This window comes from Canis aureus, chromosome 33, assembly GCF_053574225.1.
Source record: "Canis aureus isolate CA01 chromosome 33, VMU_Caureus_v.1.0, whole genome shotgun sequence".
NCBI classification, from domain to species: domain Eukaryota; kingdom Metazoa; phylum Chordata; class Mammalia; order Carnivora; family Canidae; genus Canis; species Canis aureus.
The window spans coordinates 6,734,021-6,844,570 of NC_135643.1; the positions used below are offsets into that span (position 1 = coordinate 6,734,021).

A 110,550-nucleotide genomic window follows, 5' to 3' on the forward strand; every position below is an offset into this window, starting at 1 on the left:
CAGACCAAAGTCTGCTTTCTGTAACCTTACATGGTGGAAGGAATGAAGGAGCATTCTTAGGCTACTTTTATAAGGGCACTAATCCAGGGCAGCCCTGGTGGCTAAGGTGGCTCAGCGGTTTAGTGCCACCTTTAGCCTGGGGCATGATCCTGGAGACCCTGGATCGAGTCCCATGTTGGGCTCCCTGCATGGAGCCTGCTTCTCCCTCTGCCTGTCTCTGCCTCCCTCTCTCTATGTCTCTCATGAATAAATAAATAAAATCTTAAGAAAAGGGGGGCGGCACTAATCCAGGATGCTTGACTGGCTCAGTTGGTAGAGCGTGTGACTTTTTATCTTGGGGTCATGAGTTCGAGCTTCATGTTGGGCATAGAGATCACTTAAAAAAGAAAAAAATATATATATATAAGGGCACTGATCCCATTCATGTGGACTCCACCAAAGGCCCCACCTGCAAATACCATCACCTTGGGGGTTAGGTTTCAGCATACGGATTTTGAGGGGGACACAGAAATTCCAGTCTACAGCAAGAGGCATTTCCTGTCCTTGATGAAAGGGTAACAGGAAAACTTATTTATTTATTGAGGGAAGGTGGAGATGGGGCAGAGGGAGAGAGAGAATCTCACAAAGACTCCCCCCTGAATGTAGAGCCTAGTGTGGGTCTTGATCTCACAATCCTGAGATCATGACCTGAGCCAAAATCAAGAGGCAGACACCTAACCAACTGAGCCACCCACAGGCACCCCAAAACTAAGTAATTGAGAATAGATTCAGGAATAAAGAGGATGTTCCAATATCAGATTTAGTTTGTCAGGGGCTCCTGGGTGGCTCAGCGGTTGAGTGTCTGCTTTTGGCTCCGGTCATGATCCCGGGGTCCCAGGATTGAGTCCCATATCAGGCTCCTTGCATGCAGCCTGCTTCTCCCTCTGCCTGTGTCTCTGCCTCTCTCTCTGTGTCTCTCATGAATGAATAAATCTTAAAAAAAAAAAAAAAAAAAAAAAAAGTTTGTCAAAGTGGGATGTGAAAGGAAGGGAAAAAGATGAGTGGAATATTTCCTAGACCCTAAGCTCATTCACAAATGTTATGGAAAAGGATCTTAGGGGGAACTTGAGGTATAAAGTAGATTGGTCATGAGGGAGGAGGGGGAGGGACAGAGGGAGAGGGAGAAGATGACTCCCCGCTGAGCTGGGAGCCCAACTCAGGACTCAAAGATTTTGACTTGGGCCAAAGGCAGACACTTACCTGCTTAATCTGAGACACCCAGGTGCCCTAAAGATTTTATTTTTAAGTAATTTCTGCAGTTGCCGTGGGACTCAAACTCACAACCCCAAGATCAAGAGTTGCGAGCGCTACTGATCGAACCAAACAAGTGTCTCAAAAATCCAAATTGATTTCTTAGAAGAGAAACCTCAAAGGGACTTCTCTAATCTTATCAGCATTTCTGGAGTAGCAGGGCTTCCTGTTAGGCCTTCTGGAAGACTAGCCTTAGTTGCTAACCCTAACTGCTGTCCAATTTAGCGCTGCCCAAGGAAAGATGGGAGCGCCGCTGGCGTGTTGCCAAAACTTGCACAGCAGCTTTGCCCAGCAGATGGTGCTGTTTCTCCAGAGACTATCAAGGGTGAGGCCACCAGATTCAGCAGATGGAGCTGAGAGGTGACCTTAGGAGAGAAAAAGGAGTATAGTTCATTATCCTTAAAAGCCTGTAGCGTGATGTTGCAAGAGTCAGAGGAGTTAGGCAAAAATGGCAATAATCCTGAAGAAAAGACACCCACTAATATTCCTTTCCCTTTATTCCCTAAGTCACATAAGAAAACAAAAACCCAAACCAGTCATTTTTGGATAACCAGCTTTTCCAACTGCAGTGTGAAAAAAGACTTGTTTTTAGGCTTTTGAAATTCCCATTGGAATACAAAATTGAGTATAATACATGCCCAAATAATTTATTATCCCACCACTTGAGCCCCAGATAGTACAATGTTATCTTTAACCTAATATTTAAGAATAATTTTCAGTTTTTCTAACACATTAGAGTAACCAACAGGAGAATTCACCTTCCTTGTCCAAGTCATTTAGATTTAGCCCAAGTTATTCGTTCAAATACTGATGGTGAGGTATGTGTTAAAAAAAAACAACCGTGTGTGTGTGTGTGTGTGTGTGTGTGTGTGTTTCTGTATGTGCATGCACATGTACATGTACATCAAAGAAGTGGGGCAGAGTGTCCTGTGGGTAAAATGCACAAACTGTTTGTTAACATTTGCTTTATTTATTTATTTAAAAAATTTCTTTTTAAAGATATTATTTATTTATTTCATGAGACACAGAGAGAGAGACATAAGCAGAGGGAGAAGCAGGCTCCCTGCAGGGAGCCTGATGCGGGACTCCATCCTGGCACTCCAGGATCACACCTGAGCTGGAGGCAGACACTCAACTGCTGAGCCACTCGGACGTCCCTATTTATTTATTTTTTAAAGATTTTATTTATTTATTCATGAGAGACACAGAGAGGCAGAGACACAGGCAGAGGGAGAAGCAGGCTCCCTACAGGAGGAGCCCAATGTGGAACCCGATCCCAGGATCCCGGGATCACGCCCTGAGCCAAAGGCAGATGCTCAACCGCTGAGCCACCCAGGCATCCCAACATTTGTTCTATTTAAGGGCATCTATAATGTGCCCTGGATTTGCTGTAAGGGGTCAAAGTCCTACTTTCCAGGTACATATGTTCTTGGGGGAGGCAGCCTAAATAAACGGTGAACAACATAACACCAAAGCCACGGAGATGTGGCCAAATAATAAACGTCTGTTGATAGATAGCCTAGACAGAGCTCTGTTTCCAATGTTAGGGAACAGGCTAAGGAAAGAAGCCAGCAAAGGAGATGGAAATGGATTGGGCGTCGAGGAACAAAAACCAAGAGTGGCAGGAGAGCCCCGTGATGAAGGGGGTGCTCAGGTGTGTCAAATGCTGGTAAGAATTTAAGTCAAGGTGCAAATAGCAGTGGCCCTTGGACGAGACAAGCGCAGTGTCTCGGGTGGTGGGAACAAAAGTTGAGGGCATGTGAAGCTAAAGGTTTATCAATTTTGTTTGTAACAATTTTATTTTCAAAGAACCAACTTGGCATTTTATTTATTCCCTATTTTATTTATCTCCACTCTAATTTTTCTGTCTTGCCTTCTGCTTGTTTTATTTACGTTTAGTTTGCTCTTGTCTCGTTCCTAAAGGCGGAAGGTTATGTTATTGCTTTGAGATCTTCTTTTTCAGTGTAGCCATCGCTTTAAATTTACCTCCCAGCACTGCTTTCCCTGCATCCTGTAGGTTTGGTATGTTGTGTTTTCGTTTTCATTGTCTCAATAAGTATTTTCTAATTTCCGCTGTGATTTCTTTTTTGGCCCACATTGGTTGTGGAAGAGTGTGTTGTTTCGAGGAAAAGAGGGTGTTGTTTAGGTTCCTCGTGTTTGTGAGTTTCAGAAGTTTCCTTCTGTTAACTGATTGCTCCTTTCATGCCATTTGCTTAGTGAACATACTCCCTATGATTTTGATTTTTTAAAATGTGTTGGGATTTGTTTTGTTTGCGTGTGGTCTGTACTGGAGAATGTTCTTTGTGCACTGAAGAAGAATGCATATTTTGCTGCTGTCAGGCAGAGTCATATAGGTGTTTGTTAGTTGGTTGAGAGTGTTGCTTCCTTCTGTTGCCTGACTCGTCTTGTGTCTAGTTGTTTTGTCCATCACTGAGTGGGGAATACGGAGTTCTCCCTCTGTTACTGTTGAACTATTTCTCCCTGAATTTTGTCTGGTCTTATTAGATACACACCCACCCTTGCTCCCATCTGGCTTTACTCTTCCCCTGCTTATGTAGGGTCCAAAAAACATCTTGTACCTTGTGTCCCCATCACTAGATTTATAATTACGGACCCATGTAGTGTCTTCTAAATCAGGAGGAAAAAGAGTTGCAAACAACAAATACATTTATACCTTTTAAAAAAGATTTTAAAGAGACACAGAGAGAGGCAGAGACATAGGCAGGGGGAGGAGCAGGCTCTCTGTGGGGAGCCTGATGTGGGACTCAATCCCAGGACCCCGGGATCACACCCTGGGCTAAAGTCAGACGCTCAACCACTGAGCCACCCACACGTCCCTGAATTGGGTTTCTTAGACCCCTCACCTCCACCTCTCTCAAATTCGTGTGTTGAGAAGCCCTAACCCCCCTGTGACTATTTGGAGATAGGACTTTTAGGAGGTGAAGTTAAATGAAGTTATTAGGGTGGGGCCCTGATCCGATCAGCTTGATTATCTGTATAAGAGGAAGAAGAGACACCCAGGGAGCCCTCACCAAAAACAAATCAGTCAGAACCTTGATCCCGGACTTCTCCACCTCCAGAATGGCTAGAAAGCAAACTCCCGTTGTTTAAAACACCCTGTTCGTGGTGTTCTGTTATAGCAGCCCCGGCTGACTGATACATAGTTAGGAGCAGAATTCCCAGTGAATGAGGCTCATTCTTCTTCTGGTCCTCTTTCCCATGCCAGAAATACAGGCTGTTACTTTCAAGGCCACCACTGAGCTGGGGTAGGGCTAATACACCACAAAGCTCTCTGTTTGTACTGAGTCAGCTGTCCTTTCTCCATGAAGCATTCCCCTGGTTGCTGTGAGCTTTTACTCAGTTTCCAGAATTCTGAAAGAGTTGATTTTGGCCATTTTTGCCAGGGCATAGGTTGGTGTTTTGGAGGGAAGTTCTTTGGTGTTCCTTACTCCTCCACATTTTCATTGCTGTCCTCACATATGCTCTTTCACACTGGGACTTTGACACTCCTCCCACCAAGGGGTGGGGGCCTGGGTTCTCCCACCTTGAGTCGGGCGGGGGTGGGGGGGTGGTTTGCTTATGACTGCTCCAACGCAAAGGACAACAGAGGTTGCTTTGATTCTTCAGACTAGGTTATAGAAAGGCTAGTTTCCATAACCTTTTTTCAGGAGCTGGGGTCGGAACACTTGCCCTGGGGAAGCCAGCTTCCACGCTGCGAGGGGAGTCCAAAATTCGCGTGGAGAGACCAGGTCGAGAGGAACGAGGGCCCCAAGGTGACAGCCAGCTTTAGTCCTCAGACATAGTAATAAACAGGCCTCCAGCCCTCAAGTCTTCCAGCTGAGACCCAGACCTCGTGGAGCAGAAGTGAGCTGTCTCTGCCGTGCCCTTACTATGCCACAGCACCTGCAAGCATAGTAAATAGTTATTTTATGCTGCTGCATTTTCCAGTAATTTGTTCGGCAGTCACAGCAGCTGGAACAGTCACCTGGTGAATTAAACGGTGCCACACCGTGGACAGACTTTTTCATCCCTTTCAGTATAGCTGGGCTGTGAAAGGGCTGTGTCCTTTCAGTAGCAGTTAGTGATTGTCTCATTACTCACACCCACCCCTGGCAGTGACATCTCTTGTTCTGCTAGATTTTGCAAGTGTCCCTATCTTCCCAGTCATCCAGGCAGTAAGCAGAGTGTGTGATTTTTTCCTTTCCCTTTCTGTTCCTGACAGGCAACCAGTGATACCTATTGTCTTTCTCCTAGGGCCACACAAATTTGTTCCTTCCTTCACAGCCCTAACGGAATCACAGATATGATATGGAATTCCTCTGTCATTTGAGACCCCTGTCTCCTACGAGGGCAGTGCAAAAGGTGAACCACCCAGTCTGTCTCAGGTACACCTCAACCGACTCTGTTCCTGTGTTGGGTCCAAGGCCTTTCCTCCAGGTCCTCTTAACTGTCCCTGGTTACAAATCTAAATTTGGCTTACAGAGATCTAGTGGTATCAGATATTATTCTCATATTGACTGTCAGATAAGTCTGTTTGTTTTGCTTTCTCTGGAAATACGCAACAACATACAGCTTTTTCTTTTTTTTTTTTTAATTTTTTTTAAAATTTTTATTTATTTATGATAGTCACACAGAGAGAGAGAGAGAGAGGCAGAGACATAGGCAGAGGGAGAAGCAGGCTCCATGCACCGGGAGCCTGACGTAGGATTCGATCCTGGGTTTCCAGGATCGCGCCCTGGGCCAAAGGCCGGCACTAAACCGCTGCGCCACCCAGGGATCCCCATACAGCTTTTTCTTTGTCCTGTCCTAAACAGCATTTGTAGGGAGACTTTTAGATGACCTTAAAAATCTGTATAACCTGCAGGGTCACCTGAGCTTCTTACCTTAAAAACATGAAATAGATGCAGTTTTCATTAAGTAAGGACCCAGTTCAGTTATCCCCACTATTTTATTTTTGAATCCCCACAAGAGGAAATCTGGTACTGACAGAGTTTGTATAGGATTCTTTCAGGCCCTATTTAGAATGTGGGTCTTTAATGTGTACATATTACAGTGGACATTATAAGAAATAACCCTTTTTATAATCTAGAACTTCTTCCAGACACAGAAAGCTATTTGCTGTGAGAAGCAGAACAATTGCATTCTATGAAATCTCACTACATTACCATTGTTTCCTAAATGCCTTGAATGTTGCGCAGCTCTTTTTTTTTTTTTTTTTTTTTTTGAGACACAAAGAGAGAAAGAGGATATGCGAGCAGGGCGGGAGGAGCAGAGGGAGAGGGAGAGGATTTGAAGCAGAATCCATGCCCAGCACAGAGCTGATGTGGGGCTCCATCTCAGCCTTGATATTATGACCTGAGCTGAAAGCAAGAGTTGGATGCTTAACCAACTGAGCCACCCAGGCGCCCTGAGCAGCCCATATTTAAAATCTTCAAAAAAAAAAAAAAAAAAAAAAAAAAAAGAGGAAAGGAAAGGGGGGGGCCACAACCAGCCATTCATTTATCTTTAAAGTATTTATGAAGCACCTAACTCTGTGCCAGGCACTGTTTTAGTTGCCAGGTATGTGACAGACTTGGGCCTTGGGCTCTCTAAGCAACAGAAATTGACAAGAGGCCAGAAGGGAATTCCCGGCAAGGCTTTTATTGGGACTTATGCACAAGGAGGACAGCATAAGGAGAAAGTGTCTTGCAGGCTGACTCTCAGACCAAAGGCCAGGGAAAGTGTTCAGAGTGGCTGAGGTGGGAAAGGACTAATGTCTAAGCACGTTGGGGCGGGGGATACGGAAGGTTGGGCAGACAGGCATAGTGGACAGAACATGCTTCTATGTGCATCACATGGCTCTCTAGCATATAAAGTCTCCACCCTGGGCATGTTTTTTTGTTTTTGTTTGTTTGTTTGTATTATAATGAGGGAGGAAGTACGTGAAAGTTCTGCAGTGAAGTCCATCTTGGCACAGATTGATTTGGTCCAGTCTTCCTTGTCCCTGCTTTCAGTGAGCATCCTCCCTTCACATTCCTGCAACATCTACTATTCAAGGGGCATAGAGTTTTAGCTGTCCTAGAAGATGTATACTCAAAGGGCATAACTATGTGGGAACATTGGATCTGGGTGGTTAGGGTTGAGGGAATCTGAGTCCAGGCCTTTCTCTGCCTCAGGTACAGAGCAGGCAAAAATCTGTGTCTTCTAAAAGAAAAAAATCCCTGCCCTCATAATGAAAGAGTAATAAGTAAATAATGAGATAATGAAATAAGTAAAATGTGTAAGACAGTGCTATGCGTGTCAGAATTTTAACTAATCACAGGACCGTGTTTATATAAAATGCTATCAAGCAAAATAAAACTGGAAAGAGCAGTAGCGCTGGGTTGGGCTTGAGGGAGTTGAATTTTAGCAGTCAGGTAGACCTCAGTGAGAAGATAACATTGGAGGAGGTGAAGAAAGTGAGACACAAGTATCCAGGGGAAGATCGTATGGGGCAGAGGTTTCAGAAATTGCAAAAGTCCTGAGGTCAAAGCACACCTGGCTGTTGAAGGAACATAAAGAGGCAGAGGGAATGAAAGGTGAAGAGACGGTCTTATTGGCCCTCACAGGCCATTTTAGTGATTGGGATTTTTGGTCTAAGTACAAGAGAAGCCACTGGAGGATTTTAAGCAAGGGAGTGATGATCTAATTTAGCTTTTAACAAGACCATTTTGCTGTGTTGACAGTATGAAGGAAGCAAATTATGGAAGCAGAGAGACCAATTTTTGTAGGCAATTATAAAAGTCCATGAGAGATGGAAGTTGCTTGGACCGGAGGATGGCGGTGGATGAAAAATTCCAGAAAATTTTGAAGATAGGGCAGACTGGATTTCTTGACAGATGTGGGGTGTGAAAGAAAGGAGTGATACTTTAAGATTACTTAGAGTTTCACTCTGAGCAACTGAAAGATAAGTTGTCCTTAACGTAGATAGGAAGACTCTGGGAGGAATGAGTTTAAAGGAATAAGATTAGGACTTACTAAACTTGAGATGACAAGCGGAGATGTCACAAAGGTAGTTGAATATACAGGAGAGAAGTCTGGGCTGGCAAAGTTGGGAGAGGTCAGATATGGCAGTATTTAAAACAAGAAGACTGGATGAAGTCACCAGCAGAGTGAATATAGATAGGAAGGAAAGAGTTCCAAGGACTAAGGCATGGGACATTCCAATGTGAGGATATCAGGGAGGAGGCCCAGCAAAGGAGGCAGAGGTGCGGACAGTGAAACAGGCAAATCAAGAGGGAATGATTTCTTTCTTTTTTTTCTTTCTTTCCGTCTTTCTTCTCTTCTTTCTTCCGAGAGAGCATGAGCAGAGGGGGTGGGGGGTGGGGGCAGAGGGAGAGGGAGGAGGAGACTCCCTGAGGTAGGGCCAGGACTGGAATCATGCCGGATGCTGAAGTCAGAAGCTTAATCAACTGAGCCATCAGGTGTCCCGAGAGGGAATGATTTCTGGTGAAGAAAAAGAAAAAGTGAAGAAAAAGTTTTAAGAAGAGAACGGGGACGGGGTTGATCAAATTGTGAAGTACTGCTTATGGGTCTAGATAAGGTCATTCAAGAACTAACCATCATATGTAATATTCCAAGGTCTCTGGAGAACTTGAGTAAAGCAGTTCCACGAAGTGGTAGGAGCAAGAGCTCCAATGATTGGACTGGGTTCAAGAGAGAATTGGAAGAGCGACCGGAGACAGCAGCAAGTAGGGACTTTCTAAAAAAATCTTTTTAAAGTAATTTCCGCATCCAACATGGGGCTTGAACTCATGACCCTGAGATCAAGAGTTGCATGCTCGACTGACTGAGCCAGCCAGGCTCCTGGGGACTTTTCTTTTTAAGATAGGAGCAATAAAAAGCATATTTTCTGCAGATGAAAAGATCTTTGCTTTTCCAGTGAGGGACCTAGCCTTCTCACCAATGCTCCCTTTTTGGACTTCATATTTAGATATTTGCTGTTTGTTGGAGCCTTCATTCTGAAGAGTATAATAGGGTATCTAAACTGATACGAAGTTGAAGATTGTGAAATGAAATCCAACTTCTTTCAGATGCAGACTGCTTCTCTTCCCCCAAACTGGATCCCCATTGCTTTGGGGGAGACAACGGAGATGTGGTCAGATGTTCAGTAGAACTGCATTTCTTTCATTTATTATTTGGGTGGTTCTTCATACTTGTGATTTGGTGCTGTATCTCAACTCCGTAGATCACACCTTTCCCCTATTTCTGTAGGATGATGGTTCTTCACTGATTCTTCGTTTTCTCTTGCTTCAAAGGAATGACAATGACCAAAGAAGTCTTAAAAAACGTAATGTGAACCCTGTGAATGACCAAAGAAGTCTTAAAAAACGTAATGTGAACCCTGTGGCAGTCACTAGGCTGTTCACAAAAATGTTCCTCCCATCTCGGCACACGGTGGGAGAGCGGCTCTCACGGAGGACTGTGCAATGTGCCCTAACCAATGAAATGTAAGCTAAGGGATGTTTGTCGCTTCTAGCAGAATCTTTAAGAACAGTTAGCAGTCTGCCACACGTTCTTGGCTGTTGCCATTTGTGGTGGAAGCATGTGTGGAGATGAAAGCCTTTATCAGCCAGGGTCCAAGTCATATTACCCTTGCCAACTCTGGATAGACATCTAGTATGAGAAGGGAACTTTAGTTTTATTCATTTTCTTTTGGGACTGCAAAACCCATCCTGCCCTGACTGACACAATGCCTAAGCAAAAATGAACTGCTGTTCTGGTGTTCCAGTCTCCGTTATAACCAGCAGACTACCAAGTCTAGGATATGCAAGTTTTACTTTCCTACACCAGGAGCAAAGAAAACCCAGTAAATAAAACAGTTGGTAAAAGTTCACCTCATGGTCATTTTTCCATTAAATAAAAAACGATGGAAACTTTAAAATGTTAACATTATTTAAAAGATATTTCTTCCCTAACTAGGATGAACTTTTCTTCAAGAGACCTAGTTGGACTACCAAAAGGAAGTTTAGTTTATTTCAAACTTTGCTCTTTGGGTCATCTGCATTAGATCCCCGGGGTGTGGAGGGGTGCTGATGGGGAGGGGGGCTGATGCTCATTCTAAATGCAGATTTTTTGGTCTTGGCCTCTGGGAAGAATCCTATGGTTCTTAACTCCTAGGAAATTCTGTAATCTTGATCTTGATTTGTATGTGTGGTATAATACAAAAGTATATTTGGGCTTTGCTCTAGGTTCCTGCCACAGAGCTGCTAAAACTCTTGAAATTTCCTGATAGGAGTGATTTTTGTTATTTGTAATGAGTGCAGGTTTATGCTAATGAGGTAGGATCTGGTGGGGCCCCCAGATACCCTCAGGACTGTGCTGGTCACCAGAAAGACCAAGTAATTAGACCACCTGATCAACCTCTAGAAGCAGATGTGGGGGAAGGTGCTGGAAGTTGAACTCTATATAGACTCTCGAACAGGGAGGTTCAGAGAGATTCCAGGTTGGCGAACTCATGGAAATGTTGGGAGGGTGTCAAGCCCCTGCATCCTCCCTTTCCTTGCCCTGTAGGTCTCTTTCATTTGGTTGTTTTTGAGTTCTATCCTTTATAATAAGCAGGCAAATGGAAGTAGTATTTTCTGGAGTTCTGGGAGCCATTCTAGTAAATTATCCAACCTAAAGGGGAAGCGAGTTCCCTTCTAATTCCCTGCCAATTTTACAGTCAGGATGGACAGAAGTGTGGGTAACCTGGGACTGGCATCTGAAGTGAGTGAAGGTACTCCTGTGGGACTGACAATAACTCTGGGTAGTATTAGAATGGAACTGAATTGAAGGACATCCAGTTGGTGTCCAGAGAATCAGAGAATTGGCTGTTGGTGTTGGAAAACACCCTAGAAATATGCTACCAACATAACACTGAAGTGTATTTTGTTTTTTTTCTTAAATATTTAATTAAATAATTTATTTAAAAAATATTTTAAATTCAATTTGCCAAAAAAAATTAAAAAAAATATTTGCTGACATATAACACCCAGTGCTCATCCCATGAAGTACCCTCCTTAGTGCCTGTCACCCAGTCACCCCATCCCTCCACCCTCCTCCCCTTCTGCAAGCCGTTGTTTCCCAGAGTTAGGAGTCTTGTGGTGAGGATGTAGAGAAAGGGGAAGATTTTATTTATTTATTTGAGGGAGAGTGAGAGAGTACGAGGGTAGGGAGGGGCAGAGGGAGAAGAGAGAGGGAGCCCGATATGGGGGGCTCCATCCCAGGACCCTAAGATCATGACCTGAGCTGAAAGCAGACCCTGAACTGACTGAAACATCCAGGAGCCCCCTGGGTTCTTTTTGGTTTTTGTTTTGCATGCATGTGAGTGGGGAAAGGGAGCAGAGAGAGAGAATCCCAAGCAGACTTCCTGGAGAGCACAGAGCCAGGGTCTTAGGGTCTCAATCCTATGAACCTGAGGTCAAGACTTGAGCCAAAACCAAGAGTCAGAAGCTTAATGACTGAGCAACCCAGGCATCCCACTGAAGTATATTTTCAATAGAATGTCCAATGGAGTTTACACATGCTTCAATATTACAGTAGAAACATTAGTGTAAGAGACAAATCATAAGTCTGCATAAAAGAATTTTATTTAGTGGTCAGATCCCAATGAATAATGCCAGTCATTGCTTGATTCTGTTTAAATGTGCTACTTAGATATACTCTTAAGAAAGTGTACAGTGCATCACCAAAAGCTGTTTAATTTGGATTGTGTAGAATAAGATAAAACCTCACAAATCTTTGTTTTCTGGTAAAATTTTTAAAATATAAAAATGAAAAAACAAACCCAAAAGCAGTATTCAAAAATAATAAATGTCACCTTGGATTATTTACAGTAAAATGCCTTTTTCCTAGGAGAATGCTCTCTGCTTGATTTTTTTCTCTCACATTTCACCTATCACTCATAGGTATCTGATCCTTCTCTAGGATTTCTTCCATTCCTGCTTTGCTTGAAACAGTCATCTGCTCTCTCATCTTTGAGTCTTTCTCCGATACTCCTATTTCCTATGCTTAAATTCCCAGTAAATCCATTTAACAGACATTTGTTGAGCACCTACATGTGCCAGGCACTGTGCTGGGAGGCAGAGAAAAATACAGAGATGAAAAGTCATAGACTGCTTCCTCAAGAATCTGAGTTTGGATTGAATTAAAAAACAATGTTTTTCACATTATATTCCACGAGATCCCAGGCTCCTGTGAAGTGTATCTGGGGACTTCTTGAAGCAAAGTGCATTCATGGAGGGTCTGTCAACATGGCCCACTCCAGGGCATTTTGAACTTAGAATTTTGCCCTTTATAAAGTACAGTCTCAAAGCCTGGACTAGAGCTTGCATTCTAAACTTCGAGGCTGGAAAGCGTATGTTGGACAGTAGGGGATCAGCCATGCCAGTTTGTTTTGGGGTGAAGGGTAGTCTTTTAATTGGTTTCTACAAATTCCAAGTATGAAAAAGACCTTAACCCCCCGCCCCCCACTAAATTTGAGCTATAGATACATATAAGGAAGGTCTCCTTTGATCTGGACTTGCAACAAGATGCTCTAAGACTCCTTTTATAAATGTCCAGCAGAGGCTCTTTTTATTACCTCCACAAATACTTCTTTGTGCTTTCCTGTGAACATTTTCTTAGCTTTGAACATAAAAGCAGCAAATTAAGCCTGTGGGTCACCTTTTTTTTTTTTCCCTTTTTCTTTTATCATGGTTGAACCCAAAACAAGCTCAGCTCTTGCATTTGGCTTACATCTTCTTTGTCCACGAGGCCTTGAGAGACCTATGGTGATTATTACTTAAAGAAAAAAAAGAAGGCAAACCATGAAATATAAAACAAAAGCCGTACATAGCATACTATGGAAGCAAAAATGAAACCATGCCCTCTCTGCCCCCATCTTGTTCCATGCCCTGGCAGACCACATCCCTACAAATATTCACATTTGGAAATATTTCTCAGTCACAGTAAAGTCCAAATCATGGTGGTGGGTTTGTAGCACATTCCTTTCATTGACTCCACATAGCCGACCACCGAACAATGATGAAGGGAGTTTTGATGGGCAAGTTCTTAACCCCATGCCTTTCCATAGATTACACAGGGTCACATCTCTATACAGTCTCCATCCAATTAAATGATGCTCAATCCACTCAAGAGTATAAGTGCCAGATTCAGAACTTCCTCATGAGCTGGTTCTAAGCCCTTTGGATCTGAAGGCAACTTTGGGAGTTGGCATTATTCCCATGTTTCATTTGGCCCGCCCTACTCTTGGTAGGGTGATCACGATGTCTGAAATATGTGAAGAGAATGAGAAGAGTAGGGAGTCTCAGGAGAGAGAGGGAAAAGAAAAGTGATCATGCACAAGCTTCTTGCTCCATCGTGCATATATTTTCAGTGTAACAGTGTGTATTTCGACACATAAGGGCTTGTGCTTTTTAGTTAAAGAAAGAACTTGCCCTGAAAAGCTCATTTGGCAAATGTGGCCATGAACATGTGTGTAAAATGTGTTAGGTTGTGTACCAAGTCCTGTGGGTGTGTCCTCCTGGCTCTTCCCCCCCATCACACCCACCTCCTCAGCAAGGAAAAATGGGTCGGTTACACCTGGTCGGTTTGATATTCAGAAGCTTCAGACAGGCTTTCTGAGAAGCTTAGGAAATTCTCCTGGTACTCGGAGCAAACAATCTCGTAACGGTAATGCCGGAACTCCACAGCAAAGGTGCCAAAATAAGACAGGAAGCACATGACCAGACCCCACTGGACCCTGGCTGCATACATGTGGATGCCCTGGGCCATGAGGATGAAATCTGGGGAGGAGCAGTCAAGGAAAGTACTCCCATCAGCCACGTTAAAACCACGCTCTTTTCTGGACAGACAGGTTACAAGAAAAGTCTCACTCTCCTCCTTCATTATCAAAACTTAGTTTGACAGCTTGCTGAACACACCACTTGCATGAATAATACGAAACAACAGGACTGAGCTCTTCCTTTGTGCCAGACATGCTTCTAGGCGCTTTCATGGAAAATCTAACTTAATCCTCACAACCACCCTATTATCCATCAGTTCATTTAAAAATAGGGAAACTGAGGCCAAATGGTTAAGTAACTTGCCTGAGGTCTCATCACTGTTAACTGGTAGAGCTGGAATTCAAATACAAGGACTCTGACTCCCAGGCCAGGCATGCAACTCCACCTACCACCACCTAATAAACTGTGAGATCAGTAAGAGGATTAAAATTCCAAAAAATTAGTTGAGCAGAAAAATTAATTTATCTTTTAAAAAATCACTGCAAGTGACTGTGGATTCATAATCCTGATTCTATCTGTAGAAACAATCCTGAACATATCAAATGACTCACATATCAAATGACCTAAGCATTGTCTCTGTAGTGCTATTAGTGATTAGTATTAGTGGCCCCTCTTCCTCGTCTGTCTAGTTTTCACTATTAAAACAATAAACAGGGCAGCCTGGGTGGCTCAGCGGTTTAGCACTGCCTTCAGCCCGGGTTATGATCCTGGAGACCTGGGATCGAGTCCCACGTCGGGCTCCCTGCATGGAGCCTGCTTCTCCCTCTGCCTGTGTCTCTGCCTCTCTCTCTCTCTCTCTCTCATGAATAAATAAATAAAATCTTTAAAAAAACAATAAACAAATGAGACTCCTATGCCTGAATATATATGGAGTGTACATGTGCACACACACCAGTATACATGAGGCAGGAGCTGGGAGGAGAACGTTTCAAAGCATGCTTCAGTAAAAAGCCAAGAGGCCAAGGACTAAATACATTTTTTAAGAAAGCCCAGAAATGCTCCTTTGGAATTAGTTCTATCTTCAGAACTTAGACTTAAAATCTTGGGAAGTTTTCAGAGAGTAAAAGAATACGGAGACACTACTTCAGCCAAACTTCGCTCTCCAGAGAAGGCCTGGATCCATTCACCTGGGAACCAAATGTTCAGAATCAACACGGATCAGAATTATTTGATATAAGCTGAAAATGCAAAATAAAGTCTGTACACACTCTTCTGATTGATGACTCACAATACTGGCAAAGCATTATTAGGGCTTACGCTAATGGGGAAGGGCTAAATCTTCAAGTAACTGGCAGAATTCGGACCTTTTTACTCATAAAATATTTTGTCACGTGGCTAGCAATCAGCATGATTATTGGCTTGATTTTCCAGTCCTTAAATGTTCTCTAATGTGTGCAAAACTTCAAAAAGTGAGGAAAGAAGAAATAAAGACCCCAAATACTCCAGTAACTACAGGACATCTGTCAACCATAAATGTAGGCGAGAGGGTGTGGTGGTTAAGAGTTCACACTGCGCCTGAGCGTAAATCGAGATCACCACATGGCATATGACCTTGGGCAAATTAATCTGTCCTTACTATTCTTACTTTTTTTTTTTAAGATTTTATTTATTTATTTATTTATTTGCTTATTTATTTATTTATTTATTGGAAGAGAGCTAGCAGGCAGGAGCAGAGGGAGCAGCACAGGCAGAGGGAGAAGCAGACTCCTCGCCGAGCAGGGAGCCTGAGGAAGGGCTGAGCCCAGGACCCCGATATCACGACCTGAGCCCAAGGCAGACGCTTAACTGACTGAGCCACGCAGGCACCCCAGGCACCCCCGTCCTTGTTAAATTCTTACTTGTTAAATGAGGATTAAAGGAGTTGATACATTTAAAGTGTTTAGCATAACGCCTAGCACCTGGTAAGCGCCCAGTAACTTGGCAGTACCTGCAGAACCTGCGGGTTTGGGTTAGCTGTACATTGCAGCCGCCAGGAGCCTCATTCCCTTCCTCTCTTGGTTGCCCTGAGCTCACAAGATCTCTGCCCCACCTGATGAGTGGCTGATCTGATTGGCTGCACTGGAACTGACCGGCTTCTATTGGGTTCTATTGGGCCACCGTGCTCCCTGCCTCCCTGCCGGACTAGTCCCCGCGGTGGTTGGGGTTAAGCTTTTCCTGGTTTGTCCGCCTGTTACTGAACGATAAGTCGAATTCCAGGGTGTGAGGGAGGAGGTTTGGCACATTCTCCTCTGCAAATTAAATTACACGAAATAATAAGGCCATTAATACAATCATAAATTAACTTTTTTTTAAGATGGAAGGGGAAAAAAATCACAATTTTCATTATGCATTCTGGGTTTTTCATCAAGGGAAGCTTTTACATCATTAATGATAAAGAGAATGCATGACACCATTCCTACAGATTAAAAACAATTTTGAGAAGGCATGGCTTGCTTTATTTTTAGTTTTCCATCTCCTCTTTGGCATAAAAAACAGGTCTCTTCTCTTTTGTCTAAGATTCTGAGATAATCTGACAGTACAGCCTAATCTATCGGAAAGGTAATTTTCTCATCTACGTATCTGTGTTTTAATCCCACTGCCAAAGAACCTTTTCACATTCAAAGGATACAGAGGACCACACAGAGAGTGATAGATGCTGACAGAATAACTCGTGGAATTCCAACTTTCCGTCCTTCGTTCTTGATGTTGACTTTGAGTGTCAACGCAGCCTGGATCCAGCAGGTCAACGTGCCGAACCCAAAGGTCAAAGAAGTTCCGACATTATGGATTTCTTCATCATTTGTGAGCTAAGGGGTGAACAGATAATGACAAGGAGGCCCATTTAGAAAAGACACGATGGCCATTGGAACACCTGAGGGAGAAAAAATAAGTAAAGTGATGTCTCAATAATGGGATGATAGGTTTTGGAAAAAGCAGAGTCCTTCATCTCCACTGGCTCTTTGTATCTGTTCTCAAATGGTCTGAACTCTGAGGGGAGAAAGGTTTTGGTACCTCCAAACCTCAAAATATTTGTCTAGAATAACCACTCAGGCAGTGGTAATCTATTCCTTGGGTTTATCTTCCAGAAAAGTGTGGAAAAGTAAAAGAAAAAAGCAGGTCAGTTACATGGAAAAGAGAAATGTCAGTTTCTACAAACATGCACCCCAAACTTTGTTTTCCAGACTAAGAAATGAGACCTGGGATCTGGCTGTGTATTTACTGATGGGAGAGGACCAATTCAAAATGGGTCAAGATTTTACTGACATAGACAGCTAACAACACTTACTCCTGCAAGACTGGCCTGTATAATGTGACCAATTCAATGTTACTGGGATTTTGTTTTATTTTCTTTTTATAGTAAGAAAATTGCCACCTAATAGCTTTTTCCATATTTATAGACCCATTAAAGGACATTAGTGTTTGAAGATTTCTGGTTAAGGCTTTTATAGAGGTAAGAGGTTAAAGGAGACCCATTTGGGTTATTTCATTTGAGGGTTAAAGACATAAACTCTCCAAATCATTACCTACTGATGTAAAAAATACACTGGTCACTTTAAGAAAATACTGGTCACTTAAAACATCTTTAGCAATTACATATTTTTTAATTACACATATAAGAAAATAAAATCTATAGTTGAAGAGATGGCTCTTACAAAATGGTAAAATATTTTTTTGAATTGCCATTGTCTTCAGATGTTTTATTGTTTGACATTGCTGTGAGAATGGTTGCATCACATCAATATTGCTTTCCTTTCACAATGTTTTCTATTGTTTTTGGCTGTAGTATTTTTTCCTCTTCTTTGGAAAACACCATGTTTTCTCTCTTAGCTCAAAAGACATCTTTTCAAATCTTACTTTAAACAACAATTCCTCAAATTAAATTTTATTTCTAGGAAATTGGTTTTCCATGCTCTACATAGTCTATTCATTTATTATTTTAAACTTAATTTTAAAAATAGATTATATAATTACATGGTTCAAACTTTACAAAATTATAGAGAGTACTGATGGAAGATACTGTCTCCTGCCCCCACACACTAGCCACTTGGTTTCTTCACAGGCAACTAATTTGTTGTTTCCTGTGTATTCTCTGTAGATATTCCAGAAAGTCTTCATCATATGTAGTGTCATCGTTCATGGTTTTGAATATTTGTGGTTCACCAAAATCTCTGGACTTTAGGAAAGAACAAGAGGTACTCAGTAACTTTCATCCAAGCCCTTGCTGAGAGAATTGATAGTGAGCACTTTACAACATGCCAGCATCTGCAGTACAGATAGGCAGTAGCAATTCAATAAATCTGGCTTGACTTATTGGGATGACCTATCTGTCAAATGACCCATCAATTTGAAAATAATTATTCAGTTGCTATTCTGTGCCAGGTGAAGTGCTGGGGAAAGAGTTCCTGGTTTAATGAATTATCAGGACTAAGGGTTGGAACGAGACACAGTCTTAGAAAATCCAATACCATATTTTTTTGAATGCCTATGCTATTTGGATTTCACTCCATCGAAAGGGAAGGAAGTGTCAGGATTGGTATATGACTGCAGGGAGGAAGTTTCTCACCACGGTATAAAGCACAGGTTGGAGGACACTGGGAAGGTATTGGAGGCATGGCAATCAGACAACTACTGTTCCAGTGCGGGGGTCTCCTTGTCTATCTTACAAACGGAGTCATTTGAGTCAAGAGTTGGATGATGGTATTGGCAAGGGAATTTTTTTTTTTTTTAAAGTAGGCACCATGCTGGATATGGAGCTTGAACTCATGACCCAGAGATCAAGACCTGAGCCGAGATCAACAGCCAGATGCTCAACCAACTGAGCCACTCAGGCATCCCTGCGGAAATTATTCTTAAATATTGTGACCCTGGGCTTCTACATTTCTGCGAAGAAGAGTTAGTGTTAATGTATCTTTATACAGGTCATAGGTGTTCTAGAGAAATTCTAGGTTTTCAAACTTGATTCCCATGTGAGCTTGCTAATATGAAGTACAAGCTTTTATCCAAAAAGAATGTTCAGTGTTTAGTTTTAGAAAGGCAATGATCCTCTTATTTTTCCAGAACGGTACATTAGGAGACAATTTGTCATGAGAAAAAGTATAAAGCACTTTAAAATCCTTTGCAGAAGATACATGGCTATAGTAGTAGCTACCTCTCCCCATGGCTGTGCTGTACTTTCAAAGCATAGTGAGCACCTTCACTTCAACATGAACATACGTAGCCTGGGCTGAAGACTAGAAGGACTGGCTGCTGGAGAACCCATGCTCATTAGGAACCACTATTAGCATTATTTAAAAGATTTGTGCAGAAGCAGTGGCCATGACAATCATATAGGCAAAGGGTGAGAAGGAGGTAAAAAAAAAAAGGCCAAATAAAGTACCTGAAAATTACCAAGTAAGGTCATCCCAAAGGAAGCCAGACACAGCGCCACCAATCCACTAATATTCAACCACGGATTTAAGACCTTGGGCTTCAGTTGTATGAAGCGTAGAACAGCTACCACAAGAGCTGGGGATAAAATGAAATGTTAAAATGCAAAAATCTAAATCATACAGCTAGACAGGCAGTGTTCTAAAGCCCGTGTGCAATATTAAACTTTTCGCCATGGTACTTTTTTAAGTCTCTGAAGGGGCAGATTATTTTTAAAAGAAATTTTTCATGCAATGCTTACAATTATTTGGACGTTTTATTATGCCTAACCTGGGGGAAGCAGAGAGGAGTTGAAGCAGCAGCGCTGTATGTTATTCAAGTGATGCAAGGATGACAGAGCTGCCACTTGTGTTGTTCTCAGAGTTTTCAAAAGCAAGGTCAGCAAAGGACACATTGGCTTAGAAGAATATCACAGAGGCCTGACACGACAATTAAGACAGGGATGTGACAATTCATGGCATGAGAACTCACTAATTCAACCACCTTCTAGTATAACAGTGTTAGAACAGACACAGCAGGAAAACATGGGGACGAAGACAGGGTTCCACATCTAGACAAACTTGCTGGTCCCTGTGCCAGAAATCATCCCTGGGGATAGGAAGGAAAAAGACGAGGCAAGTGTACAAATCCCTGGATTACTGGTTTATTCTCTCTTCCCTCTAATTCTATCTGGAAGTGACCATTGTCAAAGGACGAGGATCGTTGATCTAAATTAGAGCAGTTATAGTAATTAAATTGTGAAATATGAATTTTAACATAGCAGATGCGGGGGTTTTGTATGTACTAAAAACCATGCTGATTATATTAAGAAAGCTCAATTCTTCTATGATGTTACTGACTTTAAAAGACCATCTTTTGAAGCAAATTTTTATGGGAGAGTCAGAGAATAAAGGAATTTACCTAGATTTAAACCTGACCTTTCTCTTTTAAGTTTTATTTTTTATTTTTATTTTTTTAAATTTTTATTTATTTATGATAGTCACACAGAGAGAGAGAGAGAGAGAGGCAGAGACACAGGCAGAGGGAGAAGCAGGCTCCATGCCCCGGGAGCCCGACATGGGATTCGATCCCGGGTCTCCAGGATCGCGCCCTGGGCTGAAGGCAGGCGCTAAACCGCTGCGCCACCCAGGGATCCCTAAGTTTTATTTATTTAAGTAATCTCTATACCCCATGTGGGGCTCAAACTCACAACCCTGAGATCAAGAATCACATATTCTTCCAACTGAGCCAGCCAGGCACACTTCAAACCTGACTTCTAAGAGTGACCTTGAGGATGGTCCATACTCAAGCCATGAATATAAGAATGCCCTTTTATTAGTTGCTTAGTGCAGGGGTATTTTCATGTTTATACAAAAAGTTGGGAGAGGTTAGTCTACAAGTAAGAGAAATAAAGTGTTTGCAGTTAATATAAATTATATACATATAAGGAAATGCACTTACTACTTCCTAAGACGATTTATTTTGACATTGAGGATTAACAGGGAGGACAATTAGAAATTCAAGAATTACCTATTTATACAGCAATTAAGTAGGTAATTATTTGCTAAAGGTTTTTATCTTCATTATAGGCCCTTATTAGTAGTCATTAATAAAGGAAATCCATCCATAAATTTAAATTTCCTACATTTGCTGAATTTCATAGTTTCAAGCTACAAAGTGAAGCTCAGCAAGTTGATTTTCAGTTCCAAGTACCTCTGATCAAAGATTGGTAAACAACTTGGTTGATATTTGGATTTTAGAAACAAAATAGTAAACCATAATTTATAAAATCTCAAATTGTTCAACTCTGATTTAGCTTTTAGTATATTTATGTTTCATCTAATTCCCACTAGCAGTCATAGAATTTATAAATGATACTTGATTTGAAAGAGTTCCAAATCTCATGGTTTGAGGGATCTAGTTAGAACTTATAATATATCTGATGTCTACTAATAATAACAACAAGTATTCCAGAGGATGAAAATAATCAGCACAACTTCTTACTACTTTCTGGATGGGAATAGGGGGAGGAAGTGGAGAGGAAAGATCAAAGATAAGCCCTCTAACACAAAGAGATAATCAGATGAAGAGTTCACTAAATTAAGACCCGAAGCTTCAACACAAGGCACCATGGGAGACACTTGCTATTAACTGTATATGGATATTAGAACATAATGACAAAATACCAAGACAGCACATTTCATTTCTTTTAAAAATGACTAGTGAAAAGTATTACTCTAGCAGCTCTCTGGATGTCATTTAGTTTGGAGGGATAGTTCTAGAACTTTGGCTGAAGCCCTAAAACCATTGCTGAGGAAGACACAGATGGCTCTTCATGTTGACCTCTTCGGTCCATTTGTGTGGAGAGGAAGAGGCTCAATGGCCATTTTCTGGGTTACTCACTTCTCTCCAGTAAACATAGGACATGTATCATCTTCTGGTCCCAGCACTGCCAGCCCTCCTACTTGTAATATGATGATAAACCATTTTATCATGAACAGATGATGAAATTAAGCAGGAAACAGAATACCCACTTGGAGACATGAATCCAACCCAACACTCCCAACTTCCAGAATGGCAGTCCAAACACCACACTCTGCCCTCTTTGCCTATTAACACCATTATTGATCAGCTCAGACTAAGCAAAATTTCCTTTAAAAATAGATTTGATTCGGGCAGCCCCGGTGGTGCAGCGGTTTAGCGCCACCTGCAGCCTGGGGTGTGATCCTGGAGACCCGGGATCGAGTCCCACATCGGGCTTCCTCCCTGGAGCCTGCTTCTCCCTCCACCTGTGTCTCTGCCTCTCTCCTCGCTCTCTCTGAATGAATAAATAAATCTTAAAAAAAAAATAGATTCGATTCATTGGGGGGCACCTGGGTGGCTTAGCGGTTGAGCATCTGCCTTTGGCTCACATCGTGATTCTGGGGTCCTGGGATCAAGTCCCGCATTCGGCTCCCTGCATGGAGCCTGCTTCTCCCTCTGCCTGTGTCTCTGCCTCTCTCTCTGTGTCTCTCATGAATAAATACATAAAATCTTAAAAAAAAAAAAAAAGATTAGATGGGCACCTGGCTGTCTCAGTCAGTAAAGCGTGGAATGCCCGGTTGTGAGTTCAAGTCCCACACTGGGCATAGAGGTTACACTTAAAAAAAAGGTTCTAGTTGAACTTTTAAGGTGGTGGAAATTATAAGCTTCTAGTCTTTTAACAGTTTTATTAACAGGTTTAATGGAGGCAGATTCAAATTATCAATTATAAAGTTCTTTTCAACCAAGTAGTGATTTAATTATACATGCTTGAAAATGACTTCTGAGCAGTGGGGCGATTTCAAAGCTGCCTTATATATGCTGACCAATTTTTACCACATTGATGTTCTGATTGGTTTCTTGGTTTCATTAAAAATTTTAGTTTCGGGCAGCCCCGGTGGCTCAGCAGTTTAGCGCCACCTTCAGCCGGGGGCGTGATCCTGGAGACCTGGGATTGAGTCCCAAGTCAGGCTCCCTGCATGGAGCCTGCTTCTCCCTCTGCCTTTCTCTCTCTCTCTCTCTCTGTCATGAATAAATAAATAAAATCTTTAAAAAAAATTTTAGTTTCACTAAAAATTTTATCAACAGTTTTAGAAAAGATTTTAAAACCCATCCTTAAAAAAATAAAAAATAAAACCCATCCTTCCATTGTTTATGGTATTTGGAATAGTCCTTTGCCATACAAGTATCTTTTATTTATTTATTTATTTATTTATTTATTTATTTATTTATTATTTTATTTTATTTTATTTTTTTTATTTTATGATAGTCACACACACACACACAGAGAGAGAGAGAGAGAGAGAGAGAGGCAGAGACATAGGCAGAGTGAGAAGCAGGCTCCATGCAGCGGGAGCCCGACGTGGGATTCGATCCCGGGTCTCCAGGATCGCGCCCTGGGCCAAAGGCAGGCGCGCTAAACCGCTGCGCCACCCAGGGATCCCATCTTTTATTTATTGTAAAATAACACAGAGAGTAGAATAATTGCCTATTTTCTTTTTTTTTTTTTTAAGATTTTATTAATTAAACAGAGACACAGAGAGAGGGAGAGAGGCAGAGACACAGGCAGAGGGAGAAGCAGGCTCCATGCCAGGAGCCCAACATGGGACTCGATCTGGGGTCTCCAGGATCATGCCCTGGGCCAAAGGCAGGTGCTCAACCGCTGGGCCACCCAGGTGTCCCAGATTTTGTTATTTTATTTGAGAGAGAGCAGCCCGCAGAGACACTGCACGTGCATGAGTGGCGGGAGGGGCAGGGGCAGAGGGAGAAATAGATTTCCCGCTGAGCAGGGAGCCAGATTCAGGGTTAGATCCTAGGACCCTGCAACCATGACCCTAGCAGAAGGCACATACTGGGCCACCCAGGTCCGTCTATCATCTATCTATCTATCTATCTATCTATCTATCTATCTATCTATCTATTATCTATTTATCATCCATCTTAAGAGTGAGCTCTACATCCCATGTGGGGCTTGAACTCACAACCCTGAGATCAAGAGTCACATACTCTAGGACTGAGCCAGCCAGGTGCCCCCAGTTGGGCTTTTAAAGTTCAAACTCAAAATAGCAGCTCTTCATTGTAGTTCTAAACTGGTGCCTGGCCAAATTCTTTCCTTATTTGTTTAGTTTTATTGTTTATGCATCAATAATTCCTATTTATGACTGCAGTAGAACACGGCAATCAATGTGTTTTGGCTGAAGGAGGGGGAGTAGCTGCTATTAGGTGACAGAAATCATTCAGCTATCAGCTTTATCCTCACAACCTGTCCAGAGCAGAAAAGAATATTCCTTTCAAGAAATATGTCTTGGTTTTCTTTTAACCCCCTTGGGGGAAATAAAAATGTGGATTCAGACAAAGCGCATAACTAGTGGATCTTTGATTCTATCAACAAGACAGAAGATCTTAGCGAACTGATTTTAATAAATGCTACACGGACTCATTTGTAGATTGTAAATTATAATCTAGACGGCAGATTATAAGCAGTGATTTATAGGCAGTCGAGTCGGTTATGCCGTCTAAAGTAATGGGCTGAGACCTAATAGGGACTGGCCTGGGGAGATGAAAGCCTTCTCCTTTTTGAGTAAGAATCATTAGTAAATGGATTCTTTTTCACTCCCAGAGTTGATAAATAAATAATTGTGGGCTTCCTCCCCCTGAACACTCATCTTCATCAGTTTTGTGTCTACCAGATGGTATTAAAAAGGATGGAAGAGGGATCCCTGGGTGGCGCAGCGGTTTGGCGCCTGCCTTTGGCCCAGGGCGTGATCCTGGAGACCCGGGATCGAATCCCACGTCGGGCTCCCGGTGCATGGAGCCTGCTTCTCCCTCTGCCTGTGTCTCTGCCTCTCTCTCTCTCTCTCTCTATCATAAATAAATTTAAAAAAAAAACGGATGGAAGATAATAAAGAATAAACACTGGATATACTGTGATACCTCAGAGGGGAAGCTAGTAAAGGCTTTAAGTGCTTCTTGCTGGAACAGGGGGAGGACCAGAGAATAAGATGATGACAAGAGTCATCTGGAGGAGGGGAGCTTGTTTTCGTAACTTTGTTTTTGGAAATGCTTTTGTAATTAGTTAATCATAAGCTTTATAACTGGATAACTCTGTAAGCTGTGCAAATTGGGATTTTTAAGATTACAGGCTAAAGACGATTGGGAAATATCAATTCATCTCAAGAATATGAAGGAAGTAGTATGTGGCTTCCAACATGTTCACTGGTTTCTTTAAAGCCCAAATGGAGGACAAACAGCTTGTGACAGCTTTTTAATAAGGGCAGTCTCCTGTGTGTCGTGATTAGATGAGGTGGTATTTGCAAAGCACTTAGCATTGTGCGTGGAATATAAATGACTGCTATTAATTATTGTTATTATTGCACCCTGTGGGGGATGATCATATGAGTAGGTACCAACCTGCAGGCCTGTGTGTTGTGCCTGCAGGCAGACTGGGAAAGGTCCCTGACCCTGCAATTCGAGATTCTCCCTTGGGGCTTTGGGTTCTGTTAAACGCAAATAGCTTGTTAGCAGTCATTTATGCCTTGGTGTCAAAAGTAGGAGAAAAAAGTGAGAATTAAAGCTGGTGGTGGCTGAGGCTGAGGGCGGTGAAGACAAAACTTGACCAGCCAGGACTGGCAGTGCTGCCCACATGGGCACCAGCTGCAGTAAGGACTGCCTTTCGCAGAACTGGGGTCTAGCTGGGGTATGAAAATCCTGCCTACCAAGGGCATGATGAGAAGAGCTTCTTCAAAGATCCAGCAACTTCAGCATTAGGGTTGTACCTGACATACTCCTTGGCAGTGGCGCAGCAGTCCATGCCTTCCAGATGCTTCCTGCCTAGGCAAATGGGCTAATGTTGGGGAAGCCTGGGTGGTGACTCAGGCTTTTGACCCAAAGAGAGTTAGTTCCAGGAAAGGACCTTATTAACTGCAGACAGGCCCCCTCAGTGTGCTTCTTGTTGACCTCACAAATTCAAGGGGGGGCCTCTTGGGCCTCCCTGGGAACATTCTCCATGTTTCTCATCTTGTGAGCCTTCTAAAACTAAGATTGTGCCTGTGTTGCAAGTTGGACCAACCATCTCCCTTGGTTTTCCAGTGAGTTCTATAGGTCTTTTCTTTTCCTGCAGCAAGCATTAAAAAACAAAAAACAAAACAAAACAAAACAAAAAACCCTTAAGAATGAGTACAACTGGGCAGCCCCGGTGGCGCAGCGGTTTAGCACCGCCTGCAGCCCAGGGTGTGATCCTGGAGACCCGGGATCGAGTCCCACATCAGGCTCTTTGTATGATGCCTGCTTCTCCCTCTGCCTGTGTCTCTGTCTCTGTCTCTCTCTCTCTGTGTCTATCATGAATAAATAAATAAAATCTTTAAAAAAAAAAAAGAATGAGTACAACTTTTTCGGGTGAGGTTCTACATAGATGAACTAACAGGTCACCTCTCTGGGGAACAGGTGCCACAAAGGCTGAAATTCTCACCACCCATTTCCAGGAAAACATTGTTGAAAAATTTAGCTGTCACTGGCCCATCCTCCACAGCATGCCAACGATGATCTTAGCTGACCCTTTGAAAGACACTGAGGAGACTGGCCTTGGGAAGATTAGGTATGCAAAGGCGATGTGGAAAAGGATAGAGAGCTTGGCTGGTTCCCTCAATCCTCAAAGGGAAGCACTCACAGAACAAACCATGATCTTGGGACACTAAAAGAAAAGTATGGAATGGAGACTAGACCTGAGTACCAAAGGTATCTTCCTTTTTTTTTTTTTAACCTATATCTCCATCTGCCATCTTGGTATGCATATATATGTATAGGAGACGGTGTCACCCATGTTGATGCTGACCTTGAGATTTAAAGGCAGTGTGTACACACATCAATGTTTATCACAAAGCCTAGGCATTTGTCATCCTTGCCAGTGAAGATATAAATAAGGCATTATTTTTAACACAAATGTATTTTACAGTATTGCATTCTCATGCAGGATTTTATGGCACGTGAAATATATTATTTCCTGTGGCAAAAGAAATAAAATCAAGAATACACTGAAATGATAAAGGTGACAAAGGAAAGAGAAAAGGTGAGGTAATCAGAGTGAACATAAAACTACGAGAAAAAAGACCCTCAAAATGAAAAGCCAGCTTCAGCATATTGACTTGATATGATACCAAATTATCAGCTAAGTCCATCATGCTTTCTTTTTTTTTTTTTTTCCCCCACCGTGCTTTCGATGTGGGTTTGGGAGTATTTAAAATAAAAAAGAAATGTACCGAAGCCCATAAAGTATTCTTTCCACTCTTCTTACCTAGGAATGCTGCCATGTTCATAACTTGACTAAACACACAGCTGGCAGGAGGTTCGTCACCTGCAATACTTGAAAATTATGACACGGTTTATTATTATTCTATTAAAATCTGTCACTTACAATGGACTGAATGTCTGTGTTCCTTCAAAATCTGTATGTTGAAATCCTAACCCCCAATGTGATGCTATTAGGAAGTGGGGACTTTGGGAGATATTTAAGTCACGAGAGTCAAGAGTCGAGCTCTCCTGAATGGGATTAGTGCCCTTATAAAAGAGATCCCAGAGAACTGTCTCACCCCCTTTCTGTCGTGTGAGGACACAACCTAGAAGAGGGCCCTCATCGAAACCAGACTGCTGGCACCCTGATCTTGGACCTTCAGCTCCAGAGCTGTGAGAAATACATTTTGGTTGTTTATAAGCCACCCAGTCTATGCTACTTTGTTAGAGTAGCCCAAACTAAGTCACTCTCCCAACTTCTCCTAGGATCCAACAGATCAGAAGAGATTATCAAGTTACCTTATATATGGTGCATGCTTCACACCAGGTTTTCTGGAAAACAAAAAACCTAGGTTAAAGTTCAGTCATTTGTGCACAGATTAGCTTCACCAGTGGGAAAATTTTTGTTAAGTCTATTGATAAACAATGAATTATCCAGAGATCAGCTTTACCTTTCAGCTGAGTTTAATGGGAAAATCTTGTCATCTTCCACAGCTATAAAGTATCTATAAAGAAAGAACAATTAAAGTTTACAAAACAAAGAAAATTTAAAAAAAAGATTCATTTCCCATTTTTACTAGACTAGCCACATTCAATCATATTTACTGTTTTTCCCAACTGGAAAAATCTCTCTTACCATAATGTTTACCTATAGCTCACTTAGCCCTTTGAAGTTCAAATGTGATTATTAATACTATTTCTTTAATTTTCAAAACACCCCTCAAGTGAATGGTAATCATTAGAATTTGGAAACTGGAAAACAAAGAAATAAGACCTTATAACTTTGGTTATACACTAAAATTAGAATTCAGATTTTCTAATTTCTCTCAGTGAACTGCAAGGAACTGAAATAATTTGCTGGAAGGGAAATAGTACTTGAAATAATCAAGTGTGGGAGCATTTTGTGATAAGCTAAGACTTCCAATGCAACAATATTCAAATTATAAACATATCAAACCCGTCACACATCAAAACTGGACTATGCACCAGACCATGAATGGAATCTTTAGCATGTTCATGTAATGAGCAAATCTTGCAAATAATGAATCCCCATCACCAGTTTATGGAATGTTCATTACTGAAAGAACACAGGAGCACAAAATAAAACCAGTATCCTTCACTACTTGCTTTGCATAATGTATTACTCTTGCTATTTACTTTGGATAATAGAAGGGAAGACAAAATGGGGACTTTAGCAAGGTTGAATCAGTAAACCTTATGTTAAAGTATTTATAAATACGCTTATATAGGTATGCCATATACTATCAAAACTACATTTTGATATGTATCACACCCAAGTCCTTAAATAATTAAAAAAGAGAATACTCACACTATCCATAATCCAGCTGAAGTAAACAAAGTAAATACAAGAGGTAAAAACATCCATACGCTGCATTTCTTCCCATCCATGCCTGTACCACTGAAATAAAATCAATAGGCATTAATAACTAAGGCAAAAATTTACCTTAATCTTTCAGGGAGGAAAGAAAGTTTACACTCACTGAAAAAAAATTGTATTTTATGAAACCATGATCCAAATCAATCTATTACTGCCACTCACACTTGTGGAGATCCCTTACGCAGTTAACAAGGATGACTGCTATCTAGCATTAGCTTAAATATTCCAGAGCCTTAGTTGAGAACTAAATGAGAAACTTCTTATAAACACACTTACCTTATATAAGCATCGATATTTTTAAGAAAGGACGAAAGGGTTTGGGTTAAGACTTTCAGAAAGACTAGGTACCAAAGGCTTATTCCAACCTACTTTTTTTTTTAATTTTTATTTATTTATGATAGTCACACAGAGAGAGAGAGAGAGAGAGGCAGAGACATAGGCAGAGGGAGAAGCTGGCTCCATGCACCAGGAGCCCGACGTGGGATTCGATCCCGGGTCTCCAGGATCGCGCCCTGGGCCAAAGGCAGGCGCTAAACCTCTGTGCCACCCAGGGATCCCTCCAACCTACTTTTAGTGTTATTATTAACATTTATGGATTTATGGCTCTATGGATCTGGCATGTACACATGTCTACAGCTTGGCAGACAAGAGTGCTAGAAACAAATGCTTACTAAATAAATTAGCAATGCAGGAGGAAATGACATAGGCTTTGCAAATCCGAACTTTTCTCATGACATGTTATTGAGCAACTATCTCCAAAGACTCTAAAGATGACTGTTTTGGAAAACAATGCATTGTGTATAATTCTAAATTAACTCCAATAAACACAATGGGAGAAAAGAACAGATGTCAGGCATTTTGGATGTTATATATGAAAGCAAAAATAAATGAATAAAAGAAATTCCCCACAAAAATGAAGTGAAAATGAGAAGCTGCAGGAGTGTGTATCAAAAATTGACCTCCACAGGTGAACTGACAGAAGAATAATGCAATTAATAGGTATCTTTACGGAGATATAATTGCTCATTATTTTGAGTTTTATAGTGAATCACAAGTTGCTTACGAGTTTGAACCAGCACTGCCCGTATCTGAGCACCTCCATGATACCTGCTTTTGCACGCTGACACTCACTCCATGGACCTTCCAAGTACTGGGATCAGAGAAATAACATGACCCTCCCTTGAGGTTGGTGACCGATAAGGAAGGTCTTGGTTACCAGAAGTGACCTACCTGATAAAGTAGATCTTTCAGGTGAGGGGCGACACCTAAACTTAATAATGTGTCTGTGACAGTCATGACAGTCATGGTGTAGTCTAAACAGCTGTCTGGGTAGGGATGTTAAATAAATGACACAATCAAGGAGTTGAGGGACATTAGAGCTACTTTCAATCAATTTAATCCAGTCTAATCCAATCCAATCCAATTCACAAGTACTGACATCCTGCTTAGGTCAGGTACCATACCGAGTAGTGGAAATAATTGAGATGAAGTCTCATGAATACAACTATTTATGTGTAACAATCTATACAATACATAAAAGCTGTTCTAGGAACCAGTGGTGCCTGGCTACCCAGTTTATGTAATGTGGAAGGATGATGAACACTTTAAGTACATCTACTATGGCTAGTCAGTGTCTATTCATTTATTTATATCCAGAAAATTGTGGGCTTTTAATAAAGCAATCATTTTGCTGACAAAAATCATTTCATCATTGGCCAGGCCAAGATGTAGAGTGAATACAGAAAATGGGAATGTTGATTGAGCATGTAAACCAATTATTCTAGATCTGCTCCTGAAGTCGGATGCTCTGACAGGATGAGCACAGATGAAATGGTTACACTGGAATAAGAGTTCAGAGACCTACTAGTTCTTAAACTTAATGTTGCCAATAATTGATTCCACGGGTCTGAGCCACTTACTTAAATCTGTAATGCCATTTCCCCATCCTGCTGCATGAAGACTGAATTTTAAAAGAGGGAGGACACCAAAGACTATGGTCTCACAAGAGTGGTAGTACCCTTGGAGGTTAACCTATGCACAGTATCTTATATGTCTGCAGTAACCGAATGCTCCAGTGTACCCACAATCAGCCCGCGGGGAACTCCTGCCTCTTAACCATTTTTACAATAGACTGCTGAAGGGATGCTGGGTGGCTCGGTGGTTCAGTGCCTGCCTTCAGCCCAGGGCGTGGTCCTGGAGACCCGGGGTTCAAGTCCCACGTCGGGCTACCTGCATGGAGCCTGCTTCTCCCTCTGCCTGTGTCTGCCTCTCTCTCTCTGCCTCTCATGAATAAAATCTTAAAAAAAACCCAACACAATAGACTGGTGAATAAATCAATGCCAATGTGTTCAGATACAGTGGAAAGTACAATTGTCAAATGGGCAGATACTCACACTGGTACCCCTTATAGGAACCTCTATCTGGGCAACCAAAATCTGGAAGCAGGAAAGTAGAGAAGATAATTCTAAGACCATGTAACAATAGTTTTACATGCTTCCTTTAAAGAGAAGCAGAATCGTGGAATGGAAATGGTCTGGTGGTGCCCAGGATTGAAATCCACCTCTGTCACTATCTGTATGATCTTTAGCAAGTGATTTCATCTCTTAAGTCTTAGTAATTATGACGATAATACTTGGTAGGATTGTGCTGAGGATTAATGACAATGTAGGTGAAGCACCTCACACATAATACATGCTCTGTAAGTGGCAGCCATGCCAACTCTAACTGCCAAGCAGATCAGTGCCTGTGTTAGGACAAGGTACTTTCCCTCCAAGGCAGGGCTCAGGACAGCTTAACACTGTCTTCCTCTCTGGGCTCCTGCTTTTCTTTTCTTTTCTTTTCTTTTCTTTTCTTTTCTTTTCTTTTCTTTTCTTTTTTTTTTAAATTTATTTATGATAGTCACAGAGAGAGAGAGAGAGAGAGAGAGGCAGAGACACAGGCAGAGGGAGAAGCAGGCTCCATGCACCGGGAGCCCGATGTGGGATTCGATCCCGGGTCTCCAGGATCGCGCCCTGGGCCAAAGGCAGGCGCCAAACCACTGCGCCACCCAGGAATCCCCAGGCTCCTGCTTTTCTAGAAGAATGCAGACATCCTTCCTGCTATCGTTTGTTATCTTTCAGTATGCACTGCTCTTCTAAATTTATTGTCAAAGCATCTAAGATAGCTAGCTAATGGCTACTCTCCTTTTTTTTTTTTTTTTTTTTTTTTAATGGCTACTCTCCTAAATTATTTTATTTTTGCTGGTTTAATTCTCATAGGGCAAACTAATATTCAAATTCTGGGAAAACTATACTGTATTGATTGCTTAATGATAGATGAAATTGCCCTCTCTTAATTTAAATGGATGCCTTGGGAGGTGAAAAGAGTAAGTCTGGATAGTTGTGTTATTAGCTTCCAATGGAACTCCTTTGGAGCTTCTTCAGAATTTTACCTATTGGGTACGCCATTTCTGCGGGGGTGGGGGGCGGGCAGGCATCAGTGACAGTGGCAAATTCACATGCTGTTTTAAGAAATAATACACAGAGATCCTGTGTATCCTTCAATCTCCCCAATGGTAACATCCCCTACAACCATTGTACAATATCAACAATCAAGATACTAACATTGATATAATCACTGACCTCATCCAGATTTCACCAGTTTTTGTTTTGTTTTGTTTTTTAATGATTTTATTTACCGGGACGCCTGGGTGGCTCAGCAGTTGGGCATCTGCCTTTGGCTCAGGGCCTGTCCCAGTCTGGGAATCCAGTCCCACATTGGGCTCCCTGCAGGGAGCCTGCCCTGCTTCTCCCTCTGCCTCTGTCTCTGCTTCTTTCTCTCTGTGTCTCTCATGAATAAATAAAATATTTTTAAAAATATAATCTTTCACTTGCATATCCAGAACCATTTGTTTAAAAGATTGTCTTTTCCCCCATTGAATGGTCTCGGCACTTAACAGGGTCTTTTGCAGAGCAAAAGTTTAATTTTTTTTTTTAAAGTAAGCTCTATGCTCAATGTGGGACTTGAACTCACAACCAGAAGACCAAGAGTCTCATGTTCTACTAACTATACCAGGCAGGTGCCATGCCCAAAAGTTTAATTTTGATTAAGATCCAACTTACCAAGATTTTCTCTTAATGGATTGTGTTTTTGATGTCGAATCAAAGAATTCTTTGCCTACTCCTTGATCTCAAAGATTTTCTATTTTTTTCTAAAAGATTTATAACTTCACATTTAAATCTGTGATCTAGTTATGTCTTTTGTTTTTTGTTTTTTTTTTTTAAGTAAGCTCTACACCCAATGTGGGGCTTGAACTCATGATCCCAAGATCAACAGTCACATACTCTACTGACTGAGCCAGACAGGCACCCCTGGTTATGTCTGTTTATTTCCCTTCTTTCTTTCTTTCTTTCTTTCTTTCTTTCTTTCTTTCTTTCTTTCTTTCTTTCTTTCTTTCTTTCATCTATCATCATCATCTATCTTCTATCTATCATCTATCTGAGATTGCAAGCCAAGGAAGGGGGGAGGGGCAGAAGGAGAGGGAAAGTAAGAATCTTAAGCAGGTAACACTGAGCACAGAGCCAGATGTGAGGCTCCATTTCACAACCCTGAGGTTTTGACCTGAGCTGAAATCAAGAATCCAACACTTAACCAATTGAGCCACCCAGGCGCCCCATGGTTATGTCTTTTTAAACTATAGATTTCTATTGTCTTATTGAAGTGGGTTAGATCCTAGACAGTTTATAAATCACTTTGACAAGGATCAGGAAATACGTGATGATCTAAGTCAGTTTTTTGAAATAATAAAGGAAGAGTCTTGTAATGAACACATTCTTTAGTCATAATACACCCTACCATACCAGGTTCTTTGGGCAACTGACAAATAGGAACTTAAGAACAGAACGATGAAGGGTGTGTGTGTGTGTGTGTGTGTGTGTGTGTGTGTATGTGTGTGTGAATGTGTGTGTGAATGTGGAAGGCTCCCTTCCCTACATTGCCTCCTTATCCATCTTTGAGTTACTTGGTATTGTTACTGGTATTGCTAACCTATCAATGCCCCATCTGACATATCTTGGTCCTGTTACTTCTTTCTCCCTCCCTGGTGGGACTGTATTAACTGCAGTAGAGGTCACTGTTACATATACTTTTCTGTCCAAAATCAACTATTTGTCCTTCTTTAGCCCATATGTAGCTTATAAATTATTATTTTTTTGGATTTTTTTTTATTTATTTATTTATGAGAGACACAGAGAGAGAGAGAGGCAGAGACGCAGGCAGAGGGAGAAGCAGGCTCCTTGCAGGGAGCCTGATGTGGGACTCGATCCCAGGACTCCGGGATCACAACCTGAGTCAAAGGCAGACACTCAACTACTGAGCCACCCAGATGCCCCCCATGTGTAGCGTATAATGTGACCAAAGACCCTGCAGTAGAGAAACAACACTGATGCATTCTCTACTCCCTGTGCTGGAGGAGGATTTGGGAGGTGGCAGCAAATAACATTTGATTTGGTTACGTTTCATGATATTCTCTGAGCTGTTCTGGCTTGGTAAGTTTAGATATTTGATTGGAAGTACCTCTGCAAAGAATAAATGAATAGATCTATTAAATTAACTCTCTTCACTGCTTCATTGTTATCTGAGAATTAGAAGTTGAAACTGAGATGGTTCACTTTCTTCTATCCTTCCAGACCCCATCAAAATAAATTGGTCCATCGTTTCCAGTCACATTAGAAAGTGTCACTCAAACTTTACTTACATTTCCTAGCAAGGACACAGTCTAGTCTTTCCTTGAGCTATAGCAACACAGTGCCTACAGGCTAAGAGAGTACATTTCCCCTTGTCTTTTGAGGAAATAGGGGGAATGGGGAAAGAACACTCCATACACCTAAGACACTTGTATCTTTCCATTCTGAATTATACTTCTTCTTTTTATTCCGTGTAATATTTACTCCATTGATATTAGCCTTCCAATAATACTGCATAGTAAAGAAACTTAGGATGGTCCCCGTGTCTCAAATGCTAAACTATATCTAGAACAATAGCACCTAATGAATTTCTGATGAAAGGAGAAGAGCCAAAATTGCACAAACCTTCTCGAAAGGAGTCTGGCATTTAGATTTGGTTTGGAAGGCTCTCCTCCAAATGGTATCATTTATCCAAATGATTTGCAAAGCTGTTATCCAGATGGTCAAATCCTTCTAGAGAGCCAATACCAGCTCTGTGTATTCTCTGTACATTTTAATTGTGTGTTCCTTTCTTGCAATAAATATTCCCAAAGCTTGAGTGATCTTCACTCTCCTTCACCCCATCTGTAGCAGGTGCCTAGTGGAGACTCTTCAGTACAGAGTCAGAAGCTAAAAATCCTGATCTGCCCCTTGCTTCCCTGAAGCTTCAGGTCTTCCTCAGAGAGAACCTGAACCGTATCAAACATGCGTGGTGGCTCCCGCTGGTGACGCTTTTGTTCTTCTGTAAGTCTTCTGGCTGTAAATCCTCAAGAGAATACATGGCCATTGGAAAATCTACAATCTCATGGAAGCAAATGCACTGTTAATTTAATCACACTTTACCTCGGCACCTGAGTCCAACTATCTCAGCACCTGAGAGTCCAACTGACTCAGAAGAGGGGTTGTGATAAAGTTGAGGTCATATAATTATTCTTTTATCATCAAATTCCAAACAGATGGTTCTTACAGTATAACTTCATGAAGCTACTGAAGTCAAAGAATACAGCATACTCTTACCAATGATAACCTTTGATGACAAACCTCCTACTCTATCAGGTGATGGTAAAACTCCTCCAATCTACAAATGGAAAAGTAAAGCCCACTGGATCATCTTCATTTACAGATTTTACAATGTTATTAGTGAGAAACCACTTATAGTAAAATATCTCCAAAGTTAAGATAATATTTTCTGGGGCTGGAAAGGACTTGCCTGTTATGAATTAGAAGGATTTTGCACAACCTACGGTAATAAGAGGCAGCTGTAGCTCAAAGACTCTGGAGCCAAATGACCATGCCCTTGAATCCTGGCTCTGCCACCTACCAGTTGTGTGAGCTTGGTTGTTAAGCTCTGTCTCTCTGCCTCAGTTTCTTCATTAGTCAAATGGGAATAATAATGGTACTTATTCAGAGGGTTTTTATGACAGTTGGAAATACATTGAAAGAACCGATAACTGCCTAGCATTTGATGGCTTTTTTTTTATTTATTTATGATAGTCACAGAGAGAGAGAGAGAGAGGCAGAGACACAGGCAGAGGGAGAAGCAGGCTCCATGCACCGGGAGCCCGACGTGGGATTTGATCCCAGGTCTCCAGGATCGCGCCCTGGGCCAAAGGCAGGCGCCAAACCGCTGCGCCACCCAGGGATCCCTGATGGCTTTTTAATAAAATGTTAACTATATTCCACTGCAAGTGATGTTCGGGATCTTCAGCTATTTTTTTTTTTTTTTTTTTTGTAATTTATCAGGAAATGAGCTCCCTGCCAAAGCAATTTTTCTTTCTGCTCTCAGGGCCAGCTGGAATGGAACAGGAAAGATTAACGAGTCACCCACTAAGAACTGGGATTGTCACAATGTCTATGAACCAAGAGCATCTTTGATTTTTTTTTTTTTAACCTTCTGGGAATCTTAAGTTATTTTCCAGTCAGTCGTGTCATGGGTAAATGTGAAAGGCTTGTGTTATTTTGTAATTCATTTACAATTATAAGGGGGTAATAACAAGGACTACTTGCTTTGTTTTGTTAAATGTTTACAGGCTCTCAGATATAAATCTGCAATACAACCAGCTCATTACGCTGACGGTAAAAATTTTGCTTTCACTGAATCCTAAGTTTGGGAAAACATAATTTGAGTGACCTGGTGTCGCCCTAAAATACATGACTTTCTTTAATTGGATGAAAACAACATCGTTCAATCAATGAGGTCGATTTTGCCCCAGAATAATTTTCATGAGCACTGGCAAGAGATAATATATTAATTAGTAAAAGATTTCTGTAAAATATTACCATCTCCAAAAGAACATGATGATTTCTAACTAGAAATCATGGTGACTGTTTTTTTCCCCAGTGCTCTCTTGATTTCTAAAAGCAGTTACCATCATTCGATTGACAGATCACTATAGGGATCTTCTCATGCTAGTGGCTCAAAGAACTCTTTCTCTCAAAAACGGATGATAGACACTGTCCCCACACCATTTATGGAATAATCCCAGAAAGAAGTCCCTTCTAGCAGTATTTCAATTTGATATCTTCTTAGAATTTCTAAGCCAAAATCCTCCCCAGAGTCCATTTATATCTTTAACAATATTTTAAAATGTTGCCCATGTGGCAGATTTATTGCCAACCCACTAGTCATTTCTCCTCTTTTTCTTAGCCAACAATGTCTAGTTTTATTCAGGACTGTAATGCGTTCAGTCCTGACTGGTGTAAGTCCCTACTGGTCTAAGCCAATCATAGTTATCTGGTTTCTGTGATGAGTATCTTTCTAGACCCCTTGAATCTGGCCAGTGAGAGTCAAGGGGAAGTCTACTTGCTGAATAGCAAATGAGAAGGGTTTGCATCCTTGATCACGGAAAGCATCTTTTCCTCCACAATTCTCCTTTCCCACTTGGGATGCTATTTTGAAAATATGAAACCTAGTGCCATGTTAGTTATAATATAACCATGAGACAACAAACACGAGGATCCAAAGACAACATACTGAGGATGGTAGAGTAGAAGATGGAAAGAACTGAGTCCTTGATAGCATCATTGAGACCCTGCACCAAATTTCCAGTGTCACCAGCCATCAAAATTCCTGTACTGTGAATCAGTTTAGCCTTTTTTGCATTATTACTGTAGTTTGGTAAAGCGCTAGAATCCATTCTCCTTTCTTCCCTTATAACTGAGCAAATGGCTGCTCAACTACACCATAATTAGCAGCCTCCCTTTCAAGTAAGTATGGCCTTATAGGTCTTTCCAGTGGAATGTGAGTGAAGAGTGTTCCTATGATAATAGTATAGTATCATATGATAATAGCATTGTATTATATAGGAAAAGGTCTCTATCTTCTAGAGACACATACTGAAGCATTTAGGGATTAACTATCATATACAATTTACTTTTAAACACTTCATCATTGAGGTGATGAAAAGGTTTTGGAGGGAGCACCTGGTTCGCTCAGTTGGTGGAGCATGCGACTCTTGATCACAGGGTTGTGGGTTTGAGCCCCACACTGGGTGGAAAGATTGCTTAAAATAAAATCTTAAAAAAATGAAAAGAAAAAGTTTTGGAAATAAGGTGATAATGATTGTACAACTTTGTGAATGTAGTTAATGCCACTGAATTGTATACTTAAAAATGGTTAAAATGGCAAAATTTATGTTATATATATTTCACCATAGTAAAAAAATAGCACATCATAAAAATGAAACAAACCCATTAGGATGTCTATTATCAAAAAATCCCACAAAAATCCCAGAAAATAACAAGTGTTGGCAAAAAGGTAGAGAAATCGGAACCTGTGTATGCAGTTACTGGGAATGGAAAACAGAGCAGCTGCTGTGGAAAACAGTGTGGAGGGTTCTGAAAACATTAAACCAGATATTAACATATGATCTGGTAATTCCATTTCTGGTTATAAGGCCATAAGGATTGAAGGCAGAGACTTGACGAGATACTTGCACATCCATGTTCACAGCAGCATTTTTCACAATAGCCAAAGGGTGGAAGAAACCTAAATGCCCATCAGTGGGGAAATGGATAAACAAAATGTGGCACATACATACATACAATAGAATATTACTCAGCCTTAAAGAGAAAGGAAGTTTTGACCAACGCTACAACATGGTTGACCCGCGAGGACACCACATTAAATAAAATAAGCCCGTGACAGAAGGACAAAGAGTGTATGACTGCAGTTTTGGGGTAATTGGTAGCCAAAATCACAGAGACAGAAAGTAGGATAGGTTGCCAGGGTCTGGGGAGCAAGAGGGAATGGGGAGTTCATGTTTAATGGGGACAGAGTTTCAGTTTTGCAAGACAGAAGAGTTCTGGAGATGGGTGGTGGTGAAGGTTGCACAACAGTGTGAATGTACTTAATGCCCCCGAATTACACCCTACAATTGGTTAGAATGGTAAATTTTACGTTAGGATGTTTTACCAAAATTAAAAAAAAAATAAATGTAGGAAAAATGTCTTGCAAAAATCTGGTCCGTGTCAACCAAGTTCCTTGATTCTTTAAAAAGAAAGAAAGAAAACAAAACTGTCACCTGATATGTCTGCCTTGGAAAGCAGATCACATTCCGATTGTGCTTATAACTTTACAAGAAATAATGGAAAAGAGCCTGCATATTAATATGAATTAGCTTTTCTTGTTCTTAGTATGAATTGTAAGAAAGAGACTAGCCTCAGGCAGAACGGACTGTTTGCAAAGAGACAGATGCAAAAGAAAGCGAAGAGTTTAGAAATTTGGGACCTGGAAGGGTTGGCAAAGCCAGTGGCTTCCATACCTCAAATTGCATGAGGAAGGGGATGAGAAAAAAAGCATGTTGCCCTCCTTCCAAAGTTTTTTGTTTCAGGGGCCCCAGTACAGCTGCCATTAAGTTGAGAGAGGAAAGCATGGGAGCAAAGGAATAAAGCAGGCTTGAGAGCCACGACTTGGAAAGAACTTTGGGAGAGACTGCTGGTATGTGAACTGCCTGGAAATTCACAGATCAGAAGCCAGTGGAGTTTCTGAGGGAATTGTGGTTTCTGTGAAGGTACTGCAGCCAAGCCAGTGGAACCTTGTGACCGCTGTACTCTCAGACTTCCAAATCTGCACCAGCAGGCAATGCACTGCAAAAGCTGTACAGCCACCAAGGAGGGCATATCACAACACCCACTTCAGTTTGGCTAAAGACGATAGGAAGATGCCCCCCAAGGTCCTCCTGAAGAGCAGAATCAGAGTTACATCTGGGAACCTCCTCCTCTGCCAGGGCAGGGAGCCTTCCCATGGCCTCCTCCAGGATTCTAGCATGGCTATGGGCCAGGGGCTGCTGTATGCATTTCCTTCTCCTCTTTTTATGAATGTCAATTTCTTTCTAAAGATTTTATTTATTTATTCATGAGAGACACCGAGAGAGAAAGAGAGAGAGGCAGAGACACAGGCAGAGAGAGAAGCAGGCTCCATGCAGGGAGCCCGATGTGGGACTTGATCCCGGGACTCCAGGACCACACCCCGGGCCAAAGGCAGGCGCTAAACCACTGAGCCACCCAGGGATCCCCTGAATGTCAATTTTAATTGTGGTTTTCCACCCCCTGCCCTACCATTGTACGTTGAATGTGAGTATAAGTGTAGAGGGGAGATCACTGGCCTTTCAGTTCCCAGGTTGCCAGACCATTCAGAGCCACACCCAAACCTGATGGAAAGGACTGTGCATTACCCAGAGACCGTAGACTTTCAGGTGGTGCACTAATGGGTGGGTTCTGTTTGTCTCCCTTGGGATGGAGACAGAGTGTTCTACATGTTGGAAATAGGGTGCTCAATGATATTTGGTAGCCAGAGGGACCGACTGTGACCAGACTATTAGCTGTCTATGAAGATCCATTCTCCCCTTCTTCTATGTTCAAAGAATAGCTAGACCTTAGACCGCCCAAACCCTTGTGCGCTATGAAGTCACCACGTGACTAAATTCCTGCCAATGGGATCTTCCCGGCCCACCATACACACCTCTCAAACACTCATTTCCTATGGGCTGAGATGGTGATGAGAGGAAGCAAGAAGGTGTGGCCTGGCTAAGCATGGCCTGGTTGTCAGGAACCTCTCCTCCTCCAGTGATATGGGGCCATCACCCTGGACTGTTACATGAGAAAAAAGATAAACTTCATTTTTAAGCCATAATACTGCTGGGTTTCTTGTTACAACAACGGGATCTTTTATTCTAGCTGACATTCAGATACTCCAAGTATATTCACATACTCCGTTGATAGGCCAAATATCTTCTCCAATACCTCACATTATTCCACATAAAAACGACAAGTCACTCTGTCCACGAGCTACTTGGAAGGTACATGGATTCTTAGGCAAGAATAATTTAACAGAATTCTACCCTGGTGAATCAGATGTTCAAGCAAATAGGTGGTTTCTCAAAGTATGTGGAAGCATTAAGGCTGGGGAATGGCTTCCTTACTTAGCAGCGACTAATCTTTCATCTATAGTTTTTACAAAGGTTTTGTAAATGCACACGCATACCTTCCCCCCCTAAGGAGCTAGCTGCATTTTATAAATCTGGAATCAAATGAATACTCTCGGTATCCTGGGAGGCATAAAAAAGGCTAGGTAACATTACTAATTTTATTTTATAGATGACAATGAAGCGTTTACTCTCGACATGCCTGATTCAGCAGCTCTAAAGAATCTTTTCTAGATCTTCCACCATATGCAATTACCTCATGTGCCTTCCTATCCCTAAGGCAAAAACCACACAACAACAACTCTCTATAGCAGTGTGACCACAGCTAATTGAAAGTGAAGTCCTCGTGCCTAAAAGTCCGTAGCCTACAGCTTTAAAAGGATATCACGGCAACCTTTTCTGACCCACAGTCCCAGCTCCAAGTGCCAAAACAAACTATGACTCCTCACGACGCTGACTCTCCCTTCCTACACTCTGACACCAGCAAGTGGTTTAAGGAAGAGGAACAACTAAACATGAAAACAAAACAGAGCAAACAAGAAATCCCCAGGGGACAGATACAGCCGTCCACTAAGTTCAAGAGTTGGGGACCCTGGGAAGGAAACTCAGGCAGGATCTTATACGGCTTAGTAGTAGAACGCCAAGCTAAGAAATGCGAGGCTACCGCACATGACCATCAAACCCCAAGCCCTGAATTTGGAGGTCATGGTCCAGCCGACTGGCAGCTGCTGGGTGGATGCCCTATACCGAAGGCGATGGTCCTCTCTCCGTTCGAGTGGGAATGCAGACCGTAGCCAAACCGTGAACACAGCCTGGATCCAGAGTCTCGAGTTTCAAGTTCAGGCTCTGCCACTTAGTTTCGGGGTGATGTACAAATTGCTTAATCTCCCTAAACCTCAATTTTCTCATCTATAGAATGGGATCATAATAGTACCTATTTCCTAGGGCTGCCACAAGGATTAAGGGAGCTGATACATACAAGGCTCTTTGATAAGCATATGGCAAGCACTCAATAATTAGAAGTCTATTATTATAAGCGGCTGTCTTTTTTTTTTTTTTCAGATTCTATATTTATTTGAAAGAGTGAGCAAGAGGGAGAGAGAGAGCAAGAGTGAGCACAAAGATGGGGAAGAGGCAGAGGGAGAGGGAGAAGCAGGCTCCCCGATGAGTAGGGAGCCTCATGTGGGGCTTGATCCCAGGACCCCAGGATCATAACTCAAGCCAAAGACTCAACTGACTAAGCCCCCCAGGCGCCCCTATAAGTAGCTGTCTTAATCTCACTGATGGCCTACTCATTTGTGATCCAAGAGGAACAAGTAGAATTACAGGTTTGTTCCACCTTAATGGGGATTACTTAGGAATTCCATGAGGAACTCCAAAGAGAACGTAGGACAGGCTTTTAACATTCTGTTGGTGAAGCAGAGTATGACCTTGTACAAAAATCCTCCAAACACTCTCTTAGAAATTATACTGATGACTGCTTTGGAAAGGCAAAAAGCACGTGAAAGATATGGGACCAGAGGTTGCTTTGCAGGGTTCAGACTGGTGCCAGGAGATGCCTGGGTGGCTCAGCGGTTTAGCGCCTGCCTTCAGGTGCGATCCTGGAGTCCCGGGATCGAGTTCTGTATTGGGCTCCCTCCATGGAGACTGCTTCTCTCTCTCTGTGTGTCTCTCATGAATAAATAAATAAAATCTTAAAAAAAAAAAAAAAGACTGGGGCCAAGAAGGTCATACATCATCTTGCATCCTTCCCATGCCAGAAGAATGAATCTGAGTTGTTACTCAGAACCCAAACTCCCCCAAACACTCAGAACGACTACATCACCAGAAGGAAAACCATAGAAACCAAGGACTTGTAAAAACATAGTTAACTGCCTGATGCCTGTTCTTCCACAGCCGATCTGCTCTCCACGCACCTTATGCAAGGTGACCTGCTACAGTTTCTCCTTTTGTACAGTTCCCTGTCCAAAAAACTCCACCTGGACCTCATAAATTATCAACCTTCTTGGTCTTCCTCAACCCCTTATACCCAGAGATGAGGGCACTTCATGTTCATCGTAAGCATAACAAGGCTCCAGGGCATAAACAAGTGTGTGTTTCAGGATTAGGGGCGAAATTAGGAAAATCACCAATCAAGGTGCCTCACAGTTAACCAATGAAATGAAGCATGTGGAGCTGTAGCACGACCCAACAAGGACTTGCAAGTGTGCCACTAAGAGGACTGGCATTTTTGCAACTCTCCAAAGCAGTGGCTGGCGTGCCCTGTGGTGGCTCTCTAGTGTCCCATCAGCGGACCAATGACCAACAATACCATGGCTTTGATCTTGAGTTACTGGATCAGGACAGTGCTCTCCCACTGTCCCTTTCACTGCTCAAATGCCATCTCCGTTCTATGGCCCATCCCTACCTCCCTGTGAAGACCGAAGCCCTCCTCCTCTCCCAGGAAAGCAGGAAGGGAGAGAAAGGGTGGGGATGGGGAATCACCCCTTTAACACAATCACAGTCTCTCCCTAGTTCCTCCCTCTGTCCGTTCAGCCAACGGGGGGAGCCCTGAGCTGACAGTCTCTCCCCCGCTGTGGCCTGGCTGCCTGGCTGCGGGACAGCGAACGTCGAATATTGTTCCATCTTGCAGGACCTGCCCCTTGCCTCTGCTACTTCTCCCTCCCAGCTCTGCTACCTGTAATTCACCTCTACTAGCTCTGTAGTCCTTGGTCCCCTGGCCAAGGATGGACTGGGAAAACCATTAGAACCATCAGAACCATTAGAATTCTGAGTGTGTCTAAATAGTGCTGGACAGGGGAGAAGTGGCTTTGATTCTGAGAATGCTGAACAACCTGACAGTAAAGAACGGCCATTTGCCAAACTAGTCTTTTGCTTGATAGAAATATCCTCTCTCACAAAGCCCATTCACCAAGTCATCTAGAGGCCTATAATATGGTTTTTTGAATGGGGTTACTAACAAGAAAGGATTTTCCTAAGCAACTAACTAATGTTACTTTAACCCCATCGTGAATACATTTCTATTCTGATTGCTATTGTGAGTTGGCCTCCAAGGTTTGAGCTTTCTGGTGAACGAAGGAAAATACGTGCAAAGCTGAGAGCTGAGGCCGGGGCCACGGGCAGACCTCATGGGGGATGAGCACCCCAACCTCACCTGCTCTGCTCTCTGCCCTCTTCCTACACACTGAAGCCAGGGCCATGTCTTACCCATCTTGGTGCCCTCAAATCACCTGGACTTGGGAATTGCATGCACTTGGAATTAAGAATAGAAAATGGGAAGTGAAAGCCCCCAGCAATGCCATACCTGAAACAGCTAACAGCACGTTCCCCCATACTTGCTCATGTGAGATCTTGTACTAAACGAGCTGTGGGCACTTTTAAAAGTCAAAAGAAAAAGAGGTCCTTTTGACCTTGTTCCCCTGAGACTGTAGTCTCTACCTCTCCATTAACGGGGGCTCCATCCCTCCTATTTAAAGCCTCAGGGTCACCTTGGACACGTCAATTTCTTAATCACTCACATTCAATGTGCCAGGAAATCCTGATCTAAAAATGATTCTGAGAGGTTCCTGGGTGGCTCAGTTGCCTTGGGCTTAGGTCGTGGTTCCAGGGTCCTGGGATCGAGGCCCGTGTTGGGCCCTCTCCTCAGTAGGGAGCCTGGTTCTCTCTCTCCCTCTGTCTGCCTCTTCCTCTGCTTGTGCTCTCTCTACCAAATAAATAAAATCTTAAAAAAAAAAAAAGAATAAAAACGATCCCAAACTTGGCTACTTCTCACCACAGCGGCTAGGGAGAGCCTTTTTTTTTTTTTTTTTTTAAGATTTTATTTATTTATTCATGAGAGACAGAGAGAGGCAGAGACACAGGCAGAGGGAGAAGCAGGCTCCCTGCAGGGAGCCTGATGTGGGACTCGATCCTGGGACTCCAGGATCACACCTGGGCTGAAGGCAGACGCTCAACTGCTGAGCCATCCAGACGTCCCTAGGGAGAGCCTTTTAAAACACAGATCAGATCATGGTATTCCTTGGCTCAACACTCCGCTAAGGGTAAACACACAGGCACTCACCTCAGAGGGTGCTCCCCTGACTTCATCCACTATGTTCCCTCTGGCTCCAGCCACTCTGGCCTCCTTATGGACTTTGCACCTCCCTGCACTGCCCCCCCACAAATGTACATGACCATTCCTCCACGAATCTTCATCAAGATGGTACCTTCTTGGAGAGGGCTTCCCCCCAAACTGACTTTAAATCATCCTGAACTCCCTGCACAAGTCTGGTTTCTTCTCTATGGCACCTGGTACTGTATTTTATCAATTTATTTTATTATCAAACCTTCTTTTTTCACTAAATGTAAGATCTATGAGGGAAGAAATTTTATCTTCTGGTTCCTGTTTTATCCCCAGTGTCTAGAACAAGGCCTGGCCCATTGTAGGGTGCTCAATGAATATCTGGTGAAGAATGAATGAAAGGCGCTATGCTTAGAGATGGGAAATATAAGAATTAAAAGAGTAAAACAAAAGCAGGAACGTTGGCTCCAGGGAACATAAATGTGGACACAAATAACTACGGTGTAAGGAGTAACCTGATTATTGCTATGCATACATTGAAAACAAAGATCTATGTCTACACTACAGTAAGAGTGATTCATTCTGACTATAGGGATTAGGACAGGTGACATTTGAGCTAGGCCTTGGATGATGAATAGAATTGCAACATACTGAGAGGGACTAGAAGGCTATCAGCAGAGAAACTGCCTGAAAAGGGAGTAGAAAATATTTGTGGAGAAAAGTTTGTGGGGCTGCGGGGCTGACGTGAGGGGCATTGGTTAAGGAGATGTGACGTGGGAGGCAAGGCTGGGGAGGCATCTGTAGCCAAGCTGTATGGAGCCTGATAGCCTCACTTGGGAAGGGGGTTGAAGGGAATACATTCCTGGGTAAGGGGGGAGGATGGGTATCACTTTATTGAGTAATACAGTGAAGACAGTGCTTTGGGAGGATTAAATTCACTAATACTGTTTACAGTATTGTCAGGAAACATAAAGACATGGGAGATAGAGAAAGAGGCAAAGAGGCCACGGGAAGGGCTGTCATGCCCATGTTCTAGTTACACTTGGGGGTTCTCTGGTTGGGAATGGCGAGCTTGCCAGGATGTGCCCTGTCCTTGTTACCTCACCAAAATCCACAACTGACCAAGGTAAGACAATGTGGAGAGACCACAGCATTGAATATTCTTGAAAGGACTGACATAATGGGAGTAAGCTCCAATAAAACAACACAGAATACATTCTGACAATCAGAGGTCACAAGCACTCAGAATTGTATTTCCTGATGAGTATTATTATTATTATTTTTTAAAAGATTATTTATTTATTTATTCATGAGAAACACAAAGAGAGAGGCAGAGACACAGGCAGAGGGAGAGGCAGGCTCCCTGAGAGGAGCCCCATACGGAACTCGATCCCAGGACCCCAGGATCACACCCTGAGCCAAAGGCAGATACTCAACCACTGAGCTACCCAGGTGTCCCTCCTGAGGAGTATTAAATGATAGATTTACAAAGGTAAAGAGATGCTTTCCATTGGTTTAGGGTACAAAGAAATTCTGGCATCTTAATGCATAGAATAAAAATGTGTACTGTCTTGACAGGCCATCGGAGAGCCAACTGCATGGTCCTGAAGCATTCTCTATGATGTTAAAAATGAGAGGAAAGAGTGTGTTGGGTCGAAATGACCTGCTTTTATTAAAACACAATAGCTAAACCATGACTATAATTCAAAATTAGGTTTCAGGGGGATCCCTGGGTGGCTCAGCGGTTTAGCGCTGCCTTTGGCCCAGGGCCTGATCCTGGAGACCCGGGATCGAGTCCCACATCGGGCTCCCTGCATGGGGCCTGCTTCTCCCTCTGCCTGTGTCTCTGCCTCTCTCTCTCTCTCTCTCTCTCTCTGTGTCGCTCATGAATAAATAAAAGCTTTTAAAAAAACAAAATTAGGTTGAAGAAGCTAAGATTTTCTCAGAAGTGCCATTTTATTCTTTGATTTTTCTTTTTTAAGGACAGAAAAAAAAAGTGTTTTTTCTTTCTTCAAGACATTCACTGTACATTTAGGTAGGCACTATACATTTTGAAAGAGAGAAAAGTATGTCTTGGGAGCCTTGAATTTCATTTTCTAGCTGTGAATGAATAGTTCATTTCTTTTATTTTTATTATTTTTATTTTTATTTATTTTATTTATTTATTTTTTTAATTAAAGATTTTATTTATTCATGAGAGACACAGGGAGAGAGAGACAGGAAGAGTCACAGGCAGAGGGAGAAGCAGGCTCCATTCAGGGAGCCTGATGTGGGACTCGATCCCAGGACCCCAGGATCAGGCCCTGGACTGAAGGCAGGCGCCAAACCGCTGAGCCACCCAGGGATCCCCAGTTCATTTCTTTTAAATTGCAAACAAGTTACTTGCAGCTTTCTCTAGTATCTTCAGAAAAATATCCAAGTGATTGTCTTCTCTATTGTATCTTTCCTTCTTATTTATATACCCACCTAAAAAAACAAGATTGTATTTACATTCATTCAACAAGTCTTTACTGAGTGCCTCCCTTCCCCAGATACTGCTCTGGGTAGTGAGAGGAGAAGACAGCAATTATGAAGGGGCAAGGGTTCTGCCCCCCAAGGCATCTAGAGAAGACAGACACATGAAATGATTACAAATGCAAATATAACAATTTTTGTCATACCAGCAAGCTCTACCCAGCCCAAAATAAAGCGTGTGTAATCCCAAATGAGAGAGCTGGGAAGAGATTAAAGGAGGAGGTGACATTTACAATGCTCTTGAAGGAATTCGCCAAGCAAACAAGCTTCAAAGGGCATTCTGGGCAGAGGGAGAGCCTGAACAAAGCCGCAGAAACACGATTCAGTTTTGAACCTATTTTATCAGTGAGGAGGATTCCAGAACAGTTGCGGTTGCAGTATTGAACTATGGGGGGGGGGGGGGGGGGGCAGTGGGAGCGACTGCAAGGTTCCTGGAGAGAGAGGCACCAGCATCCTGAACCAAAGCAGGAGCTGCTGGGACTATCATGAAACAGACAAACTCAAGAAATACTTTGGGGGCCTGGGGGCAAAAGCAGAAAGAATGCTTGATGCATTTCATTGCTGGGGAGGTAACCAAGGTAGGACCTGCAGTACACATCTTTCAATAAATAGAAACCCTTTAATTTGCTTCCACTGAGGGAATTTTTGTATTTGGGGTAAAGTCGGTTTGGGCTCGGTAAAGGAGAAAAAGTTATCGCATCGATAGGATCCATAGATTTTGTTCTCGAAGAGAGGTATGTCAATGGAAGTACATCCTGGGGATCCAATCAATACTGAAATTGAGTAATAAAACCAGAAGGGACTATCGCTTCCAAATTATACTTCAGTGATTTTTCTCCATTTGAAATGGCCACAAACCAGAAAACCTAATTAAGATGCAGGGAGAGAAAATGAGACTGCAGATTTACAGGAGATAAAGATTTATGGAAACTCAATGATAATCAGGATAAAGAGATTAGAACAGCTCGTTAATTAAAGGATAACATTCCATTCTTTGTTTTTAATTGTTCAACAGAGAGAGATACCCAGTTCTCTCTCTCAGGCAGGAAAATGCTTAACAGCTTCTGTTTGTAGTTACAAAGTGACACCCCTGGCTGCCCGTGGATGTCCGTCTGTTTTTCTGTGGCCTCACGCAACAAATCCCTAAACTCTGCTGCAGGGGGGCCTCCGATCACTTTCACCTCCTCTCACTCCTTCCCTGGAGGACTGTAGCTGCCCACATTACCAACAGGCAGGGTGGCCGCACCTCTAGCCACTGCACCTTGGGTTCTAAAACCCTCTTTGCCCAAGGTCTGGTAGGGCAGGTGGTGCAAAGCCCACTTCTTGGCCCAAGGAAAGAGATTGTAAACAGGAAAGGGGAAGTATGCATTTTGGGGTTGGAGCTGAGAAGACAAGAGCGACTACAGGAGGCATTAAAAATAACTAGAGCAAACTTCTTCTGACAGCCAATGCTGGCCCCATCTGCTAAACTGGCCTGCCACTTTGAGACTCTGGAATCAGCCTGCCTGGAAAGTACTTCCTAGGTAAATAATAAAATCATAGCGACCACATTATGATGATAAGATATGGGCAGCAGTTAATACACTATGCACCTGATATTCTGCTAAGCCCTTTGTATGAATTCTCAAGTTCTCTGAGAACTCTGTGAGGTACAGACCATTACTATTGTCAATTTACAAATAAGAATACAAAGGCTTACAAGGGTTTAACGTCTTGCTCAGGGTCACACAGCCAGTAAGTGGTTAAGTCCCAGCTCTTGCCCACTACGTTCTACTAAAGTCTATTATCCTTTATTATACTCACCACTTACTGAAAAAACTCAATGAACTACAAAGCATGGATGATGTTCTAATTAATTAAATTTAGATTTTTTAAAAGATTTTATTTATTTATTCATGAGAGACAGAGAGACAGGGAGAGAGAGGCAGAGACACAGGCAGAGGGAGAAGCAGGCTCCATGCAGGGAGCCCGATGTGGGACTCGATCCCGGGACTCCAGGATCATGCCCTGGGCCGAAGGCAGGCGCTAAACCGCTGAGCCACCTGGGCTGCCCCAATTTAGATGGTTTTGCTTTGAAATCTTACTGACCATCTTTCTAAAATCTATCTTACCTCAGGAAAGACAATATACTCAGCATAACTATGTCTTTTACTGGTGACTGAGGGTCTTCTGCTGAGAATCATGATTTGTCTCCCATGGTATGTCTTAGCCTTTCCCCATATAATTCTTTTTTTTTAAATTGTATTTATTTATTTGAGAGAGAAAGAGAATGAGCGGGGTAGGGGCAGAGGAAGAAGCAGACTCCCCGCTGAACAGAGAGCCCAACTCAAGGCTTAGGGCTAGACTCAGGGTTTGATCCCAGGACCCTGGGATCATGACCTGAGCCTAAAGGCGGATGATCAACTGACTGAGCCACCCAGGCGCCCCTCCCCCCATGTAATTCTTAACCCATCTTTCTGGAACCAATTCCATTGCCAGCCAATCTATGAAGGATTTTTCCCTCAACACCAACCCACGGTGGGTTTTTTGGGCAAAACATTGCCCACACTTCAGATTTTTCAGTAAATCTGAATCTTCAGATTTACAGAGAGTAAATCTCAGGTATTTCAAAATCGGATACATGGATATTGTGCTGCCTTTGTTAAGGTTTCCAGAGTTTCCTTCCCTACAGGTTTCTGGTTAAGAGTGGGCCACAAGAGATATTTTGACATGAGATTTGGAGGTAAATGTGAAGTAGTAGCCATTAAAAAAATTATTTTGGAATAATTTTAGGTGTAGGGAGCATTTCTGCTTTTATGTCGGAAGGTTAGGGCAGGTGCTTTGGTAGCTCCCACATCACACATGGTTGTTCATCTGCTGGCTTCCTTCTTGCTGCAGCCACTTCCCTTCGTCCAGAATCCCATTCAACTTCGCCAACCGCTAGGTCAGGAGCGTGTTAGTTCCATGATGGAGGCACCAGCTTCTCTGGTGGGACATCCACTTCATCAAGGTTGCAGTCAGGAGAACTGACTCAGTCCCAGTCTGTCCTCAGGGGTTCTAGTTCACGTTCATGAGTTCCACTGTGTGCTTGTGGGATTCAGTTTTCCTTTGCCCCATTCTCAGCATCTTTTCCTTCCCAGTGTCTATACAGTGGACTTCAATCTCCAGCACAGAAGTGAAGGCAATAGCCTTGCACAGTTTAACTGGTTTTACAGTTGTGTTATGTTCAAATCTCTGTAATCATTCATAAATGTGTGTGTGTGTGTACCTACACATCTCCATTTGTGGTTTTGCTTCTCTCTTTGAGCCCTTCTATCTTTTTTTTTTTTTTTGAGCCCTTCTCTCTTTGATGCTGCTTTATCAGCATGCAGACGGTTAAATGATTTTGCTAGTACAGTTCGCATCCTAGAGGTTGTTAAGGACAAAGCAGGACATCATAAGGAAATCTACCCCTATGTCATCCAGGAACTTAGACCAACTTTAAATGAACTGGGAATCTCCACTCCAGAGGAACTGAGCCTTGACAAAGTATAAACCCCAAGGACGGGCTTCTCAATGATTTATTCATAATGCTACTTGATTGTAAACAATGATCTGGAAATACTGATAACATATTACCTAATTTGAACAAGTTTTCCTTTATTGGGACCAAACCATGTAATGGTAACTTAGACTTTGATAAAAGGGAAATGAGTTTGAACTGGAAATAGATAGATAGATAGATAGATAGATAGATAGATAGATAGATAGATAGAGGTTGAAACCTTGAATCCAATGAAAACATTGCTTTTGGATGGTAAGATCTCATGCCGATGACTTATTCATACCCAGAAGCCAAGATCAAGAAAGAGAAAGAAGGGGTAAGAGAGAGTAAAAAGGGGTCATGGATGCAGAAGAAATGAAAGTAATTCGTGATACTATAACACAGGTCTACTTCATGCCCAACACTGTGGTTGGTGCTAGAAAATAATAAAGAGCAACAGAAACCCTAGACCTTATAATCTATGGAGGAGGAAAGACTCTTAGCTAACTATAATCCAATAAGTGCTATATAATTGGCATGAATAAAGTGCTGCTATGGGCAAACAGAGGAGGAAGTCATTAAGTGTGTTTTAGAGGGTTGGGGAAAGTTCTGCTCGAGAGGTAACATTGACACTGGGCCATGAAGAATGATTAAGAAGTTCACTAGTTCATGGATTCTCAAACTTTTGCAGGCACCAGAACCAACTGGGTCAAGTACAGGAAGAAATGGAAAGTTACAGGGCACTAGATGCACCTTCAAGCTTTTGTTGAATGAGTGATTTCTTTAGCTTCGCTAATGTGTTATTTTTGTAGGACAAAAATGTTGTGTTCAGTGGAAAACTATGCATTATCTAGAAGACAGCCCTCCAGGTTATCTGATTCTATAGGAGCCATTTTACAACTGTAAATTCTAAGTAACTGAGAGCAAGACAAAATCATTCTTTATCTATAGACATGCAGATTCTGTTCTGTCTAGTGGAAGTTTCAACCGATTCCCTTGTGAAAAAACCACTTCTGTGAAAAAACCACTTCTGCTTCCATTTGCACATTTATTCATTCATTCCATATTGTTTATCTATAATTTAACATTGTTGATCTATAAATTTTTTAAAAATTCTCTTTGAACTGGTTATAACATCTGCCTGGTTCCCTCATTGATTAATGACTACAATAAAGTTTATAACACTGTTCATTTTTATATCTGTATGAGAGTCACGAATTTACCAAATTCTAAATATTATTCTTTCACAGTTTCAAACTTTTAAGGAAAAGCCAATTTTAAAGCTAAATATATTATACTAGAACATGTAAAAATATGGGAAGCTACCCAAATTCTTTTGAAAATAGAGTATTTCTGGGACGCCTGGGTGGCTCAGCAGTTGAGCGGCTGCCTTTGGCTCAGGATGTGAACCCTGAGTTCCGGGATCGAGTCCTGCATTGGGCTCCTGTATGGAGCCTGCTTCTCCTCCCTCTTCCTGTGTCTCTGCCTCTCTCTGTGTCTCTCATGAATAAATAAATAAAACCTTAAAAAAAAAAAAAAAGAAAATAGAGTATTTCTGGTATCAAAGACTGATGAATATATCTCCAAAAGATATAGACTAATTTTATTTCTTAAACACTTAAACACTTTTTTTATTTTGGGAGGGATGTATGTGAGCAAGGGGAGGGGAAGAAAAGGAGACAAGCAGACTCCCTGCTGAGTGAGGAGCCTGCCATGGGGGTCTTGATTCCACAGATTTCTGAGATCATGACCTGAGCCAAAACCAAGAGCTGGATGCTTGACTGATTGAGCCACTCAGACACCCCAGAATAAATATTTTTGACATAAAACTTCAAGTTTTATAGTTCTTTACCAAAAATTAAAAATTCTTCACTCTTTATTTAAATACCCACAGCTTAGGATCCCTGGGTGGCACAGCGGTTTAGTGCCTGCCTTTGGCCCAGGGCGCGATCCTGGAGACCCGGGATCGAATCCCACGTCGGGCTCCCGGTGCATGGAGCCTGCTTCTCCCTCTGCCTGTGTCTCTGCCTCTCTCTCTCTCTCTCACTGTGTGCCTATCATAAACAAATAAGGGAGATTTCAAAGCACATTCAGTCTCTTAGTGAATTATGAAACCACAAAAATATTTTCTGATCAATTAGAGAATGTGAATCAGGAAAAGAGTCATCTATCCATGGGTTTTGGTTTTTGTTTAAAGATGTATTTATTTTAGAGAGAGGGAGAGAGAGCAAGCATGCCGGGCAGGGGGAGGGGCAGAAAGAGAGAGAATCCTCAAGCAGACTCCCCAAGCTGAGCATAGAGCCCAACCAGGGCTGGATCCCACAACTCATAAGATCATGCTCTGAGCTGAAGTCAAGTTGGATGCTTAACTGACTGAGCCACCCAGCATGGATTTTAGTATCAACAAATTTGGTTTGTTTTGGAAGAGGTTGCCACTTAGAACTTTCCTTTTACTGAATTTAGTTCATATTCAAAACTGAAGTCAATGCCTTACCCTAATCTTTAAACCTTGGTTTTGACAACTGTAGTTTGGCAGGCAAGCTACTTTTTAGAACAAAGTATCTCACAGTTAAAGACTGCAACTTTAGGGAATAAAATTCAGAATAAATGAAAAGAATAAGCCACAACTAAGTATGAGTTATTTCAGAAGGGTGAAAATGGGTTAGAACTTTTTAAAAAAGATTTATTTATTTTTAGAGAGTGGGGAGTAGAGGGAGAAGGTGATGGAGATAATCTCAAGCAGACTCCCCACTGAGTATGTAACCCAATACAGGGCTTGATCCCAGGACCCTCAGATCATGACCTGAACCCAAATCAAGAGTCAGACACCTGGGTTGCCTGGGTGGCTCAGATGGTTAGGTGTCTGCCTTTGGCTCAGGGTCTCAGGATCCGGCCCTACATTGGGCTCCCTGCTCAGCAGAGAGCCTGCTTCTCCTACTCCCTCTGCCTTTCCCCTCCATTTGTGCACATTCACTCTCTCTCAAATGAATAAATAAAGTCATTAAAAAAAAAAAAAAGAATCAGACACTTGGAACCAACTGAGCCATCCAGATGCTCTGCTGGGTTAGAAATTTTATTAATATCCATTCTTTTTTTAAAAAAGGAAAAACAATCTTATTCTTTAAATAGATACTAAAAGGGCACTAAGATTTGAAGGGAATTTGATATGCCACCCCAAAACATGCCTCTTTGACATAAGAATTGTTTTGAGGTGAAGGCATTAGAGTTCCTGAAATCCGTTATCTATCTACAAGAAGAACCTCTCCAAAGAAATCAATTGTCATAAATCCCCCACCGGAAGTGACTCTGTACCCAGATACTGTCACACACTAGCATGTCTCCTATTTTCCTGAAGGCCCATATGTCTTCCCAAAGTTGTCTGCTTTTCCAGAAGTGCCTCCTTTTCCCTTCTCCTAGGAAGTTAGATATATGCACCCCTAGTGTATAAATGACATACAACTTTATGTTAGACCACAAGTTCTCCCCACCCTTTTAAGTTACTCATCTCTGGGCACTTCCCTGTGTGAGTGGGAATTCACATGCTAATAAACTTCTTTGTTTTCTTTTATTCATCTGCCTTTTGTCATCCCAATTTATAGGACCCCAGGTAAAGAATCTAAAAAAAGGTATAAGGACAAAGAACTTTTTCTCCCTATAGTTTCTACACCCATTCCTTATTTTAAAAAGTAGCAGCAGCAGCATTAAGAAAACCAGGAATAGTAAGCTATTTACTTTTTTTTTGTAAGCTATTTCTTTAATATAAATTTAAAAAGATCTTTCTAAAATCAATAGTCAGAACCAGGATGCCTGGGTGGCTCAGTCAGTTGGGCTTGTGATTCTTGGTTTCGGCTCTGGTCATGATTTCAGGGTCCTGGGATCAAGCCCCGTGTCAGGCTCCCACTCTGCAGGTAGTCTGCTTATCTCCCTCTGCCCCTCTCTGACCTCATGACTCTCTTTCTCTAAAATAAATAAAGTTAAAAAAAAAAAACACAACAAAACCAATAGCCAGAACCATTCTTTTTTTTTTTTTTTTTTAAGATTTTATTTATTTCTTCATGAGAGACACAGAGAGAGAGGCAGAGACTTAGACAGAGGGAGAAGCAGGCCCCCTACAGGGAGCCTGATGCAGGACTCAATCCTAGGACTTCAGGATCATGACCTGAACCAAAGGCAGATGCTCAACCACTGAGCCACCTAGGTAACCCACCGGAATCATTCTTAACTATGAAATCATAAGAAAGCATTCCCTTAAAATAAAAAAAAAATTAATGGTGGACTCTCTGAGTATTTACCAAAGTTCTGGATGGTCTGGACAATGCAGTGACACTTATAAAATAGATATAATAAGTATAATATTATGAAGGAGGAGGCAAAATCAAATGTTCGCTTCCGCTGAACTGGTTTACCAATCTCACTAAAACTCACCCATGCAAAAGGTTTAACTGAAAAACTATTAGATTTAACAAGAGAAGTGAGCAAAGTGGCTGGATAAAACACAAACATCTAAAAATCAAAAGCCTTTCTGTGTACTAGCAATAACAAGTACAAGATATAATAGAAAAAAGTGCACATTGACAGTGTGCAAGATGTAAAATCTGAAGAACTTTGCTAAAAGGTAAAAAGAAGATCCAAATAAAGAGACAGTAAAAAGTTGTCAATTCTGTGCATATTACTCACAGCAGTGTGTCTCTAAATGGGGTCTACGGATGACTGCCTTAAAATCCCTTGATGCTTGTTAAAATGCAGATTCTTGGGCTGGACCCAGACTTAGCAGAATCACAAGAGGGGGAAGGGGAAGTTTTCAAGAAAGCTGTCTTCTTACCAAGCTCCCCGAATGATCCCAACACACATTAAAGTTTAGCAACCACAGCTTTGTAGGTTCATAAAATTTCAATAAGATTCCAACCTCATCTAGAATGAATGAGAGCCAGTACGGGGGCTGCCCTAACATTTGTCAAAGTAGATCATAAACTTAAAGTATATACGTACGGTACATCATAAGCTTCAGCAATAAAAATGATGTGGTTTTTTATTGCAAAAAACAACAAACAAATCAACTTCACAGAAGAATCCCAAGACAGATTCTTGCATTAAGTAAAATTGTTTCCATGTGTTAATTATTGCATCACAAGAAAACGGCTGCATGTTTTAAAACCCAATATGGAGGCTATGTTTGGAATGATTTGATGCTACATGCAAGAAAAGCAACTTGACTGGGAAGGCCACAGGTACATGTGTGTAAGGAATAATTATATTACTTAAAATTTAAAAATTATCTATTTTTATTGGGCGGGATGAAGTAGAGGGGGAGAGAATCTCAAGCAGGCTCCATGTCCAGCTCAGAGCTGACACAGGGCTGAATCTCACAACCCTGAGATCATGACCTGAGCTGAAATCAAGAGTTGGATGCTCAACTAAATGAGCCACCCAGGTGCCCCAAAATGTTTTTTTTTTTTTTTTTTACTTTTTGATCAGTCAAGTACAGACCTAGAAAAATACCATGGAGAGAAGTATGGAGGTGAAAGAAATTGATTATACTCACAGGTCCTACAAGAGGGAGGTATGGCATTCCACTCGGGGACTACATGGGAGGATGCCCAAGGAGTGGGCTCAACCAAGCAGGTGGGAAGCAGAGAGGGGACAGGAGAAGAAACGAGAGAGGGAGAACCCATGTGCAAGTGCCTTAACTGGGGATCACAGGAGAGGGCATAAATAAAAGAAGTGGAGGCGTTTCACCAGTGCATTTGAATGTCACTAGGTCACAGACAGGGGAGGGTGAGAAGGGATACTCATGGCAGGGACCAGCTTTATCACACTGGTGCACCTGGCTGCCTATAATGGTGCTTATAGCCCATTAGTAGGGATATTGAAGCATCAGGAAAATATGAAGTTTTTAAAAGTTATAAGGCAATTGATCCTATGATGCTTTAACATCATTAACAATACCAACTGGGATGGATAACACTTGCATCTGGGTTGTGGAGATGTTAAGGGTGAACAGGACAGGGAGTCTCTGGGTGGCTCAGCAGTTTAGCACCTGCCTTCAGCACAGGGCGTGATCCTGGAGACCCGGGATCGAGTCCCATATCGGGCTCCCTGCATGGAGCCTGCTTCTCCCTCTGCCTGTGTCTTTGCCTCTCTCTCTCTCTCTCTCTCTGTGTGTGTGTATGTCTCTCATGAATAGAATAAATAAATAAAATATTTTTTTAAAAAAGGGTGAACAGGACAGTCTGATTTAGCCACTGGAAGGCAAACTGATAAAGGTGACAGCTAGGAAAAGTGCTATTGGGCATTTGATGAGAAAATATGCAACCAGGCACCCTACTCTATGGGCAATAACCAAGAGCACAGACCAGGTATCACTGATTTTAGAAGAATCTATACATTAGATTGGTTACATTATGAAAGATCTTTACCTCTTAGCCCATTCCTCATAGTTTGGCCTGTACCTATCCAGTTAATAATGTCATATAGTAAGAGGTACCCTGAATGGACAAACTCCTCCTTCCCTGGCTAGTAAACAGTCAAGGGCCAGTCTGTTACCATTTGGGTTAGGGACTCATGGATTTGTTGCATAGGGGAACAATGTTTTGTGCAGTCTTTGAAGGATTAGAAAGGGCTGCTGAAAGGTGCTGGTTGGCAGTTATGATTTGATTTTGTTTACGAAAGGCTGCTATGCTGGTGCCATTGCTGGCTGCTCCTGTGGTTATGGCAAGTCCTATTACGATGGGAATAAATACTGTCTGTTTGCCTGGCCTTCTTGGGTTGATGGAAATGGGGAAGTACCTAGTGAATAAAGAACTATGGGAATCCCCAATGTAACCACTGCACCCTAGGGTATGGTTTAATTAGGGAAAACATGCAGGGGAGTCAACATAGTAAAATACATAAATAAAGTGCTGTGTCTGAGTTTGGGCCACAATAGTATTGGAAGGTGTCATTCAGAGAATGCAGTACCTGTGAGAAAGAGGTGTTGTGCTTAACCAAGGGAAAAGAGTGATTGTGGTGGTCATGGTTGGAGACACAAGGCAAGAAATTGTGGTGGAAATATGGGGGAGGGTGGGTAGGAAAAGGAAAAGGAAAAGACACCAGGGAATGGGTGATTGTCTCCTCAGAAGTAAAGGGGATGACAGATATCTGGCAGGTGCCTCCAGAGGAAAGCAATAATCTCCATCAATTTTAGTAACCTATACCAAATTTCCCTTTAGGCATGGAAGTGTAGGGTGTACGTTTTAGCAGAGAGCAATGAGTGTACTAGAACCATGGGCTAAAGCAGACAGCAAACTCAGGCAGAAAAGTAAAATATATCCTGTGTCTTCTTAATGCCATAGGAGAGGTTGGCCACGGGGTTCCCTGAGGTGGAGATTTTAGTGTAAGAAGTAAAGTCACCCTCCAATGGTGATGTCTTGGATTGGAGCAACATCACTTGGGGCCATATCATCTCCAGCTGTGAGCTTCTGGGCTGGGGCAATGTTGTCTATGATGTGGGATTGAGTATGTCCACTTGAGTGGGTCTTCAGACTATAAACCAGTGAAAGCACCCAGATCAGCAGTAACCAGACCAACAGTCAACAAAATGGGGTACAGCTGCACTTGACAGGGTTTTTGTTTTAGTTTTTGGTGGAAGTTTAGGTTCAAATGGTTCTCTTATCAGAGAAGCAAGAAAAGCAAGCTTTCTGGCCAGTATCTATGGTTAATGAGTCCCAGAAGAGTATGTGCCCTTGATCTGGCCTCCAGCCCTATGAGATGGGGATAAGACTGAACATTTATAAAAATAAGTTAAGAGGGCAGCCTGGGTGGCTCAGTGGTTTAGCGCCGCCTTCAGCCCAGGGCGTGATCCTGGAGACCTGGGATCCAGTCCCACGTCAGGCTCCCTGCATGGAGCCTGCTTCTCCCTCTGCCTGTGCCTCTCTCTCTCTCTCTCTCTCATGAATAAATAAATAAAATCTTAAAAAAAAAGTTAAGGGGGGGGGGTACCTGGGTGGCTCAGTTGGTTGTGTCTGCCTTTGGTTCAGACCATGATCTCAGGGTCCCAGGATCAAGCCCTGTGTTGGGCTCCCTGCTTGGTGGGGAGCCTACTTCTTCCTCTCCTTCTGCCCCTCCCCGTGGCTCGAGCTCTCTATCTCAAATGGATAAATAAGATCTTTATAAAAAATAAATTAAGGCCTGGGACAAGATAGAGAACTTTAGAGTTTACTTGTTGTATTACTTGTTGTATTAGTATATGAAAAGGAGAACATATGTCTCTCAATTAAACCAACTGAGACCTATCATGAAAGTTCTATCAACTACCCCCTTTCAAGAGTCCAGCATTATGTATTTTGAAATGTGCAAATGTGTGTCTTAGTTACTACCAGTAATGTTTGCAAATCTGAAGGGAACAAGGAGTGTTTTGGGAGATCCATGTACTGTGGCCTTAATACATGCAGAAGCATGTGTGATTTAGATTTATATTTTGGCTATCTGTGAGACGAGAGATTTCTAAAATATTTTCCTTGAAGGAGATAATTTTTAGACAGTGGCCCAAGTTCATAATAAATGTGAGGATGTTGCCATAAGTGGCCAGGGCATCCGGCGTTAAGAGACTGTCTGAAGTCTGGCCAAGAATGTTGTTTCTCTGGTTCCATTCTTTATCAGGGACGTTCTTGCGAAGGGATAGAAAGCAACATTCTACGGGCCTCAAGTGATGGCCAGTAGTACATAGGACATGGACCTCCACTGCTATTCACCCAGTCAATCCCAAGAGGGTCTCCAGGTAGTCACAGGGACTGGGAGAGCGGTAACCTCCTCTAGCATCCTGGCATCTGGCAAGAAACCAAGGACAGGAGAAGCAGATAGAATATGCCAGGGGGTCCAAGCTTGGCTCCATCTTGTCTTAAGGAAGCCCCAGGAGACATCACAAGCTTGTGTTCTGATCCAAAGCATAAGATGCAGTTGGCTAGGGAGGGTCGCAGGCTCAGGATCTGTGAGAGTCTCTATTTCCAGGAGAGCCCCATAGGTGGCCAGTCACTGGTTGTTTCGATGGAGTATTACATGAGATGGAGAAGGGCAGTTTCTTTCATCAGAAGCCCTGGGGCAACCAGGGCCACCATAAATGGTCCACAGATTCCAGGAAGTATGAAAAGAGGTTGCCAACACCTCTATGGTGAAGGAATTTTTGAAGGCACTAACAGGGGTGCCTGTTGATTCTTTTTAATGTTTTTCCAGTTTGTTTGTTTGTTTATTTAAGTAATCTCTACACCAAGGTGGGACTCGAACTCATGATGCCTAGATCAAGAGTCACATGCTCTTCTAACTGAGCCAGCCAAGGCACTCCCCAGGATATACCCAATCCCCCATCCTAGACAACATTGCCCTGGCTCAGTTGAATTTAACTGAGTAAAATTTGTAAATGAAGAGTATGTTACCAGAACCCAACAAGTACTAAATGATATCAGACTTAAGTGTCATTAACAGGTGTTATCAAGTGAGTCTCCTTGAAAAAAGAATGTTATTAATCTAATGTCCTGGAGAAAGGTGGATGTAGTCAAGGTCTGAAAGACTGTGTGATAGAGAAGCTGTTAAAATACCCCGTGGGTAGGCGAGGAAACGTATACGGTGTCCCTTCAGAGGTGGAGGCAAACTGCAGCTGAGACTGAACAGACACTGAATAGAACACCTGTAAGAGTGCCAACCTGTAAGAGCAAAATGTTTACCAATTGTTGATTGAACAGAATCAGTAATTCCAACAATATTGGGTGTTATGTACAAGGGCCTGGGAAGATGGGACCACAGCACTAAACTTGCAGCAATCCATCAGGAGGCACTATTAGTTATTTTTCAGATTTAGGAACAGACAAAATTACACTGTCAGATGGAGAAGTAGTGGGGATAATCACTCTTTTATTTATTAGGTTTTACATAATAATTTTTAATCTTTGAAGGTCCTATTTTATTTGGGGCCATATTAACAATCCTAACTGGGATCCATGGGGTTCCATTTATCACGTCAATTAGTAAAGTGCCAAAAACTTATGTTAATTTTAATTTATTATTCATTATATCAGAGCATCTATGTCTAACATGGAATATTTTAGGTCAATGAGTACTATGACTATGGGAAATTTAGACAAGGCTACAGTTAAAGTGATGCATACTTATTTTTTCCTCTATTTTACAATTAGTTACTTTTTAAAGATTATCAGAGCATATATTTATTAATTGATTGATTTTAAAGATTTATTTATTTATTTATTTATTTATTTATTTATTTATTTGAGAGAGAGAGAGAGAGAGAGAGAGAGAGCATGAGCGAGGGGAATGGCAGAGAGGGAGAAAAGCAGACTCCCCACAGAGTAGGGAGCCAGATGCAGGGCTGAAGGCAGATGCCTAACTGACCGAGCCACCCAGGCACATAGGGCATATGTCTAAATTCAGTGGGATGGGGGTGCCTGAGTGGTTCAGTCGGTTAAGTGGCCAACTCTTGGTTTCGGCTCAGGTCACGATTCCACAATTATGGGACCCAGCCCTGTGTCAGGCTTTGTGCTCAGCACTGAGTCTGCTTCAGATTCTCTCTCCCTCTCACTCCCACTCACTTTCTCTCTCAAATAAATAAATAAAATTAAAAAAAAATTCAGTGGGGTGCCCAAGTAGAACTCTAATTTGAGCCCCAGTATTAAGCCCAAGAGTTTTGCCAACTGGCGCATTTTAAGTATTTTATTTATTTATTCATGAGAGACACACAGAGAGAGGCATAGGCAGAGGGAGAAGCAGGCTCCCTGTGGGGAGCCCAGCACGGGACTCAATCCCAGAACTCTGGGATTGCGACCAGAGCCAAAGGCAGATGCTCAACCACTGAGCCACCCAGGCGCCCTGTGACAATTTAATTCTAAGGTCACTCTCATTATGTCAATAGGTAGCGGCACTTGAAAGTGCCCAGGCACTGACCTAAGAGATCTGTAACCTCAAATGAGCTGAGACACCTCCTCAGGTGTTTTTGGGGAGAGCAGGATCCAAGGGCTCCTTCCCCTCCCCCATCCCACCCCTTATTCTTTTTTTACATTGAGCCACCAGTTTGCATGGGACCCACGATCCCCCATGGGGCTGGCGCCGGAAAGGATATCTGCAAGGGATGCAGCAGAGAAAGCGTCACCAACCCCAGGAGCATCGGCCCTTAGAAGGCCCTCCTGTGGACTCTCCGATGCCTGGGGCGGGGGGGGGGGGGGTCTGACACCAAAGGGGAAGGGAGGAGCACTGTCCCTTCATGAGTGTCCTCAGAGACACGCCAGACGGTGGCGTGGACAGGGTCACAGCCCGCACTGCAGGGCACACTAACCTCAGCTCCGCCCCGAGGAGCCCAGGCGCGGGGACCGCGTGCGAAATGCCAGCTGCCCGGTGGCTTGGATCCCGGGGCCACAAGATGAGTCTCCCCGTCTTGCTAGGCTCACTCAGGCTGGGAAGCGCAATCCTGGGGGGTCCCCTGGGGCTGGGGCACCGGGCTGCGCACCAGAGCTCAGCAGGACGCCCAGCCACCAGCAGGTGGGCCCAGTCGCAGGCCAGTCGCCAGCCCCAGCCGGAGCATCCAAAGGCACCGCGGGGGCTTTCCGTCCTTACTTAGAGCAGCCCACCCTCCCCGCCAACTGTGTTGTAAGGAATCATTGTAACTGATTTTTTTTTTTTTTTTTTTTTTGCAGGGGCTGATGAGTTTGGTGCGGGCGTGGGATAACAGCCCGGAGGGGCATATGTACGAAAGTGAAAGAGACTGACAATGTGCACACGTCCTAGAAGACCAAGGCATGACAGGAGAGGGATCACGTGGGAGGGGAGCCCAGCGCATGCCCCAGCCCCACCCGAGGAACTCGCCACCGGAGGGAGGACCCTACTAGGGGTCAGAGGGGAGGGCACCAGCAAAAGGCGACAGGGGTCGTCGTGGTGGGTCTGAATGTCATTAGATCACAGTCAGGGGACAGCTGGAGAGAGGGGACCGAGTGGCAGGGACCAGCCTAGCACACTAAGCTGGCAGCTCTCCTCTGCAGGGCACCTACCTCCTTCCAGTGGGAATGCCCAGGCAGCAGGAAAAATGGAGGATCCCATTTACACCGAAGTACACATGAAAACCAGAATGAGGGGGGCATGGAATTTCCAGTCAGGAGATGAGCTGCATATGTAAAAAGGTGTAATGAAACATCAAAAAGGGCCTACGAGTTGGAAAGGAAGGAAGGAAAGAAAGAGAAAGAAAAGAGAAAAAAAAAGACTCGGAATGTAGACAATAAAGTGGGACTGAGCTCGTACACTGGCAACTCTGTGGTAGGTTCTGGAGCCAATAGCAGCAATGGTTTCTGTATTTAACAACATCCACTATCTAAGATGGTTAAGGCCTGCTAGTCTAAGATAAACTGTAAAATACAGGTTTCTCAACAGCAATGCTATTGACATTTTGAGCTGGATAATTTTTTCTTGGGGGAGGAGCTGACAGATGCATGGTAAGATGTTCAGCACCATCCCTGCCTCTAGCCATTGGATGCCCATAGCACTCCTAGCCCTGTGATGACAAACAAAAAGGTCTCCGGCATTGTCAAATGTCCCTGAGAGGCAAAAATTACTTCTGGTGGAGAACCACTGCTTTAAAGGAAGTAATGAGGGCAGCCCGGGTGGCTCAGTGGTTTAGCGCCGCCTTCAGCCCAGGGCATGATCCTGGAGACCCGGGATCAAGTCCTGCGTCGGGCTCCCTGCGTGGAGCCTGCTTCTCCCTCTGCCTGTGTCTCTGCCTCTCCCTTTCTCTGTGTCTCTCATGAATAAATAAAATCTTTAAAAATAAAAAAAAAATAAAAAAAATAAAGAAAGTAATGAGGAATAAGGAAATTATGAATAAATGTGCTGGGAAAAATCCATTTTAAAATGGGAGAGGGCACCTTGGTGGCTCAATGATTAAGCATCTGCCTTTGGCTTAGAATCATGATCCCAGGGTTCTGGGATGGAGTCCCACATTGGGCTCCCTCTAGGGAGTCTGCTTCTCTCTCTGCCTATGTCTCTGCCTCTCTTTCTGTGTCTCATGAATAAATAAATAAAATCTTTTTTAAAAAGAAGTAAAATAGGGCAGCCCGGTTGGCTCAGCGGTTTGGCACCTGCCTTCATCCTAGGGCGTGACCCTGGAGACCCCGGATCGAGTCCCACGTCAGGCTCCCTGCATGGAGCCTGCTTCTCCCTCCGCCTGTGCCTCTGCCTCTCTCTCTCCATCTCCTCTCTGTGTATTCTCATGAAAATATAAAATCTTAAAAAGTAAAATAGGTGAAAACTTCATAGATACATTCCAGGTGAAATAAAGAGTAAAATATAAAACTTGAAGCTATAACATGACTGAGAAACTGAGGTGAATATTTAGGTAATGTCTGGATACAGAAGCATTTTCTGAAGTTGTTATTTATTTATTTATTTATTTAAAGATTTTATTTATTTATTCACGAGAGACGCACAGAGAGAGGCAGAGACACAGGCAGAGGGAGAAGCAGACTCCATGCAGGGAGCCCGATGTGGGACTCGATTCCAGGACTCTGGGATCACGCCCTGAGCCGAAGGCAGATGCTCAACTGCTGAGCCACCCAGGCGTCCCCATTTTCTGAAGTTTAGAAACAATTAAGAAATCACAAGAGAAATATTGATATCCTTGACCACATAAGGCTAAACTTTTGGAAAATTAAAAGGTAAATGACAAACTGGGAAAATATTTACATGTAATATGACAAAGGGCTAATATTCTTTGTATGTAATGTCAGTATCAATAAGAAAACAACTAATGTATCAAAAGGAAAATGGGCAAAAGGCTTGAACAAAGATTTTATAGAAGAATTACAAATGTCCATATTAAATACATAAAAATGTTGTCAACTTCCCCAACAATTAATGGAATGAAATTTAAAAATAATGAATTTCCATTTTTACCCCATCCAAGAGGCAAATATATGTATGTATGTGTATGTGTATATATATATGGTATATAATGGTAATACTTAATACAGGTGAAGGTGTAGATAAATGGGTACTCTCTATACCACTGTTGATAAATGAGCCAGGCCCTCTTACACATTTTGGAAAACAATATGGTCTTAAGTATTAAGAGGCTTAAGAAGGCTCCTATCCTTTGTATTTCTACTCACAGAAAGTATACTGAGTTGAACTGTGTCCCCCTCAAAAAAGACATGTCCAAGTCCTAACCCCTGACCTTATCTGGAAATAGGACCTTTGTAGATATAATGAAGTACCGTGAGAAGAAATCATCATGGATTTAGGGTGGGCACTAAATCCAATGACTGGTGTCCTTACATAAGGAGAGGACACAGACACACACAGGAAAGAAGCCCATGTGAAGACAGAGGCAGACTCTGGAGTGATGTTGCCACAGTCCAAGGAGCTCCAGGAGCCACCAGAAGTCAGAAGAGGCAAGGAAAGTTTCTCTCCCTAGAGCCTTCAAAGGGAGCATGGCCTGGCTGACACCTTGGTTTTGGGTTCTTGGCCTCTGGAACAGTGAGAGAATAAATTTCTGCTGTTTTTAAGCCGCTACAATTGTGGTGGTGCTTGGAGACTAATAGCTATGGAAACAATCGTTGATATAAATGAAAGTTTATATGTAGAGATGTTCATCTCTGCATTATTTGTTACAGCAAAAATTAGGAAAAACTTAAAGCAATGAAAACTAAATGAAGGGGATCCCTGGGTGGCGCAGCGGTTTGGCGCCTGCCTTTGGCCCAGGGCGCGATCCTGGAGACCCGGGATCGAGTCCCACATCGGGCTCCCTGCATGGAGCCTGCTTCTCCCTCTGCCTGTGTCTCTGCCTCTCTCTCTCTCTCACTGTGTGCCTATCATAAATAAATAAAATAAAAATAAAATAAAAAATGAAAACTAAATGAAGGGTTAAATAAGCTATAATAAATATATCTATAATATATTGTAAGCCATTAAAATATTTTTTTAAAGATTTATTTATTCATTCAGAGAGAGTGAAGAGAGAGGCAGAGACACAGGTGGAGGGAGAAGCAGGCTCCATGCAGGGAGCCCGATGTGGGACTTGATCCTGGGTCTCCAGGATCACACCCCAGGCTGCAGGCGGCGCTAAACCGCTGCGCCACCGGGGCTGCCCATTAAAAATATTTTTGAAGAATTTCTAATATCCTAGGAAATATAGTACAGAAATAGAAAATTCAGAATACAAAAAGTGTATGTACAATGTGACCCCCAAATGCATATGTATTTAATATGCATACTTATGTGTATGAAAAATTGGTATGGATAACAAGAGTAAAAAGTCCCAAGTGGAAAATATCACATAAAGTCAACAGTATACTAAAAGAAAATAAACCATGACCTAGGAGAGTTTATCCCAGGAGATATATAATTATTATTATTGATATAATGCAATATATTAATAAATCAAATAAGAAAAACCCTAGGAAGATACTGGAAAGACATCTGATAAGATTCAGTGCTCATCCCTTACAAAATATCTAGGAAAATGAGGAATACAGTGAGTATCTCTCACAAACCATCAGCCAATATCTTTCTCTGGTGTGAAAAGAAAGCATTCCTATTAAGCAAAACTAGCATGAATGAATAATCTTACAATGATTATTAACACTGTTTTGACAGTTTTACCAATTCAGTAAGACAGGAAAGAGAAATAAGAGGTCTAGTTACAAGAAATATGGAAATAGAATTATTTTCTGCAATACTAGGACCAGAGAATTAATTAAAATATTATTAGAATTAATGAGTGTTCATATAAAGGGTTGGATAAAAGACGAAAAGTCAAACAGAACTTTTAATTATACAGAAAAAATAGAAATAATAGATTTATAATAGCATTAAAAAGCCATAAGATATCTAAGACTATAATAAGAGATATACATGAAAAAAACCCCACAAAACTCAGAGACACACAAAAAACTTAAATAAATGTTCCTGGAGGGTTAATTAGAGTACAGTGAAGAAAGCCACTCTTGCCACATTAATTTAGAGATATCCAGAATCCAATTAAAAAAAACTCAAGAGGATTAGTTTGGAATTTGACAGTGTTTCTGAAGTTCGCCTGGAATGAAACACATTGTAGTTGAAGCACAACTACGTATAAGAATTTGTGTTTAAGTCCCTTTTTTAAAAATCCACTTAATAATCCAGAAGGAAGTTAGTTTTGTTTGGAGATTCACAAAATAAGTCATTCAATGTCTCTGCCTGTTCTTTCAGCTGTTAAATTAATAAAGAAGAGATCAGCATCCATTACTTCAGAGGCTTCAAAACTGAAGGATATTTTCTTTATAAAGTTGTGGGGATTTTTTCCTGCCTGTTATTTCTTTGCATTTTATTCCTTTACCTGGCTAATTTCCTCTAGGGGAATGTGAGCCTTTGCAAAGTTTTGTGGCTATTTAAAAGTACCCCTTGAAACCATTTAATTTACTGATTAGACTTTATTTTTATACTGGCATAAAAACAGGTTGGTATAATAAAAGAGTGATCTAGAATCAATCCCAGCTCTGTCTCTTTTGCAGTGTGTTCCAGTTTATTTTTGAAAAGTTGACTAATATATCAACCTCCAATATTTGCTGTGAGGAAATAGTCAAATATTTATTTATTTATTATTATTTTTAAAGGTTTTATTTATTCATGAGAGGCACACAGAAAGGGGGGGAGAGAGAGAGAGAGAGAGAGAGAGAGAGAGGCAGAGACACAGGCAGAGGGAGAAGCAGGCTCCATGCAGGGAGCCCAATGTGGGACTCGATCCCAGGTCTCCAGGATCAGGCCCTGGGCTGAAGGCGGTGCTAAACCGCTGGGCTACCAGGGCTGCCCTAGTCACATAATTATTACCTAGCACAGAGCTTGGCACATAGTAGAAACTTAGTACGATTAATTGTAAATTATATACTTTTCAAGCTTCCCTTTCTCTTTATTTTCCCTGGTTTGCTTATGTAATCATTTGCTTTTTTTTTTTTTAAGGTTTATTTATTTTTTTTGGTGAGGGGAGGGCAGAGGACTGGGGAGAATCCTCAAGCCGACTCCCCACTGAGCTCAGAGCCTAGGCAGGGCCCTATCCCATGACCCTGAGATCATAACCTGAGCTGAAATCAAGAGTCGGGACGTTTGACCGACAGCCATCCAGGTACCCCATAGCCAACTTCTTTTATTTAATTCAATCTCACATTCCGGTTAGAACACAGTTGTTCATACATGTGTCTCCCATGCTAGGCTGTGATTTCTTAGAGAGAGAAGGCACTGTTCTACTCCTCCACACATCCACACAGCTCCTAGCCCAAAGCTCTCTGCATTTCAGATGCCATCCACAAGAAAGAGAAGAAAAAGAAGAGGGAGGGAGAAAGGAAAAGAAGATGTTGATTCTCATGATACATGTAATATGTTTGTACCCTAGCAATACACTTTTATTTTTTTTAAAGATTTTATTTATTTATTCATGAGAAACACACACACAGAGAGAGAGAGAGAGGCAGAGACACAGGCAGAGGGAGAAGCAGGCTCCATGCAGGGAGCCCGACATGGGACTCGATCCCAGGACTCTAGGATCATGCCCTGGGCCAAAGGCAGACGCTCAAATGCTGAGCCACCCAGGCGTCCCACGATACAATTTCATTATATCTTAAGTTTAATAAAATCTTGGTATTGTAGAAGATGTACTAAATTAGAACAGAGAAGTGAATTGATATGTATAAATCAGACTCCATCAGTGAGGAGCCAAAAATAAACCACAGACTAATACGTTCACAACATTTATTGAATTCCCACTATGTACTTAAAAGATTTCAGGGTTCTGGCTCTTAATTCTATACTGTATCCATAGCTTAACAGTGAAGAAATGTTGATATACTAAGGCAGCCATAGTCTCACGTATTATAAAAGTCAAGTAGTGACTTATGAGTCCCATAACAGCAATAGTAGCCCTGCTTGCTCTACAATATTATTTTTGTTTTACCACATATGGTCTAGGCTCCAGGGCTTTATTTATGGGCAGTGGGGTGGAATTACCAAGAGGTAATTGCTGCCAAGAGGACAATGTTAATTTTTTTTCTTTTTTACTTAGACATATAAAACGAGTACAATTTCCTCAATGTGTAACTAGTACGCTTATATGTCATCAAGTTAACAATCTGAATCTTCAATGAGAATTTTTTTTCAATGAGAATTTTTAAATAGCACCTAACAAAGCTCTGAATTAAATATAAGGAAATGCAAACACATAGGGAGACGGTGACCAATGTTCAGCAAGAGGTAGGATTTACAAAGCAGGTGGGCTTTAAAGCAGTGGGCAAATGTGAATGCATAGAACATGCCTAGCAGGGCATTTTGGTGTGAGAACCAAGAAAATGAGAGTAAGGAGCCATGATTGAGAGCAGCCTGGTGGCTCAGTGGTTTAGCACTGCCTTCAGCCCAAGGCCTGATCCTGGAGACCCAGGATCGAGTCCCACATCGGGCTCCCTGCATGGAGCCTGCTTCTCCCTCTGTCTATGTCTCTGCCTCTCTCTCTGAATAAATAAATAAAATCTTTTTTTAAAAAAAAAGAAGCCACGATTGTATTCAGGTGAGTGGGCAGAAAAAGTCTACAGTAGAGAGGAATTGGAAGAAAAAGAATAGATAAAATGAATAGATAAAACAATAGATAGAATGGGCTCAGATTATATATGGCCTTGAATGTCAACACTAGTACTTGGGTTTGGTCCTAAAAATAAAATACTTTCTCAGGAGGGTCCTGGGTGGGAGAGACTTTATGAAAGCAAAATCCTGGGAAGATGAGCAGATAGCACTGCGCACAAGACTTAAGTGGTCAAGAGGCAGGAAGCAGGGAAATCAGTGTGGGAACCACTGCAGTGTTTTCACATATGAAATCATTATTATTTAACATGATCTTAAAAATCTGTAATGCCTAGGAATTGACTAGAGTTATTTCTGTAGAGCAAACAGTGGAAAAAGAGCAGGAAGCAGTTCTAGGCCAGAGCAGCCCAAGGTTAGGCCTTCTTTGAACCTAATATTTTCTACCAAGGTGATCATAAGTGTCATTAAAGGGCCCGCATGAAAGACATCCTACCCGGCTTTAGAGAATGTGAAACAGGGGGCGCCTGGGTGGCTCGGTCAGTTAGGCATCTGCCTTTGGCTCAGGTCCCGATCCCAGGGTCCTGGGATAGAGCCCCACATCAGGCTCCCTGCTCGTCAGGGAGTCTGTTTCTCCCTCTCCTGCTGTCTGCCCCTCCTCCTGTTTGTGTGCTCTCTCCCTCTCTGTCAAATAATAAATAAAGTCTTAAAAAAAAAAAGAAAAAGAAAATGTGAAACAGAATGGAATTACCACTAGATAAGAAAGGGAAAGACACATTTCAGAGCGCCCAAACTTGGCAAGACCTCATTGAATAGATATCACCTTTACCTGAGCAGCTATTTGAAAAGCTCTTCACATGTCATACCAAGAGCTGGTATGTATAGAGTTGGAGTGCCAGGCACAGCTAATACTCAGGTAGGTACCATCACCTGCTTTCACAGATGCACACAGGATAGTAACCTGCCCAATGTCACATTGCTGGGAATGCTGGAGCCAGGACTGGGACCCAGGGGGCCAACTCCAGAGCCTTTGCTCCCAATACTACACTCTACTGCTGCACATCCCACCTGCTCTTCAAAACAACCAATGATAAGTAAGTAAGATGAATCTGATTTGCTTGACAAATATTCGTAGAACTCTTACCTGCTAGGCCTTGTCCCCCAAGTACTGAGTTTCTAAGGATGGATGAGGCTTACAGGCTAGTCAGTGAGCCAGACAAATAAGTCCACATTGTATTGATGAACAACAGCAACTCTCAGCTTCCATAAGTTAAGTAACATATCAAAGCACATAGCCAGTATAGAGGGTGGGTAGGCCCGGACTTAAAGGCTGCTATTAACATCTCCAAGTCTGTTTATTCTGAGTAATGTTGTAATTTCCTTTTTGTGGCCTACTGGGCAAAAATAAAAGAAAATCAGACAATAGTATAACCAGGGCTATCTAGTCTGGCCAAGCTTCAACAGAGCCTGGTCTAGGTAAGAAGGAAACATTAAAGGATCCCTGGGTGGCGCAGCGGTTTGGCGCCTGCCTTTGGCCCAGGGCGCGATCCTGGAGACCTGGGATCGAGTCCCACATCAGGCTCCCTGCATGGAGCCTGCTTCTCCCTCTGCCTGTGTCTCTGCCTCTCTCTCTCTCTCTCTCTCTCTCTCTGTGACTATCATAAATAAATAAAAATTAAAAAAAAAAGAAGGAAACGTTAAAGGAAGCCATTGTGATTCCTATGTAATAGGCCAATGAACCACACGTTGGTTCAACTGTTGAAAAATGTATCCTTTCAGATACTAAGTTTCCTATCATTAATAATTTTTGCTAAATTATTTCAGGTGCGTTGGGTGAATCACTCACATCAGGCCACTTTCCTTAAGAAAAACCAGTATAAATCCTTGTGGGTTGAGAAGCTCAAGATGGCCCCAACCAATTAAGTTACCCAACTATTTCTTATTTTCCCTTCTGCCCCTTTCATGCCCCCTATGGAAGGCCTAGAATCCTCCATTTATATGGGAGGGAACTATCCAAAACTACTTAACTGTACTAGCCTGTGAAATGTGTTTTACCAAGTTTTTGTGGCCCATTACGGTTCCTCAGTGTGAACAACTATTACTCACAATATGATGTTAGCTGCCAGTCCAGTGTAGTGGCAAGATGAAGGGCAGCAAGCATTCATTAGCTGTCTTTACCCTACCAGGGTGCTCAAAGCCATGCCAGTAGTACATCTTGTTAGTCCTTTATTTTTCCAAAGGATGTTGATCAGGACCAATCATACATGTAGTATAGGCTGCTAATCACTATCCAGTGACATGGGGGGGGGTAATAATAAAGGCCTCCCATGCCTTAAATAACTCCTGTTCCAGCCTGCTGCCAAAGTAGCTGAATTTAAGGAAGAGAGGTTTGATCATAGGGAGCTAGTAGGTTTATCAAGAAGATTAACAGGGATTTGCCGAACATGCATTATGAGCCCAACACAACAGGAGACCGGGCATGGTCCATGTGACCAACGATATGGGCCAGAGTTCACCAGAATTATTAAGATAAAAATGTCGTATCTTTCAATGATTTTAAAATCAAATTTATTTTTAGTAAAATGTAAAGTATTTTTGAATACAAGGTAAAGACCTTGTTCATGTAAGGGGTAGCAGCAAGTAGTGGAAGAAGGGCCTGGGGGCAAGTCTTCCATCTACTTTCGCAACCTCATTTCTGAGCATCCTGTGATCCAGCCCCTCCAAATGACCAGAGGCTCGCCAAGCTGCTAAGGGTGTTTGCCAGGCTCTGAGCTAACTGCTGAGAATACACAGATAAATAGAGTCCCTGCCCCCAAGCAGCTCATAGTGAATCTGGAAAGAAGTGCAGCACCAGAGACTTGTATGGGGAATGAGGGAGCTCCAGAGGGAGCAACTGACTTGGCACTGGGAGGTGGGGGGGGCGGGGGGGGGGAAGAGGAAATGACCCTGGGCTGAGTGTTTGGGGATGTGGAAGCCTCCCTTGCCGCTGCAGTCTGTAGCATGCATAGGGGTTCCAAGGCATCCAACTAGTGTATGCAGGAAGCAGAGGTTTGTGGTGCTCAGAGCAGAGAGTGGTGGAAGATGAGCTGGGTTGGGGGGAGCAGGTGCCAATCATGAGAATGACTCCTCTGTAGTTGATGAAGAGCCACTGGAGGCCTCTCTCCTTTGGTTTTTACAACTGGGAGGTGTGCTCACTGTAAATACTTTAGAAGGTACAGATCAGAAAAAAGATGAAAAGTATTCAGAAAAATGGATACCACATCCTCTGAGGAAAGGATGTGAAGGTGGACATGACTATATTTGCATTTATAAGGAAGAGTTGGGGCAGTTGAAGGAAGTCAAGAGACTAGACACCTCAATGAAATTAAAGACGTGGAGGGAGTAGGGTATGGTACAGCTGGACGGATACATAGTGACGCTCAGAGAACGGGACACTGAGGTTAAGATTTCTGAGGTGAAAATGTACCAACTGGATAAGAATTTGGGTGGAATGTTGGGAGAAAACAGCTATGGATTTAGTTGGAATACTAAAAAGGTCCAGTGGGTTTGGAGAACAGATTTATGGTCAGATGATCCAGGATGGTGCCATCGCCAAAGGTTATGACAAGACTCAGGGAGGAAGGGAGGCAGGGAAGATGCGGGGCCAGGTCCTCAGTTACTCAGGAAATGAAGTGACTGGGAGCTGGACAGAGAGCAGTGCTGAGAAACTGTGGAAGGTGGTTTACCCTGTTTGGCCTTAAGATGGTGATGACATGCCTTTATATGTAGTGACCAATATAGAAGAGCGAGAGAGCAGTCAGCCAAAAGGCCAAGGGCTTTATTAACCATGGAATCCCTGGGGTGCAGAGGACAAGAATGGGGGGGAATCAACAGAGGACCAGAAGTGAAAGTGTTAAGGAGTGAAAACACAAGATGTGACATATGGGGGTAAGGGAGGTGGGTATGAGGAGTCTTAATAACACAGTTAGATTGTGCAAGAGGTAGGAGGTCATAGGGTTATGGACACAGGTGGTTGTCCAGACTTGAACAAAGGAAAGAGAATGACTGAAGGGCTCAGGTCTAGTTTCAGAAAAGTGGTAAGAAATGCTATTAAGTTTGCAGAGAGATAGCATGCTATGACACTTCTAATTCTCAGGTATTTCCAAATTCTTTACCATGATTTCTTTTTCTCCTTAACACATTGATCCCACACTATACTATTCCTTACTGTCTACTTCTGGCTGGTCTTCTCCAATAGAATGTAAAGCTCCCCAAGGGCAGGAACGCTGTCTGTTTTGTTCACTGCTCTAACACTAGCACCTAGATGATGTCTGCATATAATAACACTTCAAGAAGTCACACTTGTTGAATGAAGGAATAAATGAATGAGTGAATGAATAAATGATAAAGCCCAGTTAGGATAAGGATATCCCATGAAGTTTGCTAAAACTGCAAGGACGGTCTTCCTCAGAAGGGAGCTATCTTACAGGGTTCAGTCTTAGTGGGACAGAAAATGTAGGCCAGGGCCTCCTCCCTGGCTGTATCTGTTCATTTGTTTATTTACTCCTTTTTCATGTGACCACTTCTGATCCTAGGAGACTTGGCTTGCTTGTCACTATCTCTTAGAAGCCCCCTGATGTCTCTCTCTTTCTATCCAGGAAAGCTACCCCCTTGCGGGTGCTCTCACGGCACCCAGTGATTCTTCTCTCCATATTACACTTACCCAACTGTATGATAACTATTTACATGTCGGTCTCCCCGACTAGACTGAGCAAGCACAGCTTATCAAACACGCAGGAGAGTGTCTATAAATGTTTGCTGGATATATAAATGGAAATCACTGCACAGGTGAATCAGATCAATAAGAGCCTATTTTTCTTCCTTGAAGCTCAATTTTGTCATACCCAAATTCATACTTTGGTCCACTGAGCAATGGGACTTCTGTTGCGAGGGCAATCAGGTGGGAAACAGCTCAGTTCCCAGCACCAAAGATAAGTTGGAGTCTTTATGTTTAAGATAAGAGGGATCCACTGTCTGCTGTGTGTCCATTCCCCTGCCTGTCTGACCACAGGCAAGCTTGTGATACTATGATGGAGCACTGAAGTGCACAGGCTACCCTGACAACCTGTCATGCTGCCCAGATGAGAACATGAAAGAGCACCCAGGGAACTTTTTAAAAATGTCTGATTTGGTCTAAAGTGCAGCCTGGATTTTTACAGCTCTTTGGATGATCCTATTGTTTACTTGCCAGGGTTGAGAATCTCTACCCCCAGCAACTTGACATTTTCTCCTGGCACATGGCGCTGTCCAAGGTAGCCACACTTCAGGCATGTCTTCACCCCAAAGTCTGCCCAGGCAAGCCATGGCCAAGGGTCACTGGTTGTTTGAACAACCCAGTGGAAGGGCACCACACTTTGGGAGGATAACAGAAGCCAAATCACACAGTTAATTGTACTGGAGGAAACCACAGCTTTGTGTTCAATCTAAATAAAACTGCATTGTCCAAGAGCCCCGCATGGCTATTTAAATTAATCCAAATTTTAAAAAATTTTAACTAAAAGTTCAATTCCTCAGTTGCACACTCAAGTGCTCAATAGAGAGTGGCTGATGAATTGCATAGTGTGGAAACAGAACATTTCCATTACCATAGAAAGTTCTATTGGCTAATGCTAACAATAACAAATCCCTTTTTTCTGAAAATAACTTGTGGCTATATTCATTTTCTGCTAACCATGGGCAAAATCGTTTGCAGAGGGTAAACAAACTGTACTTCTGCTCATTCCTTCTCAGCTGCCACACCTAGATGACTGAGTGTGGCCCTTTATACCCCTTTTCTAGAATGAGAACTACAACAGGAATGAGCAAAAGTTCTTCCGAACAGCCCCAGATATGTATTAGGGCAGCAGTGGCTTTCCAACTTTTTTGATAGTGACTGACAGCAAACAAAAATATTTTACATTACAACCCAATATACAGATATATACGAATATAATTGAAACTTAATGTTTTACAAGTCAATATTTAGCCTTACTACAAATTTGGCACTTGGATATTTTCTTTATTATTCTATTATATTGTATTTTCTGTTTCATTATAAAAATCAATCTACTTCACGTTTTCACAGCCTTGGTGACTAGCAATTTGAAAAACTAGTATCTCAAGATATAAGTTGGACACGCAAACCTGGGGATCAACCTCACACCTCAGAGTTAATAACCAGCTAGATAATAATTCATGGCTAACATGTATTGGGCACTTACTATCTGCCAGGCACTGTGTTAAATGTCTTATATTCATTATCTTTCTCAAGTCTCATAATAACCCCACAGAATAGGTTGTCTAAGAAGTGGAAAGGTCTGGGATTTTATGCTATTTGCACGAGTAATCCTGCCACAGTTTCATGGATGCTGGGAGAAGACTCAGGACTCCTGGGTCAGGGACAAAAGACTTTATTACTCTCAGCAATAGCAGTAGCTGGAGTATCTGCATTTTCTTGCAACAGTTTTCCAGCTCTAATTCCTGCTGAGTGTCAAAAAGAGGGCCATGTGACACCTGCAAACATAGTGAACAGCATTCCTGGAGAGGAACCCTGACCTGGGGAAACTCATAATAGATGTAAGCATGCCCGCCTTTTGCTTCAGAGGGCAACACTACCTCTCTCATCCAAGACTGTTCACTACACAAACATCCTTAGGACAAAAGTGCAGTCAGTACCTCTCTTTGTAAAGACCTGTCATGGGATGCACAAAGAACTGTCTACCAACAGTAGGTACCACAGTATCTATAATAGTTTAAACAGGATTAAGTAACTTATTCAAGGTTACACAACTAGTGATCCAGGTCTGAATAATACCCAAGCCTGTGCTGATGACACCTTCTTTCATAGCCAATGGATAGTACAATAGGAAGAGAGAAGATTTTAGTCACTTACTTAGTCATTCAGATGTGAAATCTGCTCCTAGATGAAGCAATTAACTATACACAATTTATAATAGGCCTTTTTTTTTTTTCACAGTTTCTTCAAGGATCCCATAAGAAGAGTATCATAGGAACAGGGGTTGATAAACTTTTCCTATATAGAACCAGATAGTAGAGATTTCCAGCTTTATACACCAGATGAGCTGTTTCAAATTTTTGACTCTATGGTGGTAGCACAGAAGCAGTCACAGGTAATATGCAACCAATGGGCATGGCTGTATTCCAATAAAACTTTATTTACAAAATAGTTTGCCAACCTCCCTCCTGAGACAACTCAGTGGGGTACAAAAAAATTATTTAATTTCTATATGCGAAGAAACAATGGTTGAATTGGAAAGACAAAGTAAACATGCCACAAGCAAGAAAAGCAGGAGATTCTTGAAACTGAAGTGAGCATAGGTTCAACATCAGAGTCCTGTTAAGTCAGCCTCAATAGAAAATATGTCAAGAACAAGTGTAAAATATTCATAGGCTAAAAGAATGGGGTCTACACATCATCTTTCTGTGATGACTGTGGTCATGCCAAGAGTCTAAGAAATAAATTATCTGACTTCCTAAGGCTTTTTCTATCTCTTAGAAATGCTCAGTAGGGGAGCCGTTATCATTGAAAACAATCCTCTTTAATTTCTCATGTGATGAAATGAGTTAAAACCTATGTTATGAATAAAGAGGAAGTAACAGTGAAGAAAAAAAGATACTCTGGGCGAGGGACCATGCTAGGAATTTCACAAATATTGTCCAATAGCTAATAAAGAACACCATTTCGGAACTGCCAAATTTATGGCCCTATAAGTGAACACTCACTGGTTCAATGGCCATTGATCACTGTGTGCCACTGTTTGATCACAGTGGTATCCTTTCCCCAAATCAGTTAATGGAAAAAATTTGTCATTGTTTTTACATGCATACATAGGAAATACAAATTTTGGTATACAAATGGCAACCCATTCCTCTACATATAAATTGATTTTTATGCCACATATAAGCTCAAATTAAAATGGAAAAACACCAATCAAAATGTCATAGAAAAAATAATCAGCTTATTCAGGAACAATTCTATTAGCTACTAATATTACAGGGCGATATATATTGTTCTTGTGAACGCTGTGCTGTTACTGACAAGACTGGAAAATTTTTCAAAATGACATAAGTCTAGGGCATGAGGGAACATAATGCCACAAGAAAGAAAAATCGTCACCCATAAGTTAATATTCCTGCCACTGCATGTAGGTATATTTTAGTTACCAGTGTTTCTATGTAAATATAATTTAAGTTTTTTTTTTTAAGATTTTATTTATTTATTCATGCGAGTCCCACATCAGGATCCCTGCATGGAGCTTGTTCTCTCTCTGCCTGTGTCTCTGCCTCTCTCTCTCTCTGTGTCTCTCATGAATAAATAAATAAAATCTTTTAAAAAAATAAAATAAAATGCTTTACAATGGTATCAATATTTCTTAACACCTTTCACTCATGAATCACAGAATGAAAAATAATTTGAAAGACTGTCTTAGTAACAAGCCCCATTTAAATAATATTATGCCCATTTTGGCAATGTACAGTTTTTTTTCCTTGGTTTTTTTCTTTGTTTTTTACTTTTTCTGTAGGCTATAGTCCCAGTTTAGAGCCCAACACAGGGCTTGGATTCATAGTCCTGAGATCAAGACCTGAGCTGACACCAAGAGCTGGATGCTTAACCAACCGAGACACCCAAGTGCTTATTTTTGTTTTTTTAAAAATAATCTCTTAAAAATAAATAAATAAATAAATAAATAAATAAATAAATAAATAAATAAAAATAAAAATAATCTCTTGCCCTAACATGGGCTTGAACTTATACCCCCCCAGATGAAGCGTTGCATGCTCTACTAACTGAGCCAGCCATGTGCCCCTTGGCTATGTACAGTTTTAATTTATGCTTTAAAACTTCCAATTATTACTACTTAAAATATTTCTTTGGAAGCTAAGTCATTATAAGTGTCAAAAGAAAACCAGGAAGTAGTCTGCTTTGTTAATAAATGATATGTTTGATGAACAGTAAGCTTATGCTATTTTCGGAGACATTTATGTTTACATTTAGTTGAAAACCATTATAATTCATTATAATTACTGCAGTTAAATAACACCATTTAAACTACAGGCTAATTTCCTCTACTGCCATAGTTAATCACAATTACTTCTTAAGCTTTGTCTACACTTGCCTAAAAGTATTACATGACTTTCAATGCTTTTTCAAAGACACTTCACTGTACTCCTTTGTATTCCACAGGTAGAGTTTGTATCACTGTCTTCAGAGTGGATGACTCTGCAGCCTTGAAGAAAATCTGAATGTCTCAAGGACATTCTGTAGTTTTTTGGTTTTTTTTTTTTAAAGATATTATTTATTTTTTCATGAGAGACACACAGAGAGAGAGGTAGAGACACAGGCACAGTGAGAAGCAGGCTCCATGCAGGGAGCCCAATGAGGGACTCAATCCTGGGTCTCCAGGATCACGCCCTGGGCTGAAGGCAGGCGCTAAACTGCTGAGCCATCCAGGGATCCCCAGACATTCTGTAGTTTTTAAAGAAGAAAAAGAAAAGTAATCATGACAACAAGCTGTTGCCTCTTCTATTCTACCTGAGGAAGTCTTATGGACATGCGATCACTTATATTTTTTTAAAGATTTTATTTATTTATTCATGAGAGACACAGAGAGAGGCAGAGACATAGGCAGAGGGAGAAGCAGGCTCCTCACAGGGATCCCGATGTGGGATTCGATTCTGGAACCCCAGGATCATACCCTGAGCCAAAGACAGATGCTCAACTGCTGAGCCAGCCAGGCGTCCCTATGATCACTTATATTTAGTTTAACCTTTAGGGAAAACTGAAATCTACCTCCAAAATGAATTTAGTTTAACTTTCTCGATTGCACTAGGGGAGGAAAAGAAAAAGATTTCCAGCCTCATTTTAAGACCTCTCCTTGTACATAAAATTCTTAAAACAATATTGTTTTCCATTATTGTATTAAAAATCAAATCAAGAGGTACAAACTTCCAGTTATAAAATAAGTAAATCTTGGGGATATAATGGATAGCATGGTGACTATAGTTAATAGCATTGATTGTATATTTGAAGGTTGCTAAGAGAGTAGATATCAAAAGTTCTCATCACATGAAAAAAATTTGTAACTATATGTGGTGAGGGATGTTAACTAGACTTAGTCATCTTGCAATAAATATAAATACCTAATCATGATGTTGAACATCTGAAACTAATATGTCAATTATATATAAAAATATATACATACCATGAAGCACTTACAGGCAAGAAGTTTCTGAAAAACAATTTAGAATGTAGTAAAAAGTGGGAGACTTATGGGACAGACATTATCTATTTAGACTATTTGTGACAATTTGCTACAAAGCAGTATGCGGAAGTAAGTGGTTAGTTAGGAGGGAAAGAAGTCTGCATAATTTGTAGTCATTCTCAGGGTCATTGGGTTTCTTTGGTCACCAGGCTTCCTGACCAAGGCCACAGGCTGGCAGCAGTGAGGTCTCTCCTGGCCTTAATATAATGCAATGACTCCTCTCTCACCCACCAGAACTCATCTTACAGAGAAAACAGCTGTGGTCTGCTCATTTCTGTACTTGTGCAATGTGAGACAATGTTTGAACCTCAAGGTCTCTGACGTCCTTCTGTGTATCACGGTTACACTGCAATATACGGAAGGTGAAGTGGTTGAACTCACGGGTGCTGTCACCAGACTACCTGGGGCTCAGATCCTGCCTCTGTGACTTCCCAGGATGGAGGTCCTGTGGGAATGTGTCAGTACTTACAGGGCTGTTGTGAGAATCAAAATAACACATGTAAAGCATTCAGCATGGAGCCCTTGGGAAGTACTCAATGATTTGCTGGTTATTGTTAGTGATTACATGTGTCTTAGATCAGTGTTTCCCCAAAGTGGGCCCAAGCCTAGTTTCAAAGGCAGTATTTTATATCATGATCTAAGATATACACATAATAATACTATAAATAATGACCCAGCTTATACAGTCCTTACTGTATAAGCACTCGGCCCAGTGCAGAGTCAGGATTTGAACCCAAGGGTCCTGTTAATGTAGTGCTTTTAATCACCACCCTCCCTGTGGCCTTGGATTTGCCATACATGGGAGAACAAAAAATTTCATCAATCACTCACAGGCCCCACTAAGAGGGATCCATAGTGATAATTCCTATTCTGCTGTATATTCTATTTCATTAAAAAAATAAAACAAAAAACACTGACTCTAACCTTTTATATCAATTTCATGACTCAGGATGTATGGTTTGAAAAATACTGTAAGGGTTGTATGAAAATTTTTTGGAAACCTAATAAAAAAGTTTAACAATTAAATGTATCTCATCTTAGAGGCTTTATCATGTACTTGTGCATTGTAAATCTCAAAAAAAATTATATGCAACATTTCCTAAATTTATGCAAGGATCCCCAAGTGGCTTCAGCCACTCCTTGAGGCAGGGATACTCACTTGTTGGATTTTTCACAGGGTTTCTGTGACTGTTAGAGAGGAATGGAGATTTTAAGGGGAAATGGTTGTACATCACCCTCCCTCTACCTCCTACCTTTCTCCAAATATCCCCTCCCCTGATAAATTTAAAAGTACAGAAACTGACTTTAAGAATAAATGATTCTAGGGGTGCCTCAGTGGCTCAATCAGTTAAGCTTCTGCCTTGGGCCCAGGTCATGATTTCAGGGTGCTGGGGTTGAGTCCTGTGGCAGGCTCCCTGCTCATCAGGGAGTCTGCTTCTCCCTCTGTCCCTCCTTCTCACTTGTGTTCTCTCTCTCTCTCTCTCTCTCAAATAAATAAATACAATGTTTTTTTAATAAAAAGAATAAATGAGGGCAGCCCACGTGGCTCAGCGGTTTAGTGTTGCCTTCACCCCAGGGCCTGATCCTGGAGACGGGGGATCAAGTTCCATGTCGGGCTCCCTGCATGGAGCCTGCTTCTCCCTCTGCCTGTGTCTCTGCCTCTCTCTCTCTCTCTCTCTCTGGCTGTCTCTCATGAATAAATAAACAAAATCTTAAAAAAAAAAAAAAAGAACAAATGGTTCTATAATGTGCAAGAGAGCAAATTCAAGGAAGTTCAAAAGCACAGACACATGTGGTCAAGCATCTGAATAACTCTGGGTGATGTTTATTTTTGTGGCTAGCAAATACATATAAATTAAAAAGGGAAACTTTATTTTTAGAGTGGAATAGAACATCAGCATAAAACACCTTCTTTAGGGCAGCCCCGGTGGCGCAGCGTGTTCAGCACCGCCTGCAGCCCAGGGCATGATCCTGGAGACCCTGGATCAAATCCCACTTCAGGCTCTCTGCATGGAGCCTGCTTCTCCCTCTGCCCGTCTCTCTCCCTCTCTCTCTCTCTCTCCCTGTCTCTATAAATAAATAAAATCTTAAAAAAAAAAAACACACACACCTTCTTTAGAGTAAATGCTAGTGTTGTTTTTGTAACAATAGGATGACAGAGTGAAATCTTAATTCCTGGTTCTATCATGCCTATTTCCACTCTCTTCTAAAGAATAATTGCCATCAGGGGCACCTGGGTGGCTCAGCCGCTTAAGTGTCCAACTCTTGATGTAGGCACATGATCTCAGGACTGTGAGATTGAGCCCTGAGTCGGGCTCCTCACTTAGCTTGGAATCTGCTTGGGATTCTCTCTCTGTCTCCCTCTGCCCCCACGCCCCCACTCATGCTCTCTAAATAAATAAATGAATAAATAAAATTAAAAAAAAATAAGAATTAAAGTTGAGTTCCTCAGTTGTACTAGACATATTTCAAGCGCTCAATGGCCTGTGGCTAGCACCTTGAACAAATTATGGAACTACAGAAAGTTTTATTGGACAGCACTACGCTAGTGTTTTTTCTATGTTAGAAAAAGACCATTTACAGATGCTAAAAGAAAACTGTTAATTTCTTACTTGGTAAAAGAGTTCCAAACCAACTCAGCAGAGCTGATTTGACTTGACTACTGTGAGATTGATATTTTAAGGCTAGTGCCCAAAGATTCTATTTTCTTTAAAGATTTTATTTATTTATTTGACAGTGAGCAAGAGAGCACAAGCAGGGGGAGCTGCAGAGGGAGAGAGAGAAGAGGGCTCCTGGAGGAGCAGGGAGCCCAAAACGTTGGGCTCCATCCCAGGACCCTGGGATCATGATCTGAGCTGAAGGCAGCCACTTAACTGACTGAACCACCTAGGCAGCCCTAAAGATTCCATTATTATCTCAGAATATCATTCCACTGGCCTAAAATCTCCTTGCATTAGGACTTTCCATGCCACAAGTTATCTTTCAAAATCCAAACATGCCGGGAAATGATACTCGGAAATAATAACAATGTTTAAAATTCTACTAACTTATGCGCTAGTTTGAAGGTGCTTAGAGCAATTTATGAAAAACCATAAAGACACATGGCACCATCAGATCCAGGAAGAAAAGTCTGCAGTTAAAGTAAGTAGGGACGCCCCTCTGTTGTCACCCTCTGGAAAAGGACAATATTTATTAAACACCGGAGTGTGTTCCTAGCCTTTTCATAAATTTAGACCCAGATTCAGTAACACTTGGTCTTTGTACCACATTTCGAGAACTTTAGCACACATACCTTCTTTGAGCCCCTCAGACCCCAATTACCACTGTAGTATGGATTCTGAGTGCTATAGATTCTTCTGGGGAAGGGGAAGACTGAGAGGTAATACATTATCTTGTCAGTGTCTGTCTTGCTTAATTGGTTACTGAAATGATCCCTAGTGGCCAGATTATACTGAAAGCAAATGGCTAAAATTGCAGGGGCCAGCTAGCTTTTCCTCTTTCATGACTGCAGGCTGCCCTGCTAATCTGGTCATTGTACTGCAGAGGTGTGCTTAGGTCACAGGGGAAACAAAGCAGGGGTATAGACAAGAGTGTAAAGCAAAGTGCTGTCGCTGTTGATGAAGACAAAGCAGGTAAAGTATGCATAAACCCCCCCTGCAAGGTCATTGTAAACTTGATTGTGGTAGTTCTATAACAAAGCCAAACACGAGGCATTATTACGCTCATACAAAAAAATTATTCCACAGAGCAAACTATCTCCTCCACAAAGCAATCTGTGAAAGGCATTTTGATGAGAAATACGTGAATTAAGCAATTGCTGTAAAGACACTTTAATTTCAATAATCTAAACAGACTGCCTTCTGCTCATGGCAGATTTAATAAACATGCACTTTCCAAATCCTTTAATATGTTTGTTCAATGTCATAACATCTACGACGTAGTTATTGTTGTTTGCAGAATTTCCTTATTCTTTTATTTACAATGTCCAGTTTTTTGAGCATCCATCTTGGGGAGCTTGCAAAACATTTACTAAATAATGTATAAATAAAGGAACACCATTAAAATTCCTATGCTATGTATGTCTTGAAGATTAAACTCACATTTCTAGTTAAGAGATGACAGCTACAGCTAATCTTAGAAACATGGTGTCTCTAGAACACATGGAAAAAAAGTTTGGGATTTAATGCATGAGAGCTGAGCCTAAAATTCTTTGATCTGCAAATATCACACAGATGAGCCTACCAATTTTTTTCTTGAAAACTTTAAGTAGGTCAACTTATTAACTGCTACCAGGAATTTATATATTCACATTTGCCTATCTTTTTGATGAACTGTGTTATAATGTCTTGCATTATCAAAAACTTGGGCTTTCATTAAAGCAGATTAAACGAAGAGACAGAAACTACTATTATAAATGAAGAAACAGAACCTACTATTACCATTTAGCTTTGTTATTGTAATGGGTCCAATACTTAAAAAAAAAAAAAGTGTCATTAGTATATTTGGTTCCCAAACAAGACCTTGCAAGTCGGAATAGGTTCACTCAAGGAAAGGCTTCCACCCCAACCGGCTACGTTCTCACATTTGCAGTCAAAATCCTGGCTCACCCGTGATAAAGACGATCTGGCCGGAATAAACCTGACAAAAAAAACCAGCGAAGTGTTTGGGATATTATAAGAAAGCGCTCTGGAGGTAGGGGTGGGCGGAGAATGGGGCGAGGAGACAGAAAGGAAATATGATTTTAAAATGGGAAAAACACTCATTCTCGACTCGATTCATTTAAGGAGGAGAAAAGCACTAAACAAGGTCTTTCTCCATAACCTGGAGCTAACCGCTTCCTTACTGCGAGGGTGACGGAGCAGCCTCGATACCCCCGCCCCACCCCGCTGCCTGCGCGCAGAGACCCGAAGCCCCGCATCTTTCCAGGTGTGCGCCCGGGAGGGGGAGGGGGAGGGGAGGGGAGGGGGAGGGGGGTTCCGAGCGGAGGGCGGTGCGGCTCCCGGTTCCGAGCCCGCCTGCCCGGGCTCGCGGTCAAGCGAGCAGCGAGTGGCGGGGCGACCCGGGCCGGGCTTGGGGTCGCTTCGGACCGCGGTCCGCCCGAGCGCAAAAGGCCTGCGTATCCGGATGGGGCCGCGGGCGGGACACCTGTCAGGGACGGGACGGGACGCGGCCGCAGGAGCCGGAGCCGGAGCCGCAGCCGCAGCCGGCGGGCGGCGCAGGGGCTCGGCGGGCAGCACTACGGCGGCGGCGGGGACCCACCCGCGCGCTGCCGTCCGGGGGCCGGGGGGGGGGGTGGGGGGTGGGCCCGCGCCCCGGGCGCTCCGAGGGCCGGCGCAGGGCAGAGCGGGGCAGCGCCCCCGCGGCCCGGAGGACCCGCACCCGCCGCGCGAGCCCCGCTGCAGCGCCCGCCGCCCCGGCCTCCGCCCCCGCCTCCCGCCGCCTCCCGCCGCCTCCCTCCGCCTCGGGGCTGGGCGCCGAGCCCGGCCCGCCGCCCCCGCTGCCCCGCGGCCCCGGTGGAGGAGGGGGCGCCGCGCCTACCTGCTCCGGTGCGGCGGGGGCCGCGGTCGCCTCGCGGGGCCGGGACCGGCGGCGGCGGCGGCGGCGGCGGCGGCGAGGAGGGCGCTTCCTTCAGGAAGGGGTGGGACCCGCTCGCCCGCCCGCCCCTCCGCCCGCCCGCCGCGGCCCGCCCCCGACTTATTCTGGGGTCCCCGCCGCGAGGCCCAGCCCCTCGGGGCCGCGGCCGGTGCCGGGGCTGCGGCGGCGCGTGGACCTCGGCGGGCTCCCCCGCAGGGCCCGGGGACCCGCGCGCTCCGCGCTCCTCCCCGCTCGCGCCGCAGAAGCCACGGCGGAACCTGGCTCCTCCGCCTGGCGCCCACCTGCCCACCTGCCCACCTGCCCACCTGCCCGCCCCGCGCCCGCCCCGCGCCCAGGGCTTCGGCCCCGAGCAGCCAGAACCCACGTCCCTGCCCCGGCCTGGGCCCTGCCCGCGCCGCGCGCTCCCCGCGGTTCCCCGTCTCCGGCGGGCGCCGACGCGCCCACCTCCGGCCCCGCACGGAGCAGCCGCCCCAGGCCGTGCCCCCGGCGCCGCTTCCCCTCCTTCCCGCGCCGCGACTAAGTCGGCCACGAGCCCGCGCCCACCGGTGTCACCACCGCCCCCCCCAGCCTGCCGGGGCCCGCGTCCGTGGCCTGCAGCAGCCGGGACGCTGCCGTCTATACCGCGCGCTCCCCGGTGACGTCCACGCCGAACGCAGGCTTGCGCGGCTCCCTCCGTAGGACCTGCTGGGTCGGGTCGACCCGCCTCAGTCAGGACAACTGCCATTCTTTTATCCGGGGGGTGGAAAGGGCCTCGTTTCACCGGTTGCCTCTCGAAGCACAGGGTTCAAATTCTCCCACCCCACGGTTCCAGAAATCTCCCTTCCCCCACGACTCCTGCGGTCACCGCTTGCGTTGGCCTATGTTGATTTACTGTCTTCTCTTAGCCACTAGACTGGGACCCCACCTTCACGAAAGCGAATGTGATCTATCCGGTTAAAACAACGAAAACTTCATTCTAATCTAGAATCTCTTGCAAGTATGTACTAAACGCCCTGGGGTTAGCCTATGTGTATTTTTCTGAGGAGAGTGACTTTTCCGTCCCACTCTCAAGGTGATCTGTGAATCCCTCAAAGTTAAGAACTGCTTGAGTCTCATCCATGAATGAACCCCAGCTCTGATGCGAGGACCTCCCCACTCCATCCCCTCTGTGCCACACATTTCCGTCTGCAATACCCGAAGGAACCCCCTAGCTAGGCCTTCTTCCAGTCCATTCTCTTAAAACCTCTGGACCCAGCCAAACAATCCGTGATCCCTCTGGACACTGTCTGCTCACCAGAATCACCAGTGAAGGCTTTAAAAAAAGGCAAATGCCTTGTTCCACCTCAGGCCCCCAAGTCAGATGCTGGGGGAGGAGGGGTGGAGACAGAGGGGTGGCATCTGGACATGGGTATTTTTACTTTATTTTAGCCACAGGCGATTCCGACCTGCCCATGACTAAGTCACTGCCTTTCTTGGAAAAAGGATCCCCAATTTATAGAATGTCCTTACCTTTCCATTTCTCCGTGGAAAGATTTTTATTTATTTATTTTTTTTATTCATGATAGGCACACAGTGAGAGAGAGAGAGGCAGAGACACAGGCAGAGGGAGAAGCAGGCTCCATGCACCGGGAGCCCGACGTGGGATTCGATCCCGGATCTCCAGGATCATGCCCTGGGCCAAAGGCAGGCGCCAAACCGCTGCGCCACCCAGGGATCCCTCCATGGAAAGATTTTGAATCCCTGCAACTCTGTTTCATTTATCTGAACATTTTCATGTTCACTTAGAGCCAGGCCTACCTCTGCCTGAGAAACCAACTTGAATTTGTGAGGATAGCAGGCTCAGTGCCATTTGTCAGCAGCGCTAAATCACTGCCACCTTCATCTCCAAAAATGTCCGTCCAGATAAACCCAAAGTGTGAAATAAATTGTTATTCCTGACAGTGATATTGACGGCTAAAATATCATGTTAAAGTATTGGCGGTGAAGAAGAGCTGGTTGCTGTAAGCAGATCTGTTCATGTCATGGGACTTCTAGAGAACTGATGACAAACAAAACAAAAAGTTTATCTATGCTTTTATCTTTCTTTTACTGCTCTTGGAATCCCACCCATGAAAATGTGCTCACCATGTCCCCAATATGACCTTCCACATTTTAAATCATGTATGGGTGTAAGATCAAACTGCTTTCCTAGAACTGGTTGTCTTCTTGAAAAAGGTACATAAAGATTCATCCTGAATTCTTAAATGATTTGTTGGCAATGTTCCAAAACGCTTCAGGCTTTGAGGAAAGGGCTAAGTACAGAACAAACAGGGTTTGAGGCCTGGCCATCGATGCCAACCACAGACATCGTGGGACAGGATGGAGATCAGTGCATAGAGACATAATCACTCCCCAGGACCACGATGAGGGACCCTGATTCTGACACCGCGCCGCTCCACCAGACCTGGGGACTAACCTCCAGTGAACAAGTGCCCATCTATCCGGGTAGGGGTGATGGTTTTTCTGATACAAGAGATCTTGTTATCTAACTGAAACCACAACAAAACATTTAGAATTAGAAAGAAATTCTATATTTTGCTCATTTCCTTTCTTTTAGGCAGCCAATTTGTGGTTTCTGATTCAAATCACTTCCCTCGTTCAGTTGGATAAAACAGACGGGAAGCGCGACTTATAAATAACACTCCCAGGATTCTGGGATCCTTGCTGCTGGTTGAATTGCGACATATCTTGTTGTAATAAAAATCTCTGTAGAACAAAGTTATGGCCAACCCTTCTCCAACCACCCATAATTCAAGTAACCTCTGACAGACAACAAAACTCTGCAAAGTTTGTTGAAGTGGCGTTTGATCTTTTCCAACATCTACCCATTAAAGAAACTTTATAAGGGTGATGGGAAAGAGAAAGAGAACATATTTGGTAACAGGTTGTTCAGATGGGAGCTATTATTTTATTTCCATTTTGACGGAGGACCCAGATACTAGTTGTGAGCCCCTCTCACATTCCAAGCAAGGCGCAGGACCTTGATGCGGGACTTGCAAATGGGTGTTCCCTTAACGTCTCACTTACCAGGAAGATGTGAAAAGCTTCAGGTGAAGGCTGGTGAGGCTTCTTGGATCCCAGAAGGGTTTCTGTAGAGGAACTGAAATGAAGGTGTTCTAAGAGGTTCCTCCCATGCACCTGCCAGGGGAAGGCTGGAGGGTTTTTTTGTTTTTGTTTTTGTTTTTGTTTTCCCCACCTTAAGTCTGGTGAGAGGTCCTTCAGGCAGAGCTCTCGGAGAGCTTGGGATGCGGCCTCTGCAGTTTGGGGAACGCCATGGGCTGGTGTCTGCCTCATGCATGAGAAATCTAAAGGGCCAGAGTTGGCAAAAGTGGCCTGAACATGGGATAGAGACCACAATAGGGGAAGTCATTTACTCCCACAGAAGAAAAGTCTAAAGAGAGTGAGACAGACAGTGTGGGCTTGACTTTGATCCTACCCAGGAGGCTTGCCTGGAAAGGCAGAGACCTCGGCAGAAAGAAGCCAGAGGTTTGCCTCCAGATGACCGGGGCCCAGAAGAAGAATCTGAGGCAACCAGTCAGAGGCAAAATGAACTTGCCCATGCCAAGGAAATGGGTGGTGAGAGATTCCTCAACAGGATGGTAGTGGTGAGAGTGGTTTTGGCAAACCTATAAAACTGCCCATGAGAGAAAGTGTCACTTGGAAACATCTGCCATGGCCAGAGAAGCTATGCCAGCTAGAGTCCCAAGGCCTTTCTTTCTCTCTCCTTGGGCCTCCTTCGCTCTCTCCCTTTCCCACTTCAACGCTAGAAAACTGAGCAGCCTCATGAGTGAGAAGGAGGGAAGAAGCCCCAGGCCTGGAGAAACACAGAAGAGGTCTACTATTACTCCCCTTTGCCACTAAAGTATGGAGTTTTTTTCTTTATTATGACCCACTCATTACTGATGTAGGACTGTATTTTTGATTAAAAGCAACCAGAGGCCCTTTTTGTTATTTGAGAGTGACCTCAAAAGTCATAAGGCCCACACTTTAATTCATCTAAGGAGCAGGAAAAGAAGTAGCCCCATACAGCAGAGTCAAATAGGCATGAAGGAGGAGAATAAGGCTGTTTTCTGATTATACCATGAGTCCTGCTGGGTCAGCAATACATTCAGATTTAATGCATTTATGCATCCCACCTTATGCCTTATACCTCAAAACTTCTGAGGATGTCTCATTTTGGCGTCTTACTTGAATTACAAATATGTGATATGTGTCAAGAAATCCCTTCACGTGTATGTAAATTATGACTTAAGTTTACCAACAAGAAAGTTAGAAGTGGAAATACTGGATTAAAACATCCAAATGGAGGGATCCCTGGGTGGCGCAGCGGTTTGGCGCCTGCCTTTGGCCCAGGGCGCGATCCTGGAGATCCGGGATCGAGTCCCACGTCGGGCTCCCGGTGCATGGAGCCTGCTTCTCCCTCTGCCTGTGTCTCTGCCTCTCTCTCTCTCACTGTGTGCCTATCATAAATAAATAAAAATTAAAAAAAAATCCAAATGGATCTCAATGTTGGTTTAACCTTCTATTAAATAGTGGGCTGCCACATTTTCCTCATCTCTAAGTGGCTAGGATTAGATAAAAAGTACCTCCCACTCAGAAAATTCTGTTTTGAAAGGCTACAGCCACATCCAGCATGTCCTAGCTCAAGGACATATTAATTTTTCAGAATCTGCTCCACCAGGCCAGCAGCCCTCAAATCAGCATCTCTGCAGTGCTCTGGAGTGGTAAAAGGGAAAGATTTCCAGCATGTAAACTAATATCTACAGGGGTGCCTTCCTGTGGAGGCTGACATGTGGCGGAGGTTGATATGATCACCTTGGTGACAGTTTCCGTATTATGTACTTGGCAACTGAGATCTGGGAATCCCCAAGTACTTCTCTGTATCCTCTTGAGTGCTAGGTATCATTATCCCATTCCCTTCCTCCAGTGGGAGAACAGAGTTGCAAAGACGTCTGTGTCTGGTATTCAGAGGGAAAACCTTGAATAAACAACAGATTCCATATTTTGAAATTCACTGTGACCCCATTTTCCCTATTTGAACTAAGAGACTGTTGTTTGCTGCAAGAGAATAAGCCAGGAAGTGTGACCAGTTTTTATTTCAATCAATCCCTTCTCTTTTAGACCTTTTGCCAACATGCATTAAGTTTATGGGAGCCATCCATTATTTATCTGATAAAAAATACTTACTAAATCAGAACGCTAAAGATTAATCGTTTTATAGCATGCTAGTCTTTTGTTACAAAAAACTGTTTTTGAGGAATTTAGATCATTCTTTTTAAAAAAGATTTATTTATTTATTTTAGAGATAGCAAGTGAGCCAGTGCAAGCAGGGGGCGGGGTCAGGGGAGAGGAAGAGACTCTCAAGCAGACTCACCACTGAGCACAGAGCCCGACTTGCAGGCTCAATTCCACCACTCTGAGATAATGACCTGAGGCCAAATTAAAAGTCTGATGACAAACCAACTGAGCAACTCAGGCACCCCAGAATTTAGATCATTCTCATTTAGTCTTCTAAAGTTCTAGCCAAGAGATGTTGCTTCAAGCCCTAGGGTTTTGTTGCTCCACTCTGCTGCCTGACCTGGGCCGCCCTAGCCTCTACCCCTAGACCACACTATGACCAGCAGCTAGAGTTAACATGGAACAGAGTCGAGGGCCTCCTGGCTCCTGCTTCAGTGTACACTCTGCACTTGTTGTTAACTCTTTTATCTATTTATTTTTAAAGATTCTATTTACTTATTAGAGAGAGAGAGAGAGATCACGAGCAGGGGGGAAGGGCAGAGGGAGAAGCAGATTCCCCACTGAGCAGGGAGCCTGACTCCAGTACTCGATTCCAGGACCCTGGGATCATGACTTGAGCCGAAGGCAGATGCTTAACCAACTGAGCCACCCAGGCGCCTGACTGTTAACTATTTTAATTATCACCCCTGGATGGGGGCTTAATTTCTTTTCACAGACACACACACACAGACACACACACAAAATCTCACAAAAAAACTTTTTATCTCCTATAATTCCCTCTTGCTCTCTTCCCTCTTAGAATACAAAAGTCCTCATTCTGCTTCCAAGTTTAATTCTACCAGTTGTTATTCTTATTTCTGTCCTCTCCCAAGACTGTCTCTTAAGGGTGTTGTCTAATCTTTCCTTCTCAAGTGCCTATAAACATGGGCATATTTCCTCCATCCTAAAAACACCTTCCATACTTTCACAGTCTAATTCCGATTTCATTATTTCCCTTCCCCTTGATGAGAAATTTCTCAAAAGCATAGTCTCCTGCTACCTCCTCTTTAGTCTGGTCCTTGATGAACTCTCAGCCCCCAAAAATCTGAATTCCACACCCATTATGTCGAAAATGTTCCCTTGTAGATGCATGAGGAATGACCTTTCGGGTACCAAGTTCCACTGCCGGCTAATGGACTTCTGCTTCACCTCCCTGTCCTCTTTGAAACTGACTGGTCCTTCCCATCCTGGCATATAATTGCAATCCCCTGGATTTCCTTCTTCCTCTCTGACTATTTCCTCACATATTCCTTCACAGGAATGCAAGTACGGGAATGTGGTCTTCAATATTCTGCACTTGATCTTCTCTCTTCTAACACTGTGATCTCCCCCTCTGTATAATGTTATTGCTTTCCATATGACTCCCCAAAACATTCATCTGTCATGAGTCTTTATCTGATGAGCCAGCCAGCCAATACCTCCAACTCAAAGCCAAATTCTAGGAACACCTCCTATTTGTAGACCAGCCTGGAATCTTGAATTAGCAACAACTCCTTTTCTCTTTGAGTGATCTCATCTTTACCTGGTAACTAAGTCCTATTTCTTGCTCTACTTATACAAAGTCTTAGGAATCTGTTGCTTTGGGGCAAGGCTTCATCACCCCCAGCAAGCCTGATTGCCTTATTTCCTCTTCCTGCCTCTACTCTCCCCTACTCCAATTCCCTTTCATGCTATTCCCCAGATCTTTTTTTTTTTTTAAGATTTTATTTATTTATTCGTGAGAGACAGACAGAGAGAGAGAGAGAGATTGAGAGAGAGAGAGAGAGAGAGGCAGAGACACAGGCAGAGAGAGAAGCAGGCTCCATGCAAGGAGCCTGACATGGGACTCGATCCTGGGTGTCCAGGATCAGGCCCTGGGCTGAAAGCAGAGCTAAACCGCTGAGCCAACTGGGGCTGCCCCCCAGATCTTTTAAAACCATTTTAGTTTCTTTCTTTATTTCACCTTTTCAGGGGGATACACGGCCCTATACATGGCCCAATTAAAAAGTGAAAAAAATCCACTTTTGTATAAAGAAAAATTAAAGTCTTCCACTGTCTCTACCTTTTTCCTTCCTATCTCTCAATATTAACAGCCCAGTATAAATCCTTTGGAAACTTTTTCATGCTCATACAAACATCTATTCACATTTTTAACATAAAAATGGAGTCATAGTACCTTAGAACTCTCTTCTCACTTCAAAGTGTATCATGGTCATCTCTCTAAGTCAATAGATATAAAGCTAACTCATTTTAAAGAAAAAAGAATCATAGCTTTATTGAGATGTCATTCACACATCACATAATTTTCCATTTAAAGCGAACAATTCAATGATTTTTAGTGTATTCACAGAGTTGTGCAACCATTACTATGATCAATTGTAGAATGTTTTACCACTTCAAAAAGAACCCTCATATCCATTATCTGTCATTCCCTACTTTCCTCCAGCACCTCTCTCAGCCCCTTGCCACTACTAATCTACTTCCTGTTTCCATGGATTTGTCCATTCTGGATATTTCTTTTTTTTTTCATTCTGGATATTTCAAATAAATAATCATATAAATATGGTTATTGGTGTCTGAATTCTTTCACTTAGCATGTTTTCAAGATTCATCCATGTAGCATTTATCAGTACTTAGTTACTCTTTTTTAGCTAATTAATATTCCATTGGATGGATATGCTATATTTTATGTATCTATTCATCTGTTGATAGATATTTGGATTGTTTCTACCTTTAACTATTATGAATAATGTTGAAATGAACACTTGTGTATAAGTTTCTTTTTAAAGATTTTATTTATTTATTCATGAGACACACAGAGAGGGAGAGAGAGAGAGAGAGAGAGAGAGGCAGAGACACAGGCAGAGGGAGAAGCAGGCTCCATTCAGGGAGCCTGTTGTGGGACTCGATCCCAGGACCCCAGGATCAGGCGCTGGACTGAAGGCAGGCGCCAAACCGCTAAGCCACCCAGGCTGCCCTGTGTATAAGTTTTTTAAAAGTAGATATATTTATAAGTTTCTCTGGGGATACACCTAGAAGTGAAAATTTGTGTAAGGGTAACTATATTTAACCTTTTGAGGAACTGCCACACTGTTTTACAAAGTGACTATACCATTTTACATTACTACCAGTGGTGTATGAGGGTCCCCACTTCTTCACATCTCCCCCAATGATTGTTACTGTGTTTATTTTAAAAATTGGTTTTAAAATTATAGCCATCCTAACATCTAGTTGCCCTGATTGGATCTCCAATGGAAACTGAATAGAAATGGCAAGAGCAGATTTGCTCAATCTTGCTCCAATTGTAGGGGAAAGCATTCAATTTTTTACCATTGAACATGATGTTGGCTATGGGTTTTGTAAATGATTACTATCAAGTTGAGAATGTTGCCTTCAATTCCTAGTTTGTTGAGTGCTTTGTCATGAAGGGGTGTTGGATTTTGTTCAATCTTTCTTCTCTATTGAGATAATAATAATTTTTGTCCTTTGTTCTATTAATATGATGTATTATATAAATTGAGTTTTTGGGTGTTAAACCTTGCATTGTTGGAATGACAATACACCCACTTGGTCATGGTGTATAATCCTTTGAATATATTTCTGGATTCAGTTTGCTAGAATGTTATTAAAGATTTTGGTATATATTATTCATAAGAGATATTGATTGGTCTGTAGTTATCTTTGCTTGTGATGTCTTTGTCTGGTTTTGGTATCAAGGTAATATTGGCCTCAACAACTGAGTTATTTTTTAACAGTTTATGAAATATTGGTAAGGATTTCTTAATTTGGATGTATCATAATTTATTTAACCAAAGGCCTATTTATATATGCTTAGTTTGTTTCCATTTTTTGCCACTATTACAGTGTGTTGGGGTACCTGGCTGGCTCAGTCCAAAGAGCATGTACGTTACTCTTGATCTAAGGGTCATGAGTTTGAGCTCCACATTGGATATAGAGGTTACTTAAATAAATGAACTTTTTAAAACCCCCGAATAATGTGTTGGATATATATGCTTATGTACTTATGCTTATATTTCTGAAAGAAAATCCTATATGTGAGATTTCTGATTCAAAATGTGTATATATTTTAGTTTTTTATAGATATTTCCAGATATCTTTCCAAAAAGATTGAAACAATTTGGACCAGTGCCATCTATGTATGAGAATATCAGCTTTTCTACACTCCACCAATACTAAATGTTATCATTGTTTTAAAATATATTTTAAAAAGATTTTATTTATTTATTCATGAGAGACACAGAGAGAGAGGCAGAGACATAGGCAGAGGGAGAAGCGGGCTCCCCGTGGGGAGTCCAATGAGGGACTTGATCCCAGAACCCCAGGATCATGACCTGAGCCAAAGGCAGATGCTCAATCACTGAGCCACCCAGGTGCCCTTGTTTTTAAATATTTTTTAAAGATTTGTCTATTCATTTTAGAAAGAGAGAGGGAGGGGCAGAGGCAGAGGGAGAGATGATCCCAAGCAAACTCCATGCTGAGTATGAAGCCTGATGCAAGGCTTGATCCCGCAACTCAGAGATCACGACCTGAGGAGGAACCAAGAGTTGGATGCTCAATTGATTACTCTATCCAGGGACCCTTGGTTTTAAATGTTTTCAAATTACCAATTTGATACTTTTCCATTTTCCTCACTTCTATTTTTCTTTTTTTTTAAAGATTTTATTTTATTTTATTTGAGAGAGAGAGAGCATGAAAGAAAGAGAGCAAGGAGAAGGGGCAGAGGGAGAAGCAGACTCCCTGCTGAGCAGGGAGCCCAGTGGGGGACTCAATCCTAGGACCTTGGGATCATGACCTGAGCCGAAGGCAGATGCTTAACCAACTAAGACACCCAGGCTCAGTATGTATTTTTCTGTTAAATAATTTAAAATTTTTAAAATTTATTTTTGACATAAAAATATTTATAATTTTTTAAAAGTCAAATATTTCTCTTCTTTCCTTCCTAAAACCAAAGAGAAATATTCAACCCTAAAGAAAAATTCCCTTCCCTTCCTCCCTTCCTTCCTTCTTTCTTTTCCTTATTGCTTCTTATAGTTTACAGGTTTCCAGTCTTACTGGGGAAGGTCTTTTCCAGTCCAGTTTATACAGACATTTTCCCAGTCTTCTCTGAACATTTCTATTTTTTTTTTTTTTGGTTTTTTACTTTTAATTTTCTGATACATTTGAAGTTTTTTATTTATGTTGCAAGGTAGGGTCAAACTTGGTCTCCATCCAGTTTGATTGATAATTATGACAGTACTTTTTTTTAAAGATTTATTTATTTATGATAGACAGAGAGAGAGAGAGAGAGAGAGAGAGAGAGAAAGGCAGAGACACAGGAGGAGGGAAAAGCAGGCTCCATGCCGGGAGCCGGACGTGGGACTCGATCCCGGGACTTCAGGATCGCGCCCTGGGCCAAAGGCAGGCGCTAAACTGCCGAGCCACCCAGGGTTCCTCAATTATGACAGTACTTTTAATTAAATAAACCATCATTACATTTATCATGGACTAATTTTAATGCCAACCTGGATTTATTTCTGGGTTCTTTGTGCCAATACCATTCCTTTTTGATAATTTTAATAAAGTAAGACAAACTGTTCCTTGCCATTCTTTTTCACAAATTTCTTCCCTATCCTTAGACAGTTATTTTGTTACATTCCAGTGAATGTTATTAGCTGACTTCTCAGCTTTCCAAACACCCTTTTCCTACTGGGCAGCGGCTATGCAGTTTGGATAGACTGATCCACTCTTGGCCATGGGGTTGACCTCAATTGGCCTAAGCCAATCGGTTTAATCCTATTTCTCTGGCTCTGGCTCAAGAATTTGTTCTTGGGGGAGTGAGACCTAAATTGGTTTAATTAGAATGGAACTTAGGATTTTTCATTAAAGGTTGAGAGAAATAGCAAATAGCCCTGGTGGCAGCAATCTTGCAACCTGGAGAGAAGCCAGTCTGAGGATGATGCCAACACACCCACTAAATTCCCTTTTCTAAGCTCATTGGAGTCAGGTTTTCTGTTACTGCAATGGAAAGCCCTCTAACTGATATACATGTGGGGTTTTCAAAATTTTTTCTTCTAAAAACTAATATGAAAATGATCTTTCATTAACCCCAAACCCTTCCATTTCTCCACTGGATACAAAACTAGGTTACAACCATTTAACATGACCTTTGGGACTTGCTACAGTCTGATTCTATCCCACTCCCCAGCCTTGTTTCCCATTACATTGTCCTTCCCCGCCAGCGCATCACATTAAGTCCACCTCCAATGCATATCCCCATCCCCATGCCTCTACTGGCATTCTTATATGTTCAGCATTATCTTAAAGATGTGTACAGATTTTGCCATTCAATCCCCAAACACGTATTGAATGCCTACTTCTATGGGAATAGCCTGTGCAAAGCACTGGGGACACAAATATGAGTGAAAGACAAATGCTGCTTTAAAGGACCTACTGTGTGATGGGAGAGTCAGACTCATTAACCAGAGGGCTTCAACGTGGTGTGAGGAATGTTCTCAGAGTCAGCAGTACAATGCTTTGTATACGGTAATGATGAATCAGTATTTGTTAAACAGAATGGGAATTAAGGCCACCTTAACGCAGACATGTATTCTAGATCCTTATAGTTGCATATACCCAAAGAAAAATTAGTGCATTTGAAGGAACAAAACTGTGCAGAAAAATAAACATACTAAATGAGTACAAAATTTTAACAAAGTATAGTCATTTACAACTCTTTCCTTGTGATGTCTTTGTGAGGTTTTGGTATCAAGGTAATACTGGCCTCAAAAAAGGCGAGTTGAGCTGTTATTTTTTAAAAGATTTGATTTATTTATTCATGAGAGACAGATAGAGAAAGAGAGGCAGAGGGAGAGGGAGAAGCAGGCCACAGGGAGCCCGACACAGGACTCAATCCCAGGACCCTGGGATCATGACCTGAGCCGAAGGCAGATGCTCAACCAACTGAGCCACTCATGAGCTAAGTTATTTTTTAACAACTTTATGATATTCCATGATTTTCCAGTACCAGCTCCCCTGCTCCACACACACTGTGGAACTGGGGCAGGCCCCAGGCTGCTGAAGATGAAGTGAGATGAGTGGAACCAATGGATCAAGAAAGAAGTGAGCTATGGACACATGCACTCAGGATAGAGCCTGGGCCAGTGAAAAGATGGCTTCAGCTTGGTTCATCTTTAGCACCTCAGTCACCTTAGATACCCCAGCATCTTCACACAGTTCCTGACACATACATACTGTAGGCACTCAATTATTGCTCACTGAGTTGTAAACACTCCCATCTTCCCCTCTTAAAAAGCCCTATCTTATCTCCAAGCTATTTGTTACCTTCTTCCCCATCTCTTCCTGGCCGTTTCTCCTTCAAGGCTGCATCTACCTTCAATGGAACTACAGCAACCTGTGAGAGAAGGTGGGCTGGGCCTGTTAGCAAGAAGCTGATCCACCCAGGAATTTCAAACTCTCCTGGGGCCTGTCTCCTAGGACAAAGTGAATAACAAATCTCTGGACTGTGTATTTCTGAACTGGTCCCTGAGAACCAGGGCCTGCAGTATCAGACCACAGCCCCCGCTGCGTGAGTCTGTCCAATCTTTATATGCAGCTCGGCACTGCACATACACAGTTAATTATCTTCCTCACCTTTTTGCTCCTTCAAATCCACTAATTGAAAGCTAGGCATCCAACACTACCACCTGGCCATCTCAGCCCCTGGCCTCCGCAGATTCCCCGTCTCCCCTCAGGCTGTGCCTTCAAGCCTGCAGAGCTCTGAGCCTCCAAAAGGCAGGCTGGCCAGATCCTTCCCCACGGGGGTTTGGGGGTAGGGTGCTGGCTGAACCTCCCCTTGGCTGCCCTTTGTTAACAGCTTCCATTACTCTAGATACAGTATGTGAAAATAACAGAACTCTCCTCGTTTTAAAGCGTCTTCAATGTTGCACTGGCTTAGTCTGCTCTCCCCCTGACTGTGAGTTGTTAGTGAGTTAAAGTTCAGGATTCACAAGCACGACTTTCCAAGAGGCCATCTTGCATTACAAATAGGCATGACAGGCTCCCAAGTGCTGGGTGAGAAGGAGGCCCCTGCAGGAGGCAAATCAAGTCAATTCAATTAAACTCTACCCAGCAACCTCCTGTCAGGGAACATACAAATCAAGCAACAGTACAAGTTGGTTCTTAAGCCATCAAGCTGGTTGTGTCACCTTGGGCTAGCCAAATTCTCTGGGTCTTACCTGCAAATTAAAGTCTTGGACCTTAAATGATCTAGCTCTCACAGACTATGATTTTAGACATAGGGTCATACATGCAGCATGGAGCTGAGGCCAGTCACCGTGGGATACCCTGTCCTTCCCCATTAATAGATTTGCACAGACGAAACCTGATTAAAAATCGCACCAAGAGCAGTCTTAGATAATTAATTAAAAATTCTAACACTAAAAGGGGAGGGAGCATCACTGGTTGCCAAACAAAAGACTGTCAACGGTCCTTGGCAGAAGGGTGGGTCAGGCTTGGGCTTTGGTTTAGCTGCAAGTGGTTGGGCTGCTCCGGCCTTCTTCCCAACTATTGTCATCCTATGGCCTCACGTGAGGGAGTTCAGGGAGACTAGTTTGCAGACTATAGCAATGGAATCAATTTCTATTCTATAAGGGCAGCTCTACCTTTCTTTCTGTTGTATATATATATATATATATATATATATATATATATATATATATATGCATGTGTCTCCTTAATACTTGAAAGACAATATTAATTAATGCAATCTCCCCCTTACCTTATGGAATTCTTCCTCACTTACTCCATCTAACTCCATCTAAGACAGTTGGGGTGTGCTCTATCTCAGCACCTGTTTCTTTCCTTTGCAACACTTATTACAATCTGTAATGATCTTGTTTATTTATTTATTAACTTATAAATTGTTGGTTTCTCCTTTCAGAATCTAAGCTCAGCAAGATCATGATGCAGTCTATCTTGTTCGTGGTTTTATCCAAGTGTCTAGCTCACTGCTTGGCACATATTAATTATTCAATAAGTATTTGTGGAATAAGAGACATGCCAAGATAACATATTTTCATGTAACCACACACATACATAAGAAAATCATTCATTAGTGCGTATTATGTGCCAGGCTTTGTTCTAGGCACTTTACATGGGTTAACACATTTAGTTCTCACATAACTGTATGAAGTAGGTGTCATCATTATCCCCAGTTAACAGTGAAGTAAACAGAGGCACAAAGTGGATAATTAACTCACCTAAGGTCACACAGTGAGCTGAGTTGGGCTGGAACTGAATCCCAGCAATCTCTCTCCAGAGTCTGTGTTCTTAACCATTATGCTGTCAAAACCCTGAACAAATAATAAAATATTTAGCACATTTTGAGTCTTCACTCTTGGCTGCTCACCTGATAATCTATCTCAGCCTTCTGCACCTTTTTCTTGCTAACAGAACCTCTCTTTGGTTCAGAAAGTCAATGTGGCCAATCTCAGCACTGAGCCAGTCTTGATAACTCCATGTCCATTTCCTATTTGCTCACATCCTCAGCCTCTTTTGCATATAGTAGGCATGTGCCCTCATTCTGGCCAATGAGAAACCAGAAATCAATTGAGGGATTTTTCTCTTAAAAAGAGCCCAGCAGGGGCTAAGAGCTCACTGATGCCATTTTTCTTCTTGCTCTGTATGTGGAGTTGTAAAGGCTGTCTTAGGATCATGAAAGGATGGATATGAGAACAAAATGCAGACCTGCTCAGGATGGTAAACTAAAAACAGAGTAAAAACACAAGTCTGGGGGCACCTGAGTGGCTCAGCTGTTGAGCATCTGCCTTTGACTCAGGTTGTGATCCCGAGGTTCTGGGATGGAGTCCCGCATCAGGCCCCCCACCAGAAGCCTTCTTCATCCTCTGCCTCTCTCTGTGTCTCTCATGAATTAAAAAAAAAAAAAAAAAAAAAGCTTAAAGAAAAATCACGGGTCTGATGACATCGTGGAGCTGTTGAGTCTGGGAATCACTTCTTTCAACTTCTTAATATAAGGGTTAATTAAATATCTGTATGTAACTGTTTTTTTAAAAAAAGCTTTATTGAGGTACAATTTAATTTAGGCGCCATTAAATGCACCCATGTTAAACATACACTTTTAGTAAATTTACAGAGTTGTGCTGTCACCACTACCATCCAGTTTTAGAACATTTCCATCACCCCATAAAGATTCTTTGTGCCTGTTTGCAGCCAATCCCCATTTGTACATCTCTAGGTAAGTACTAATTTGCTTTCTGTCTCTATAGATTTGCCTTTTCTGGACATTTCATAAACACCTTTTTTTTTTTTTAGCTGAAATTATTCCTAATTGCTATTCATAGCATATGACTATGCAACTGGTAATGGAACCCACACTCAGGTGACAGCAAAATGAAAGAAACAGGATGGCCAAAATGTAGAGTAAGGGAAAAAGCCCTCAAGACCAGGAGATCACATTTTGGTGCCAGCTCTTTTCCTAACCAGCTGTGTACCTTCAGTAAGTTTTTAAACTTCTCTGAGCTGATTTTTCTCAATCATGAAATGGGAAAATCCCAGTGAATGGCTTTTAAGTTCCCTTCTAGATCTCAGGTTCTAAACGTTTTTCTTAAGAAATAAAGGCAGTATTTGAGTTATTTCAGAAAAAAAAATCTGTTTCATTCAACAAAAACTGATTAAGACAATTCCATTCTTTATTCATCTAAACAGGCATGTTAAGGTAGATAACTGTACTAAATGGGAGAACTGAGGAATGTTATGAAATATCTGTCAAAGAGAGGGATCAATATTGGGCAGGAAGGTTGTATGGAAAAGAAAATGAATGAGTTGTTACAAAAGGTCATGTTTGTTTGGACCTCTTGTCAGAAATAAAGGTGAAGGATGCCTAGAACATGTTCTATGTATGGTACATATGAATGCCTACCCATGAATATTTCTTTTGCAAAAGGGATGCTATGAGTTGGAGAGTGTTATCTCATGATTATAGAGAAATAGGATCATATTTACCCTTAAAAGTGTATGTTATTTTCCATTTTTTAAAGAAGCTCTACACCCAATGTGGAGCTTGAACTGACAAGAGGTCCAAGCAAGTATGAGTCTTTTTCAAGATCAAGAGTCACATGCTCTACTGACTGGGCCGGCCAGGTGCCCCTGTTATTGTCAAAATTTTTTTTTATGATAGTCACACAAAGAGAGAGAGAGAGAGGCAGAGACACAGGCAGAGGGAGAAGCAGGCTCCATGCACCGGGAGCCCAAAGTGGGATTCGATCCCAGGTCTCCAGGATCGCGCCCTGGGCCAAAGGCAGGCACCAAACCGCTGCGCCACCCAGGGATCCCTATTGTCAATTTTTTTTTTCCTATTGTCAATTTTTAAAAGGTGCAATAATGTTATTATGGTTACAGATTTTTTTTTTTAAAAAAAAACAAGAGTCCTCTAGGGGTGATGGGACTATTCTGTATCCTGAATGTAATGATGATTACATGAATCTATCCATATGTTAAAATTTATGAAACTAAACACACAGCAAAAGGGAAGTTTTACTGTATGTAAATTCAAAGATTAAAAATTTGAAAAGAGTCCTTACCTTTTAGAGACACATGTTGAAACATTCATGGGTGAAATGATACAAAATCTAGTATTTGCTTCAAATATGGGAGGGAGGGAAATGGTGGGGTGTCGATGAAACAAGATTGGCACCCCATGAGTTGATAATTGTTGAAACTGGGTTCATTATACTCTGCAGGATTCATTATGCTCTCTTCTCTCTTTCTGTTTATGTTCAAAGATTTTCATCATAAAAAATGAAAAATAAAAAGCATTGGTGGGCAACAATAAGGTTTCTTCCTGCTTTCATTACATGCTTAACAGAAGCTTATTTCTGATTTCCAGACTGGTGGCTCTCCCAAAGGGAAGGAGTTGTCTACACAGATGAAATGACAGGGAAAATACATCATCTTTCTATATAATTTATGCACATTTCATGATACGATAAATTATTTTTATGTATATAATCCAGCTGAGCTAATTACATTTTAAAAGTTATCTTTATATCAAATGGGAAACTAATAGCTACCATCTATTGAGCACCTGCTTATGATAGTCAGTAAAACAATCCTTCGAATAAATTATCTTAAATCTTTACACCTCCCCCAGAAGATGTTATTCCCATTTTACAAAAGAGAAAACCAAGGTTTAGGGAGGACAGACTACGTATCTAGCATAGTACAATTGGAATGTAAATTCTGACCTAATTCCAGAGACTGCCTCATATCCAATGGACAGTAGGACTTCTGGAGCCGATACTCTTCTGAGTGGGATAGCTTTTTCAAGTTCTGTGCCACTTCCACCTGCTTCTCTTCTAGCATCTGGAGCCTATAACCTTCTTCAGAGGACTCCTGAGAGCTACTGGGTCAGCTTTACCCCAGCCCAGAGAGCCAAAAGTACACAGAGCTTATATCCCTTTAAAGTGGTGCAAAGCTAGTGGTTCACTGCTCAGGGTACCAAAGTCTCTTGCTCTGATGGAGATAAACTCTGAGAAGCAGAACAGGCACCTGAAATCGCACACTTGCTCAGTGTCTCCCACTTCCCTGCCTTGCTTCCCCCCATCCCTCACTGGCTTTCCCTGGGAATGTTTGTTTAATAAGTCACTTGCTCATGATCCCCTCATGTCAGGGGCAACTTCTTGGGAGGCCAACCAAAGACAACTGCTTTTTCCTATTTCGATGCAGTTTCATTGCTAATAATTCCTTACCTAGGAAGCATTTATGAGAATGGTTATGTGTTTGCACATAGGTAAAGTCATAGATACTTAAATATTTATGTATGCAATCACTGCAGTAACTGGAAATAGGTCAAAGAAGCAGGGACAGGTATTACTTCTATAAAGATCACAGTGGCCTGTAATAAAAAGCTAAGGAATGTGCTCTCCTCTGCCACTTGTAACAGAGTTATATTAGAATGCGCTTCCAAATTGTGATCCATACCATTTGATGAACCAATACTGCTTTATCCCAGAAAGGTGGGAATAAGTGTTGGGAAGAGAGTCCGATAGTATGGGTTGAAGAGGAAAGAGAGGATGCTTTGAAAAGACTTAAAATCAGGTTGTAAATGCTTTAAAAACAACACAAGACTTTCCTGTGAGCCCCTTGCTGGAAAACAGATATTGCATTTATACAGAACAGAGCCCAATGTGTTGCATCCCCACTGAGAAAAGGATTTCAGTTTGGAAAGGATTCTTCTAGCCATCATGTTGTGTTATCCACACGAAATGTGGTTCCATATCTAAACTGGGGGATTAGTAGTTCAGCTTCATGACTTTGCAGTTCTGTGAGGCTGCAAGTTACTTCACGTCTTGGATCTTCTATTTCCTATCCTGTAAAATGGGACAGCAATAACAACCAGCCCATATTGTTGTCTTGAGAGTTGTATACATGATATGAATTCAATGAATGATCATTATTACTATTAGGGGAGCTGTAAATATTCTTCTTGGAATGTCTTTAGTAATGACATGGGGCTGGAGAGTTTGCAAGGCATGTTTGTTCACTGCTAGGGGCACCTTCTTTAGAAAGAAATATGTCAAAGGGCACCTGGGCGGTTCAGTTAGTGAAGCGTCTGCCTTCAGCTCAGGGTCCTGGGATCAAGCCCTGAGTCAGGCTCCCTGCTCAGTGAGAAATCTGATTCCCATCTCCCTCTGCCCCTCCAGCCTACTCATCTTCTCTCTCTCTCTCTCAAATAAATAAATAAAATATTTTAAATAAAGAAATCTAGCAAATCAAATACCCCTAGACAAAGTCAGAGCTTCCACAGCAATTTGTCCTCTATGATATATTGCTTTACCATGGGATATTCTGATTTTTCTGCTAACATGTCTCGCCCCATCACCATAAAGAGAACTCTTTGTGTGCCCTGGAAAATAGTTATGATGAATTGTTATGTGAAAAAGAAAAAAATTATCTAAATGATCATTATAACCCTGTAAAAATTATATGGATGCATACAAATAAGCACTAGAAGGGGATGCGGACATTTGAAAACAGGTTATTTTATTGCAGTGATGAACCTATGGATATTTTTAAAAAGATTTTATTTATTTGAGAGAGAGAGAGAGAGAGAGATAGCATAGGACGGGGGAAGGGCCAAGGGAGGGAAGAAGGAGAAGCTGACTCCCCGCTGAGCAAGGAGCCCATCGTGAGGCTCAATCAGGACCTTGGGATCAGGACCTGAGCTGAAGACAGACTCTAAACTGACTGAGCCAGTCACGCCCCCCAATTAAAAAAAAATAGCTTTCCATTAGTATTGCTATAATACTGTGTGTACATGTGAAGTTAAACAATATTTTTAAACTAAAAAAAGTAGGGGACCTTCCACTGTGTAACTATCTCAGGTTTTCACAAAACAATGGCTCTCAAGGTCCACTATGGCCAAGAGTTTGGTATTTTCCAGCTCCTAGGACCACACTCTGAGACTCCTGGGACAGCTCAGTAGCAATTGCTTATGTGTAACATCTATGCTGTCAAAATCCAGTCGAAAAGTGGTTACAATAAGGTAGAGTCTGGAGCTTGGTACCATCCTAGGGAAGCCTTGTGAAAGCATTGACCCCTAATTCTAAAAGTACTATTTAAACATTTATGGAATATCTGCTATGTGCCAGTGACTCTCCTAAGTGCTGGGGATGCAGAAGATGAACAGGACAATATTCTTGCCCTCAAGGGAGTTCAAAGCCTGACCCAGGGAGGGGAAACAGCAAGAAAACAACTATACTATAATATGGTAAATGCCAAGATAGTGCATGAAATAGGTGCTATGGGATGGTTAATTAGGGCGTGTTGGGACAAAGATTAGGAATGACTTTTAAAGTGGCTGAGGTCAAGAAGAGCTCAGTATAAGGGCGTGAAGAAATATCATTGAACACAAGAGGAAGTGTATCCTGGCCCCTCAAGATGCAGGAATCACAATTCCTAGATATCAAATACCTTAGGAAGTAAGGTGCCTGGCTGGCTCAGTCCATGGAGGGTGTGACTCTTGATCTCAGGGTTGTGAGTTCTAGGCCCATGTTGGGTATAGAGATTGCATAAAATTAAAATTAAAACAAACTAACTGGGCAGCCCCGGTGGCGCAGCGGTTTAGTGCTGCCTGCAGCCCGGGGTGTGATCCTGGAGACCCGGGATTGAGTCCCACGTCGGGCTCCCTGCATGGAGCCTGCTTCTCTCTCTGCCTGTGTCTCTGCCTCTCTTTCGCTCTCTCTGAATAAACAAACAAACAAACAAATAAATAAATAAATAATAAATAAATAAATCTTAAAAAAAAAATAAAACAAACTAACTAACTAATGGGGGCCCCTGGGTGGCTCAGTCAGTTAAGCATCTGCCTTTGGGTCAGGTCATGATCCTGGGGTCCTGGGCTCAAGCTCTGCATGGGGCTCCCTGCTCAGCAGGGAGCCTGCTTTTCCTCTTCCCTCTGCCTCTTCCCTCTCCCCCACTCATGGTCTCTCTCTCTTTCTCTCTCTCTCAAATGAATAAATAAAATCTTTAATTATTAGCTACTAGAGTAGCTACTAGAGTAGCTAATAGTTTCCCCATCTCTCTCTCTCATCTCCACTTCTTTGACACTTGTATTCTCTCTTGCAATAGATTACTAATCCCATTGCTCTTTTTTCACATGGTTCACCATGGCTTCCCTAGGATGGTAGCAAGCTCCAGACTCTATATGACATTCAGATCCAATACTTAGCAGTTAATAAGAGTCATTGGGTTCTAATTCCAAATTTCTGAGAAAGCGAGTATGTTAGGTGAGTCTTGAGTCAGTTCCATATATGTCGTTGGGAGCAGAGTCATGAAGTCCTTTGTCCGTTTACTCGGAAAGGGCCTTGGGGACAGACTTGCTGGCAAGGGGGCACTATGAAAGCAGGCAGGTTCGCTGACATTTCACCTTGGTGGGACTAGGACACTGTGATCAGGAAGGAGGTTGTGAGTTGAGTTTGGGGGTAACAGTGAAGGTTAGACTAGAATAAGATGTGGATTTCAAATATAATTAGGAGGTAGAGCCGATAAACTTGATTGGATAATAGAAGGAGGTTGTAAATTGAATCTCAGTCTAACACACAATTGCCTTAGCTCATCATATTTGTTAAGAAACCTTTTACGGTGCTTGGGTGGATGGTTAAGGGTCTGACTCTTGATTTCTGCTCAGGTCGTGATCTCAGGGTCCTGGGATAGAGCCAGGTGTCAGGCTCCGGGCTCAGTGTGGAGTCTGCTTGAGATTCTCTCCTTCTCCCTTTCTGGCCTTTTCCCCACTCACATGCTCTCTCTCTCTCTAAAATAAATAAATAAAATCTTTAAAAAAATAAACCTTTCAAACTTCACTGTCCTTGGAAAGATCAAGGTTTTTTCTACATACAAACCCAGGGAAGTCTCACCTACTTCAGCAACCATCCCTTGTGTTCATCACTAACCCCGACTGCACTAAGAGCAGTTATGGAAAAGAGTGTGATTCCTCAGAGGAATTTGAGAATTCCGTGTGTAGTCTAAGCTTTTTGCCACATAACGTATTCCAAGTCCTCACGCACGCGTGCGTGCACACACACACACACACACACACACACACACTGATGCATGAATGCAGCCCAAGAACTTCTACGGAATAATACAGGGCATTACAGAGCATTTCTGCCTGGTTATGCTTCTTTTATTTGTTTTGCATAATGTATGAAATAAATTCACTGCTCTATTAGTTGGAGAGAATTATAGCCAGCATATGTGGTGTGTTATACTCTGTATATATGTAAATATAGCCCATTTATAAATATGGTGATCGTATGCATATGCGTGTTTAAAGCTAGCTTTTTAAATTTTCTTAAACAGAGGATCTGTCAGCTTACAAATCCTTATTTATGTTTTGCACATTGTCCTTTCCATTCCCTCTGCCATCTGCCTAATTCAGGACATTAGCAACTCATCTTGAGTTTTTCTGGCAGCTTCCTAACTGTCTATTCCATCCACGACAACCAAATTTAGCATCTTTAGTGTCACGTGCACGATGACACTACTCCCTGTTCACAAACCTTCCATGTTTCCCTATTACCTACCAAATAAAGTTCAAAGTCTATGTCCTAGCATGAAACGTCAGTAGAATTAGTATCTACCAACCTTACAGGCTGCTTTGTTTCTCCTCCATGCTGCAGCGAAATTCAACTGCTTGAATACTAGATTCCTAAATGCACATGGATATTTTCAATAAGTATATACTTTTCCTTTTGCCTGGAATAACTACTTTTTGCTTTCCTCTTCTCTCATGAACAAGCTAATTCCATGTCTTCATATACTGCATCTTTGCTAATAAATTCAGAAGGAAGTGATTCCTCTGCACCCCCAGAATATATAGCATGTACTTTCCCCCCATCATATATGTATATTTCAGTACATGTGGTCGCTTCTTCTAGATGGCATTGCATGCACTCTTTCAGGCTTCTCTGTCTTTGCATATACTATGATTCTCTCACCAACCCTCCTCCCCTGCCTAACTAACACAAGCTAACTCTTGTGTCATTCAGTCGCTTCAAACTACCCAACCCAAACTTGGTTCTTTTTAAGGAATTTATTGGAATGGCTTTGGGGGAACGCACAGAATAATAGGAGGCTAGGGAACCAAGATTGGAATACAGATAGGAACAAGGGACCCAAGAGACCAAGAGCAAGAGACCTGCCACCACTCCTGCCATTGGCCACAATGGTCCTCACCACTGCACCTTCTCACATCTGCCATGGATGAGATCTGCCCATCCTGTCTTCGATCCTCTAGTACCAGGTTCAATATCCTGGGCAAGGAGTCTGACAGGTGAAACCCAGGTTGTGCACTCATGCCCCTGGAAAAGGAAAGAAGTATAAACAGAGCCTCTTACCTCTCTGACTTCCCTTCTGGGGACAAAGCTCTATGGACCCAACAGGACCACACACAATAAAGAACTTCCCCCAGAACAGAAGGTTAGGCAAGCTCACACTCTACAAAAGGCAAATAAAATAATAGCCACAACTTCTATTTACCCTTCTAACATGACTTTAATCTCTAAGAGATTGATATGAGGTTCTTCTCTTTTCAGGGGGAACTAGGGACTCCATCTCGGTTCCCAGAACATGCTGAACATTTCTCTTTTTTTAATTAATTGTTTTATTTGGACATTTTTTATTTGGACAGTCTATAAAAACACTATAATGGACTTAAAAATAATAGGTTTCATTTTTCTATCTTACAAGTATTGTTTCTTTTTTAAAGGTTTTATTTATTTATTCATGAGAGACAGAGAGAGAGAGGCAGAGACATAGGCAGAGGGAGAAGCAAGCTCCATGCAAGAAGCCCAATGTGGGACTCAATCCCAGGACTCCGGGATCACGCCCTGAGCCAAAGGCAGACATTCAACTGCTGAGCCACCAAGGAGTTCCAAAAGTATTGTAAATTTTTTAAACAGAGTATTAAGAAGAGAACAAAAGTCCATCTATAATCCCATAATTAACATTTTAGATTGTGTGTTTTCATTTTTTATTCTATTATACACATACATTATTTATCCTTTACAGAGCTTGGGCCAGACTTTTTAACATGGCATTATAATATTATGTTCATATCTCTTTCCCCTACTATACTCTAAACTCTGTAAGGCAGAGGCAGTGGTATCTTCTAGTTACATATCTACTAGCTGGTAGCTCCTCCCACAGTGTTTGGTATGTGCTTGACCAAAGCTTGCCAAATCAACAGAAAGCTCCTTGAGGACAGAAACCATGTTTTGTAAAACTTTATAATTAATATAAGACGTACCATACTGTCTTGCATATAGTAAATATTTTAACTTAAGATTTTTGAATTAAATAATTTAAGTCATATGTCAATCTTAAATTTTGAAGTTTTCTGGGGCACCTGGGTGGCTCAGTTGGTTAACTGTCTACCTTTGGCTCAAGTCATGATCTCAGGGTCCTGGGGTTGAGCCCCAAGTTGGGCTCCCTGCTCAGTGGGGAGTCTGCTTCTCCCTCTGCCCCTCCACCCAGCTCATGCTCTTTCTCTCTCAAATAAATAATCAAATCTTTTAAAAAATTTTGAAGCTTTCAGTCATATGTATGCATGTTTTGTTTCTCTGGCTGCACAAATTTAGGAGTAAGATCAGGAGCATGGATACAGTAGCCATGATAATATAAATGGCCTTTGTTCCTTCTTCCTCCCCAGCAAATCATCAGGAATATTGAACTTCCCAAATTTTTTTCTTCTTCCTCCAGACACTTTCTCATTGACAACCTGCAAGTTCTACTCCAATAGCTATTTGTTCTGACATATTATGGCTGACCCTTCTTGTGGCTCATGTAGTGTATTATATTAAAGATGGTGACAAGCCTTTTTCACGTATGTCACTGAGAAGTGGGATCTGTTTCCTCACTCCACTTCATATGAGCTGGGCCTGTGACTGCTGTGATCAACAGAATACAGAGAAAGTGATGCTGTCCCAGTCTTGAGACTTGTCTTTAATAAGACTGTCAGCTTCTTTTGTCTTTCTTGGAACCTAGCTTCCACACAGTGAGGGCGCCTTGGCAGCCACTTGGAGCCATAAAGGTTCATGTGGAAGAGAATCAGAGCCCCTGACTTCCAGGCCCAGCTGAGTTCTCAGCTGACAGCCAGCCCCAACCTGGAAATGGGCCAACTTGAAAGTAGATTCTCCGTTGGTCAAGCTGTCCCAGC

The 110,550-nt window shown here is 42.4% G+C and overlaps 1 protein-coding gene across 5 annotated transcripts; it reads right to left on the bottom strand.

The window, feature by feature from the left end:
* Positions 1-11,857: 11,857 nt before the first annotated feature.
* Positions 11,858-100,340, bottom strand: TMEM150C (transmembrane protein 150C). Of its 5 annotated transcripts, none has more exons than XM_077882737.1 (9): positions 100,076-100,292; positions 88,590-88,662; positions 28,816-28,905; positions 27,938-27,991; positions 27,786-27,818; positions 27,271-27,338; positions 19,432-19,559; positions 16,684-16,861; positions 11,858-14,075 (listed from the first exon to the last, which is right to left on the bottom strand). In XM_077882737.1, exons 3-9 carry the CDS (start codon positions 28,893-28,895, stop codon positions 13,867-13,869), a joined length of 750 nt encoding a protein of 249 aa, XP_077738863.1. In that variant the 5' UTR covers positions 28,896-28,905; positions 88,590-88,662; positions 100,076-100,292; the 3' UTR covers positions 11,858-13,866. The 5 variants fall into 5 exon arrangements, with proteins under 5 accessions (XP_077738863.1, XP_077738861.1, XP_077738864.1 ...); XM_077882735.1 differs by lacking the exons at positions 88,590-88,662; positions 100,076-100,292 and adding exons at positions 84,557-84,587; positions 85,488-85,584; XM_077882738.1 differs by lacking the exon at positions 88,590-88,662 and having other exon boundaries at positions 100,225-100,340.
* Between the last annotated feature and the right edge of the window lie 10,210 nt (positions 100,341-110,550).

What these genes read in the sequence shown, in the direction of transcription:
- TMEM150C (XM_077882738.1), bottom strand. Translation starts at nt 28,895, where the DNA reads ATGGATGGGAAGAAATGCAGCGTATGGATGTTTTTACCTCTTGTATTT. An exon ending in CCATTAAACTCAGCTGAAAG is followed by an intron (nt 27,819 to 27,937) that starts GTAAAGCTGATC and finishes TTTGTTTTCCAG; the next exon opens with AAAACCTGGTGTGAAGCATG. An exon ending in AAGCATGCACCATATATAAG is followed by an intron (nt 27,339 to 27,785) that starts GTAACTTGATAA and finishes ATAATTTTCAAG; the next exon opens with TATTGCAGGTGACGAACCTC.